Source organism: Rosa rugosa, chromosome 3, assembly GCF_958449725.1.
Source record: "Rosa rugosa chromosome 3, drRosRugo1.1, whole genome shotgun sequence".
Classification (NCBI taxonomy): Eukaryota; Viridiplantae; Streptophyta; class Magnoliopsida; order Rosales; family Rosaceae; genus Rosa; species Rosa rugosa.
The window spans coordinates 48,754,498-48,892,291 of NC_084822.1; the positions used below are offsets into that span (position 1 = coordinate 48,754,498).

At 38.5% G+C, this 137,794-nt stretch overlaps 16 protein-coding genes, 1 long non-coding RNA gene and 1 other non-coding gene across 25 annotated transcripts; 11 read left to right on the forward strand and 7 right to left on the reverse strand.

Annotated features, from left to right (window-relative positions):
- Nucleotides 1-14,281: 14,281 nt before the first annotated feature.
- On the forward strand, nt 14,282-17,177 carry LOC133740033 (amino acid permease 3-like). Its single transcript, XM_062167862.1, has 7 exons — nt 14,282-14,407; nt 15,028-15,142; nt 15,325-15,552; nt 15,666-15,759; nt 15,854-16,068; nt 16,158-16,300; nt 16,391-17,177. Exons 2-7 carry the CDS (start codon nt 15,028-15,030, stop codon nt 17,048-17,050), a joined length of 1,455 nt encoding a protein of 484 aa, XP_062023846.1. The 5' UTR covers nt 14,282-14,407; the 3' UTR covers nt 17,051-17,177.
- A 2,139-nt stretch (nt 17,178-19,316) lies between these two features.
- Nucleotides 19,317-22,576, forward strand: LOC133736948 (amino acid permease 3-like). Of its 2 annotated transcripts, none has more exons than XM_062164562.1 (7): nt 19,317-19,471; nt 20,366-20,483; nt 20,575-20,808; nt 20,923-21,016; nt 21,125-21,339; nt 21,464-21,603; nt 21,686-22,576. In XM_062164562.1, the coding sequence occupies exons 1-7, from the start codon at nt 19,466-19,468 to the stop codon at nt 22,337-22,339; spliced, it is 1,461 nt and encodes a 486-aa protein (XP_062020546.1). In that variant the 5' UTR covers nt 19,317-19,465; the 3' UTR covers nt 22,340-22,576. The 2 variants fall into 2 exon arrangements, with proteins under 2 accessions (XP_062020546.1, XP_062020547.1); XM_062164563.1 differs by lacking the exon at nt 19,317-19,471 and adding an exon at nt 19,909-20,220.
- Nucleotides 22,577-27,145: 4,569 nt separating this feature from the next.
- On the reverse strand, nt 27,146-31,244 carry LOC133738791 (auxilin-related protein 1). Its single transcript, XM_062166412.1, has 9 exons — nt 30,389-31,244; nt 29,680-29,933; nt 29,396-29,604; nt 29,182-29,317; nt 28,989-29,086; nt 28,454-28,519; nt 28,169-28,258; nt 27,828-28,004; nt 27,146-27,508 (listed from the first exon to the last, which is right to left on the reverse strand). The coding sequence occupies exons 1-9, from the start codon at nt 31,027-31,029 to the stop codon at nt 27,470-27,472; spliced, it is 1,710 nt and encodes a 569-aa protein (XP_062022396.1). The 5' UTR covers nt 31,030-31,244; the 3' UTR covers nt 27,146-27,469.
- A 1,793-nt stretch (nt 31,245-33,037) lies between these two features.
- Nucleotides 33,038-35,181, forward strand: LOC133740868 (probable receptor-like protein kinase At1g11050). Its single transcript, XM_062168802.1, has one exon. It carries the CDS (start codon nt 33,039-33,041, stop codon nt 35,040-35,042), a length of 2,004 nt encoding a protein of 667 aa, XP_062024786.1. The 5' UTR covers nt 33,038; the 3' UTR covers nt 35,043-35,181.
- Nucleotides 35,182-37,202: 2,021 nt separating this feature from the next.
- On the reverse strand, nt 37,203-39,621 carry LOC133739668 (uncharacterized). 2 transcript variants are annotated; one of them, XM_062167454.1, is made up of 5 exons: nt 39,540-39,621; nt 39,043-39,207; nt 38,898-38,949; nt 37,865-37,931; nt 37,203-37,464 (listed from the first exon to the last, which is right to left on the reverse strand). In XM_062167454.1, the coding sequence occupies exons 2-5, from the start codon at nt 39,196-39,198 to the stop codon at nt 37,374-37,376; spliced, it is 366 nt and encodes a 121-aa protein (XP_062023438.1). In that variant the 5' UTR covers nt 39,199-39,207; nt 39,540-39,621; the 3' UTR covers nt 37,203-37,373. The 2 variants fall into 2 exon arrangements, with proteins under 2 accessions (XP_062023438.1, XP_062023439.1); XM_062167455.1 differs by having other exon boundaries at nt 39,043-39,210; nt 39,540-39,598.
- A 135-nt stretch (nt 39,622-39,756) lies between these two features.
- Nucleotides 39,757-44,393, forward strand: LOC133737868 (uncharacterized). Its single transcript, XM_062165346.1, has 7 exons — nt 39,757-41,380; nt 41,880-41,935; nt 42,413-42,682; nt 42,781-43,017; nt 43,432-43,551; nt 43,665-43,793; nt 44,112-44,393. Exons 1-7 carry the CDS (start codon nt 39,757-39,759, stop codon nt 44,130-44,132), a joined length of 2,457 nt encoding a protein of 818 aa, XP_062021330.1. The 3' UTR covers nt 44,133-44,393.
- Nucleotides 44,394-47,870: 3,477 nt separating this feature from the next.
- On the forward strand, nt 47,871-47,944 carry TRNAI-AAU (transfer RNA isoleucine (anticodon AAU)). The gene has a single exon. It is a non-coding gene; the product is annotated as a tRNA-Ile (tRNA).
- A 47-nt stretch (nt 47,945-47,991) lies between these two features.
- On the forward strand, nt 47,992-57,091 carry LOC133739666 (protein translocase subunit SECA2, chloroplastic). Of its 2 annotated transcripts, none has more exons than XM_062167451.1 (33): nt 47,992-48,245; nt 48,338-48,472; nt 48,564-48,633; nt 48,720-48,784; nt 48,930-49,050; nt 49,227-49,318; nt 49,591-49,656; nt 49,826-49,890; nt 49,996-50,083; nt 50,202-50,267; nt 50,415-50,530; nt 50,642-50,732; nt 50,966-51,049; nt 51,163-51,255; nt 51,363-51,458; nt 51,550-51,635; nt 51,923-52,001; nt 52,097-52,210; nt 52,443-52,538; nt 52,608-52,671; nt 52,770-53,059; nt 53,392-53,447; nt 53,811-53,928; nt 54,001-54,081; nt 54,414-54,493; nt 54,935-54,989; nt 55,096-55,165; nt 55,245-55,434; nt 55,565-55,688; nt 55,771-55,845; nt 55,921-56,111; nt 56,256-56,449; nt 56,585-57,091. In XM_062167451.1, exons 1-31 carry the CDS (start codon nt 48,063-48,065, stop codon nt 56,083-56,085), a joined length of 3,174 nt encoding a protein of 1,057 aa, XP_062023435.1. In that variant the 5' UTR covers nt 47,992-48,062; the 3' UTR covers nt 56,086-56,111; nt 56,256-56,449; nt 56,585-57,091. The 2 variants fall into 2 exon arrangements, with proteins under 2 accessions (XP_062023435.1, XP_062023434.1); XM_062167450.1 differs by having other exon boundaries at nt 56,256-56,377.
- Nucleotides 56,643-59,600, reverse strand: LOC133739667 (amino-acid permease BAT1 homolog). The gene is made up of 7 exons (XM_062167453.1): nt 59,450-59,600; nt 59,161-59,340; nt 58,722-58,841; nt 58,415-58,606; nt 57,963-58,268; nt 57,705-57,887; nt 56,643-57,620 (listed from the first exon to the last, which is right to left on the reverse strand). The coding sequence occupies exons 1-7, from the start codon at nt 59,531-59,533 to the stop codon at nt 57,108-57,110; spliced, it is 1,578 nt and encodes a 525-aa protein (XP_062023437.1). The 5' UTR covers nt 59,534-59,600; the 3' UTR covers nt 56,643-57,107.
- Nucleotides 59,601-67,515: 7,915 nt separating this feature from the next.
- On the forward strand, nt 67,516-70,774 carry LOC133735581 (amino-acid permease BAT1 homolog). Its single transcript, XM_062162983.1, has 7 exons — nt 67,516-67,851; nt 67,955-68,134; nt 68,673-68,792; nt 68,895-69,086; nt 69,179-69,484; nt 69,568-69,750; nt 69,915-70,774. Exons 1-7 carry the CDS (start codon nt 67,789-67,791, stop codon nt 70,437-70,439), a joined length of 1,569 nt encoding a protein of 522 aa, XP_062018967.1. The 5' UTR covers nt 67,516-67,788; the 3' UTR covers nt 70,440-70,774.
- Nucleotides 70,775-70,979: 205 nt separating this feature from the next.
- Nucleotides 70,980-73,777, reverse strand: LOC133741160 (amino-acid permease BAT1 homolog). Its single transcript, XM_062169108.1, has 7 exons — nt 73,541-73,777; nt 73,093-73,272; nt 72,832-72,951; nt 72,468-72,659; nt 71,905-72,210; nt 71,642-71,824; nt 70,980-71,555 (listed from the first exon to the last, which is right to left on the reverse strand). The coding sequence occupies exons 1-7, from the start codon at nt 73,601-73,603 to the stop codon at nt 71,064-71,066; spliced, it is 1,536 nt and encodes a 511-aa protein (XP_062025092.1). The 5' UTR covers nt 73,604-73,777; the 3' UTR covers nt 70,980-71,063.
- A 12,146-nt stretch (nt 73,778-85,923) lies between these two features.
- LOC133739452 (1-aminocyclopropane-1-carboxylate oxidase) lies at nt 85,924-87,497 on the forward strand. Its single transcript, XM_062167228.1, has 3 exons — nt 85,924-86,134; nt 86,224-86,432; nt 86,622-87,497. Exons 1-3 carry the CDS (start codon nt 86,033-86,035, stop codon nt 87,217-87,219), a joined length of 909 nt encoding a protein of 302 aa, XP_062023212.1. The 5' UTR covers nt 85,924-86,032; the 3' UTR covers nt 87,220-87,497.
- Nucleotides 87,498-95,311: 7,814 nt separating this feature from the next.
- On the reverse strand, nt 95,312-100,098 carry LOC133741384 (NAD kinase 2, chloroplastic). The gene is made up of 8 exons (XM_062169294.1): nt 99,793-100,098; nt 97,735-99,636; nt 96,970-97,091; nt 96,746-96,887; nt 96,437-96,661; nt 96,184-96,258; nt 95,893-95,994; nt 95,312-95,709 (listed from the first exon to the last, which is right to left on the reverse strand). The coding sequence occupies exons 1-8, from the start codon at nt 99,997-99,999 to the stop codon at nt 95,506-95,508; spliced, it is 2,979 nt and encodes a 992-aa protein (XP_062025278.1). The 5' UTR covers nt 100,000-100,098; the 3' UTR covers nt 95,312-95,505.
- Nucleotides 100,099-100,362: 264 nt separating this feature from the next.
- LOC133741385 (uncharacterized) lies at nt 100,363-107,928 on the reverse strand. 3 transcript variants are annotated; one of them, XM_062169295.1, is made up of 17 exons: nt 107,597-107,927; nt 107,465-107,507; nt 106,968-107,089; nt 106,442-106,549; nt 105,912-106,056; nt 105,712-105,803; nt 105,154-105,247; nt 104,525-105,020; nt 104,304-104,446; nt 103,756-104,114; nt 103,494-103,661; nt 102,412-102,702; nt 101,879-102,286; nt 101,774-101,800; nt 101,606-101,691; nt 101,074-101,164; nt 100,363-100,846 (listed from the first exon to the last, which is right to left on the reverse strand). In XM_062169295.1, exons 1-17 carry the CDS (start codon nt 107,774-107,776, stop codon nt 100,754-100,756), a joined length of 2,946 nt encoding a protein of 981 aa, XP_062025279.1. In that variant the 5' UTR covers nt 107,777-107,927; the 3' UTR covers nt 100,363-100,753. The 3 variants fall into 3 exon arrangements, with proteins under 3 accessions (XP_062025279.1, XP_062025280.1, XP_062025281.1); XM_062169296.1 differs by lacking the exon at nt 101,774-101,800 and having other exon boundaries at nt 107,597-107,928; XM_062169297.1 differs by lacking the exons at nt 107,465-107,507; nt 107,597-107,927 and having other exon boundaries at nt 106,954-107,091.
- A 719-nt stretch (nt 107,929-108,647) lies between these two features.
- On the reverse strand, nt 108,648-114,765 carry LOC133736976 (ubinuclein-1-like). Of its 3 annotated transcripts, XM_062164602.1 has the most exons (14): nt 114,178-114,764; nt 113,654-113,752; nt 113,468-113,557; nt 113,298-113,374; nt 113,072-113,184; nt 112,587-112,909; nt 112,292-112,391; nt 112,032-112,141; nt 111,851-111,937; nt 111,185-111,310; nt 110,121-110,255; nt 109,981-110,028; nt 109,686-109,787; nt 108,648-109,363 (listed from the first exon to the last, which is right to left on the reverse strand). In XM_062164602.1, the coding sequence occupies exons 1-14, from the start codon at nt 114,406-114,408 to the stop codon at nt 108,902-108,904; spliced, it is 2,103 nt and encodes a 700-aa protein (XP_062020586.1). In that variant the 5' UTR covers nt 114,409-114,764; the 3' UTR covers nt 108,648-108,901. The 3 variants fall into 3 exon arrangements, with proteins under 3 accessions (XP_062020586.1, XP_062020585.1, XP_062020584.1); XM_062164601.1 differs by having other exon boundaries at nt 111,851-111,934; nt 112,587-113,184; nt 114,178-114,765; XM_062164600.1 differs by having other exon boundaries at nt 112,587-113,184; nt 114,178-114,762.
- Nucleotides 114,766-115,396: 631 nt separating this feature from the next.
- Nucleotides 115,397-118,049, forward strand: LOC133738704 (PLASTID TRANSCRIPTIONALLY ACTIVE protein 6, chloroplastic). The gene is made up of 6 exons (XM_062166287.1): nt 115,397-115,964; nt 116,080-116,148; nt 116,269-116,373; nt 116,637-116,756; nt 117,549-117,638; nt 117,721-118,049. Exons 1-6 carry the CDS (start codon nt 115,464-115,466, stop codon nt 117,835-117,837), a joined length of 1,002 nt encoding a protein of 333 aa, XP_062022271.1. The 5' UTR covers nt 115,397-115,463; the 3' UTR covers nt 117,838-118,049.
- A 9,840-nt stretch (nt 118,050-127,889) lies between these two features.
- Nucleotides 127,890-129,680, forward strand: LOC133737869 (protein FAR1-RELATED SEQUENCE 5-like). The gene is made up of 2 exons (XM_062165347.1): nt 127,890-128,562; nt 129,658-129,680. The coding sequence occupies exons 1-2, from the start codon at nt 127,890-127,892 to the stop codon at nt 129,678-129,680; spliced, it is 696 nt and encodes a 231-aa protein (XP_062021331.1).
- Nucleotides 129,681-131,340: 1,660 nt separating this feature from the next.
- On the forward strand, nt 131,341-131,907 carry LOC133736558 (uncharacterized). The gene is made up of 4 exons (XR_009859612.1): nt 131,341-131,377; nt 131,475-131,513; nt 131,621-131,676; nt 131,815-131,907. It is a non-coding gene; the product is annotated as an uncharacterized LOC133736558 (long non-coding RNA).
- Nucleotides 131,908-137,794: the final 5,887 nt, after the last annotated feature.

Sequence of the window (137,794 nt, forward strand, 5' to 3'; positions counted from 1 at the left end):
GTAAAAAAAAATAGGGGTATAAAGCCTTAGTCGTTTGACCGAGTCGATCGACATCCGATCGATAATGGATTTGTCCGATTTTTGAAACTAAAGCCTAAGATAATATACTTGACCCATCTGACGGAAGGATTCTCATGTGTAGGATCCGATGACAGCCTTGCCCTTTGAAACTTGTAGTGAAAAAAAACTAGGGTCATTAAGTATTAGTCGTTTGACCAAGCCGATCAACATCCGATCGATGACGGATTTGTCCGATTTTTGGAACCAAAGCCTAAAATAATGTACTTGACACATCTGATGGAAGGATTTTCAAGTGCACGATCTGATGACGGCCTTGCCCTTAGAAGGTTGTACAGAAAAAAAAAAAAAAAAAAAGGGTTATTAAGCCTTAATCGTTTGACCGAGCCAATCGACATACTACTGATGACGGATTTTGCCGAATTTTTGACTCGAAGCCTAAAATAATGTACTTGGCACATCTGACGGAAGGATTCTCAAGTGTACGATTCGACGAGGGCCTTGCCATTTGAAGCTTGTAGTGAAAAAAAAAGAGGGTTATTAACCCCTAATCCTTTGACTAGGCTGATCGACATTCTCTCGATGAAGGATTTTTCCGAATTTTGGACCCAAAGCCTAAAATAATGTACTTGGCACATCTGACGGAATGATTCTCAAGTGTACGATCCGATGACAGCCTTGCTATTTGAAGCTTGTAGTAAAAAAAAAAATAGGAGTATAAAGCCTTAGTCGTTTGACCGAGTCGATCGACATCCGATAGATAATGGATTTGTCCGATTTTTGAAACTAAAGCCTAAGATAATATACTTGACCCATCTGACGGAAGGATTCTCATGTGTAGGATCCGATGACAGCCTTGCCCTTTGAAACTTGTAGTGAAAAAAAACTAGGGTTATTAAGTATTAGTCGTTTGACCAAGCCGATCAACATCCGATCGATGACGGATTTGTCCGATTTTTGGAACCAAAGCCTAAAATAATGTACTTGACACATCTGATGGAAGGATTTTCAAGTGCACGATCTAATGATGGCTTTGCCCTTAGAAGGTTGTATATAAAAAAGTTATTATTATTATTTTTTTTTTGAAATAAAGGGCTGGTGCGGCTGCCCTCAAGCCTTGATTAATGAAACTGTCGAATACAAGGGGGGGACATTGAGCCTAAACCCCTGATTACAATAAGCAACGAGAGAACGTCCTGAAATACTATCACGAGTCTCGACCAAATAATTGTATTCAACTAGGCACCAACTAGCAAGGAGCGCTTTACTGGCGACTCTATTTGCTTTGACATAGCGGTGACATAACGGAAAGATAACTCGATATGTAACCCGATTACAACGTAGCATAATTACCATACGCACAGCTTTCCTACTATGTTGCCGCCGGAGGATAAATCCGACGACACTTAGCTTCACCCTACCACTAGTATATAAAAAAGTTATTAAGCCTTAGTCGTTTGACCGAGCCAATCGACATACTATCGATGATAGATTTTTCTAAATTTTTGACCCGAAGCCTAACATAATGTACTTGACACATCTGACTGAAGGATTCTCAAGTGTACGATCCGATGACGGCCTTGCCCTTTGAAGCTTGTAGTGAACAAAAAGAGGGTTATTAACCCCTAATCGTTTGACCGAGCCGATCGATGACGGATTTGTCCGATTTTTGGAACCAAATCCTAAAATAATGTACTTGGCACATTTGATGGAAGGATTCTCAAGTGCATGATCTGATGACGGCCTTGCCCGTAGAAGGTTGTATAGAAAAAAATAGGGTTATTAAGCCTTAGTCGTGTGACTGAGCCGATCGACATACTATCGATGACTGATTTTTCTAAATTTTTGACCCGAAGCCTAAAATAATGTACTTTTTACATCTGACCGAATGATTCTCAAGTGTACGATCCGATGACCGCCTTGCCCTTTGAAGCTTGTAGTGAAAAAAAATAGGGTTATTAAGCCTTAGTTGTTTGACCGAGCTGATCAACATCCGATCGATGACGGATTTGTCTGATTTTTGGAACCAAAGCCTAAAATAATGTACTTGACACATCTGACGGAAGGATTCTCATGTGTACAATCTGATACCGGCATTGCCCTTGGAAGGTTGTATGGAAGAAAAATAGGGTTAGTAAGCTGTAGTTGTTTGACCGAGCCGATTGACATACTATCTATGGGGAATTTTTTCGAATTTTGGAACCGAAGCCTAAAATAATATACTTGCTACATCTGACGGAAGGATTCTCAAGTGCACGATCTGATGACGCCCTTGCTCTTTGAAGCTTGTAGTGAAAAAAGATAGGGTTATTATGCCTTAGTCGTTTGACCGGGCGGATAAACATCCAATTGATGATGAATTTTTCCGAACTTTGTAACGGAAGCGTAAAATAATGTACTTGGGACATCTGACGGAAGGATTCTCAAGTGTACGATCCGATTACCCCATTGCTCTTTGAAGCTTGTAGTGAAGAAAAATAGGGTTAGTAAGCTTAGTCGTTTGACTGTGCCGATCGACATACTATCTATGGCGGATTTTTTTGAATTTTGGAACCGATGCGTAAAATAATGTACTTGAAACATCTGATGGAAGGATTCTCAAGTGTAGGATCCGATGAGGCTCTTGCCCTTGGAAGCTTGTAATAAAAAAAAATAGGGTTAGTAAACCCTAATGCTTTGACCAGGCAGATTGACATCCTCTAGATGACAGATTTTTCTGAATTTTGAATTTGAAGCCTAAAATAATGTACTTATTACATCTGATGGAAAGACTCTCAAGTGTACGATCCGATGACGCCCTTGCCCTTTGAAGCTTTTAGTGAAGAAAAATTGGGTTAGTAACCCCTAATCCTTTGACCAGGCCAATCGACATCCTCTTGATGACCGATTTTTCCAAATTTTTTACTCAAAGCCCAAAATAATGTATGTGCCACATCTGACGGAAGGATTCTCAAGTGTACGTCTGATTACGCCATTGGTCTTTGAAGCTTGTAGTGAAGAAAAATAGGGTTAGTAAGCCTTAGTCGTTTGACCACGCCGATCGACATACTATCTATCGTGGATTTTTTTTCGAATTTTAGCACCGAAGTGTAAAATAATGTACTTGGGACATATGAAGGAATGATTCTCCAAGGGCAAGGAGTTGATAGGATCGTGCACTTGAGAATCCTTCCGTCAGTCGTCCCAAGTACAATATTTTAGGATTACAGTCGAAAATTCGGCAAAATCTGTCATCGGTATAATGTCGATCGGATGGGTCAAACGACTAGGGGTTAATAACCCTATTTTTTCCCTACACCACCTTCCAAGGGCAAGGAGTTGATAGGATCGTGCACTTGAGAATCCTTCCGTCAGTCGTCCCAAGTACAATATTTTAGGATCACAGTCAAAAAATTTTGCAAAATCCGTCATCGGTAGGATGTCAATCGGATGGGTCAAACGACTAGGGGTTAATAACCCTATTTTTTTCCCTACATGACCTTCCAAGGGCAAGGAGTTGATCGGATCGTGCACTTGAGAATCCTTCCGTCAGTCGTCCCAAGTACAATATTTTAGGATCACAATCGAAAATTTGGCAAAATCCTTCATCGGTAGGATGTCGATCGGATGGGTCAAACGACTAGGGTTTAATAACCCTATTTTTTCCCTACACGACCTTCCAAGGGCAAGGAGTTGATCGGATCGTGTACTTGAGAATCCTTCCGTCAGTCGTCCCAAGTACAATATTTTAGGTTCACAGTCGAAAATTCGGCAAAATCCGTCATCGGTAGGATGTCGATCGGCTGGGTCAAACGACTAGGGGTTAATAACCCTATTTCTTCCCTACACCACCTTCCAAGGGCAAGGATATGATAGGATCGTGCACTTGAGAATCCTTCCGTCAGTCGTCCCAAGTACAATATTTTAGAATCATAGTCGAAAATTCGGCAAAATCCGTCATCGGTAGGATGTCGATCGGCTGGGTCAAATGAGTAGGGGTTAATAACCCTATTTTTTCCCTACACAACCTTCCAAGGGCAAGGAGTTGATAGGATCGTGCACTTGAGAATCCTTCCGTCAGACATCCCAAGTACAATATTTTAGGATCGCATGGAAAAATTCGGCAAAATCCGTCATCGGTAGGATGTCGATCGGCTGGGTCAAACGAGTAGGGGTTAATAACCCTATTTTTTCCCTACACAACCTTCCAAGGGCAAGGAGTTGATAGGATCGTGCACTTGAGAATCCTTCCGTCAGACATCCCAAGTACAATATTTTAGGATCGTATGGAAAAATTCGGCAAAATCCGTCATCGGTAGGATGTCGATCGGCTGGGTCAAACGATTAGGGGTTAATAACCGTATTTTTTGCCTACACAACCTTCCAAGGGCAAGGATTTGATAGGATTGTGCACTTGAGAATCCTTTCTTCAGACGTCCCAAGTCCAATATTTTAGGATCGCATGGAAAAATTCGGCAAAATCCGTCAACGGTAGGATGTCGATCGGATGGGTCAAACAACTAGGGGTTAATAACCCTTTTTTTTTCCTACACAACCTTCCACGGGCAAGGAGTTGATAGGATCGTGCACTTGAGAATCCTTCCGTCAGACGTCCCAAGTACAATATTTTAGGATCGCATGGAAAAATTCGGCAAAATCCGTTATCGGTAGGATGTCGATCGGATGGGTCAAACGATTAGGGGTTAATAACCCTATTTTCTGCCTACACAACCTTCCAAGGGCAAGGATTTGATAGGATTGTGCACTTGAGAATCCTTCCGTCAGACATCCCAAGTCCAATATTTTAGGATTGCATGGAAAAATTCGGCAAAATCCGTCCTCGGTAGGATGTCGATCAGCTGGGTCAAACGATTAGGGGTTAATAACCCTTTTTTTTGCCTACACAACCTTCCAAGGGCAAGGATTTGATAGGATTGGCACTTGAGAATCCTTCCGTCAGACGTCCCAAGTCCAATATTTTAGGATCGCATGGAAAAATTCGGCAAAATCCGTCAACGGTAGGATGTCGATCGGATGGGTCAAACGACTAGGGGTTAATAACCCTTTTTTTTCCCTACACAACCTTCCACAAGCAAGGAGTTGATAGGATAGTGCACTTGAGAATCCTTCCATCAGACGTCCCAAGTCCAATATTTTAGGATTGCATGGAAAAATTTGGTAAAATCTGTCATCGGTAGGATGTCGATCGGCTGGGTCAAACGAATAGGGGTTAATAACCCTTTTTTTTGCCTACACAACCTTCCAAGGGCAAGGATTTGATAGGATTGTGCACTTGAGAATCCTTCTGTCAGACGTCCCAAGTCCAATATTTTAGGATTGCATGGAAAAATTCGGCAAAATCCGTCCTCGGTAGGATGTCAATCGGCTGGGTCAAACGATTAGGGGTTAATAACCGTATTTTTTGCCTACACAACCTTCCAAGGGCAAGGATTTGATAGGATTGTGCACTTGAGAATCCTTCCGTCAGACGTCCCAAGTCAAATATTTTAGGATTGCATGGAAAAATTCGGCAAAATCCGTCATCTGTAGGATGTCGATCGGCTGGGTCAAACGATTAGGGGTTAATAACCGTATTTTTTTCCTACACAACCTTCCAAGGGCAAGGATTTGATAGGATTGTGCACTTGAGAATCCTTCCGTCAGACGTCCCAAGTCCAATATTTTAGGATTGCATAGAAAAATTCGGCAAAATCCGTCATCTGTAGGATGTCGATCGGCTGGGTCAAACGATTAGGGGTTAATAACCGTATTTTTTTCCTACACAACCTTCCAAGGGCAAGGATTTGATAGGATTGTGCACTTGAGAATCCTTCCGTTAGACGTCCCAAGTCCAATATTTTAGGAGTTCATGGAAAAATTCGGCAAAATCCGTCAACGGTAGGATGTCCATCGGATGGGTGAAACGACTTGGGGTTAATAACCCTATTTATTGCCTACACAACCTTCCACAAGCGAGGAGTTGATAGGATCGTGCACTTGAGAATCCTTCCGTCAGACGTCCCAAGTACAATATTTTAGGATCGCATGGAAAAATTCGGCAAAATCCGTCATCGGTACGATGTCGATCGGCTGGGTCAAACGACTAGGGGTTAATAACCCTATTTTTTCCAATATATGCTTCAAAGAGCAAGGTTAAAGTTGGATCTTCAGATTAAGATACCATCCGTTAGATGTGCCAAGTACATCATTTTAGGCTTTAGGTAAAAAATTTGGAAAATTCCATAATAGTTATTACGTCGATCCGCTTGGTCAACCGACCAAGTTTTTTTTTCTTATTTCTATCAACTAGCACTTTGAATGGCTAGACCTTTGACGAGTAAAATTTTTGTGACACAATATTAAAGTTTAGGTCACGTCGAGTTTCTCCGAATTTTTATGAATTTTTCCCGACCCCAGAGTTATTTATTACAATTTTTTGAAGTTTTAGAATTAAAAAAATTATTTCTGTATTATATTATTAAAAACATATCAGTTATTTATTAGAATTTTTTTTTTCGGAGGTTCGATCTGGACCGTAGGCTCTGTAGCTTTTGATCTACACCGTTAATAGAAATTTTATATATATATATATATATATATATATATATATATATATATATATATATATATATGTCGACGTCGCCTCCAAATACCCAGAACTTCGCCGTCTACAACAGCACCACCGCCAACGTCGACGTTGCAGCATAGGATTTTGGGGTGCTGCTTGTGGAGCCCGAACGCCGCCGTCGCAGATGACCTTCACGGTGGCAGAGCAGTTCTCGTTGAAGCCCATCGGGGGTTTCGGGGTTGGCTTGTTCAAATCGCCGAGTATGGAATCGATCAACGGTTCGCCCTAATGGGGCTCCGGTTCGGTCGTGGATCGGTTGTCCGGTTGACCTTTGGATGTCATCTCCTGCGCGTCGGTGGTCTCCGATGTGCAGGTGGTTTGGGGTTTAATGGAGGGAGGACGGAAGGAAACCAGTCGACGACGAACTCGGGGAACAGTCAAAAACCCGACAGTTGCAGATCAGTGGGTCCCACGCCGTCAGCTTTCTTCTTCAATCGCCTGAAAACCGCGCGTCCTCTACACGCGCCGGATTTAACCGTGGTCCACCTGGACCCTGGTCCATATTAGAATTTTTGTCTAAACACAAACTTTCCTGTTACACATTAATATGTTGAGTTTGACAATTTGTCCATTAAAGACGAAACAAACGTCACAAAGGCCTTGCCTTGGCGTAATACAATTCTTCATCAATTATTCAACCGTTCATCATTTTCAGGCTAGTTTGGGATTGCTTTGTTTTTATAAAAATAAAAAAATAAAAAATTTCCTCTAAAATTTTAGGTTTAAGATGTTTGGTAAATTAAAATAAAATCAATTTTAATTAAAAATTATAGGTCATTAACCGCAGCTTTTGGAGGTAACTCCAAACTATAGGTCAATCTATAATCTACTGTGGATCAAAGTCACAATTCAGCAGAAACAGTTTATTATTATTATTATTATTATTGTTGTTTTATTTTTAAGTCACAATAATTCCAAACTAGCCTAAAAAAACTAAAATCTTGGCCTCCTTATTTTTTTTGTATTGTTATAAATATTATATAAATGTGGTTGTCCACTGTAAATACTCATTAGTTATGTCCTTATGATGTAAACATTACTCCTATATAAAGGGGTCTAATGAGAATGAAATACACACTTCTACCTTCTCCATATTCTGTTTCTCGCTTCTATCTCTATATTTTTCTCTAGTTTATAACACGTTATCAGCACGATATTTGCTCTTATTTTTCTTCTTCTTCTTCTTTGAACTCCATGATGATCCGCAAGCCTTATGGTGCAACATAGTTGCTTATGACCAAGGCTAATGATCTATGAGTTTTTCTTCTTTCTCTCCTAGATGAATATCAATTTTCTTTATGCGATCATTTACATGTATTTGTATGTATCTTTTATATAATATAATTGTTGAAAATTTATATTTCATATACGACAATGAGAACTACATGTTCCATTGCTCAAGACTCGAGTCCTCTGACCGAGTAGTCTTAGAACCTATGGTTCTATAGACATCACACAAATGTTTTTCTTGTGTGTTCCCTATGGGATCCATTGTTCATATTTATGAACATTTTGAAACTCTGTTTCGTACATGATTTTTATATCATTTTTCATAGAACATATTGTTCTAATAATTATGGATCCTAATATATCTCATCTTTTCTCTTTGTAGAAAGATGATGCATCTAACAAAATTGGACTATGATCCTCTTAAAATTTCTGGCAAGAACTATTTGATGCTGAAATTCACCTTATGGCTAAAAACCTTGGAAATGCCATCAAAGTTGACAATAAGTCATCTGTGCAAGATCCCACCAAGCCTATGATTTTCTTGCGTTATCATCTTGATAAGATCCTAAAAGATGATTACCTTATAGTGAAAGATCCACTTGAGATTTGGCAAGCATTGGCTGATCGATTTGCTCACCAGAAAACCATTGTTCTATCTAGAGCACGATATGAATGGACGCATTTTGCGCCTTCAGAACTTTAAATCTGTCACTGATTTTCAATTCCGCTATACATATGATTATCTCCCAACTAAAATTATGTGGAGAATCTGTCAGTGAAGATAACAAGCTCAAAGTCTCTGATTTTTTTGTGGACAATGGAAAACATATTGATTACATGATCAGCGACGGTTTTCTTGATACCGATAAATTTTAAGCCTATGTTTAGGCGTTTTTTTTGTCTCTATTTATTTTGTTTAGTCATTTTAAGCCTATGTTCTGGCACCGATTAAACATTTTAAGCCTATGTTCTGGCACCGATTAAACATAATTATGTTTCATTATCTTTATCTGTTTAATCATATTTATTATGTTTAAATTACCTTTATTACAATTCTTTCATAACTGAATTTGTCATGAGTGTATGTTGCAAGAGCTACAATTATCATGATAACGTTTTCAATTACCATTATCTGGTAGTTATTGTTATTAATAACTCATTTTATTACTATTCTCCGGTAATTATTGTTGTAAATAGCTCATTTTATTATCATTATTCGATACTTACCATAGTTATTTATATTAATGTCTTATGATTATTTTTGTCATATCTACCTCATATGATTATGTCGTTTGTGAAAAAATAACAAAATTATTTTCCATAGCTGGGACTTGAACCCAGGTCTTTTTGGATGCAAACCAAATATATTAACCAACTAGACAACACCAAATTTATGATTATTTTGTTATAATGTTATATTAATGCATATTTCAATTACTGACTCTAAATGAATCTGCCTCTATTTTGACATATGGTACTCACATATTGGTATCAAAAATATTATTTATATTTCCTACAGAATCGAGGTATATATTTTTCATGAGTTTGACGACTTCAATTTGATCATCTTATCTAATAATTTGATATAAAATTGTCAATTTATAATGAGATCGAAACTACATGTTTCTTGATCCAATTACATGAGGACTTAAAATTCCTCCACTGATTGTTATACAATCAAATAGATCGAAACCTCTTGTTTCTTGATCTCCAATTATGTTAGGACCTTTGTCCCTTCTTTTTATGAGTACATGTGAACCTCTGTTCACTCCACTCTTAGAACATGCTTCTAATTGTGAAGACTCAAACCAAATGTTTTGAGTATGAGGGCTATGATCCCTAAATCTATTATTATTGGAGTATATGCTTATATCCATATGGACCACTGTCCCAAACTTGAAATTCGAGTATATCATTTTGACATTTGTTTTCAGTGTCAAACAATAATATGAACCACGTGTTCATTAATAAATTCAAATTGAACTATGAATGTTCATGATAAATATAATGACAAACATAGTTGTCTTGCATGCATATAATGCAACTATGGACATGATCCATTGCAATTGTTGATAATTTTTCACAATTGATGCTTCAAAAAGCTAAGGTAACAATCATCTCAAGAGCTGCAGATCTTGATTGATGACTCCAACTAAGCTCGTATTATGTTACCTATGTGGAATACCATTGCATATATTTGGTGATGAAATTTTCACCTAAATTAAGTTGTATTGATCAACTATGAGTATACTACTGTATACTATATCATGAATTAAAAATTTCATTGAGCCAAATAAAATTATTTTGGCGTGACCAATGTGTCATTATTTTATCTACTATGTCATGTAGACTTATCTACATACTTTACATTGTTGTATAATACAACAATAATTGCAAACTTTCCTAACGAGGATATTATAATTTATCGCATATCTGCGAGTTGTCACTTTAATAAGACAATTCTCCCGTCATTAGGGGGAGAAATATTATGAAAAACGATATGAATTGGTGTGTGATATTTATCCACCATGTCTTATTATTATCTTAAGAAAAAGTCTCAATCAATTATGAGAAATTGAGAAAGTGACACTTATTAACGATAAGTTTTTGACCTAAAAATTGGTTTGGGCTCGCCACCCACCAATGGATTTACAATCCAAATTTTTTTGCACACATATTTTGCGAATGGTCAAACTAGATGGTCTTCCCGCCGTTAGGGGGAGGAAACACTATTGTAACGGCGTGCATTATGTGGGATATATCCACCAAGTCCAATGTTTTAATCTCCCTATAAGGGAAGATTATACAAGCCCTATAACACTCGTTATGAGGTTATACAAAGATCCACATTCTTTAATTAATTTGTCCTTGAGAGACAACAAATGCCCTAAAAGAGGCATGGGTACCTGATATGAATAAGCTTATTATAGCTAATGCATGCATATATTTTGAATGTGTGATAGATCTCTAATTGATGATCATTGATGATATCTCATCTGTAGTAGCTACTAAATATCATCAAGGGCTGTTTACTACCACGTTTCATTGTGTCGACAAATCATACTATTGGCCAAACTGGAAAGAGGCAATTCCAATGATTTTAAATATTGTAAACGTGATGATATACTTGGACTTTATAATCTACCCTAAAAATAACAAAGGGTGTACTAAAGTGAATTGAAATCACTATGACACAATTCTCTTTATAGAGACATGGGCATTCTTCTCCAAGCGACAACTTTTCTATAAGTACAGTGTTACATATAACTGTTATATTGACGAGAGGCTTATAGCAGGTTGTCATGATTATTATGAAGATCTTAAAGGCAAATTGCTAAAAGCAAATCCCCCAAATCCTATGTGTCATTATAAGCATATTGCTTAACCAAATCCTTAATGGATTCATATTGCCAAAGGCAAGTCCATGAATGAGTGAAAGAGCTTAAAGCTCACTCATGGAATCAAAAGTCTAAAGCTCATACATACTCATTCAATTATGGTCAAAGTGACTTATTGCCTCAATGAGTACTATGACAAGACTAAGAAATCGAATTCGAATCATGCTCATAATGTTGCAACATATTCTAACTTCCACGAAGTTATGAATTTATCTAGAGCTCATATTGAGCCTATATGAAATTATCAATTACACAAATTGATATCTATGGCTAAGTATGTCATACTTAAATTTCAATGCTCGAAATATTGTATAAAGGTAAATGTGTCAATTGTTGTTCCTTTATATTGTTATTCTTTAACTAATATCTTTATCTATAATTTGAGCATATGAAATTGGTTCTACTTGAGGTAAGATTTATAGTTTTATTGGTATTACCCTAACTTTTGCAGGAATTACAATTCATGATGAGTCCCCTTTATGAAAAGCACACATAGTCTCACCTATGTAATCGACACACCATATCTAATATACATGGTGCATGTATTTTATTACATACATGATTGAAGCTTGCAAAAATCAGGGGGAGATTCTCATCAGGGGGAGCATTCAAAATCATGCTACCTAGGACATATGCGCGTTGTACTCTTTTTCTCCTTCGACCAGGGTTGTTTTTGTCCCACTGGGTTTTTGTTGCCTGGCAAGGTTTTTGACGAGGCAACATTAAGCGCGTCCAACACCATATCATTTAGTGGTGGACATCCAAGGGGGAGTGTTATAAATATTATATAAATGTGGTTGTCCACTGTAAATACTCATTAGTTATGTCCTTATGATGTAAACATTACTCCTATATAAAGGGGTCTAATGAGAATGAAATACACACTTCTACCTTCTCCATATTCTGTTTCTCGCTTCTATCTCTATATTTTTCTCTAGTTTATAACATGTATAATAAATATTGGCCTCTTTATAACCAACATGTAAAAGCATTCTTATCATATTAATTTTCCAACATGTAAAAGCATTCTTATCATATTAATTTTGAAGTATTCTTCCAGCATGGAAAACGCATTGTCACTCTATTGGTTCTGGGTGCTAAGTTCTATAGTAAGCTACATACATGTTGAAATGGTGAAGATGTGTGCAAGATGTACGATTTATACTTTACGTTGTAGTAGTTGAATGACTTGAATCTTCTTGATAATCTGGCGTATTTATTTTCAATATATACGACAATAAAGTTTGGATACCCAAAAAAGAATAATATATACTCATACATAATAATCAGATACTTTGGTAAGAGCTAATCCAAAAACCGAAAATTTGGATCACATGCTATAGAATCTAACTAGACACCATGAAAGCCTTCGCAATAAAGAACAAAAAATCTACTATTTTACCCTAAATGGTATGGAAATTAGGTATATGAGTTCTCTGCTAAATATGACGAGATTCATTTCCTTCATGATCCAAACCAATTCATTCGTCCAAAACCAAAAGATGCTCAAACCCAAAGGACAAGACTATATACAAAGCCAAGTTCTTCAAGTAAATTGTAGTTAAAATACTTCAATCTTGCTAAGCTAAGGATCTGACCAATTCGAAGTGTGTACTGTAATTTCCAAGTACCTCAACCAGTTTCATGTTTCAAGGAGGTTTTCAGTTACAGCGCTTTACATGATGAGCAGTGTCGATCAGTTGAGGTATGAGAGACAAAATGGAATTAATTCTACATCATCGCTTAGATTCCTTCATCATCCACCCTCGCATATTTAGGTTTTGATCTCTGGCCCTATGACCTTATGTTTCGTATATAGTTATACCATTATGATTCTAATGCTATTTGAATGATTTATTATGTAGCAATTTTTACAACTCAATCCGTAATAATAGAAAAAAAGTCCAAAAGAGGCCCATTGCATAAGTTCATATATACATACGAGAGAGACTTGCGTGGGGCAGCCGCACCACGTGGATATAGGGCAGACCAATCAACCTCCAGTAGGGGGGTCTTTTGGGTATTGTACTTTTAAAAAGTAGGGGCAGTTTCGGAACAAAGAAAAAAAATTCTGATGTCTGATTGGCTTGCCCTATATCCACGTGGTGGGGAAGCCTCTATCTAAGAATTTTTCTATACATACATAGTAACATGTGAATTCTAGTGCTATTTACACCCGCATATTGATAATTATGAAAAGAGAAAAAAATTAGCATAGATGATTATCCACAATGATAATCTTTTAAATTTAAGACTGGCTCAGACCAAATTTTTTTTGATAAAGCTCAGACCAAAACAGTTTTAGTTAATGCTTGAACATATCACTCTCAAGACTAATTCAATGATATGCCGATGCCCTAAGAATAGGCAGCATATTTACCTTGGACGGTTACTTCATCAATTGGTAGGCGCTCTATTTATAGCTTTGAAAATGCTTAAATAAAACAAGCTATAGCAGTACTACTACTAACTGTGCTTTTGCAGAAAGATCACACAACAATACATTCAAACATTTTTTAAGGTAATTCATCAAGCAACAAGAGGAGCCTCTACTCGAGCATAGCAAACTTGGTGAGTATAGCATTTTTATTAAGTCGATACAATGCAATTTAGATTGAGCTGCATTATTCACTTCCAGAGTTGATAGTTTTGGTTGACTAGGCACGACTTCGGGTCGATGTGTCTACTCAATCCATTTAACTAGACGTGCGCTTTAAGAATGTTGTGAATATGCTGTTCGAGGATGCAAATTAATGTTCTTAGAAATTCCTGCTGTCCTTTACCAATTTTTGCGGTGCAACATTTTACCTGTCAATGATGTAATTTATGTAAATATGGTAATATGACATGAATCATTGAATCTGGTATATATATGCTCATTCTCTCTGTTTATGGGAATGAATTTATATTGAAATCATATGGAAGACATTACAGGTGGTAATTTTGGACACTGAGTTGGTCACATATGAGACACATTGTATATTACTAGCTTTTAAAGTAATTCTAAATTCTACCATGTATGCAGGGTAGGGTTATTGCAAAATAGGGTACTACTTAATCAGAGTCTCCGTTCTGTTTGCATTACCCAAACAGAGAGAATCCCATATAGAGCAAATCAGAAACATAAGAGAAAGAAGTGCAGCAAATAATAAAGGTAAGGATCTTTCACAAGATTTTGTTTTTCAGTGCTACTGTTTATCAATTTCAGCTACTTGGGACAATTTCATTAGTTAATGAGATCTCTACCATGGATTCATAATCCTTGGATGTGTAGTATAAGGCTAGGATTCATTCAAGCAAATCCTAGCACATAAAATCCAAGCAGAAAATCCAAATCCGACTCTCTTGAGTTTGGAACTTTGAGGCACTCAGGCAGAAGCAAAAATTGGGATTTGGGAGAGATTTTGAAAATCTCGACAACTTTGGATTTTATTTTACTGATGGTTGAAGATTTTCATTTTCCTAGAGTCAATGAAATAGTAAAACCATTTGACATATTACTGTTTTTTTTGGGCTCAAATTATATTTAGTCAACCTGATTACACTAGTCATCCTCACTATAATGTGGGTTTCTGTTATTGACTCATTACCAGGCTCAGATCCATTAAATCAAGGGTCCATCTCTTTCTTTTTCACTCGTAGTTTTCATAGATTTTGCCTCCATGATTGCACGAACTTTGAGATTATATACAAATTACTCCAAGAATTGGTTGAGTATGACCAAGCACAAAAGGCTAATTATGTGTTGTTGTGGTTGTTCTCTTTATCACAAAGATGGAGGACAACACTGCTTCAAGGAACCATATTCATTCCAACCCAGCTTTTGATGCCTCAGTTATGGATGGAGGCTCCAAGTTCTTTGATGATGATGGTCGTCCCAAAAGGACTGGTAATTTTCTTTTTGTACTTATATATCTTGCGTAGCCTGTTAAAGTTAGAGCATAATTCAAAATCAATTGACAATAAGTGAAGATGCCTGAAATTGATAGATTGTGATACATGCTCATAATTCTCAATGTGAGATTGTATATTCAAATTTGTACTCATTACTTGTGTTGCTTTATGGACCAGGAAATGTTATGACTGCAAGTGCTCACATAATTACTGCTGTGATTGGTTCTGGGGTTTTGTCATTGGCTTGGGCCATTGCTCAGCTTGGCTGGGTTGTTGGTCCTGTTGTGATGGTCATGTTTTCCTTGGTGACCTACTACACTTCATGCCTTCTCGTTGCCTGCTATCGTGATCCGGTCACTGGAAAAAGAAACTCTACTTACTCGGCTGCTGTTCGAAACCACCTTGGTAAAATTCTGCCAACAGTTTGATCTTTTGGACCATATGAAAATGTTGGGTCTTTTTTAGAACTTCTGTTCTAAATAGTGTCATTCTTCATGGTGCTTGTTTTAATTTCTCAGGTGGACTTAAGTACAAAGTTCTTGGAATAGTTCAGCGCGTGAACCTTTTCGGAATCACCATTGGCTACACCATAACAGCATGTATAAGCATGGTGTAAGTCTCATTGTTTAAACCCAAATAAGAGCTTGGTAATTGATTAAAACATATTCTTTGGCTAATAAAGGATTTTTGGTATGTGATTAAACAGTGCAATACAAAGGAATTCCTGCTTGCACAAGAGTGGTGGAGAAAAACCATGCCCGGTAAACAGCAATCCCTATATGATTGCTTTTGGCATCACAGAAATTATATTATCTCAAATTCCAAATTTCGATAAGCTGTGGTGGCTATCTACTGTTGCTGCAGTCATGTCATTTACATACTCAGGGATTGGACTTGCCCTTGGAATTGCTAAAGTTGCAGGTACAAATATACTAATCACAGACTTTTTAGGACTAGAACGGTATTAGTAAAATTAACCCAGCCTTATTTTTCTGCTCGAAAATTACCAGAAAGTGGAACAATGAAGGGAACTCTTACTGGAGTACGCATTGGAATTCATGTGACTCAAACCGAAAAGATATGGAGGATCTTCCAGGCACTTGGTGACATAGCTTTTGCTTACTCATTTGCTATAGTCCTCATTGAAATTGAGGTCTATATCTCCTTTGAGATTCCCATAGTTACTACTTTTTAACCGTGAATTATACATTTAACTAAAACATATAGTATGTAACTATTGCAGGACACAGTTAAATCTCCACCATCAGAAGCCAAGACAATGAAGACGGCCAGTAAAATTAGTTTAGCAATCACATCCGTCTTCTACATTTTGTGTGGTTGCTTCGGTTATGCTGGTTTCGGAGATTTAGCCCCCGGAAACCTCCTCACCGGTAAAGGCTTCGGAGATTTAGCCCCATATTGGGTCATTGACCTGGCCAATGCTGCCATAGTTGTCCATCTTGTTGGAGCATACCAAGTCTTCAGCCAGCCCATTTACGCATTCGTTGAGAAAAAAGCGGCACAGCTTTTCCCAGATAGCCACTTCATCACAAAAGAAATCCAAATCCCCATCCCTTGTTTCAAGCCTTACAAGCTTAACCTTTTTAGACTAGTCTGGAGGACACTTTATGTGACTGCAACCACTGTGTTATCGATGGTCTTCCCGTTCTTCAACGGCGTGGTCGGATTTCTTGGGGCTTTGGGGTACTGGCCAATGACAATTTACTTCCCTGTGGAGATGTACATTGCTCAAAAGAAGATACCAAAGTGGAGCACAAGATGGCTTTGCCTCCAAACTCTAAGTCTTTCTGTGCTAATTATAGCTTTACTAGCAGCTGTTGGCTCGATTGCCGGTGTGATTGAAAGTCTCAAAGATTACAAGCCATTCAAGACCAGCTCTTGATTTTGCAGAGCTTTACTTTTCAGCTATGCATGCTATTCACCAAAATCAAAACTTAAGTATTTCCCAGTGCAAAAAAGAACTGTGGCAAAAGAAACCCTATTAAGTTTAATGTTTTGAAATAGTTTCTTGGTCCAGCTGAGTTGTTTTTTCATCAAACATATTGATTGGTTATGGTACCTTACTACGAACCATTGATAGTGCAGATTGTTAAACCTCCACTGACAGAGACACAGACTCTACACCATCCGATGATTGCCCTAGACTGCGTCAGATCTAACAGAAAATGATGCTTCATGACCTACTAATCCCAAACGCTCAAATTATTTCTCTCACGAAATTTTTATCATTAAAAATCATGTGAATTAATTCGTTCCACCATTAGAGACATTTGCTTCCTAGCCACAATCCTCCCTTTGACACTATCTAATTCAATCATGTTCTTCATGAAACGAATTTTGTGGCGGGACTCGGGAGATGGTTTAGTTAGTTTGTGACATCAGGATTTCTCAACATTGACAATATCCATGTTGAAGCTAGTACTACTCTTTTGTTCCATATATTGTTCGATGTATGAGGGATTTTGGTTTTTCATGTATATTTATTTTTCGTACAAAAAGATAAGAGATTGAAAAAAAATCTCACATTGAAAAAGTAATTGGTCTAACATTAAAAATTTTATGATCAAGATTTTTCAAACCGCGCAAATGTGATTGTGTAGCACATGTTAATGCAAGTTATACTTTTCATTATGCAGGGAGTACGTTTGGCTAGAAGTAGGCTCTCAGTCCCTTCTTTTTGATCAAAAGAGGTCAGTCCATTATATAGATTCAGCAAGCAGTACAAAAACGAAACATCCTTATGGGGTCGACAGAAGACTTCTATTCTAAACAAGAACAAAAACCCAGTATACACCCAATACACCCACCTTTTAGAAAGTCCACACGCCATTATTTCAAACAAAAACCTAGAAACTCCGAAGCAGGAATAAAAAACCCTCAGAGCTACTGGTTTCTGCGACCAAGAACAAAAATTAAATAAAATTAGGAGTAGAGGATGACGTATCATCATCCACTCCATCTTCATTCATCAGAGTAGCCCAAATTGAGAATCTCCAATCAAACATAGCCCAGCAAGAGACCCATACAGCACAAAGGAAGTCCACCGTCCAAAAGCAAGCCCAAAGACTCCAACCATGAGCAGAAGTACGTCCACTCCAGGCCCAACAGTCCTAGAGCCCAGAGACAAACCCTAGCATTCCTAGTGACCAAACAGCCGCCATGCCTAACAGGACCACCACCACCACTGCCGCCACAACCTTTCCCTTCGCCGCCGTCCAACATAGGAGAAAGATCACCATCATCACCGTCACAGTCTAACTGCAGCCCAGCTGCAATCCTTGCCGCCAAAGGGGAACCCGGTTCACCACCGATCACGTCGTCCTCAGCCACCATATAAATCAACCAATCCCTTCTTGATTTTATTGAAAAAAAAAAAACTTATTATAATCTTTTCTTTTGCTTAATGAAATGCATAAGTTTTTTTATTATGAAAAAAATGTTATTCTTTTTCTTTTTAATCTCATTGAGGTTTTGTTTTGTCTTATTCCCTTTATGAAAGTTAGACAACTACCAATCGAAAGGAATTAAGTTCTTAAAAACGTCCACACACAACTAGGCTCACAAAGCTGAATAGCGCGCTGATAATGATCAAATTGCTATCTGGGTTGCCTCAGACCCTTGAAAATTCATACTGGGTTTGCCTTTATATCCAAAAACCATTGAGACTGACTTCTGATAGTTCCATTCTTTGAGCCAGTCAATTCTGAAACATGCTTTCCCTGAAGACTCAAAGAAGTTCAATATATTTACCAAGATCACTCGTACAAATATTCCAAAATTTAGTCCCTGGTATATTTTCATCTGTCCAATAAGATGTTAAAATTCCACCCCAAAATCGAGCGAGTGTGGCTGATCACCTGGTGGGGTCTTGGTTCCAACACTATGAGTATGCATATATCCCTTATTTTAATATCACAAATTCACAATCACTCGAAAGAAAACCTTGACTGGTAAACAATATGCTCTGAGTGGCTTTCTTCCATCTTTTGGTGTTCTGGGAATTATTATTTATGAATTATGGGAGAGAACCATATTCATTATTCTCTTTTGCAGTAAGGGATGGATGTCAAGCCTCACACGTGGGAGTTCTTTTATTCTGATTTGTAAGGTGGTATTTTAAAGAAGATTGATTAAACTAAACTACTGGTTTTAGTAGCTCTCAGCTCTACTATATAAGGAAGGTTGGTTCATCCAAGAGAAGCACAGCAACAAAGTAATACCCATCTCCCATATTTCCTTTAATACAGTTGCTGCTGTGAGCTTAATTTCATTACAAAGAGGAAATCATATCCAAATAATGACGGTAAGGCTCTTCATTTAGCTTTGGTATTTCAATATGTAGAAGTCTTTTTAATTTCAGCTATTATAGATATGTCATGTTATCAAACCGCCCATCAATAATTCATAAACGAATTCTAACACGAATTCTTTATATCGAACATCATTATTAAGTACTGGTAGTCGGCCAGTCGGGTACGAAGATATTTCGGTAGATATGTCACATTGTGCATGTAGTTTTCATGGACTAACATTTGGTCGATGCCCAACCATCTAAACCAAAGGCATGACGTGTAAACATGACACTTTTGAAGTGTCATAACTTATCACCAAAACAGAGTCTTCCCTAAACAGCTGCTTCTCCTACTAATTGGAGACTGGCCTTTCCGAACAATATAGAAATTACGTGTTGGTGTTGAAAAGGAGAGAGCGTGAGAGTGTTCGGGTGGTGAGTGGTGGGTCAATAAAAATCAAAGGTCGGGAACGATCTTGGAAATCTAAGAACAGAGGAGGAGACTAGTCAAGTTGGTACACCACCAAAAGAATTGGGACATCGGTGCTTATTTGGTGTATTAAGCCACGTGGATGGTACTGGGAACCTTCGTGTCTCAAACGGCTATATACACCCCACCCCCATTCCTATTTTGCACATCTAATTCAATTCACTAAGCAAGCAAGCATTAGACACTCACTCACTCTCCCACTGCCATTTTGCTCGAAGCAGAGACTTCATTTTGGGGTCTTTGTGATTCTGTGATTCTTGTTTTGTGTGTGGTAAGAACTGAGCAAAGCTCATAACTAGCCTCGGTTCCACTGAGGAACAAGACCCATTTCTTTCTTAAACAGTAGGACTTGTTTAGCTCTGCATATTACATAATTTAAAACGCTCCTGTTCTGTGTTGGTTTCTCTTTGTAAAAGATGGGTGATAACAAGAACCAGATGCTTCAACACAACCAAGTATTTGATGTCTCAGTCAATATGCCGCCACAGGGAGGCTCCAAGTGCTTTGATGATGATGGCCGTCTCAAAAGAACCGGTAACTTTTGCTTATCCAGCACTGTAAATATGCTAAAGTATTAGCCTCTATGGCAGATTGGGTGGTAATTCTTTCATAAACCATGAAACAGGAACTGTTTGGACTGCAAGTGCTCACATAATTACTGCTGTAATTGGGTCTGGAGTTCTATCCTTGGCTTGGGCCATAGCTCAGCTTGGATGGGTGGCTGGCCCTGCTGTGATGTTCTTGTTCTCTTTGGTGACTTACTACACTTCAACTCTGCTCTCTGCTTGCTACCGCTCCAATGATCCTGACACTGGAAAAAGGAACTACACTTACATGGATGCTGTTCAATCTAACCTAGGTAAATTTTAAACAGTAGTTTTTATCTTCTGGCATATTAATTATGAAAAAGGTCGAGTCTTTTTCTCAGAAGTTGTAAAGTTCAAATCTTTATCGTGGTAATCTCATTTCTCAGGTGGAGCTAAGGTCAAGATTTGTGGATATGTTCAGTACTTTAACCTTTTTGGAGTTGCCATTGGATACACTATAGCATCATCTATTAGCATGATGTAAGTCCTTGAACCAAATCATGAACTTGGTCATGTAATCTGGGCTAAATTAAGAATTTACCGTTTTACTTGAAATAATTTACTCGGCTAATGGTGACAAATAAACAGGGCAATCAAGAGGTCTAACTGCTTCCACAAAAGTGGTGGAAAAGCTCCATGCCATGTCAACAGCAACCCCTACATGATTGCATTTGGCATAGCAGAAATTATATTCTCTCAGATTCCAGACTTTGATCAGTTGTGGTGGCTTTCCATTGTTGCTGCAGTCATGTCCTTCACTTACTCCACAATTGGACTTGCCCTTGGAATTGCTAAAGTTGCAGGTACAATATTTAGCTCTATGCTATTGCTACCATACTTTCAAATCTGAAATTAGTTGCTTGCATGATTAAATTGATCTTGTAAACTGACTCAAACTTGTTTTTTTTTGTGGTTGTTAATTATTAGAAACTGGAACAATCATGGGAAGTATGACCGGAATAAGCATTGGCACTGTGACTGAAACCCAAAAGATGTGGAGGAGCTTCCAAGCTCTTGGTGACATAGCTTTTGCCTACTCTTACTCTCTTATTTTGATTGAAATTCAGGTATATATCTCCTTTACCCAGAGCATAATTATTATATTTCATAGTGAATTATGCATGTAACTAACCAAATAGTGCATAACAGGACACAGTTAGATCTCCACCATCTGAAGCCAAGACAATGAAGAAGGCCACTATAATTAGTGTTGCAGTGACAACCCTTTTCTACATGCTATGTGGCTGCATGGGCTATGCTGCTTTTGGAGACTTATCCCCTGGAAACTTGCTCACTGGTTTTGGCTTCTATAACCCATATTGGCTCTTAGACATTGCCAACGTTGCTATAGTAGTCCACCTTGTTGGTGCATACCAAGTTTACTGCCAACCCTTATTTGCCTTTGTTGAGAAAGCAGCAGCGAAAAGGTATCCGGAGAGCGAATTTATCTCAAGAGAAATCAAAATCCCAATTCCCGGTCTTGGCCATTGCAATCTTAACCTCTTCAGATTGGTGTGGAGGACTGCCTTTGTGATTGTGACCACTGTAATCTCTATGCTCCTCCCATTCTTTAATGATGTGGTTGGACTTCTTGGAGCTTTGGGATTCTGGCCATTGACTGTTTACTTCCCAGTTGAGATGTACATTGTGCAGAAGAGGATACCAAAGTGGAGCACAAGATGGCTTTGCCTCCAAATCCTAAGTGTTGCTTGCCTTATAATAACCATAGCTGCTGCTGCTGGCTCAATTGCTGGGGTGATTTCTGACCTCAAGATCTACAAGCCATTCAAGACCAGCTATTGATTCGTCAAGAGTTAACCAATTTCATCATTAATTAGCAGTTCCTTAATCAAGGAAAGAGAGTTGGTCATTAGGGACAATTCCTCCTCATGTTCATATAACTAAAGCTTCAATTGGTGATGTGATGTTAGTGTTTGTTGTTCTGTATCTGTGTTGTTTTTTACTGTCTTCAAGTGAAGGCCTTTCCATGTAAGTATTTCTCCGGAATCAATGAAGAGTATTCCCAAGTTATTTTCCCTATTTTCTTGACACAATTAACAATTCTGGATCAAAATGAATTCCATTTCATCAATTAGATTGCCCAACCACTTCAATTTCCATTTAAAAAAATATATATATATATAAATAAAAATTGTATCTTCATAGGAACCACTGAGTGAGAGAGCAAAATTTTAAACCCCCCACTAAAAAGAAAGAATTAACAGGGTGAATGTGAGCCGTCCAATTTTCAATCTCCATGTGCTGCAGATTTGAGAGAATGTGACAGGCCATAAGATGAGATACTTATCAGATGTTACTCTTCTCAGCTTGAGACGCTAGGTTCCTAGGACCTAAATGATACTGTTGTGAAAGACCTCTCTGTGAGGATGGAGTTATAGATGGTTTTGTCACTTTGTGTTACAACTAATAACAGCACCAAAGATCAAAGAATCATTGACTTCCACTTAATATGAAAATGGGTGGTCAAGAAACCCATTTACCTAATAACCAAACCTAACAAAGTCACCTGGCTTTAGCTAGCTAGCTAGGTTGATATGCCCATTAAAAGAGTAATGATTGATTACTTGTGTGTCAAGCTAATTTCCCAACCCCGTCACTATAATTTGTGGGTAGAGAAAAGATTCAACTGACCACAAATGCGGGAATTTGATCCTGATATCTCTAGACTGACATCAAGTGGCATCATCACAATAAAGAATTGAATTCAGAGTCCCACATGAACAGAATCACCGTGCTGCAAGAACTTCTGCCTTGTTTCCTAATGGCTTTTAGAAATGCAATGAATTAGCACAAGTTATGCACATATTGCTATATTAAAGTAAACAAGTGTACGTTTTCCTTTAAACTTTGATATTGCGCGCACGTTTCTATTGAACAGCAAAAGGGGATTAGTTTAACTAAAAGTTCGATCTGGATTCTGGATGGATATAGATAGATTCTCTAGAAAATTCAAAAGGGTATGAGAAGGGTGGAAGTTAGATAATGGCTGTGCTCATGAAAATCCTGACTCTTTGAAGTTAAAAATATCAGAAGGGTAAGGAAACATAGTTCTTGGTGATGATGATGCCTGAACTAGTGCTGTACTGCTGTCCATTCATCTACATTGTCAATGCCTAAATTAACTTTCATTGGGGTGAAGAGTTGGAAATATAAATTTTAATGTATCTTTTCTTATTCACACTTCGACAATATAATATATCATAAGAAGATATCATTATTAACAAATGAACATACTATGTGATCGAAGCTAGTGGGAAGTCCGCTGCTCCGGGCCGCCAGCTGAGGACTGTGGACGGCAAGTGGTAGGTCCTTTGCTTTACCATGGATGCTGCTGTAGATTATAGATTTTCACTTTTCTTTGGTAACACTGTAAACCACTATTGACCTTTGGTGAGTTGCCTTTGCTGGTAGGCGAAGATTAAAGAAACAAATTGAAGTGTCCCTTTGTTTTCTAAAAGAGAGTTGGTACGTACTTTAATGGCAACGGGGAACCAAAATATAATTTCTAAGATTCAGGAGAATGTCTAATCAACTTATTGTAAACCTACTTTCCGATATTTCTCCCACTTTAGCCACCGGGATAGGAAAATGGATCCATACTGATAGACTTCTACAAATTGCTCATGCTTCAAAACTATATGCATTATGCCAAAGTGCTTCTTTACTGCACATATGAAAAAGTGCAAAACACAAGGACAAGGAAGCGAACAAGGGCAGAGGGGATTTTGAAATAAATCCCCTCGAGAGGGGTCAACTATTGTAGTGGACTTAAAAGGAAACGACCAAGGGGAATCATTGAAAATAAAACCTAGGGCTGGGCATTTTAACCCAAAAACCGGTCCGGACAGTCGGGTTCGGGCTGAGCTTTTGAAAAAAAAACACTAAAATTTAAGGCCCGGACCGTTTATGAAATAAATGGGCCGGTCCCGAGCCTGAGATGTCAGCAGTGTAAAAGCCCAAATAAGAGCCCGTATAACCCATAGTGCCATGTGTCCCTCTGTGATAGGTTAGTTATTTGGGTATACTGTGAATTTGACCGTATGTGATCACCGAAATGACTCGTTTCGAGGAAAATTGGAATACCCTCGTTTAGCACGACCTCAGTCCTCATCTCTCTGCCTCTTTGCTGTTCGAACCCTAAAAGTTAAAACCCCCAATTTTAGATTTCCAATCTCAGCGTATTTCCAAAACAAGCTTCGATCAATTCGTCTATAGCTTCTATTGCGTCCAGCCGTCCAATATCCAATTCGAAATGGCCATTTCTGGGACCGAGATGGTGCCGGCGAATCCAGCGACTGAGGGAGGTGCAGCGATTGATAGAGGTGCAACGACTGGTGGCGTTGCGGTTACTGATGGCAGTGAGGCGGCTTCAAGTCAGGTGGACACAGCAAAGAGAAAGAGGGAGGATTCGAAACAGTCTCGAATGTCATTGTGATTGTGATTGTGACTTGTTAAATGTGATTGTGATTCCATGACATTAAGCCATCATGGTTATTTGATTATTAATGGCTTTTTAGGAACTTCTTTCTTCTGGTTTGTTGTTTGATACTTTGATTTAACAGTACAAGTTTTGTTAATTAAGAAACAAGTTCTCCATGATTAGCAGGAAAACTTGAAAAGCCTGAAAGTATGTATTTTCCAGAAATTCATATTTGGGCCCGAAAGCCCGAAAGACCGGCCCGTTTGTAAACGGTCCGGGCCTTCCCAGTCCTTAATATGGGCCCGACTCGAACTGTTCGGGCTCGATTCCAGGCCAAGTGAAATACATAACGGGCTCAGCTCGTGCCGAGGCCTAATAAAACCACCGGTAGAGCTATTATCATTCTCTTGCTCATGGAGCCGCACGCCTGCACCTCAATACCACAAAGGAACCGCAGAACACGGTTATGTTGAGCTGCTCTCGCCGTCTCACCCGAATCTCCTGCCCGCACTAAAAGGAATCGATTTCCATTAATTCAAAATAGCAATAGCAAATTAACATGCATCATGCATGCATGGACGCGATCTCCAGACTCCAGCTACCAACATTAGCAATGCAGAGCAGTACGTACGTAAATGAATTTACCTTATAGACTCTCTCGATCCATTGCTCGCAAATCTGAGGACAAGACTGCAAATCTATTTCGGACCCATCTGCATTTGTTTTTGGACGACGAACAACCTTGTCAGTGCCAATAGGGTACCTGCTCAAAAGCTCGTCTTGCAGCTGATCGACTATGAGTTCATGGAAAACCTAATCAATGAAAAAAAGAGAAAAGAAAAAAAAAAAGATTTTACCGAACGTCGAGATGAAACAGAACCACTGAGCCATTAGATCTCAAATTCAACCTAATACGATCCAAAGAAACTAGAAAAGATAAAGGGAGTTCTAGGAAAAACATGAAATCCATACAGATCGAGCAGAGAAATTGGTCATGAAGACTTCTAAGATCACCAACCAGAAACGGAATGGGAGCTCCGTAGACCCATGTGGATTTAGGAAGACAAGGCCGGAAGTCGGAAGCCGCCGCTGGTAGAACTTATGACAAAGGACATTGTATTCCTATAGCCCCAAACGAACACTCGAGCCTCTCGGTGGTTTGATATGATTTGGGCTCGGGCTCGGGCTCTGGCTCTGAGACTGTCCTTTTGGGCCTCCCTCCCAAATAAGGAACTTGTAGCTTCTCCATCAACTTCTAACTCTTCCAACCCTATAAACTCAAGACGTAGAAACTCAGGCAGTTCTAAAAGGGCGATCTCCCATAGGCCATAGGTTTATTCCAACTTCTAAGACGGAATTGATGTATTGTATTCACCCTTTTTGGTGGGATTTCATTTTGGTCAAGTAGCTTTTCAACCTTTTCTTTTTCTTATAAGCCTCTGTTGCGTACTAACTTAATCGTACCGAAAACTTAAAGAAAGAAAATCAAATATAATTGTCGTTATATTGTTGAATCAGAGGCTCTCTTGTGGTGAGTGTGAGATTATTTCGAGAGGACTACACAGATAGCTATCTATTCAAAACAGTGAAAACGTTGGTTTCGGGAAGTTGAACTTGTCAAGTTAAATATTCGTGTATACTGAGAATGTAATATGGTTGCTAATTCTCTTACTCGCGTGTGAAATACTTTTGATTTAGGTTAAATTATCAATAAGGGTGTCAATTTATGTACTTTTACACTATTGACTTAGACCACCACATGTAAGATAGTGATCCACAATAATAACTCCCAAGCGCGGACCTGTAAGGTACTACTAAGGTCAACAATTTGGGTGGAGCACATCACTAATAACAAACTAGTCTAATTGTTCCCAACTTTGGAGTCTCAAGACTCCTCAATACCATAGTACTTTCGCTCCCGACAATTTTTACTGATGTACTCTGGACATTAAGGTTATCTTGTAATTGCAGACACAAAAAAGATTCAAAGAACATGAACTATATATGCTTTTCTCTTCCAAAAGAATTATCATACAAATGTATATATATATATATATAGGTCCCAAGTTTGATCCAGTTTCATCATAGGTACAGCAGAGAAACAAGACACACATAACATGATGATCACCAAAATGAATGAGTGGGAGAGGGGGCAAATGCCAAAGGTGGGAAGGAAAAACTGAAGCAGGGCTCGATATCATGACTATAAGGGACCTCCGTAAATGTATCCACTCTAATAACAACCTCCGTGTGAAAACTACTATTAATATACAAAGCCAAGAAAAGTAGTATTCCTTACTGATGATTTTACAAAAATAAATAAATGAAGTCCTTGTAAATTTGTAAAAGAAAACAGAAGCAAAATTCATCCCGTGACGCTTTACAGCTTCAGACCAGCATTTCTACTCGCACAACATATGCATCTTCCTTCCCAATGGAGGAGCCTCTCATTAATGTTAAATGGAAGCTCAAAGAATAAATCATCACAAATACTAAGAAAGTTCCTCCTTGTTGAACTTGGTCCAAGCTTCCTGTTTCAGTATGAAACCATTTTCATAAAACATAAAAACAATTACATAACTACTTCAACATAGGCATCACTTTAGAAAGAAGGACAGATTTCAATTTGTTTTCAGTCTTTTCACTATCGAGGAATTATGGCAGAGTAACTATGAAAAAGAGTAACAAAGATATTTATATATTATGGATAGTAATTTTGAATATTAAAGAGAATTCAATCATCAAAATCTTGCAAGTAGACAAGTCCGTGAAGAAGCCACCAATGATGAGGTCCTAAATAAATAAAACACAATAGTGCTATGAAATATTTGGTGGGATCATAAGGATTACCTTAAGAATATCAAAAACCTTCTCTGCAGTATATTTTTGTTGAAGACTAGCTCCTTTCTGTTGAACCTTATCTGGATGGACACACAATGTGGCCTTTCTGTAAACCTTTTTAACTGAACCAGAAGTAATCAAATCTGTGAGTGAAACTGGCTCCCATCCACAGTCAGGCCAAAGAACCTGTACATCATACCAGAAACGAAAAAAAAAAAAAAAGTAGTTGTCAGTTGAAAGGTTCATGTTTAAAGATGCAAGATACGCCCCCCCCCCCCCCCCCCCCCCCCATAATAATAATAATTATAATGCAAAACATTCATAGCATACTATTGAGTAAAATTACATACGGATTGCAATGAAGACAATAGTGCACGCATATTCCCTTCTTTCCCTGCAGCCCATCCCTTTATTTTAGCATCCATAGCCTCAGCAATTCTCTGCAGAATGAAATGATGATATAATTAAGTTAATAAGTATACAAGGTATGATGACATAAAGAAACGCAAATAGATTAGAAAGTCATATACAGGGATTATTTAGAAAAAAAATTTAAGTTTTGAGATAGAAATCAACCAATTTATAAAGAATCATCCTACATATAATCCCTAAAAACACATCAAGAGACTACTCACACGCCTCTCTTCCTGCTCCTGCTGAGTACGCAAATCGCGTTGGTTCATATCTGCCACTGCTTGCAACTGAATAATGACAATTCAAACCATCAAATTGTGCCAGGTGAACATAAATAGAATTTAATCCAGAAGTTACATCAAGATTGATAGAGTCAAACACCTCTCCACAGAAACATTTTCTATGTACTAGAAATCTAGCATCAAAGTAACTGACAGAAGGCTAAAAAGCAGTCAACCGCTGGTCAAGTAACTTATGACTCTGTAATTGATGCAAACATAATGTTAAGTTGCTAACATTCTCAGGTCGCATAGGCAGTGCAGGAACTAATAATGGTGAAGGGGGTCAACCCTGGACTGCTTGATTGAGGGAGAGAAGAACAAAAGAAGTCATGGACGGTAAGATGACTCTTAGATATATGGTCGAACCAGTACATTATGAATCACTGGCACTCATCAAACAGAGAGAGAGAAAAAAATAAATAATAAAAAAGGCAAAATGAAAAACAAAAACGTGATAAGAGGGAAAAACACGAACCGCGCGTTCCTTTGTTCTCTGGTGCCGTCCCAATCTGGCTTTTCGTCTTTCTTCACTTTCACCGTCAACTTCCTCAAATTCTGCAACCATTGGGGAAGCTGATGCAAACAAAAAACATCATAGAAATCAGTATGAAGAAAGAAAATAACATACATAATTGCTGCATGTGAAGTTGAACCAAATAATTAATTACCTCCATCCATTGAAAAGAGGTCATCAAAGATACCACTTGCAGAAGGGGACTTCTTCATGCTACCTGAGGTCCTAGAAGATGTCCTTTGGGGCCTAGGCCCTCCTCTGTTGTCCGTCTGTGCATCAAATATTGGGTCCTGGAAATTGCATCAGTAAGGAACTAACATATCCACTGGTGTTGAAAAATAGCATATTTACAAAACTATGCTCCTCACCGCATTTTTAACCCTTGACTTCGGTACACTGCTAGATCGAAAACCTGTGCTCAACATGAAATCTAGATCATCTCCACTTGATTTACCATGTCTAGTGGCTGAGGATTCTACCCCTTCGTTACGAGAAGGAACTCTGGGAGCACTATTTGGCACCCCAGCACTGGCAAATTTCTCAAGATCATCTATAGAAGACACACCAGAGCTCCTTTCTGCAAGTTCATAAAATTATTATGGGATAAAAGTAATTTCCTTCTAACTCGAGGAAGCATAGGAACCTTTCTCACCCTTTGAAACTTGAGCTGGTTTTGGGGGCGCTTTCAGTTTTGTAGAACTATTTGATGAACCACCCTGGTTCGCGCCTCCAGAATTACTCATCTTACTGAATTGTTCCAGTTCTGAAAGATAATCTAAGGAATCTGCTGGTGTCGAACTTGAAACTGATTCTAAGACCACAAAAGGGTCATCCATTGGTGAACTGAAGTTTGACTTAGTTGAATTAACAGTTGATTGCTGAGTACGACTTTCGTCTGTGTAAGTTCTGAACAAAAAAGAAGCACTCAAATGAGAAACTCTGCATCAATTAGCCACGTGAATAACAAATATAGAAACTTGTAATCACATAATGATATCCCTATACACAAATATTCATATAAAATGCAACCCTGATCTCACATACCCATGTCTTAGATCAAATCAATACCCACACGCATCGTAACAAGCAACATTTCCATTGTTCTTCCAAATGTAGCTCATGAAGAATCAGAGAAAGTAAATGCATTATGCTGAGACAGACTTCAGACTAAAACGGCACATCCATAATAATTAAAACTGGACTAGAAACAAAGCTAAAAACCTAAATCCTAAACATCAATGATTAAACTAGTCACAAGGAGCAGCTTAACTATCACTTATCAAAGCAACTTTCAATCAAAATAGCATAAACATAAAACAGAGCTAATTAACCCATCTGGCATTTGCTCAGAAAATACATACCCACTATTGGAAGCATTGCTAACACCAAAGCCAGGTAACAAATCATCAGAATCAGCTGCATTGTTCGCCGGCGTTCCGGTCGTATTCCCATTTCTATTACTATTGCTCGTACTCTGCAATTTCCTTGCTACTCCACCGAGATCACCCAGCAGGTCATTGCTCGGAGCTGCACTCTGTTTCGAAGCCGAAGAAAACGACCCGAAAAAGTCATCTTCCTCCACATTACTATTAACCGAACCACCGGAGCTCCCAAACACATCAAAGCCGTCGTCAAACGACGACGTATTGGCACCCGAACCCGAAAACATGGAATCCAAATTAAAGTCGGAGCCTTGGGATTGCTGATGTGCGGGTCTAGTGACTCCGCCGCCGAAGATTCCGACGTAATCGTTGAATCCGCCGGAGCCGGCCGTGTTTTGGGTAGAGCTCGATTGGGAGAAGAAGCCGGTTTGATCGTCGAGAAAAGAAGCGTAGGCGGAATTGGAATTGGAATTGGAATTAGCGGAAGATCTTGAGGAGGATGCATACGACGTCGTTTGGGGGTTGTTGGTGGGTGTTGCTCTTCTGGATGCGGCCATCGGCGCCGATTTGCCTTGCCGTTTCAGGCCAAACCTCTCCGTCAAAACACCGAATTCGTCCATGTTCGAAAGGGATTGAAAGTGGGTGCGATTGGGGACGAATTGGCGGGAATTGGGTATTGAGGGAAGAAGAAAAAGATGCGAGCTTGGATCGTTTTCGGGGGATTTGGATGAAGATGGGAATCTGGGTATCTCTGTTTTGGAGCAAATTTGTAAGTGGCGGACCACGACCTATGCCACCAAGAGCAATCAAATTCTTGGTCTTTTTTTTTTTTTTTTTTTTTGGGTTTTTCACAATTATTAGGTGTTCTTTTAAATAGAAAATTACAAAGAAGTGTCACTGTCGGTGAGAAATTCGGTCCAGTGTTTTGTTGCGAAATGTTAGAGAAGTGAATTAGTTGCAATAAAAAAGAAATAAACAGAAAAATAACACCCAATTGCGTTTTTTTTTTTTTTTTTTTTTTTGTATTTTGGTCGAACTGTAGTTTGCTCTACAATTTTTCAATCTTAACGAATATGTTACAGGTCATTTACATATTTTCATTAAAGCATCCAACCTCCAATAATGGAGGTGAAATAAGAAAAGAGGCACAAAGGGAAATTTCATGAGGACAACTTGGAATTCCATTGATACAGCTCTGTACAACTAGCATGATAATTGTTCCAGTCCACTCACAGCTGAGTGCAAACTTAGTCACATTAATCATTTCATTATAACGATCATTGAATAGTGATATAAACTACATAGTGTTCCAATTGCACAAATTCGTGACTTACAGTCCCAGAGTATGAGTGTCCTTTTGAGCAAGCTGGTGATTTGAGCAAGCTGGTGAAGTGCTGATGCCAACTTTCGTCTTCAGGCACCAATGAGGACGAGTCTATCGACGGTCGGTCTGGTCACCTCTAACCGGAATTTGATCCCGTTGTGACCTCTAATTTCATCCTCCGATAATGCTTCTACCTTAATGACACAGGCCTCAGAAGTATAACTACTCACACTATCTCCAACAAATGATTGTTCTAAGAACCACTAGATTCTTAGGCCTCTCCTGATTTTGGGCTTGGTCTTTCACTTGCGAAGTTAATGATGATGTCATGATGATTTTACAAACAAGTACAAAGTACACATAACAACAAGTATAAAGTACACATATCGGTTTAGGTAATTTCACCGATCGGCAAGTGAACGCATTTAGTCAATTTTTATTTTATTTGAATAAAGGATTAGGCGATATTATCTTATCGGAAGCAAACGATGTAGGAAACAAGTCCCACCCTTTATCCCGAAGGAAAGGAGTTTGCCAACTCTGAGAATCCACCGCTCGTCCCCCTATTTTTATTTTATTAATAACATAAAAAGAAAATACAACCTAAAGAGGGGGGGGACATAGTTGCCTGCAATTTCTTGGAACCAAACTTCTTTATGAATTAGGTTGGTTTGATTGGTCTATTGGTTTTAAATTCAAGATATGCGCACAACTTCATAATTGTTATAAAATCGAATGAAACCAAATTGGTGGTGGTTTGACACGAATTGATTTACTTTTGTTGTTAATCAAAAATCATATCAAACCAAAACATTTTGTCAATCTAGATAGAATCAACCCTAATTAGACCAAGAATAAAACAACAAACACAAACCTACAGAAGGCATCAAGCCCAAACAATGAATTCGTATCTTCTTGACAAAGGAAAGCTGTTTACTTTCCTTTGGTCACCAAATCTCAGCCAAAAACAATGTTCGAGTACATATGGTAATAAATAAATCCCAGAAGAGTTGTAGTACTCAAGTTTTCTACCGTCACACTGAATTTTCCCATACATAGTTAACTAATTTTCCTAAGAATAACAAGAACAAGACTTGGTTTAATCCACAACTTGTAAAATACTAATCTCATTGGAAGTGTCAAACTCTAGTTTATTGAGTTTCACATGTGCAGAAACACTAGTTTATTCTTCTTCTTAAGTGGGAACTGGAACTTTTTGTAGTTGCTTAACCACCAAACCTCATTATCATAACCCCCCATAGATGGTTAACAAAATAACAAAATCCAAAACAAAAACGTGCATGTATGGTTCTTTTGACCAATCCGCAGCCAACGTTGACCACTTTCACTGCTCAAACTCAAACTCTATATTCCTCAATCCAAAATGTCCAACACCATTTTCAGACCACAAGCACATCAAGCAAGATGTGCAGCAAAACCTTCACATTCTGCTCCCTTGTCTTCCTCATCTTCATCACTCTCAACACTGTTGCAGCTACTGCTTCATCATGCCCAATAGATCTGAGCTACGTCGAAACCTTCCCATGGGACACCTCCCTCTGCCTCGCCCCGAACGGCACACACTGCTGCCAGACCCTCCTCAGCCTCTTCGGCATAGGCCTGGCCCAACACCTCAAGCAAACCTCCATGTTCCAGCTCCCCAACTCCACCGCCTCCGCTGCTTGCCTCTCTGATTTCCAGTCCAAGCTCTCATCTTTGTCTCTCCAGCCCACCCTAGTCCCCCTCTGCTTCCAAAACTCCAGCCAGTTCGTCGCCAGCCCTGCCAGCTGTGCCGGCATCCTCTCCGTCCAGGACTGGACGGAAAAGGTGGGGGCCATCAGCGCTATAGACACATCGTGCAAGGGAGATCTGGAGGGGCTTACCAAGTGCAGCTCTTGCCTTGATGCAGGGTTGAGTGTGACTAACTTGTTGAGCGGGTTGGGCCCAAACAAAACCAAATGTTTCTACTTTACTGTGTTGTATGCTGCAGGGATTGTGAATCAGTTGGGTCCTGATGATCCAAGAACTGGGGCTTGCATTCTGGGCCTGCCTCTGTCCAAGAAGAGTTCAAGTCAGGTGAGCAGAAAGACTCTGCTGAAATGGGTGTTTGGGGTTTTGGGGGCTATTCTTGGGATTTTGCTTGCTGTTGGGGTTATAGTCATGTACAGGAGGTATGACTTGAAAGGGAGGCAAAATGCTAGGCATGAAGAGTATGTGAGTAGCTTTAGAGCTAGTTTGTTGCCTAATTCTGGTGCAAAGTGGTTTGGGATTTCGGAGCTTGAGAGAGCCACTGATGGGTTCTCTCAGAAGAACATGATAGGCCAAGGTGGGTATGGGGTTGTGTACAAGGGCACACTTGCTGATGGGACTCTTGTTGCAGTGAAGCAAATTCTTGATATGGAGTCTTTGGATTCGAAAGGGGATGAGGAGTTTTCAAATGAGGTAGAGATTATAAGCAAAATCCGGCATAGGAATCTGCTCTCGCTTAGAGGGTGTTGTGTTACTAGCGATGATTTTAAAGGGAAAAGGAGGTTCTTGGTTTATGATCTCATGTCAAATGGGAATCTGAGTGACCACTTGAGCAATAGTAATAGGAGATTGAGTTGGCCTCAGAGAAAGAGTATAATACTTGATGTTGCAAAGGGGCTTGTTTATTTGCACAATGGGATCAAGCCTGCTATTTATCACAGGGACATAAAAGGAACTAACATACTCTTGGACTCGGAAATGAAGGCGAAAGTTGCAGATTTTGGTTTGGCCAAGCAAAGTTCAGAGGGGCATACTCACTTGACAACAAGAGTTGCTGGCACTTACGGTTATTTGGCACCTGAATATGCGCTCTATGGACAGCTTACGGAGAAGAGCGATGTTTACAGCTTCGGCATTGTGATTCTTGAGATCATGAGTGGGAGGAAAGTGCTGGACACATCGAATTCCAGCACGAATTTGAATTCGGTTGTTTTGATCACGGATTGGGCGTGGATGCATACGAAAGCAGGGAGTTTGGAGGAGGTTTTTGATGAAACATTGAGGGAGGAAGGACCAAAGAGTGTTATGCAGAGGTTTGTGAATGTTGGGATTCTTTGTGCTCATGTTATGGTGGCTTTTAGGCCTACCATTTCAGAAGCACTGAGGATGTTGGAGGGTGATATTGATATTCCTGAACTACCAGATAGGCCAATGCCACTTGGGAATGAGTCTTATAGATCTTCTTTTGGGTTTTCTACCATTCTGGAAAGTGAAAGATCAAGACCCAGCTTTAGTTCAAGCACTGTAACTCCGAGTCCCCAACATAGATTGAAGGTGTGAACTAACTAGGACGCTTGGTAGTTTGGTATATGTGTTTGTATCATTTCTATCTTCTGTTTATCTTTGCTACGGCATTCTTTTGTACATTGGTGACTAAAACAAGAAATTGATGAAATTACATATTCTTTTTGCGCAACAACGTTTCAAACTGTCAAAGTCTCAATCTTTCTTTTGATTTCTACCAACCCTCGGTCAAAATGTTCAAAATGTTGGCGGATCATATTTAATACTTGCAGTTGCACGTGTGTTTTTGTTAAACAACACCAAAAATGACGTCGTTTAGAATGGGTACGTATATATATATGTCCCCCAGTCTTTTCACTCTTTTGAGATGCAAAGGAGACGAGAACACAAACGCTTCCTTAATCGAGAGGAGGGACAACTGCACCATGCGTCGAGCTCTCAACCCAAGACGACGCCGTCTACAGTAAGTTTGCTTCGCCACTTTATTTCCCTTGCTATCTACAATTGTATGTATGTTGGAACTCGAAACTCGGAATAGATAGTTAGATGGGTGATTGAGACATGTAATTCAAGTAATTGAATTGCTCACATACACATAGTTCATAAACTAAAGAGGGATCATTAGCTAACTCAAGAATGAAACTTTATACAAGGATCATTAGCTTCATGTTTGTGTATATACATATTTCCTGTCATTAATTTTAGTGTTCAATACTAAAAATTGCGTTAATCATCCCTATTATGACACTGGAAAAATTGCGTTTTGCGGTTGTTACGGCCCTTGACCAAAGTGATTGATGCTGGTTGAAAGTTGCTGACCGGACTGCTGATGAAAGTTGCAGCAGATGTGCCTTTGCAAGGTGACTGGTGAGAACTCATGACTCTTATGGTTCTCACTTCTCAGGAATCCATTCTTATTCTTCATTACCTTATATTGATGGAATTAATTGATTTGAAATTGCATACAAGAACTAGGAGAAGGAGATTATCCAATTTCCAAGTAGTTGAAACTTTTGATCTTTCATTTTTCAAATATTGATAGCATACATCCAACTGTCTTCAGGAACGACCCCGAGAAGAAAATGCAGAGGCAAACAATGACCTGACTGTACTTACCAATGCTGGTGAATCTTTTTTCCAATGTACGATGGACCCTGATCAGAATATCGGAGAAATGCTAAATTTGAAAAGGAGGAAGACCCCATGGATTTTGAAGAAGCTCTCGACTATATTTTGTGGGATAACCGGTACAATGTTCAAGGATATGGTACAAATAAAGAATGTTAACCGGTACAATGTTAGGCCATCTCCAACCCTAGGCTAAGGGGTTGGTATAGCCCAAAAAACACCATTTTCCATCTCCAACCCAAGGCTATGCTATAACAAAAACTGATTTGGGGGGCTAAAAGGGCCAAGGGCTGGGCTAAACATAGCCCTTTGTTTAGCCCTTGGGCTTCTTCTTCGTGGGGACCACGCTGGTGGCATAAAATTCTAATCAACAAAATCAATGGCTGAGATTAAAGGACAAACAATAAAATAACATGATATTTAAACTTATAGCCCTAAGGGTTGGAGATGGTAGAAATTATAGCCCTTACTATTTACATGAATAGTGATTATCGGGGGCTAAAATTTAGCTGGGGGGCTATTTTAGCCCCCCACAGCTGGAGATGGCCTTAGACAATGTTTTGGGCTATGTTTGGTGTACACAAGTACTAACTTAAATGGTACAAGATACCAGAGTGTTATGTTTTCAACCTCCTTGGCCTTCCTTACCTAAAGACTCTGAAAACGTGTACTCAAAATAAGACCAACTAATACCAGCAAAATGCAATTGGTACTTCCCTAAAAATCCGCTGGTCTTCATCATCTAGATTTGTAAACTATCCCTCAAACAAAAAACAAATAAATATTTCTAAGCATTGTCTGCTCTTCTTTCTTTCACTTTCGAACCTTGGATAAATTAGCAGCAAAAAACCAAATCCAATCTATGGAACTTGCATGCAAATTAAGGAGAAACAGACTTTGTGGAGGCGTCTATTTTTGGTCTCTGGTTCATTTCTCAGGGTGGCAAAATTTCACAGAACACAAGGGGAGCCTTTGGATATAAGAAACTATAAAGAGAGAGAGAAGAAATATGAAGTAAACAATCTCATAAATATGCTCTGGTGAGCTAATCTCCAGGTGTACCAGATGTAAACAAGATCCCAGAAATGCTATTGATTGAATCAAATCTTTCAAGCTCCATGTTTGACAAATATCTGATACATTAAAACTGATACTTCTCTTTTCTACTATGGCTAAATTGTACTCGGAAGAAAAGGGAACAAAAACATTTCAAAACATGTGAATTAAAATAAATACCGCTCAGTGCCTTTTTGTTTTAGATTCACTTTTGGAAAGCATTATCCCTGAAAGCTTGTTGACCTCATACAGTAATCCGGCAGAGAACAAGAAACTGCACGGAAAAATTAGATCATTAACAACGTCTCAAGACTATTGACAGCAGTTGCAAGAGTTTCAGATACTCAAAAGGTTTTGAAGTCCTTATGTTATGAAATGGAATTCATATGTATCAATCACTGAATCTAAATCTCTCCTTTTCTGAAGGACACAGTTGAAAAATAAGCATGTAACTTAAAAGGAGATGCAAAAAGCAAAAAATAATGATCCCTCTAATCTATCTATTGTCTATTTTAAAGCAGACTATTTCATACAAAGGTATTTTGGTAACAAAATATTGAGACTCGGTTAGTAGCCTAATCTCAACCTCATGAAAACGTCAGGCTCCTTATCAATACGGGGACTAGAGCCAAAACATGCACATCCATAACTAGTAAATCAAGAGCTAGCATTACCATGTCGTGATACAAACTCGATGGACAGTGCTAGCAGCAATAAGAGCAACTGCTTCTGCTATAATAACTGCAAAAGAAAAATTAAATAAATTTGATCACTACATTTTGTTATAAGTAACACATCAACGAATTAACAGTCTGAACTGAGAAAGTGATTCATGTATAGACGAAAAAGAACCCTCAAGTCGCCACCAAACTAATCTGTAAAAGAAAAGTCCATATTCACTGTCCCCCGCCCCCCTGGGTGTCAATAGTTTAGGGTGATTACTAAGATCTGAACAACTGATTCTTCCTTTCCTTACTATTGAATATCAAAAGCAAGGTCAGACAATTTATGAACACCTGAAAAGTCTTACAAACAAGGTACTTGCTGAATATCAAAACAAGGTTAGATCATTTATGAACAACACTGGAAAAATGTTGTTCATACAAAAATGGTAAGGAAGCATGTTGAATTTTGCTAGAAACTTTTACTTAGCTGAATGTTTCACCCATCTTTCTCTTCCCCACAAAGAAAAGTCAAAACAACAAAATTGGTCTACTAGGTTGCTAGAATTTAAGAGTTGCATTATTTTCTCCTCTCTCTGTTTTATTTTTATTTTTATATTTTTTATCTTCCCAACTTCAAAGAAACATGTAACAGAGACTTAGGATTGGGCTGGTCACAGTCCAAGAAACCTAGACATGACATTCATGAGAGTCCAAATATAACTTGCATGGTCAAGGGAAACCTAGGTCATGCAGAAAATTCACTATGCAGACAGTGGCATGTTACTGAGGCTTGTGCATTATCAATAGTTGCTTTGGATTGAATAATTAAAAGGGCAGAACTAGTTAGAGGATAGTCGTGTTGTCATATCCAACAAATTGGCAAGGATGAATCTTCCTTGGTGAGTGCAATTCTACAAAAGGTGCTCACTTGACCACAATAGATAGGATGGAATTTTTTTTGCCATTTTAAAGACCCTAATTCACACTAACCCTCTTAGAACGCAACAAATACAAATGAACACACACATACACACACACTCACCAGCACCCCAGCCAGTCCTTACGCCACATGTTTCCTGATAATTGCCAATGAACTGCAAGAACAAAAACCAATGCCATAGGATATAAGCTCGCTATATGGAACTATAAACAGTGCAAGTTTCTCCAAAATGAGCTTTAGGGCTTACAGTGAGCAGCACAAGGAACAAGAGGGAACTGATGAATCCCCCGAGAATCGTAAACAACTCAGTTGATGCTAACTTCCCTCTATACATCTCTTGAAGTGAGAGAATCACAGTGAACAGAAGGAAGGAATACAACATCGAACTCCCCGGCCCCGCCATGATCTTCTCCTACTCGCATTTCAAACCATAGCAAACAATGTCAACAACAAAAACTAGAAATAACCCCATATATCCTCCATACTGAAATTACAGGATCGTCAATAAGGGTTTTTCTGGGTTCATCAATTTTTACTGTAAAGATACTATCTTTAACGAAATAGGACTAACAACGCACCAGATCTCTTGTCTTACTCACAAATTAAACAAAAAAGAACAATCTTTCATGCCCAAGACTATAATTTGAGCACACCAAAATTGAAAATCAGCTGATCATGATCAATACCCAAATCAAATTCAGCTCAGCATCACATTTAATCAGAAACCCAAAACAGAGAGCATACCTCAGAATCGAAATAGCTACCGCTGACCGCTCACTTAGATCCCTCTTCAGTCAATACTTGAACCGAGCTCTAAACCCTGTCCCTATATTTAACCCAGTACTAATCAGAAGGGCAATTTCGTTAATTCAGAAAAACTCCGGGGACGTAAACGTCCAAGAGAAAACAAAAGCCCAAAGATATTAAACCAACACGTCGTCGTTTTTGGATAACGCAAAAAATGGAGCTACCGGAGTTGCCGGAGTGCCCAGTGTGTCTCCAAAACTACGACGGCGCGTCGACGATTCCGCGCGTGCTGGGTTGCGGCCACTCGGCGTGCGAGGTCTGCCTGGCGAAGCTGCCCCACCGCTACCCGGAGACGATTCGCTGCCCGGCGTGTACTCAGCTAGTCAAGTACCCTCAGAACGGCGCCGCCGCGCTGCCCAAGAACATCGACCTCCTCTCGCTCTCTCTCTCCCTCTCTCCGCCGCAAAACCCTAACCCTAATTCCGACGATCCCCGGAAGCCACGTCAGCAATCCGCGGATGAAGAAGTGTTTAAATTCCTGCCGCGGCTATGGTCCGACGAGTTTTATAGTGCTTGGAAGGACTGGGTCGTTGGGTATGACGCCGTTTTGGTCGAAAAGGAAGAAAGGGCTCGGCTTTGTGATTCTGGTGCTGCTGTGGGGTTAGTTCAAGTTGGGTTTTTGGAGAGATTGGGTGATTCTAAATTTGAGTTTAGCTACAATGTGAGGGTTATGAAGTGTTTGAGTGAAATGACAGAGGAGGAGAGGAGAGAATTGGGTTTATTGCTGAGAGGTTCTGGGAGGCAGTGTAGGAGGATAGGGAAGGTTTATGGGTTTTGGGGTAATGTGGAAGATGGGGTTTTGTATTTAGTGTGTGAGAGCCAGAATGGGAGGTTTGAGGAGAAGTTGAGGGGTTTGAGAAATGGGGATGGGTTTGGGAGAGATGGGTTGTGTGGTTTTGGTGTGATTGGTATGGAGGTGTGTGAGGCGGTGATGGGGTTGCATTCGGAGGGGTTTGTTGGTGGTGGTTTTGGTGTTTCGTGTTTTGGATTCGATGAGTTTGGCCATGTTTTTGTGGATTTGAATGAGGTGTTGGTGATGGGAAGGAAGGTTTGGAGAAGTGTTGGGGATAGTGTTTCTGGTAGAAAGGGAATTGGTGCTGAAGAAATGGGAGTGATGTTTGGGAGTTTATTGAAAGATGAGGCTTTTGTTAGCATGGAGGTGTTGTTTGAGGTGTTGAAGAAAGAGGGCATTGCAGTGGAATGTGAGAGCTCGAAATATATGGTTGGGTATGGCTCGGATGTTTGGTCATTAGCTTGTGTTTTGCTCAGTCTGCTTCTTGGGAAAGAGTTCAGTGAAGAGATTGGAAATATGAATCATATTTGCGATCATTCAATGTATGCAAGTTGGATTGAAAGAGTTGGTGATTTGCTGGACAGTAGATTGGGTTCTGAATATGCGTCACTGAGGGTGACTCTCTGTAAATGTTTGAATTATGATCCAGCAAGTCGTCCACTAGTGATTGATGTTATGATTTGCATTAGGGAACTGATTATTAAACCTCAATATGATATCATGGCCGGTTTGGAGAGACCGGTTAAGGAGAACAGCACAAGTTGTTGCTTGATTCTGGGGGAGCTCTGTCAGATGCCCAAGAAAATGTCAGAAACACAGAAAGAACATGAGTTGCAGGGAAAAGAAGTTGGTGGAGGAGCAGACTTTGATCAGGTTGATGAGGGGAGGTCTGAGAATGGTTTTGTTGATGGACTCGCAGAGGGAAAGGTCAAATCTAAAGTTCTGCAGGGCCATCGTGACTCTATTACAGCATTAGCTGTTGGAGGTATAATTATATCATACTTTAAGGTTGCATATCTGATAGCATCAGTTAAACCATGTGTATGATGCTGTGGAGGGAGGGAGGAAAATGAGAGAGGAACTATGGATATGGGTACATTAAAGAACTATGGAAGGGGTGTTTTGACACTAAAATGTTTAACAGACCTACCACATAATTGTTTCAGAGAAAAGCCGAAAGATAGTGTTCTTTTTTTCTCTTTTCCTTTTGTTATAATTTTAAAGAAAAACATCTTAAGATGATCAAGTTGAATTAAACAAGCCTACAACATCTTATAACTTATATTAAGATATGTCAAGTATTTTGTCCTGAAAAGAAAAAATCCGATCCCCCAAAATTGGCTTTCCTTTCATGTTTGACACAACTTCTTTGGCTGCCAAGAGAATGATATCTGAACGTAGAAGTCAGTCATCATGCTTGCATACTTTTGGCTAATATTTAAGTATCTGACAATTTTTTATGCACTTTCTACTTCTTGCTGCAGGAGAATTTCTATTTAGCTCCTCATTTGACAAAACCATCCATGTGTGGTCTTTGCAGGTATAAATTGGATGTAAGTCTTGAAGTTTTGTCTTTTTCTCTTTTTTTTTTTTTTTTTTTTGTTTGGTGATAACATGGAGTTGTCTTTATATAATTGCTATTGATCTCCTCAGAGTTACTAATCATGAGTAGTCAGCCTGTTAGTGTCGCAACATCTATCAAATAATTTCTTGTGATGTCTTAAACACATATGATGCAGTATGTCTTTGTTAATCTCCTTGGTGAATGCTTGATAAGTTGATATTTTAAATGATTTGATGAGGGGGGCACTGTTGATTATGGTGTTCGTATGCTGGTAAATTTGAGGATAGTCACACAACACTTGGAGGCTGGCCTCCCCAGAGTATATTATGAACTCGTTATAGTTCATTTTGGTGACTTATGACGTTTAAACTGTCTATTTTATTTGTTTATTTAATTGTAGACTCTCTTATGTTTTCCCTTTCATTTAGTTCTGTCCATGCAAATTCCATGCAGGACTTCTGTCATGTACATACATTTAAAGGCCATGAGCATACCATTAAGGCTCTAATTTATGTAGATGAAGAGAAACCCTTGTGCATAAGTGGTGACAGTGGAGGTGGCATATTTATCTGGAGCACATGTTCCCCTCTTGGGCAAGAACCATTAAAGATACTGTATGAGCAGAAAGATTGGCGCTTTAGTGGTATTCATGCCTTGGCCTTTAGAACTGGATATATTTATACCGGCAGTGGAGACAGAACAGTAAAAGCATGGTCTATGCAGGTGAGGGTTTTACATCTATCGTATTGTCTGTTATTGTCTACTTATGTGCATCATATCTGATCTCAGCAGAAAACTTCTTTGCTTTTATAAAATTTCAGGATGGCACCATATCATGCACTATGTCTGGTCATAAATCAGTAGTTTCAACACTTGCAGTTTGTGATAGTGTTCTGTATAGTGGCAGTTGGGATGGAACCATCCGATTATGGAGTCTCAGCGATCACAGTCCTTTGGCAGTACTAGGGGAAGACACATCTGGAACTGTGGTTTCTGTCTTATCTCTTGCTGCTGACAGACATGTGCTCATTGCAACCCATGAAAATGGATGTCTAAAGGTATTCTTTTCCTCATCCTTACTTGATGTAGATCAGAATTTCTTATGTTCATCTGCGCATTAGGAGATTGACTCTCAAGTTAGTCTTTTGATAGCCGACCAAAAATACCTAAGACTTAATTGGACATATTGGAGATCCTGAGATTATTTATTTTCCCTTGTTTTGATTGCCATAGCATTTACATTATCAAGTTGGCCTTGTAGAATAGGGTACTGAAGAAAAAATAAAAATCGAATAACAGATAAACTCTAGATCCAAGATTGAGTTGCATAACTTGTAAGAAAATGAGATTTACATCAAGTGGAAAGCTAATATGAATTTGGTGCTACTGCTTCTTCTTTTTCATCTCATAATCACCATCATTATTTTATGATTAACTTTTCTCGTAAATAAACTCTTTTGGTCTTTCTTCAGGTCTGGAGAAATGATGTGTTTATGAAATCCATTAAAATGCACAATGGTGCAGTATTTGCTACTGGCCTGGATGGAAAATGGCTTTTCACAGGAGGGTTGGATAAAACTGTCAATGTCCAGGTAAAATATGGTTTTGTTTCTGTTCCTGGTCTCTTGATGAGATGAAGCTAACAGTTTGCTATCATCACACATTCCCACTTACGATCTCATACAAACTCGTGTTCATGTCACAGGAATGGTCTGGTGATGAGTTTCAAACCGATTTCAGACCTATTGGATCCATCCCCTGTGATTCTGTCATTACTACTTTGTTGTGCTGGCAAGGAAAGCTTTTCGTTGGATATGCTAATAGGAATATCATGGTATGTCTTTTTTTCCCCATTTGTGATGATGTACGCAATATATTCCCTTCAACTATTTTTTTTTTTTTTTGAGGAGTATGATACTATTGCATTTATATGAAAGGAAGCTAATGATTTTTCTCACACACATCCACAATCTTCATTATTGGCAATCTTCTATCACTCTTTTCTCATACTTATCACATTTATAGAGACCATGTAGATCTTCCTTCTATATAGACTCTTGACTTTACTGTTGGCAAGCTTTAGATGCTTTGCATAAAATAACCAGTTTGTCACAGGATTAAGATTCTGATTACCTAAATTTGATTACAACAGGTGTTTTACTATGGTAAATGACCACCGATTGGGTATGCTACTATGCTGGATATGTTGCTCTGGATTAATCTCAGGCTGCTCAGCCAATCCACGAAATGATAGTTATGGTGGGAGATCTGATATGGCTAAGTTTGAAGTTCGAATCCCACTGGTAGAGTGCTATAGTCTGCACTATGCTACAGTTTGTTGCAGCAGCTTTAGCAGTTTGGCAAATACACAATATACAACAGCAGTAGTGTTCCCCTGGTCAGCAGCTGACCATGGGGAATATGGTCACTCACCGTCCGATTTCAATCGGACGGTTGACAGCTCTCATCTCAGATTTCATCACTTAGCAATCAACCGACCGATTTCAATCGGACGGTGAGTGACCATATTCCCCATGGTCAGCTGCTGACCAGGGGAACATGGCTGTATACAACAGATGTTCTTCTATCAAAATGTTTATGCAAATACAAAATCCCCCGCCAGGGTAAGAAAACGTGATGCAATAGTATGCAAACTATGTGGTACATTTCTCTCAAAAGAACAAATCATGATGTACATTTAACCAAAATACAAGTCACAAGTCACAACAGAGTGCATTTAGCCCAAAAGATTGTACCTTCTATATTTTTCTCATTTAACATTATGATAATTATACAGCTTTTAAGTCCATGTGTAATAGGGTAAGCATCCCACAAGATTTAAGCTTTATCTTTAGACAAACCAGACTCCTTTCGAGAAGCTATGAATTTTCCCAAACCCAGATTTCAAATGTCGTGAAAACCCACGCGCAATTTCTGGTGGCCGATGTTGGGATCACCTCAATCAACATTACCTCATTTTGAACCACCACAAGTGGTCGAGTTGGTAAGAGCCTCCAAGTGTGGAATCCCCACACCCGGGTTCGAATCCCGCCGACGCTTATTGAAGTTAAATCCCAATATATTCTTGGTGGCAGGGGGAAACGTTCTAACAAGATCACCCGAGCACGGATTAGTCTCTGGGTCTAAGAAGCATTTGAGGACACCGTGTGATTGCCAAATCAAAAAAAAAACATTACCTCATTTTGGAACCATTAGGCCCTTTTATTCTGCATCTTTAGCCCAAGTAGCAGTGGTATGCAATTGGATCGCACCCTAGCCCATAATCTAGTGGTCCTTGCCACGTGTTGTCTTGCTGATTTGTAAGAGTACTACACCTCTGAGCTCTCTCAGTTTATATTCTGTAACCAAGGCCAGTTCTTGAAATGAAAATGTTTTGATTTTGTTTTGCTTTCAATTTCCTCTCTTTGTGCTCCCAACAACTGCTCTCAGAGATGCGCGTTCTGCAGCAATCTCAGCCCTCCGGGCAACTCTATCCACCACCACCTAAGGCCTCTGCTCAACCACCCACAACCTCATCACTCCAAAATCAAATCTCCAGTCTTGATTTGCTCCAAGCCCAAAATGAAGTGCTTCACCGCTCCATTCAAACACTAATCCAAAACCAAATCTCCTTCCAAAACCACATCACAGCTCAACTGCAAGCCCTCCACAGCACCGTCCTAGCCTGGACAGGTCTGGGAATGTCAAACCCCCCATCTCCACACCCACCCATTTCATCACCACACCCAAATTACTACCCTTCTCCTCCACCACTGCACTTCCAATCAGCACCCTTCTCATTGAACCATTTCCATTCTCCCAATCAACACCAAACTGACCTGGGCTCATTTCAGCCTCCCAACCTTGACCTCCCGCGGTTCAACGGCGAAGACGCCGTCGGTTGGCTTGCCATGGCGGAGAGGTATCTTCGAGTCCACAAGGTACCTCTCCACGAGCGCGTACTCACAGTTGGTGCTCACCTCGGGCCCGACGCCTCCTTGTGGATGAACGCCTTCGAGTCACGCCACCCAGCACCAACCTGGGATTGTTTTGTATCTGCCTTCCTAGACCGCTTTGGGGGTTCTTGCAACACCACATTGGACTTGATGGCTCAGCTTTCTCATCTGCAACACCACAACACTGTCGATGAGTACATCACAGAGTTCACAAAGCTTTCTTGCCGCGCTCCGGGATGGACGGACACCCAGCTCATACCCATTTTCTGCGGTGGCCTGAAGCCGGAGCTCCGCCACGACGTCTTGGCCATGGACCCCCACTCCCTCGCGCAGGCAAAACGCCTAGCCAGAATCTACGAAGCCAAGCTTCAGGGCCTCAAAGGCCTGTGCTTTTAACTTTGATGAAGCTTATTCGAGCACTCACGGTTACATGAAGCTTGGAAGTCTGGATTAGAGAGTGGTTTCTCAGTCGGCTCAGCCTTGCATTTTCTTTTTTTGAGTACTAGAAAAAGTTGATAACTTCTAATTGTAGTCTTAGTCTGGGCCTTGAAAAGAGGCCATGGTTTCTGATCTGTAATGCTTGGTTACATTAGAATTATCATGAACAAGGAGATATCTGATGTTGAATGTGTTTTGTGTTACCGCACAATTACTGGTTCTGTGGTCTGTCGAAAACGTGAAATGCTGGATCAAAATTCATTATTACTCATTCTCTCTTTATCAATTTATTTATCTACTTTTCAGTTTGAATGCATAAGCATGAACAATGATGTTCCAAGTTGATCTTGTAGTTCTTAATTTTGATAGAAAAGCTAGAATTCATATTGAAATAGAGAAAGAATAAGACTATGATGGAAAACTTTGTATATTCTTTCTCAACCGAAGTGTTCATCTTTACAATGGTATCTATACACTGGTTTGAAGCTAGCCTATACAGGTGTATGGTGATTGAAACTCTAGAACAAATCCTGAGAGATCGTGAGGCATTATGTAGTGAAGGTTTATTCTTGTATGGCTTGTTGCACAATCACGCTTGTGAGCTGGGTGCAGCAAAGCTGCAGTCTTGACATGTGACTTGGTTAAGAGGGATTCCTTTGTCTAGTTATCCTCTGCAATGCTTGTCTGTTTGGCCGCATGTCTGATAGGATTGCAGGAGTGTTTCGATCCTGAGTTACTTCCAGTCTTGTGTTAGGCTTGCGATCAGATATCACATTCCAATCCTACAGTATTAATAAAATGATACTGGGAACTTTGTTCGTTCTGTTTCTCCCTTGATGTTTCCATTTAGGTTGAAGACATACTTAGACGATGCAACTGTTTTAAAGAACCAGTATAGAAGGGAGGAGTTCCTCATTCCGAATCAGGGCAAATGATCTGGTAGAAAAGAGCAGAAAAAAGCCAGAGAAGAGAAGAGGAAAGCTCAGAAAATAGTGCACATGGAGTAGATTTAATGTTGACTGTGTGACCTTTCTAGAATGAGTAATCATCACAATGAATACAAGGGAAACAATGCACCTGTTGAGCTCTTCTGAAATGGCATCAGAGTTTGTATCTCTTTGGAGAAAAGGAAATGGCATGCCTGTAGAGAAATACCTTCATACAGTTTTGGCTAACATGAGAGTCATCTTCACAAAAGGTTCTCAAAGGCCAGACTTTTGTTGCTTTTGATAAACTACTGTGAGGACAGGGGGAGACATTGATGAAGAAAAGCCGAGTCAGTGGGAGGGGAGGAGTTCCTAAAGCTTATGATTGTACTGAACTTTTTCCACAGTAAACATATATAGGGCTTATCGTGTTTCCCATGCCATCACCTATTTTTCTTGCTTCTTCAGCTTTAGGATTGCTCTATATAGGATCCCACTACCATGAAAATCAATAGCTATATATGTTAGAACTTAGAAGATCTGAAGGTTAACTATACTATTTATAAGGAAACTGAGGAGAAGAGAACAAATGGCCTATTAGCTCAGCTGGTTAGAGCGTCGTGCTAATAACGCGAAGGTCACAGGTTCGAGACCTGTATGGGCCATTCAAAATTATTATTTTTCATTCTCCTCTTTCAACTTTTTGAATTTAAAGGAAATAGGAAAAGAGTTTTTGGTTCTTTCCGTACTGATCGAGTTCTCGTTCTTCTCTTCTCCGACTCTATGTTCCATACAAATCGTACTCTCCACCCAGTTACAGTTCCCGCCATGGCCTCTACTACTACTACTAGTCTCCAAATCCCCACTTTCCTCTCCCTCAAACCACTCCCTCAGCGCCCTACCTTCGCCTTCTCCTCCCGCCCTCCACGCCGTCGTCTCACTCTCTCTCCCGCCGCCTCTCTCAAGGTAAATTACTCCCCTTTTTACCCGAGTTCCCCACTCTCTAACTTCACTGCCTGTTCGACGACATGCCTCACTCGCCTCTCTGTTTGTTTCAGGAGAATCTGGGCCGGATTGGAAAGACTTGGAACGACGTGACTAGCTTGAACAGCTGGGTTGTTCGAGACTACTACCGCCTTGTCAATTCTGTCAACTCTTTTGAGCCACAGCTACAGAGGCTCACTCATGACCAGGTTTGCTGGCTTTAATCGACTCTACTTGTTGTAAGAGATTGTTTTGGGCATTTCGAATGATGGGTTGTGTTTGTTTGTTTGTTTCTTGTAGCTTACTGCTAAAACTGCCGAGTTTCGGCGAAGATTGGGACAAGGAGAGACACTTGCGGATATTCAAGCTGGTTGCTTTCTGTCTTGAGTTTACTTGTTAGTTAGAAAGATTGTGCATTTATTGTGGTTGGATTCTCTAAGTGGTGAGTTTTTGTAGAGGCTTTTGCTGTTGTTCGTGAAGCTGCGAAACGGAAGCTTGGTATGCGTCATTTCGATGTTCAGGTATCCTATCTCTCTCTCGCACTCATTGTGCTGGCAGTCACATTTGTGGTTAAACATGGGTTTATCTACATATGAAACTTTATGTATTTTTATTAACTTGATTTTGTGACCTTCTTGTTTGTATATGGTGGTAATTTTATGCCAGATTATTGGTGGGGCGGTGCTTCATGATGGGTCCATTGCAGAAATGAAGACCGGAGAGGGAAAAACGTTGGTTTCCACATTAGCAGCATATCTTAATGCCCTGACTGGCGAAGGTGTTCATGGTATGTCTTTCGTTTTGCTCTTTTGCGCTCCGGCTTGTAAGAAGTTGCTGTGATGAACAAATTGTCATGGTATCTTAATGCTATATGCATCATGTTACAAGCTTAAGCAGATCCTTAGGTCTTCTTTTCATCTTGGAAATTGTCAAAATTACACTCCTGCCTCTCTCTTCATACAGTGGTAACCGTAAATGATTACCTTGCTCAAAGGGATGCTGAGTGGATGGGTCGTGTTCATCGCTTCCTAGGTCTTTCAGTGGGTCTTATTCAGGTAATCTCCTGTTTGTATATATGTTTTTGAGGGGTGTACTCCAATGGGCATGATTCCTAATGTCATTGCCGTAGGCACATGACATCCTTACTTTAAGACTGACTTTTACCTTCTACAAGCTAGTTATTATGACTCTCATTATAGTTGAGAGTCTAAGTGTATATAACTCCACTACCCAGAGAACAGAGTCTCAAAGTGTATATATTCTGCAAATTGCTGATATATGTTTTATTGACATGTTTCTTTTCCATCCATTCCTATTTGCAACTTAGAGAGGGATGACAGCTGACAAGAGGAGGTCGAACTATAGATGTGACATAACATACACCAATAATTCAGTAAGTCCTTTATACTGCTTGTTGATTGTCTTGCTTAAGGTTTTTCAGTGGTTGCATGCAAAGCTCTTTTCTCTTGGGGAAGCTGATTAGTAGTTATTGCACCCCCTCCAAAGAAAAAGAAGAAAATAATCGCCTTGTTTCTGATATTCCTTCATAATGAAATTATCAGGAACTTGGGTTTGACTATCTACGAGACAATCTTGCCGGAAACAGTGGAGAACTTGTTATGAGATCGTAAGTATCAAATAATTCTGGTTCATATAGTGTGTCATGGTGTTTATATTTGTATTAGTTTATTTATTTATTTTTGGAATAATTAGCTGTTTCTGTGTCAATCAGGCCAAAGCCATTTCATTTTGCAATAGTTGATGAAGTTGACTCAGTTCTTATTGATGAAGGAAGAAATCCATTGCTAATTAGTGGCGAGGTAATTCTTTCAAATTAATTTGCATTTCATTTTACTATTTGAGTACATATTTTTTAGTAGCTTAATTTTATGTTCAGAAAGTGCTCATTGTTTGGTTGGATACTTTTCTCTATCTCAGGCTAGTAAAGATGCTGCTCGCTATCCTGTTGCTGCTAAAGTGGCTGAGTTGCTTGTGCGAGGAATTGTGAGTCCATTCTCCTTCATTTTATTTTCAGATGAACTATGACTTTAGGTTGCTATTTGTTGACCCTTCACCATCAATGTTCTTTCTTTTTTCTAAATAATTATGTTGGGAAGAGTGATTTTTAATGTTTCACAATGGACTTCACAGCATTACAATGTAGAACTTAAAGATTACTCAGTTGAGTTGACTGAAGAAGGAATAGCTCTTGCTGAGATGGCTCTTGAAACAAATGACTTATGGGATGAAAATGATCCCTGGGCCAGGTAAAGAGGAATATTGAGGACTGAATAAACTCTAATTTCTGGCCATTCTATATATGGTCATGAGTTTTCATTTTGACCTTTTTATTTAGCTTTGACACCGGAAATCTGTAGATTTGTGATGAATGCGTTGAAAGCTAAAGAGTTCTATCGGAAGGATGTGCAATATATTGTCAGAAATGGGAAGGCTCTCATAATCAATGAGGTATAATTAAGATTTTTAGAAAGTATTATAGCATAAAAAAAAAAGTATATAATGCATCATAATTATAGGTACCTTTAATTGTAGACCTGTAAATTATACATATTGCCATTCTTATGAATCATGAGTATTTCTGAGATCAAAATATTGTTATTTCATTAATGATGCATTTTATAGACAAGTACAGATTTAAGTATCATTGAATTAGAAAACTAAAAGTCTTATAATATTTGCAGCTCACTGGCAGAGTCGAAGATAAGAGAAGGTGGTCTGAGGGTATTCATCAAGCTGTGGAGGGAAAAGAAGGTTTGAAGATTCAGGTATGTCTTAAAGTGTGACAGTTGATGCCTCTGTGTGTGTGTTTTTTTTTTTTTTTTTTTTTTTTTGTAATATACCATCCTGGTTCAAGTTGTAATTTCAGTTTACTTCTTAGGCTGATTCGGTTGTTATCGCACAAATCACATATCAATCTCTGTTCAAGCTCTACCCAAAGCTATCAGGGATGACTGGCACTGCAAAAACTGAAGTATGTATATTTATATGCATTCTGACATTTTATATTTGTGCGGAATTTTCTGCTAACTTATACGTATAATGCATATGTTATTTAAAGTTTCCATTTAATCATTTCAGGAGAAAGAGTTCTTGAAAATGTTCCAAACACCAGTTATTGAAGTACCAACAAATTTGCCAAACATTCGTAATGATTTACCTATTCAAGCTTTTGCGGTAATATTCCTCAAGTTTGTCTGATTTCCATACCTGCACTGAAAGTATTTTCATTAACTTAACATAAAGTTCGGGATCTGTATTATTTTAGACTGCTCAGGGGAAATGGGAATATGTTCGTCAAGAAGTGGAATACATGTTCAGGCAGGGGCGTCCTGTTTTGGTTGGCACCACCAGGTAAGTATAATGTAATATGTTTAAATTGTTGCATATGGTTTCATGTGATTTTAAGATAATCTGCTGTTGTGTTATATCATTTTTATGTTTCAGAAATCATAAACTCTAATGGAATATGGAAGCATATAGGTTGTGTATTTGATGTGCAACAAAGCATTATGATACCTGTTATAACATGCAGAGGCACAGCTGTATCTCTTTCATAAGTATATTGGTCATCTTCATGTTTTGAGTTTGTAAGAGTTCAGCAGATTTCATTACTATGATCTCTCATCTTCTTAATGCAGTGTTGAGTATTCTGAACACCTGTCTGATCTGTTGAGGGAACATAACATCCCACACAATGTTCTAAATGCACGGCCCAAGGTTTATTAATATTTAACTGAACCTGCCCTAGTTTTTTCAGGTTGTTATTATAATTGTATCTCATTAAAGTTGTGTTTGTTTACTGTTCTCATCAGTATGCTGCAAGGGAGGCTGAAATTGTTGCCCAAGCTGGACGAAAACATGCCATTACTCTTTCTACTAATATGGCTGGCAGAGGCACTGACATAATCCTAGGGGGGAATCCTAAAGTAGGTGGCTATATTAATTGTTAATTTATTCAAAGTGCGTTTTAGTAAAAGCATCATTACATTATTTCCAGGTTCTATTAAATATGGAACACATACTGGTTTCATGCATGCACATCCTTGATCCTTGTATCTAAAGTATCCTTGTGTAGAGCCTGTGTGGATAAGTAGAAACTAAAAACTTAAAAAAGAATTTTATGAATTTAATGCCTTGCATTCTTGGTAATGATTGAAGATGCTTGCAAAAGAAATCATAGAAGACAGTTTGATTTCATTCCTGACACGAGAAGCTCCTAACATTGACATAGATGGAGAGGCAATTTCACAAAAGGTGATCAATTCTACTTGCTGTAAGTTGCAGACGAAAATGATCCTGTTTCTAATCAATCATTTATTGTAGGTATTGTCAAAGATTAAGGTCGGTCCATCATCATTAGCTTTGCTGGCTAAGACAGCGTTAATGGGTTTGTGGCTATTCTCTTACTAGTAAATATTTTGTGCTTGTATTAGATATATTGTGATTGCATATTAGGAATTTATGTATTATTTATTAATTGTGCAGCTAAATATGTTGGCAAAAATGAAGGGAAGAGTTGGACATATAAGGAGGCAAAATCCATGATATCAGAGTCTGTGGAAATGAGTCAATCAAGAAATTTGAAAGAGCTAGAGAGGCTTGTTGATGAACAGTCTGAGATATACCCTCTTGGCCCTACAATAGCACTTGCTTATCTGTCAGTTTTGAAGGATTGCGAGGTACACTGTTTCAAAGAAGGGTCTGAAGTGAAAAGACTTGGGGGACTTCATGTGATTGGAACATCTTTGCACGAGTCTCGTAGAATAGATAACCAGGTGGGCTATTGGCATTCATCTTTCTATTTTATTTTATACATGTATCAAGCATTTACTTACGAAATATCAGTTTTGGGGTGACTTTGGATTTGATATGCAACCATCCAATTTCAGCTTGGGAGTTGCCAGGAGTTCTCCTCTCTTTCCTTTGAAAATTTTCATATTAATTTTCATGATTGCTTGTTCTCTCATTAGCTAAAGATATCTGCTTCCATGCATACAATTGATATCTTTAACCTGGACAATTACATTATATATATATTATTATTGTTTTTCTGTCTTGCTTCCATATTTAATGTGACTTTTATTATTATGGTCATGCCCTGTTATAGCTTCGTGGCAGAGCAGGAAGGCAAGGTGATCCAGGATCAACTCGATTTATGGTGAGGTAAGTCAACCTCCTGATTGAGACCCATTCAGACGTGCATATATATGCTTGCACGAAGGTTTGATCAGTGGGTGGAAAGCATCTATAGTCTATTAATGCTTACTGAAAATAAATAAAAAGATAAATGTGGTTAAGTTAAGCCATCTCTGTTCTTCTGACTTAACCTTCCTTTATCTTTATCGTTAGCAAAACCAAACTGTCAGAGTGACTGGTGGAGTTTTGACTAAGAAAAATAGTGCTTCTCAAATGAGAGGGATATCGACACTTATTGTTCTATTTTCAGGACTGTAGCTTAACACTTATGCCCATGATGAAGTTTTTGAAAGGTGCCACACCTTATTATTTGTGCTTTTTATGTAACAGCTTGCAGGATGAGATGTTTCAAAAGTTTAATTTTGATACTGAGTGGGCTGTGAGACTTATTTCAAAAATTACTGATGATGAGGATGTACCAATTGAAGGTGATGCCATTGTGAGACAGGTAATTTCCTATGGCATGTCGATGATGAATTACTACACACTCTCTGTTTCTAACCAACTTGTACTATTGCAGCTCCTGTCCCTGCAAATTAATGCTGAAAAGTACTTTTTTGGCATAAGAAAGAGCCTGGTTGAGTTTGATGAAGTATTAGAGGTATGATTAGAAATAATGTCTTTATTTGAAGTACCAAGTGCTTACTATAATCACTGTTATTTAGGTTTGAAATTTCTTCATTGGCCAGCAGTATAGACTTTGTGATTCTTTTACTTCCCTGAGGATAAACCATCAGTTGTGTTGACTAAGTGAATAAACTACTAAATCAGGGAGATCTGTATTATTAGTTAGCAATCTATAAATAAGGCATCTTGTATGCTAATGCGTGCATAAATTGAAAACGAAAAAAAGATGGAAAATCTATAAATTGGATCAACAGGTTTATGAGTCTTGCTTTCCTGCTCATGAAGTTGTTCTGTTCCTTTTTTCAGGTGCAGAGAAAGCATGTTTATGAACTTCGGCAGTCAATTTTAACTGGTGATAATGAAAGTTGTTCCCAGCATGTATTCCAGTAAGTATCTAGATCTCAGTGAATTTATTCTTGCTGCATACCCTGATATATCAACCAATTCTTATAGCACTTTGTATGATAGATTGCCTGTTCTTGAAAGTGAGTTAATCTAAACAGTGGAGAGCAATTAAAATATATAGCTCTACTTTCATCTATAACTTTCAAGGCAATCTCTATAAAATAGCTTTTGAAGCTGCATGTTTTAGTGGTTATACATACTTTAGTATCATCAGTAGACCTGTGTTATATTGACAAAGTGCAAAGATATAATGCAAAGTTATAGACATAGACTAATCATGGAGAAAAATGAATGATTAATAACTGTAGCTTAGCTACATTTTCTTCCTTTAACTAAACTCGCCTACTTAATATGCATTTTGCATCTATTAAATTTATTGCAGCACCTTTATTATAATTTGACTTGATGAAACTTGGTAATAGGTACATGCAAGCAGTGGTAGATGAAATCGTATTTAAAAATGTTGACGCCTTCAAGGTAGTTTGAGATTTTATATATATGATGTATATACTTTTTTTTTTTGTGGGAACTGTTGTATGATCAAGTCCACTAATTTATATTACTAATCCCAACTGCTTAATAGCATCCAAGAAAATGGAGTTTAAATAAGCTTTTGAAGGAGTTTATGGCAATTGCTGGGAAACTATTGGATGGTGAGCTGATAGATTATTAATGTTTGTTTTGCATTTCTTGGTTTGTTTAACATAAATTCTCATGGAAGAACTTTTCCAGATTCATTTGCAGGAATTACTGAGGAAGCTTTGTTAGAATCTCTTGCGCAGTCACTTGAACTGAACTTTAAAGATATTGATGACATTCACCTTCCAAACTTGCCAAAACCTCCAAATGCCTTCAGAGGTATCCGCAAGAAGAACTCTTCATTGAAACGTTGGCTTGCTATATGCTCGGATGATTTGACCAAGTGAGTGAACTCTAATTCTCGTGTGTATGGTTCCCCCCTTTTTTTTGTTTAATTACGTGTTGTTTCTGTTTTGTTTCTTTCTTTCTTTTCATTCATGCAAGCTTATGAGTTTTGTGATCTTCCAATGAAGGAATGGAAGGTACCATGCTACTACTAACCTCCTCCGCAAGTACCTTGGAGACTATTTGATTGCTTCATATTTGGATGTTGTTCAAGACTCTGGTTATGATGATACATATGTGAAGGAAGTTGAAGTAAGAATGTTTCATGTCAGCTAAGACTGTATCCTTGTTTTCATAGAAATTTTCTTAGACACTTTTTTTCTTTTGAAAACAGAGAGCAGTTATTGTGAAAACCCTTGATTGTTTCTGGAGGGATCACCTTGTAAACATGAACAGGCTAAGTTCAGCGGTATTCTATAATCTTTGGTTCATTAGGTTTCAATTTCATCATCCATAGTTAAAGACTTACATGATTGTTTGGCAGGTGAATGTAAGGAGTTTTGGGCACAGGAATCCTCTTGAAGAATACAAGATTGATGGTTGTCGATTTTTCATATCTATGCTTAGTGCAACACGAAGGTTGACTGTAGAGTCACTTTTGCAATATTGGTCCTCCCCAATGGAGTCTCAAGAAATTTTTGTATCATGAAGTATTAGTTAATCACACATTTAAATGTAAGTACTCTGATTTGCATTTCTCTTGCCTGCACTTTACTATCTATTCACACGACTCCAGCCATAGTCTATACCATGGCCGCCAATTTAATTTTGTCTTGCCCTCACCAAAATTAAATAACTTTTTCTTTAATTTTTCAACAGCTATGGCTATAAAGAATTCATACTGTGGTTGTATAGTCATGGTGATTGTTTGGATGGTTGCTTGAAGGAACCATGGTTTGTATCTTGGTGGGCTAGTATGTCAACCAAACTGATCTTGCCTGGTATGAAGTGTGTTGCTCTTATCCCTCAGCTTCATTATATGAAGAGTATTGAACTTGTAACCTTTTCCATAGGTAGATTGATATTTATGTTTTCCCTTGCTAACAAATATATTTATAATAGTTTCACATACATTGTTTTGTAAAGAAGTAGTTTTGGGTGGATATCAAGAATTCAAGACCAATTGCTGATGATGTTGTATTTTCCAGGATTGGACCGACAAGTGCACTGTTTCATTGAAGAAGGCAGCAGGTTTTTGCTGAGGAACAGAGGAATTGGAACTGCAATGAACACCTTGATTGGAGTGGAGCAAACTAATTGACTTTGCATTTTATGGAATACACTTCAACTCTTTTTGCAATTGGGTGTCATCTGTAGCCATCCATTCCCAACCTTCTCATGCCTTTTCCCTTGCTGTACATATATTATTGACAGACCATGTTTCCTCTGTAGAGCACTCGATTGTGTGCCAGATTGTTAATCTTTCCCCGCCTCTATGCAATTGTGTATTCAATTATTTTTGGAAGTGAAAAGAGCATTACTATGAAGTATGAACAGGCATTAAAGCCATTTTGAAATAGCAATCATCTTCAGACTTTTGGTATAAACTATCTCATGTACTAAGCTTAACCTGATGTCAAACGAAAAGAGATCATGTATTCTTTTGGATTTGATCAGTGTCATAATAAATTTGGAATTTGGAACATGATAGAGTATAGCTTTCTTTCCTACTTAGTGGTGTGACTGCGGATGCTGATTGTTTCCATTTTGTACATCAATGTTTCTTACAGGTCCTTTGTACCATTTCCTAGCATCCAACGCCCACCAGACCATCACTAGTGTCAAAACAACACCCAGGGCCACTGGTGCATAATTGAAAGTTTTCCATCGAATAGGGTAAGAAGTCGGCAATAGGAAGACTGAACAGGTATAACATATCCAGAGGAAAGCCACCAAGCAAACTGGCCGCCTTGCTCTACCCAAATAATAGGGTCCTGGTTTGAAGTTCTCTTCAGCCATCACCAGCCTAGCAAAGATTGGTACAGCATAACCTCCCACCCAGCCAATGGTGCTAATTGAAAGGATGGCTATGAATACTATGTCCATTTTCAAGATGGGTAATCCGAGAAGCATAGTGATGGCAGCGCAGAGCCACACAGCATTTGTTGGAACCTTGTTCCTCGGGTTTACTTTTCTCCACACTGGTGAAAAAGGCATACATCCATCCCTTGATACAGCATAAACCTAGGAGTAGAACACATTAATGTTAACTTTTAGATTCACAAAAGAGAAAAATGCTTTAGGGTTTAGAGTTTCGGTTTTTCTTACTACTCGGGCAGCAGTAGTGGTGACAGACAGCCCACAAAAGAAGAAGGAACCCCAGATAATAAACATGAAAATCACAGCTCCAGTGGAATTATGATACCTTCCATAAAATGCATCATATATTATCTGTGCTGGTACAAGTACACCAGCAGTCTCATTGTCTGCACTGTATAAATAGTCCAGATCCTGCATCAAGAATAATGGTAGGATAAGGATCTAATTCGTCGTCGCCTTTAGCTTTGCCTTTCTCTAGATCATTACCTGGATGCTGAAAGTGAGAGCTAAGTAATAAGCCCAACCAAACACTGATATTATCCCAATACTGGAGAGAATAGCTATAGGTCCAGTTTTATCTGCACCTTTTGTCTCTTCCGTAAGATGAGCTGCAGCATCATATCCATACAGACAGTAATTGCTCAGAAGCACTGACAAAACCACTGCATAAGGTACGCTAGATATCCCAGTCGACTCGGGAGATGTTTCAAAATGAGTGAAGACAGAAGAAGCTGTTTGTGTTGACGATGCCACCAGAGGCAGCATTATAATCACAAGCAAACCACCAATCACCTGTATGTTAGAAGGAGCTAGGGATCAGTATTAACCTACTTAAAAGATTCAAATTTTCTGTTGAGACTAAGGAAAGGTTCCATATATGTGCCGAAACAATGTGTGACTTGCGAAATTAGCAAGAAATTGAAAGTTGAAGAACAGACCTGCCACCATATGGAGATTATGTTAAGCAATGCTATGAATTGCAGAGCGAAAGTGTTTAGTACTGCCCAAATGAGGGTTATGCCCATATACATGCACACAAAGACACTCCTTGAAGCAAAATAGCCTCCACCCTTGTTTGTCCCAGTGGCTATAAGAATGAACATCTGAAATGCTTGTGTTGCTGAATATGCCTAAAGGGGAAAAACAAAATCTCATAACTGATTAATCAATTGCCTGAATATTTATTTCTGATATCATATTCATTAGTTCATTATCAAGTGCCTGAAAATTTATTTCTGATAATACCTGAGCGCCTATTGCAGTTGTCAGACCAATTATCTCAAGCCAAGCACAGCACCATGAAGCAAATGGGCCCCACCTGGGTCCAGCCAAATGGGCAGCCCAGAAATAAAGAGAACCTGTGGTCTGGCCAATGTTTAGAGCAACCAAGTCATCTCAGAAACTACTAATAGTCTAATACGTACTACTGTTAAATTTCTATGAGGGATGTTGAATCTTATGCAGAGTAGAAGGAAAGATATGGATGTGTTTTTGACCAAGGAGCTCCTTTTTTCAACATGAAGGAATTTTTGTTTCTTATTCCATACAATCTACGAACAAATAAAATACTGTCACATCAGTTGAGATTTTAAAAGTTCACGTAATATGTAAGACATTTTTCTTTCAACTGTCAAAGCTAAATGATTCTTGTTCCGAGTAAGAATAGCATAGGGGCAATGCATACCGGGAAAGAAGAACAAATTTCAGCCATGGCTATTCCGACAAACCATGTGAAGAAGGTGACAACTAACCATCCCCATATTAAAGTTGCAGGACCTGCATAACGCAAGCTTTGGCCATAGAGAGGTGTACCAGTGAACACTGACATGCATGAAAATGTTATTGCAAGTGTCTTGAACAACGTCTGCAGAAAACCCCATGTGAAAAAAGTTCGAAAACATAAGATTATTTGACAGTTATAAATCCAAATCCAAATCCAAATCCAAATTGAGGTAAACTAAAAGAGAGATTACCATTTCCCTTCTGAGTTCTTGCTTGTAACCAAGCTCATTGAGACGCTTTTCTCCGGAATCCATTTCCAAAACATATTGAGTCATTCTGATATCCTCCTCTCAAAGACTTCTATCAGTATCTTGCTATGTTATATAATCATGCATGGAAAGAAAGAAAGAAAAAAAAAAATATATATATATATATATATATATCTTGAAACCCAAATCAATGACTTCTTTGAATCTGGAGTAAGAATGTGAAAGACGAAAGCTCTTAGTGGTGAGCTGTAATAGTGCTACTACCTATCATGTTTGCAATTGAATAATATTTTTGGTTTCTATTTGATATGACCAAATCAAGCAGAAAATATGGTCAACATTTAACACTAAAGTTACAATAGATTAACACTGAATCCGAGACTTATTTGCTGCTCACATCACTCATGACAAGGCCTAGCATCACTTAGTTCTTGTTTTTACTTGCTTCAGTCCAAGTAATGAATGCATATAAGCAAAAGCAGCTAGAGAGTTTGAATTACTTCTTCAGTTGGTCCAAATTCTAATAGAAAAACTAAGTTTGACTTTTCTGTGTGTATATTTGCAGATTCAAGGCTGAAATAGACAGACATGTTGAAGGAAGTCGACATCATATGTGCCTCTTCAAACTAGGGTTTAGTTCTAGAGTTGTAATAGGAGAGAAGGTTCTAGATTTCCTAATTATATTCGGATTCTATTTCCTTGTATGACAAGATTATGTACTTTGTAAATCCCTATATAAAGGGCTCCTATTATCAATAATAGAATACACACACAATTCTCCCATCAATTCTCTCTGCAATTTCGATTTACTTAAACACATTATCAGCACGAGCCCTAACCCTAGCCCTAAAAACCAAAAAGCTGCCGCAAACCCTAGCAAACCCTAACACCTGAAATTTCTTTCACCAAAAACTGCCGCAAGCTCCTAGCCCTTGCTGGCCATACCGTGCGCTGCTCCCGCAGCCCTTGAGCACCCGTGTGCCACCTACTGCCCCTGCAACATCGTCGCACGCCTGCTGCCCCTGCAGCACAGCAGCACGCTCGTTCCTGTGCAGATCAGCCTGTTTGCACGCCCCGAAACATTTCGGGACCTCAGATAAAATCCTTCCTTCATCAAAGTTGTTCGTCTCTGGCTCTTTTATCTGACTTCCAAATTTCAGTCCTATTGGAGTCGTTTTGAGACATGTACACCATTCGAAGTGGGAGCTGTTCAGAAGCGAATCTGCTCCGAATTTCAACAAGTAAGTTTTAAAGATTAAAGTTCCTGCTTTCTTGTCTTTTAAATTCCTTTATTTTCTGCAGGATTTGCAATATACGAACATGGGTTCGATTATTCAATAAGCGGAATTGTGGGGATTCACGCTAAACGGACTAAGAGCGTTCGTAATCAATGAACTAAGAGTGTTCATAATCTTCGGACTAAGAGCGTCCGCAAGCATCAATTTTTTACCATATTAAACATCATTGTTTCGGTCTAATCCAAATATTCTTGAAAATTGATTTCTTGGTAGCATAGCTCGGAAATCTTATTATTTTAGGGCCCGTTCGGTATCATTTTGCGATACTGTTTTTTATTTTACGAATTCAAAAACTTATGTAATTTGCGTTCCGTGCATTAAATTTGAAAAACAGGGAAAACAAATTTTAGGAAACAATTCAGGAATGATGAATAAATATGGAAAATGACTTTTTGACGTTTTCCTTGTTTCCTGAAAACAACCCACCCTACAATTAGAGAAAGTGATTTATTTTTATTTTTTTACTTTTAAGCACATAGATCCACAAACTCTTCTCCTCTCTTTCGATCTTTCTCTCTTTCTCTTCCACAATTTCCATTGAGATTTATCCTCTCTTCTCATGATCTCATCTACTTTATCTGCTGTTTTAACTTTCTTCTTCCCCGTCTTTTTCAATCAATTGAAACTTGTAGAATCATGCAGTGGAGAAGAATGAAGGATTTAGAAAATTCCTCTTTCATGTGTTAGATCTAATTTATATGGATGATTTAGGGTGAAAGCTTCGGCATTTTATGCTTCAATATAATTAGATTATCTCATGGGCTAGAGAAATTAACAATTAAGGTTGAGACATTTGATTGAATTATCGTTTTGAACTAAAGATTCAGGAGCTTGCAATTTCATATGATATATTTTATAAACAAAATTGAGGGATTTGGTTCTTCTTGTTCAATCTCATTCACAATACTCTGTTTAAAAGCTCATAACAACCAATAAAGGATTCATGATCAATACAAACAAAATAGTCAATCTTTCATGATTACTGAAGAAAAAAAAATAGAGCTTCAGATTATATAAACTGAGAGCTACAATTTTTTTTTTTTTTTGAAATGATAGATATGTTTTTAATATTTCAAATTTTGAAATACTTGTGCCAAACATGTATTTACATCTTAAAAACTTGTAGTTTAATTCCCTGTTTTCATTCTACAATCCAGTATTACAAAAATAATTTCATAAAACGTTACAGGTTAGTTTTTGTGGAAGTTTTTACTCCGAAACTAATCTATTCTCCTTCGTTTTTGAATGTCGAATGCAAACGTGCAAAAACTCAACTTCACTAAACCAGATTCAAATAACATTGGTTATCACCGATGGGTGAATAACGTCAAGAATCACCTCACTACTAGTGGGATTCTGTGGAGAAGAGCACACAGAATAAAGATTAATTGAGAAAATCCTCTCAACCTTCCCCGTCTCAGCGCTAATGATTGCCAAGAAATATAGGCTTGTGTGCAATGCTAGACGGATCACAAGGTTTCATCAACTTATGTCAGTTACTGAGTAAGCTGATAACATACTCGTGAAAAACTATAATTCAAAGGCCCGTTGGAACTAAGAGCGTTCATGAGGCGAATTATAAATTGCGCACCTAAAGGAGGGCGCAAGGAGCGGAACCCTAAAAGTTAGGGGACAACAAAATGGACGTGTGGGTCCATACAACCGCCCTACAAAGGAAGGAAAACCGCGAGATACGCGGACACGTGGCAACATTGGCCAGCGTGGGAGAGACAAAACAGGGGCCGTCGGTAGTGGTGGTGTCGCCACCAACGTCCATGGAAGATGTCCAAATGCACAAGGTGCATCTCAATTAATAGGTGAGGTAATGCTATAGATGGGAATCTTTAAAGCATTGATTTAAGCACTAGAATGCGAGTGGAAAAACAAAGTTGCACAATACAAGTGTATAAAGATATGAGAGAGCATGAGGCTCATCTCGCAGCTAAAGGAGATGATGGAAATGACAATGACGTCAATCTCATATTACAGACTTCAAATTTGGCGAGGAAAACAACCATGTTGATGCCGCAGATTTTGATTAAATAGTCCATTTATTTTCCAAGAATTATGTAATGGCAATTATGCCTTAATCAATAAATGACAATTTTATATTAACTCTTTCTCAAGTGGCGCATCCAATGAAGTATGATGTCTAGGAAAGTGATTGAGATTAATGGTACTTAAGAGAGCCTCGCTCCACCGACATCTCTCTCTACTTCCCTGGTCATATTTGATTGGAGTTACCAAACGGATTGAGTGACTACGATTTGTCTAAGTTTGATTTTTATTTTGGATTAGACTTTGGTTAAGAAACTTTGATGTAATCATTGGCTATTAATAAAGTGTCGATTATTTTACTTAATGTCTTGGACATACCTTAATTCGAACTTTATTTGAAAGATATAAAAGCCAATGGTTTTCATGTGGAAACACATTGTGAGAATGGACAAGAGCTCCTTTGCATCACCTCTAATGACTATTAGAGAAACTTATGTGTCGCTCTAGTGGGTTGTATGCAACCACTATTCGAGTCATTGAATCCAACCATGTCATGAGAGATGACTTATGGGATTCTGATCACATATAGGCTTTGGCACGACCGTTTGGGACACCCAGGTCATGATATGATGATCCGTGATACTAAAGACTTCAAACAGACATCTCTTCTTCAGAACGAAGAGAAGTGAGAATCAAAAGTTGATTCAAAGAGAGCATTGCACCGCCACCGAGCCTTGGGGCGCCGCCACCATGCACCACCGGCCGGCCAACGCCGGCGCCGTGATCCCCCTGCGGCAAAATCATGGCTTTGACGCCATGTATGGAGACTTGGCTCCTCTCTCTACTTCTCAAAGTAAATTGTGACATTGTGGCTCAACCAAAACCTTCATTGGTTGATTATAAGGCCAATCTTTCGTTCTGTAAAGCCTGTTTTTTTTAGGATCAAGACCATCCTATGCAAAGGACACTAAAGAAATAATTACATTCTTACATAGAATCCAAGGGGATTTTGTGGATCGATTCAACCAACTTGCAGACTGCTTAGATGTTTTATGGTGTTGGTTAATGTGCGGACACGCTGGTCACGTGTCGCGCTATCATCCACTTGTAATGCTGCTTATGATGAACTCCTAGCCCAGAACATATGGCTACGGGCTCACTACCCAGATCATCTCATTCAATCAATTTGACTTGATAATGCTAGAGAGTTTACATCGAAAATTTTCGATGACTATTGCATATCATTGGGTATTGATATCAAGTATCATATTCCCATGTACACACCCAATTGGTCTCGCGGAAAAGCCACCATTAAAAAACTACGATGGTAGCCGGATTTTGGTAATGCGCACCAATATTTCCGCTTGGGTTATGCAATATCGCATGCAGCTATGCTAATTCGTCTACGACTCATAGCAGCCACTCAACTTTTATTTGCGTTACAGCTAGTGACTGGGTTCGAGCCTAATATCTCGTACTTATGCATATTTGAGTGTGCGGTTTATGTGCTAATTGCGCCGCCACAGCGCATCAACATGAGTCATTGCAACGAATGCATATATATATTTGTGTTGGACATAAGTCTCCAACTATAAGTCCGCTATGTAAAACCCTTGACAGGCGATCTCTTTTTCGCTGGATTTGCGAATTGTCACTTTGATGAGACAGTCTTCCCTTCGTTAGGGGGAGATTAGAACAATAATGTTCAACATGAATTGTCGTGGTCTGTCCCCACTATGTCTCATCTTGATCCCCTAAAAGTGACGAGATCACATATACCTGCTGCAAACATGTCTGCAAGGATTGATGTCCCCACAAGAGGACATGGTGCCACCCAGAGGAGATGGGTATGGCACCACTACCATGGATGGTGGTATGGTGATGCCACAAAGATGGCATAATGGCGTCATAGGCCATGGGTTCCGCTAGAGAGCGTAGGAGACCCATAGGTTCGATGGATTCTCGCCCTAGAAATAGAGCGAGTTTGGCACAACTTGATCCATTGATCATTGATACTCAAAATCCGTCTCATGAGAATATTCTGGATTGTGGTTATGTCCAAGAGACATCGTTGGGGGACGCCTCAATGTTAGAACCAATTCCTAAGAATATAGAGATCTCTATGAATTACACTAGTGTACATGAAGACGTGGAATTATTGATACCAATGACATCGAACCTTACTCCGTTGAAGAATGCCAACGTAGTGAAAATTGGCCTAAATGGAAAGATGCGATCCAGGTTGAATTAGATTCACTAATGAAGAGGAAGGATTTCGGGCCTGAGATGTCAACACCTCCTAACATAAAACCTGTTGACATTAATAGGTCTTTGTTAGATAGCGTGATGAGAAAAAGAGATGATAATCTCGCCTTATGGCGCAAGGCTTCTCACAAAACTCTCTGGAATCGACTACGAGAAGACATATTCTCTCGTAATGGATGTCATTGCACTCCACTACCTTGTCAGTTTGGTAGTTTCCGAATAACTGAACATGCAGCTTACGAATGTGGTCACTACGTATCTCTATGGGGATCTAGATACGGAATATAATGAAGGGTCTTGTGTACTTCATTTACCCAAATCAAGTGGCTTTTGACCACGGAGCGCGTTTGCAATGAGGGTGAAACGCTCACTAAAGTGACTACTTGATTGGGAAGGGATATGATGAACTATGCCCCTGCGTTTTCATGACAAGTTCTGGATTTGCAATTGTCACGGTTTATGTTGATAAACATAATTGGAACCCTTGAGAGTTAAGGGAAACCGCTGAACACCTGAAATCCGAGTTTGAGATGAAGGACTTTGGGAGAACACGGTTTTGTCTAGATTTAGAACTTGTATACCGTGTTAATAAATGCTTTGCATTTTGATAAAGTCAAAGATGCACTCCCATGGTCGTCCGTAGTCTTGACCCTAAGAGGGATACGTTTCATCCCAGGGATGATGACGAAGACCTGTTAATTGGCAGAAGTGTCTTACCTAAGTGCAATAGGCGCATTATTGTACTTAACACAATACAAGACTGGACACCTCATTTGTTATGAACTTGTTGGCTAGATGTAGCCCTGCGCCAACGCAACGCCATTGGACTGGTATAAAGACAATCTTTCGTTACTTAAAATGTACGATAGATATGGGCTTGTTCTATCCCTGCAGAGAGAAAAGAATGACAGAAGAATGAGAACGGATCTCATTAGCCCAAGTAGCGCCGTCCAAGACGCCGTGACCGGCAAAGCCGCCGCCACCAACGGTGGCCCGCGTCATCCTCCTCCCTTAATCAAAACCATGATGATGTTTTGATAGATTTTGCTGATGTAGGGTATCTCTCTGACCCTCACAAATGTCGTTCCCAGACCGGTTATGTCTTTACCATGGGAAGCACCGCGATATCTTGGAGGTCTACAAAGTAGACCCTTGTTGCTATTTCCTCAAATCATGCAGAGATTATTGCTCTACATGAAGCCGTGCATGAATGCATATGGCTAAGGTATGTAATTAGACACATTCGAGGAGCTTGTGGTTTGAAGTCTACCACAGATGAACCTATATGCATTTATGAAGTGAGCAAATGAAATTAGGTTTCATCAAGGGCAACAGCACCAAGCATATATCGCCTAAGTTCTTTTACAATCAGCAACAACATTAATCACTTCTAAAGATTGAAGTGAATCAAATCCGATCAGAGAATAATGTAGCGGACTTATTCACTAAGTCGTTACCTAAATCCACCTTCGAGAAACATGTGAAGAGCATCGGATTGAGAAAGATTATCCGAACTCCCATGATTGTAGCAATCAGGGGGAGATATTGACATCAGGGGGAGGTATGATGTCTACATGTTCGATCTCGAACAGTGAAGGACGTGTTGTGCTCTTTTTGTCCTTCGACCAATGTTATTTTTGTCCCACAGAGTTTTTGTTACCTGGCAAGGTTTTTAGTGAGGCAACGATCAAAGCGTCATCGACTCATCACCAAGTTTGAACGGCACAAGGGGGAGTGTTGAAGGAAGTCGACATCATGTGTGCCTCTTCAAACTAGGGTTTAGTTCTAGAGTTGTAATAGGAGAGAAGGTTCTAGATTTCCTAATTATATTCGGATTCTATTTCCTTGTATGACAAGATTATGTACTTTGTAAATCTCTATATAAAGGACTCCTATTATCAATAATAGAATACACACACAATTCTCCCATCAATTCTCTCTGCAATTTCCATTTACTTAAACAAAACAAAATTAATAATACGTACACTCCAGTGATACCGGTCATTTTGTTTTATGCAGCATGTTCTTATTATCAAGGAAATGTAAACTCAGTTTCTGCTCCAAAACTAAAGTGTGTGCAGTTGAAAAGCTTGAATTCTAGTTTCATACAACATAGGCCTTTTTTGCTGATATATATTTATATATACAGAGAAAATTCAAACTTTGGTTATTATTTATTAGTATTTGGACCAACTGAAATGCAAACTCGTTTCTCTTCTAGTCTATTCCTAGGACACAAACAAGAGCAAGAGGTGCCATGCCAGAAGATGTCATCAGAGACAGAGAAAAGTCACAGATTCTGTTGGAATCTGTTGTAAACTTTAGTGATAAATCTTGACCAAGTAACACTAGAGATTTTCTGCACTTGCTTCTTTCAATTAGGAATCGTGGGGATCAAAACCGTAAAACAACCATCTCGCATTGAGCAAGTGGTTGTATATAGACAGATCATCATATAGTCAACATTCAATTCATTCAATTCTACAAGGCACAACTACCAATTTTAGGATGATGAAAATGTTATTATATGCGTGACTAACTAGTAGAGCATGTGCACGTACCACTAGAGAGAGTCCTTGTCTTCCACTTGTTAATTATGATTAGATTCCAATTTTCCAGTAAACAATGCAGTCCTAGCCTCTAACTAAGCCGGAGATTCAACACACTATCAAAAATTCAAAACCACAAGCCTTAACTATACTCAACTATCCAACTCAAGAATTTGATACACATACATTCGACCGAAATCTGTACTGCAAAATGGATTCTGGAGAAAAGCGTCTGAATGAGCTTGGTTATAAGCAAGAACTGAGGAGGGAGATGGTATACTTTTCTCATTGTTTATCCTTCTTTCCAATTTGGGTTTGAAGTACTAGCTAGAGTCTGATCCTTTTTCACTTTGGTTTATTTCTTCTTTTATATGTAGACGCTGTTGAAAACACTGGCAATAACCTTTTCATGCATATCAGTATTTTCTGGTACACCTCTCTATGGCCAAAGCTTGCGCTATGCAGGTCCTGCGACCTTAATATGGGGTTGGATAGCTGTCACATTCTTCACATGGTTTGTTGCAATCGCCATGGCTGAGATTTGCTCCTCTTTCCCAGTATGGATTACATTGTTTTGCTCGTCTTTATATAGTTTTCTTACAAATTAAGTAGTTAATTCTCATCTGAACAATATTGAAAAATTTGCGGTACATTAATGTATTGTTATATCAATGGTAGATGGTAGACCAATTCTTTGCAAAAGTAGAGCAGCTCCCTACTATTGTAAACTATGTTGAGATCAAGCCAAGCTAGTCTACCGATGCATGAAGTCTTCTACATCTATATCAAACTAGTCTACTTAATGTATCAGTACATTAATGTGTCCTAGACAAACTCCTAATTGTTTTAGAATACTGAAAGTAAAGAGACTCGATCGAGAATAGTTGTTTCTTTCATTGATAATAGGAGATAGAGGATACAAGCAGTACAATTTCTTTGAGTACAAGAAATCTTGAATTAAGACTAGGAATCTAAAGTAATCTTCTCCTATTACAACAATGGAAAAGTAATCATAGTTTGGTAAGGCACACATAAATCGAATATTATGATTTGGTATTGAAGTTTTTGCTTAATTTCTGAACATCTTTACCTCAGACCACTGGTTCTCTTTACTTCTGGGCTTCCCATTTGGCTGGACCCAGGTGGGGCCCGTTTGCTTCGTGGTGCTGTGCTTGGCTTGAGACCATTGGCGTGATATCTGCAATAGGTGCTCAGGTACTGAAACCATTTTTGTCTTGATCGAATGGATGCAGCACTTGAAAGCAGTGTACTAATTTGAATAATTTCTTGTATAATTTTTTTTTTCTGCCCTTTTAGGCGTATTCTGCATCACAAGCATTGCAGATGATCATCCTTATAGCCACAGGAACAAACAAGGGTGGAGGCTATTTTGCAACAAAGGAAGTTTTTTTGTGCATGTATGTGGGTCTAATCATCATATGGGCAATACTAAACACATTTGCCCTACAAGTGATAGCATTTCTCAACATAATTTCCATATGGTGGCAGGTATATATGCTAGCTCTCTTCAACTATTCTGTTTTCTTGCTACATTAATAATTGCTATAAAAGTTTACTGACCTCAGTCAATTACTATGCAGGTACTTGGTGGTTTGCTTGTGATTATAATGCTTCCTCTGGTGGCACAGACGACACAGTCAGCTTCTTATGTCTTCACACATTTTGAAACTTCTCCTGAGTTGACTGGGATATCTAGCATACCTTATGCAGTGATTTTATCAGTTCTTCTGAGCATCTACTCTCTATACGGTTTTGATGCTGCAGCTCATCTTACTGAGGAGACGAAAGGTGCAGATAGAACTGGTCCTATAGCCATTCTATCTAGTTTTGGGATTATATCAGTGCTTGGTTGGGCTTATTACATAGCTCTCACATTCAGCATCCGGGTATGCTCTTGAAATATTTGTTTCCTGATCACTAAAGGAACTGGTTTGTTAAATTCTTAAAAAAAAGTTGATTATTAATGCAGGATGTGGACTATTTGTACAATGTAGACAATGAGACTGCTGGTGCACTTGTACCAGCACAGATAATATACGAAGCATTCTATGGGAGGTTTCATAATTCAAACGGAGCTGTGGCTTTCCTCTGTATCATCTGGGGTTCCTACTTCTTTTGTGGGTTGTCAGTTATCACCACAGCTGCCCGAGTAGTAAGAAACACCAAAACTCGATCTTAGCTCTAAGTTGTCATGAAAATTCCAATTACTGTTCGAGTTCAATTTCTAAGATTTTCCTAGCTAGGAACAAATGAAGCATTGTCACATCACTTGGGATGGTAGCATTACTCTAAATTTTATATTTATTTTGCTCCTAGGTTTATGCTCTATCAAGGGATAATGGCATCCCCTTTTCACCAATTTGGAGGAAAGTGCACCCAAGAAGCAAGGTCCCAACAAATGCAGTGTGGCTCTGCGCAGCCATCGGTATCCTGCTAGGATTACCCATCTTGAAACTTGACTTGGTATTCACAGCCATCATTTCAGTTAGTACAATTGGTTGGGTGGGTGGTTATGCAGTACCTATTTTTGCTAGGCTGGTGATGGTTGAAGAGAAATTCAAAGCAGGACCCTTCTATTTGGGCAGAGCAAGCAGGCCAGTTTGCTTTGTGGCCTTTGTGTGGATATGTTATGCATGTTCTACCTTCTTATTGCCAACTTTCTATCCTCTTAGATGGAAAACTTTCAATTATGCACCAATTGCTCTCAGTGTTGTTTTGACACTGATAATGATTTGGTGGGTTTTGGATGCAAGGAAATGGTTCGAAGGACCTGTGAGAAACATTGATTTACCAGAGAGAAACTATGAGAATCCTCTCATTCAGACAAATGACCAGAAGTAGCGAAGAAAGAGGTTCTACTCTAGCTCATCATGTTGTTTAATTTTCTTTAGGCTTGAACTGGATAAGTGCATTGTACATTCAATTGAAGAAGGCTGCATGTTGTTGGGGATGAAAAGAGGAACAACTGCAATAGTGTAAATGTGTAAGCCATAACTAGTATTGCAGCCAACCAATTTGTCATCTCTAAATTACATGGATCAAACTTGATCAGTATAAGGATTAGCAGAAAAGGTTGTCTTGTTAAAGCGCTCCAAATCTGTTAGAATAAAGCTCCCACCAAACCAACATTTTTATGCCTTTTCCATATGGCCGGATTAATTCATCTTCTTTCACCACATATGAGTGTGCTCTTTCGTGTATATTTTCATAATCAAAAGACCATCGTGCATTAACCGAGACATTCTGAAGTAGCAATCAGCTTTAGACTACCTTGTGAAATTTCCCATGTACTAAAAGTCTAAAACCTGGTGTCAATCGGAGATATCATGTTTTCTTTTGTGATGAGTACTGTTACAAACTATGAAGTTTGGTTGAGAATATTACTCCAATGCATGGCTAAATATTACTTATTATTTCCAATGAAGAAGGTGTTTCATTAATGAAAGTTGAACTAATTTCCTGTTTCTACTTGTTTCCATTTTGTTCATCAATGTTTCTTACAGGTCCCTTGAACCATTTCCTTGCATCCACAGCCCACCAAAACATTACTAGTGCCAAAGCAACACCGACAGCAACTGGTGCATAGTTGAAATTTTTCCACCTAAGAGGGTAGGTAACCGGCAATAGGAACACTGAACAGGTATAGCATATCCACAAGAAGGCCACCAAGCAAACTGGCCTGCTTGCTCTACCCAAGTAGAAGGGTCCTGGTTTGAAGTTCTCTTCGGCCATCACCAGCCTAGCAAATATCGGTACAGCATAGCCCCCCACCCAGCCGATTGTACTAATGGAAACAATGGCTGTGAATACTGCTTCAATTTTCAAGATAGGTAATCCAAGCAGCATACCAATGGTAGCACAAAGCCACACAGCATTTGTTGGAACCTTGTTCCTCGGGTTTACTTTCCTCCAGATTGGTGAAAATGGGATACATTTATCCCTTGATATGGCATAAACCTAGGTGTCAACAAATAGTGTTAATGTTTAGTTTCAGAAAAGAATAGAGGAATGGTAAAAGGGTCAAAAGTTTCAGATTTTCTTACTACTCGAGCAGCACTAGTGACAACAGACAGCCCACAAAAGAAAAAGGAACCCCATATAATGCATAGAAATACCACAGCTCCAGTTGAATTCTGATACCTTCCATGGAATGCATCGTATATAATCTGTGCTGGCACAGATACACCAGCAGTCTCATTGTTTGTACTATATAAATAGTCCAAATCCTGCATTAAGAATTATGCTCTAATGAGATAAACTAGTTATGTCCATTTAACTTGATGAAAAAGCAAAGAAGGTGCATTACCCTTATGCTGAAAGTGAGAGCTAAGTAATAAGCCCAACTAACCACTGATACAATCCCAATACTAGATAAAATAGCTATCGGACCAGTTCTATCTGCGCCTTTGGTCTCCTCTGTAAGATGAGCTGCAGCATCATAGCCGTATAGACAGTAGTTGCTCAGAAGCACTGATAAAATAACTGCATACGGTATACTAGATATTCCAGTTGACTCAGGAGATGTTTCGAAGTGAGTGAAGACATAAGAAGCTGTTTGTGTTGAAGTAGCCACCAAAGGAAGCATTATAATCACAACCACACCACCGAGTACCTGTATTTGAGGGAGAGAGGTCAGTTTTAAGCCTACTTGATACACTTGAATCAATAGTCTTGAGAAATGCTCTCTTAGCAGATAATTTGACATGTTACGTTGCTAGACTGTTAATGTAGATCAATTGATCATGTTAAATCAGTCTGGCGACATCACATACCGGATATATGTGAAGAGAACACTAATCCTTTCGTTTACATGATGCAAATGTTAAAATGCATGCAGAATAGAGATTATGTTGAGAATTCCTAGCAGACCTGCCACCATATGGAGATTATGTTGAGAATTGCTATCACTTGTAATGCAAAGGAGTTTAGTACTGCCCAAATGATGATTAGACCCAAATACATGCACAAAAACACACCCTTTGATGCAAAATAGCCTCCACCCTTGTTGTTCCCGGTGGCTATAAGAATGATCATCTGTAATGTTTGTGATCCGGAAAATGCCTGAATCGAAGAAAAGAAAATGAAAATCGTAACACATATTAAATTACCATCATATATATGTTGATCATCAATTACCTAAAACTCATTGCTGTAATATTCATGCCAAACAGGAAGGAACTATAACTATATATACTTTATACTTATATAGAGTTATAGACTATAGTGCTAGTACCTGCGCACCTATTGCAGATATCAAACCGATGGCTTCGAGCCAAGCACAGCACCATGAAGCAAATGGACCCCACCTGGGTCCAGCCAAATGAGCAGCCCAGAAATAAAGAGAACCTGTAGTCTGGTCAATGTTCAAAGCAACGACCAAGGTCAGCTTATAGACCCAAACTTTCAGAATTGAAAAATGAAGTTGAATTCACATTCCAAATTTTCAGATGGTAACTGTACAAGGGAAAAGCAAAGATGGTGGTGCAATGCATACCGGGAAAGAAGAGCAAATTTCAGCCATGGCGATTCCGACAAACCATGTGAAAAATGTAACAACTACCCAACCCCATATCAATGTTGCAGGACCTGCATAACCCAAGCTTTGGCCATAGAGAGGTGTACCAGTGAACACTGACATGCATGAAAATGTTATTGCAAGTGTCTTGAACAGTGTCTGTAGAAAACCAAGTGGAAAGATTAGTTATTTGATACTAAAATGGAAATCATGGAGTTCTCATTATGGCAATATCGGTGAGGCCTGAACACCGAACCGTTGGGTCTATTGCGTTACTGTGTCAATGTTGAGACACTTACTTACGAAAAAGAAAGTTAAGACGATTTTCCAACGATGGAAAACTCCTAGTATGATGCATATGATGCATATACTAAAACTTCCAATGTGGAATTAATTCTATACTCTCTCAACCAAAATCTTAGATTACCATTTCCCTTCTCAATTCTTGCTTGTATCCGAGCTCATTGAGACGCTTTTCTCCTGAATCCATTTCTTAAACCTGTTGATCCATTCTGAAGAACTCCTCTAAATTGGACCTGTATCAATATCTTGCAATGCTACTTATCAATGGAAAGAAAAGAAACTATTTTCCAGTGAATTTGTCCTGAAAATCACAATAATGAAGCAATTAATTATGCTGCAATGGGAGTGAAATCTGCATATAACGTAGATATTGATTTATACTGGTGTATTAGATAATCAAAAGAGTTTACAGTAAAGTTAACAGATTACACTGAAGAATCTGAATCTCGGACTTATTTGATTCTCTCATGTATTTAGCTTGCTCATAGTCATGACTTTTGCTCTTGTATTTAACTCTTGGCATATGTTCCAGTTTTTGTCACTTATTCCTTGCCGGTTTTGTTTTTTCTTTCAAACCCTTCTTCTTGTATTTGATCGTCTTATATGGAGCATGCTCTTCTTATTGTCAAGGGAACAGGCATCAAATTCTTCAAGGAAGCTCAAGCACTTTTGCTCACTAAAGCTTTTGTCGGAAGAGCTTTTGTTCATTTACAATATTTTTAAATGTTTTCTATTATCTGAAAGTTATTTTGAAAGTACTACCAAAGAAAATCTGATTCTGCTGTGCTCATTCACCTTATTGGCTTAGTCATATATAGTAGTGATGTATATCATCCTTTAGGTACTCTATTGGCGAATTGTGTGCTTTGATTACTGTGTGATTCGTCACATACATCGGGAGAAGAACATAGTGGCTGATGGGCTTGCAAAGAGAAGCACTGACCAAGAATTAGGCATGTGCAGACTTAGCTCAATGTCAGAATGCCTCACTTCACTGCACAAGCTGAGCTTGATGATGCTATGGGCTTTATGAGGCCAAGAGCTGTTGCTACAGTAGTTTTTTCTTTTTTCTTTCTTTTTGGGCCTTGTGTCCCCTGTACCAAAACAAAAAATAGCACTTTTTTTTTCTTCCTCTTTCTTTGCTGAAAGCCTGAAATGGGGGATTGATTTTTTTTTTTTTTTCTCTTACACAAAGGGATAAATGGCCGGTCGACCCAAGAATGAAACGGAATGGGCCTGCTTAAGCTTCAAGCACTAAAGCCCTGTTGGGTTTTGGGTTTATTAGTACGTAGTATGCTGATCTAGTACAACAATGGGCGACTTCTAGTGTAGAAATAGTCTTGCATGCAATTTGAATTAATTAAAACTTAATTAATTGCCTAACCGAAAAGAGCTTCTTTTTTTTAACAATGAACAATGATTTTATTCATCAAATATGATTTAGATCATACAATAGGGCATCCGAGATAATAGTCGGAGCAAAAGTGAACCACTCGGTCTGAATAGAGGATTCAAAACCAAGGCTAGCCAATCTATGAGCAACAAAATTTGCTTGCCTAATCACATGAAGAAATTCAATGGACTGAAAGGACTTACATAAATCCTTGATGTCATCTACTATGTTACTTAGTAGAGAAAGGTCACCAGCCTGATCAGTAATAGATTGTATAGCGACAAGGCAATCACTTTCAATTTCTACCTCTGTCGCTCCCAACTGTTGAAGCATCTGCATGCCATGATTGATACCTAGTAACTCAATGTAAAGGGGTGACGTAATGAACTGCACTTTACCTGAAAAAGCAGCCAAAAAACTGTCGTGCTCATCACGCAATACCCCACCAACACCCCCATGGCAAATACCATTGAGGAAGGCTCCATCCGTGTTCATTTTGATGACACCAGAAGGCGGTGGACTCCAAAACCGGTTCCTTGAAACCTTCTGGCTCAATGAGGTAGGCTTCCCAGTAGCACAAACTTGAATAAACTCCTCCAACCAACTCATGCCAGAAGCCACTAGCGCGGAGCCTGTTCTATGATGTCCATTCCACAATTGATCATTGCGGTTTCGCCATAAGCTCCACATGAGAACTAGCAGCTTATCAAACTCAGCAGAAGACAAAGTGCTAGCCTTGTCCAATAACCAGTCCTTAACATGCAAAGGATTAAAAGTATCAATATTAAAAAAGAAGGGAGAAGCAGTCCAAATAGATTGGGCGAGAGGGCATTGACATACTAACCGAAAAGAGCTTAATCAACTAAGACCTATGATAAAAAGAAAAAAGAAAAGAAAAATTTGTCTAAGAATATTTTATGTCACTATCTTCTCTTAATTTCTACTTTCTAGGAATTAGAAAGCAAATTAATTAAACTGAAAATAGGTAATGCTTCTTTGACTCTGTCTGTGGGTGTGTGTTAGCGTGTGTCTGTGTGTGTGTATCAAGCTCAATCTCATCAGCGACTTATGATATATAGTTTCTTACTGGTTAGCTTGTTTGAAGAAGGAAAAGAAATGTCAGAAATTGGTTTTGCTGAACTTCAGCTAAGAGATGGCCTCATTGGTTCATATAGATTATAGATGGATTATATTGTAATTAAGGATCAACTGCACATTTAAACGTAACGAGTTGACTATAATATTGCAGGCTTATACAGGCTTTGCTCTGCTAAGGAGGTCCGTTCCTTAGCTAAGGAACGGATTTCCATATTTTGACCATTTTTCGATCACATATTCATATCTTAACCGTTCAGTTTTTAGGTCCTAATGTACAGATTATCTCTGCAAATTTTCAGCCAAATTGATGATCGTTAAGGCATCCAAAACTGTAATTTACAATTATGAACATGAACGGTTCAAGTTTGACAAATTCGGTTCGTTCATTGATTTAATCGAGTTCGATACCTTAACGATCATCAATTTGGCTGAAAATTTTCAAAAGTGATCTATACATTAAGACCTAAAAACTAAACAATTAAGATGTGAATATGTTATCGAAAAGTTGTTAAAATATGGAAATCCGTTCCTTAACTAAGGAATGGATCTCCTTAACAGAGCAAGCCTGCAAGCTTATATATACATATATTCATATAAAACATTTTAGTTGCAAATAATTTTTTTTTAACGTCTTCAATTTTTTGTACAAATTAAGAGATTTGCATCAAGAGGTCCATTACCAATTTATGTTATATATGTATGTGTTTCTACATATTATCAATCAAAGATCCTTACCACAAATGGAAGAACAATTAAAACTTAATAAGCAAAAAGCTTTAATTAGCTCACAATCTTACGGTCTCGAGATTAACAATTAATTACAATAAGGAATTAAACACTAGCTAAGACAGTTGCAGAACTGCTACGCAACCCTAATACGGTTAAGTAGGTAGTTATATATATAACCATTTCTGAATGCTTTGGATTTTTTAATCCAACGTTGAAATAATCAAAGAATTTGAAACTGCAAAAAAAACTGGGTCAGTGATGACGCAAACTACGCTCTTGAACTCCCAAACTCTTCCATTTAGGTTTTGTAAATTGGCACTAAAAATTAACAATATTTTAGAAAGTACCTAAAATAATATACCGTATTTAAAATCAAACCCGGACTTAGTCCCAATGATCATTGAGCCTATAATTTCTGGAAATGGCTAACTGCCGACCACGCCATGACTTTGTTAATTAATTGCCTTATTAAAGTAATTGTATTAGATAATTTACTAATTAATATATAATTATCTAACTATAGTAAAGTGTTTTATAATTTTTGTGATGACTGATTCGGTCAGAGACTCGGAGGTTGATTAAAGAACAAGGGAAGACAAAGACAATTATAATAATTAAGCCAAATCTAAGTAGAGGCCGGTACAGGCAACCTAGACTGAGTTTTCATCCTTGTGTGAGACACCATTACTCATCACCATGTGAGAGTCGACACCAGCTGATGATCAGAGAAGACTACTGATCGATCCAGCAGACTTCTTCAACTGGAAGGGAAGGGAATCGCACCATTAAAACACAGAAGCCGTGAATATTATTTACTCGAGTTTTACTTCTCCCGAGGTGTCTCTAAGTAAGCTAGCTCTTTTCCAGTAGACAATGTCCTGGGGGAATGTATGGAGTCACTGCAATTCTGGAGCACCTGACACCTCTCTTGTGTTAATGCAAAGTATGAGTGTCAATTATATTGAAGGTTTAAATTTGACGGATTGTCAGTTAATAACTTAATATATGGAGAACTTTACTTTCGATTATATGTGAGTTACGTAGTGAAAATATGTACACTCATTCTCGCACGTTAACAGCTATATGTATTATCAATTAGTAATTTGTATTAATTTGCTGCTTATTTTATCGATCAACTATTAAGTGAGACCATTTCATATGTAATTCGAGATTTGTGACAAAATTAATAAGTTACAATAAGTCAGATTGTTTGACGAGTGAATTAGTATTGTAATTAGGGATAGATTGAAGGATGTAATATATTAGGAATCATAAGATCAGCAAGAGTATTTAGGCCCACCTGAACGGCTAGCCAGGCTAACTTACGATAATCTAGGGTTTCACCCGGTGGGAGAAGTTTAAGGAACGTAGCTAGGTTAGTTCTTCAATTACAATGCACAAATTTCAATCTATTAACCTTTGGGCATTGATAATGTTAGCTAACTAAATATACAGATGGGAGGAAAGAATAGGAAATCTTTTCAGATCAGAAAGAAAAAACTAGCTAGTTGCATTTGGCATGTGTATGTTGGTAAAGCCGCCTGGAAGTTTGAGAAGTTAACAAGACCCTAACATAAATTGAGTAAAGTTTAGATCTTTATTAGCACAAATTTAGTACATTCTTGATAGTTGTGTATATAGTGGTTTGAGGCAGAACACACACATGCTTCTATATATTAAATCAAACTATAAAGTCAGTCACTGTCAAATAAATATAAATGAATCGAACACAAACTTTTGCGGGGATCAGATTCACCTCCTTCCAAACTTCTTGATCCCTTTATAATAACTATTATTAACAAACGCTAAAGAATTTCAGAATATATAGCTTCCATTCTTATCATAGGGTTATATAAATATGCTATAAGTAGATAGTGCCAACAAAAGATGTTCAATTGTTGGATGTAGTTTCATAAAATTTTCCACTTCGTTTGTCTTGGTTCAGATATGCCAACTCTACTAAATCAGCATGTTTTAGCAATAGCCGATGGGGATATATTTTTTTTAGTCTATTATTTTTTGTAACAACCTTCACATATATTTCTTTGCATACAACCCTTCTACATTTAATTATAACTCAATTTCAAGTTGAGTTGACGTTTGACCTTCGTACCCGGCCATGTTCTGTTCAACAAAGATCGCAATATTTTACTTGAGAATTAAATATATAAATGATTTTAATCACTTGCCTGATATCGCCTAGCCTCTTCAATACCACAATTGTGGAAACACAGATCGAAATTCTTAATCCGGGTCATGAACCCTAGTTAGTACTTAGTAGTTACATCAATCCGATTTTTGAAGCAAAACTGAAGAAGGAAAAATAAAGAAATATAGTAATAACACATTTTATATATATATATATATATATATATATATATATATATATATATATATATATATATATATATACAGATTCTATCCAGAGCGGAGCGGAGCTTTGAAAATTAACGTGTGAAGTTCGAGTTTTTGGTCACTTTTCGATCGCATATCCACATCTCGACCGTTCAGTTTTTAGGTACTAGTGTATAGATCATCTCTGCAAATTTTCAGCCAAAATGATGATCGTTAGGGTATTGTTAACTGCCTTAAAGCTAGTACGGTTCAGGTTGACAGATTTAGTCCGTCCATTGGTTTAAGCGAGTTAGATACCTTAACAATCATCAACTTGGCTGAAAATTTGCAGAGATGATCTATACACTAGTACCTAAAAACTGAACGGTCGAGATGTGGATATGCGACCGAAAAGTGATCAAAAACTCGAACTTCACAAGTTAATTTCAAAGCGGAGCTCCGCTCTGGATAGGATCTGTATATATATATAGTCCGGCTACGGTGCGGACGTCCGTACCGTGCGGAAGGTATGGATTTCCCGTTTTCCCCCACTTTTCGATCACATTTTCACATCTTAACCGTTCAGTTTTTAGGTCCTAATGTATAGATAACCTCTGCAAAATTTCAGCCAATTTGGTGATCGTTAAGGCATCCAAAACTGCAAATTACAACAATGTACACGAACGGTTCCGGTTCGACAGATTTGGTTCGTTCGTGTAAATTACAGTTTTTGATGCCTTAACAATCACCAAATTGGCTGAAATTTTGCAGAGATGATCTATACATTAGAACCTAAAAACTGAACGGTTAAGATCAAAATATGTGATCGGAAAGTGAGTGAAAACCAGAAATCTGTACCAAAATTTCGGTACGGACGTCCGCACCTGAGAAAAATCCTATATATATATATATGAAACATCTCTTTCTAGCATGACGGGAAAGAAAAAAAAAATTCCATTGCTGCAAAATGATGGCCGGTTAAAAAAAATATGAGGAAAACCAACTGAATTCAGGTTCACCCACAGATTTTTTTACTTTTATTCTAATTTTATGATTGATAGATATAATATATTAATTGAGAAGCAGATCAGAGGAGATGATACCACAATAAGAATGATCATGATAACCAAAATGGTGCCTCTTCCTCAACCCAAATATGTTGGCTAATATCATATTTAGTTTGCCCACAATTTGGTCCTGAAAGAACAAATAGTATTGTGTAACCACTGCAAGTGGCCTAGTGGTTATTGCCTAGTTGGGTGTACTCTCCAATCTAGGTTCGAACCCCGAAACTGTCAAAGTGGCCAGACACTATGCTGCAATGCATAGTTGGAGCATTTCACATGTGCTGAAGGGGTTTATCTTGGGCCTAGGAAGTCTTTGGGTTCCCCTTGACAAAGTCAAAAAAAAAAAAACAAATAGTATTGTGTATACTACATGGAAATTAACATTTTGGTAGGACAATGTGGGCTTGGTCCCGGTCTATGCACCTTGTATGCCTTGTCTGCTCTAGGTAGGCGGCGAGTTCCTTGCATAGGCAAATGGTCGCAACCTCCTAGTGGCAGTAACGTGTCTGCTCTAAGTAGGCGGCAAGTTCCTTGCTTGGTCAAATGGTCGCAGCCTCCTAGTGGCAGGGTGAAACTAAGTGTCACTGGATGTATTTTCCAGTGGCAACATGATGGGAAAGTTATGTGTATGGAAATTATGCTATGCTGTAATCAAGTTGCAGATCGAGTTATCTTTTCGTTTTGTCACCGCTGTAAAGCAAATAGAGTCGCCAGTAGAGCGCTCTTTCCTAGTTGGTGCGAAATTGAATACAGTTGTTTAGTAGAGCCTCATGATATTATTTCAGGTTGTTCTCTAGGTGCCTATTGTAATAAGGGGTTTGGGCTCAATGTCCCCCCCCCCCCTTACATGCGGGTAAATTACACAATTGACACTTTTTTTTTTTTTTTTGAAAATGATATTGGTTTCATCATATTCAATAGCCATAATTATGGGCTAGAGTCTAACATGCACTTGAATAGGAAACGGACAAATCCTGAACTCTACCAAGCAAATGCAAACTCTGTGTCTCATAGCTAGGGCAAACTCATATTCTAGCCTCCCATTAGCCAATCACGCAATTGTGGTACCAATGGAACTCTATTTCCTAGCAAACAAATAGGAGCCAACTCCTTGTCCATAAGCCGCATGACAACCAATCTTATCCTAGATAATTATCAACTCCCGAAGCAGTCATGATCCGAAACGATTGGTCATAGACCATATATCGACCTGAAAGCCCAAGAAGGTCCACCTCTTAGACCAAACCCACCTTCATCACTAAGTGACCAAAGAAGGTGGCAAGACACCCTCCCTACTCACCCACAACATGGAGCCCATCAGCCCAAGGTTAGACCCAGGCTTAAAAGCCTAGGCCCAAACCTGAGCAAAGAGGACAATAGTCCTAACACGTACTGGCCAGACTGTTGCTGTCGCTTTCCGTCCCTCCGGTGGCAGCCTGGTCCACCACACCATCAGATCCGGTAGAAACAATCCGAGTAGAGACCACATACGATCCAAGCTGCGAACTTCTTGCTTTAGATCCCAGCGCAGCTGGCCAAAAATCTTCCCACAATCAAGACCGGCGAAGCGAGCCTCGTCCAAGCCGACAGAGCACCACCTCCAATCCGCTTCTTTGCAGCCCCCAATGCGCACCGCACTCTGCCCAACGTGCAACACGTCCTCTACGATTGGAGCCCCCCTTGAAACATTCTCCACGCAGGACTGTAGCCCCACCGTGAAACGACAAGAAGCCTCGCCTCTACCAGATTCGACGGAAACCACCGCCACCTATCTCTACTCAGACCCTAGGGTTTCCAAAGCTGTTCTCTCTTCACTCAGTTCGTTTTTCTTCTTGATTAATATTGTTTATAGCTTGATCAACTCATCATAAGGGTTGTTACACAATTGGCACATTGTTGTAGGTCTTCTCTCAAATAGGCAGATGATATCATGATATATATTTAATCTATTGTCACAATCAGTACATAATTTCTCAAAAGAAAATTGAATGGCAATACTAATTGATTTCTTTTTGGGCATATATTAATTAATTTGTATGATACAAATTGCAATAGTTCAAGTAGTTAATTTAAAAATTATACTCTCTAATTTATAGTATAATTATACTCTCTAATTTATAGTATACTCTAGTTTTTAGTAATATTAAAGGTGATCTGATGGTGTATTGTTTGTTTATATTTCAAACAAATACATTGTTCTATGTTAAAAAAAAAAAAAATTGTTCTTTTAGGTACTAAGTACTAACATATATAAGTTGGGGGTGTCCAAAACTTAACAGATGTAGTATGGCCGGCCGTATGCATGGGCATGTAGCATCCTCACTACGTTGGTACCTAAAACAGTTTAAGTATAAAACAAAAAATAAGAGCCTCAAATAAATAAATCTGTAATGTGTATCTAGTTCTTTTCTTTTTACCTAATGTATTTAGTTCTTCTTTTTTTTTGAACAATTAATGTATTTAGTTCTATAAATAGAAAGGCCCAAGGCTTATATCTAGCAATATTTAACTTGTAATGCATGAATTTGAGGAGAGTTTCTATTGGGACCTCTAAATTTGCTCACTTTTTTTTTTTTTTGAATTAATGATAACTCATTTATAATCGCATGCCAAGAAGGCCATTACATACCCACCCGCTGTCACATAACAATGGACAAGACAAGGATTCGTGGGAGAGCCACAGTGGTACATAGGATAGACCAACTATATTCGAACTTATCGCACAACTTATTCAAAGCAAGCCTATAACCATGGAGAAATTCTAGACCATAGTAAATAGGCATAGTTCCTTGAAAAAAACTAAATCTTCTCCTTGCCTTCCAAGAGGGGACTAGGAGGTTTGGTTGTGTCCATCCTCCTGGATCCCAAATCCGAAACCCTAGGGAGCCAGAGTCCATTAGCTTGGTCCGCACTTGGGCACAACTCCAATTCCAGCCAGCTGTGGACCCCCAGAACAATTGACCTCACTCTATTATGAATTATTAAATGACATATATAACCTACTATAAAATGACTATTAATTAAGGACAATAATTATACCAAAAAAATATTACATTTATTTTATGTAGACTTTCCAATTCAATAATATTAGATTGTATTCCTTATTATTTTCCTTATCTATTTTCATTTTCCAATTTCACTACATACTCATTAAAGCATTCATATATATTTAATAAGAATTAAAAATATGATTAAGATTATGTGACTTAAAAATGTATGATATATATGCTGAACGCATATTGGTGAGAGAAAACAAAATAAATCCTCTTATGATTTTTGACCTAAATCTAAGTCAATCCATTATATTTGCAAAAAAAAAAAACTAAAAATATTTAAATAATTAATCATGTGGTACAAAAAATACAGAAAAAAAAACATTAAATTTTTTTTTTTTGAGAATAAAAACAAATGAATTTTTTTTTGCACAGCTAAAATAGAAAAAAAATTTAAAAAAAACATAATAGTTCATGACATTTTCTTATTGATTGGACATTAATTTTTGAAACTCAAGTTTGATTAAGAAATGTATATCTAGTTAAGATTTATAGAGTGATTAAGGGCTAGTTTGGGATTGCTGCGACTTTTTTAAAAAACTGCTGCTGCTGTGTTGTGAGAATAATCAGCTGTGAATTAAAACAGTTTCGTGTTTGGTAAATAATATTTTAAAAAGTGCTGTCAGTACATAAAACAACTGCAGAGTGTGTTTTAATCCACAGCAGCTTCTAAAAGCAACCTCTAGGCTGCTTCTAAAATCTGCTGCCAGTGACCTATAACTTTTAATTAAAGCTGCTTTTTATTTATTTACCAAACACAATAAAATCTAAAATTTTGAACAAAAGCTGATTTTTTTAAAAGCGAAGCAATCCCAAACGGGGCTTAAATCATTGAAATGACTAAATTTTTTATTTTAAAGTTAATAATTTGTTTGCAAATTATATGAGTGAGGTTATTTGAGGAAGTTTAGTGAGGTTTAGTGAGTAAATTTAGTATTTGAAAATTTGATAAAAGGTGTAAAAAGCATAGAGGTCAAGTGAGTAAATTTGGAGGTTCCAATAGAAAAACTCGAATTTGAGTGTATGAAAATGAAGATAAGATGTTTAATCAAGTTGTCAACTAAAATCAATGAAATGTCACAATGTTTTCTTAATTAAATCTCGATCTGCAACATTCAAACATTTTAATTCAGGAGATCGATCTGTTGGATTTGTTGGTTCACTTACATCGTCGGTACATAAAAAATGTTTCCTCAATTCAATATTATATAAACATTGTATTTTATAAGTTGGTACCCGAACTAAACCATGCAACGTGGCTCAAGAATAAAGGGTTTAGGAGGTAGCTCTGGTCCTCTGGCCTCTGGACATGCCTGGCTAGCTAGCTAGGGCTCATATAAGATATTATGCATGCCCATAATGCAAAATTTGACAATGGTTTTTGGAAGTACTACAAGTACAGCAATGCCTTTATTCATTTTCAAAGCATCTGATCATGATCGACGGTCAAGATCCATCTGTTGCCTCTAAACTGTACCCTAACATTCGGACAATTAGAATCAAATCAGAAGTTTTTTGATACAACAAGTGTAATATACAGCACATATGGTTGAAATCCAGATCATTAACCTGACTAAATAAACAGAGTGTACATGCTAATCCAACTTCGTGTATCTATATTTGTCATGATAAAATATTTTGTTTATTTCTTTAATATTTTTTCATAGTAAGAAGCATTATAAACTAGTCAATCCCATATATGTAGGTACATCAATAATGGAGTTGACATTGTATTAAATTTAATGGCGATGATTGCTTTGTTTATAAAAGTCATCGCCTTGCCTTTCATAGCCCTCAAACTATGCCTACGAAACAGTGTATTTGTTTAATCATTGTAACCGCTCGTTATCAAAAGCACGTCCATGCGTGAAAGCCAAAGGGACCTTAAGGTCAAAATGATATACCCTAGTCGGCAGAGATTTATGTTGTAAGTAAAACAGACCTAAAATATAAGATGATTGGTAATATATATGGGGAAGGAATTAATTAAAGAAATAGAAGAGGTAATATTAACATGTAGGATATGCTATGTTGTCACCATAGGATCATGTGATTGGAATCTATTATCTGGCAGATGAATGAACTAGACCTATTTGATTTGAAAAGTTTCAAGAGCCATGTTATATGTACTATATGCCCATGAAGGTAACATTCGACTTCGATATAAGTATTAGGCGTACTTTGCAAATGCATCATTTAATCTTAATTTTATTTCTGTAAGAAAAACTTTTAATGTTTTCACTAATATAAGTACATGGCCTAGCTACCTATTAAATATTTGTATATATATATAAATGTGTGTGTGTGTGTCTAGATGCATATATACATTTATACAGGATATACAAAAACTTAGATCATGAAGAATTATTATGTGTAGCATTTCCTGATCATTTGTATAAATGCTTACAAAGACCTGGCCAGTGAGAGATGTTATAATTACTATATTGATAATAAATTTGGTACCAAACTACCAATAATTGTATTATAGATGTAAATTAACACATCAAGATCCAAATGGCAGCTAATATGGTATGGTTGATGTAATAATTCAACTAATATTGATAAACAGTGGAACGGATGAGGTGAATCACCTGAAAGAGTATGCTTATGTTGTGCGTAAGTGAGTTACCATGTAGTACCTCACAGAGCATTGACCTTGCATCTAATTTTTAATGTAAAGCGTCACCGTCCCATATCTCACCCTAACGGCTAAGCTTTGGAAGAAACAAATGGAAAATTAAGAAAATAAAAGTTGTCATCCAACAGATGGCGGGAAACTCTCCTATAAATAGGGCAACCACCCCTCTCTTCCAAACCACCTCAGTGTGCAACATTAGCTAATCAAGCATTGTTTACACACTGGCTACCAACCCATCATTACTCTCTCTCATTCTCAAATACTACCTGTAAAACCCACTTTTCTTGTCTATTCAATCAAATCCATGGCAATTCCAGTGATTGATTTCTCAAAACTCGATGGTGAGGAAAGGGCCACCACATTGGCCCAGATTGCTAATGGATGTGAGGAATGGGGCTTCTTCCAGGTACCATCTTTTTCTTTTAAGCTTATTATTCTGTGTACTTTATGGCCACCAAGAATCTTACTTGATAGTGCCTTTTGTGTTTGTCACAGCTGGTGAACCATGGAATATCAGAAGACCTCCTGGAGAGGGTGAAGAAGGTGAGCGACGACTGCTTTAAGAACGAAAGAGAAGAGAACTTCAAGAAGTCGACACTGGTGCAGTCGCTGAATGAGGACCAAAAGCTGGAGAATGTGGACTGGGAAGATGTCTTTACCCTTCTTGATGACAATGAATGGCCCTCGAAAACCCCTGGATTCAAGTAAGTAATGATTCACATATATAATTAGTGAGTGATGATACTTATCTCTTTCTAGATAGCATGTTACGTGGTTGGTTCAACCAAATGGAGATTATATAGTTAACAGCCTGAGGGATAGCTTGATACTATCAGAATGATCGATCTATGCGCCATAATATAGAATCTAATGTTCACTCTTCTTATTGACAGGGAAACTATGGCAGAGTACAGAGCAGAACTGAAGAAACTAGCCGAGAGGGTCATGGAAGTGATGGATGAGAACTTGGGATTACCAAAGGGATACATGAAGAAAGCCTTCAATGGTGGAGAAGGTGACAATGCCTTTTTCGGTACCAAGGTGAGCCACTACCCGCCCTGTCCTCAACCCGACTTGGTGACAGGTCTCCGAGCTCACACAGATGCCGGGGGTGTCATCTTGCTCTTCCAAGATGACCAGGTGGGAGGCCTACAAATCCTCAAAGATGGGGAATGGATAGATGTGCAGCCACTTCCCAATTCGATTGTCATCAACACTGGAGACCAGATTGAAGTCTTGAGCAATGGCCTCTACAAGAGTGTTTGGCACCGGGTTTTGGCCACCCGGACTGGGAACAGAAGATCAATTGCTTCTTTTTACAACCCATCACTGAAGGCCACCATTGCTCCTGCACCAGAACTGGTGGAGAAAGCAAACCAAGAAGTGGATCAGACTTATCCCAAGTTTGTGTTTGGTGACTACCTGTCTGTTTATGCTGAGCAGAAGTTCCTCCCCAAGGAACCAAGGTTCCAAGCTGTGAGAGCCATCTGATCCATCACAATAATTAAGATTGTTATTATGAAAATATTAAGGAACAATTACTTTCAGTCTTTTTCTTTTCTTTTTTCTTTGTGTGTGGCTCATTACAATTAAGTACTCGCTCGTCTCTCTCTCAGTTACTATAAACTTATATGGGAGGAGAAAGCTGAAGTGGGTGTAACTGTGTAAGTCTGTGTGCTTTGTATTTTGCTTGCTCTATTGCATGTTATGTTATGCTAAGGATGCTTAATTAATATGCTCCAGCTTTGGATTTGCTTTGTACAATGGTATTATATGAATTGCATTTTTAATTAATATTATTAGTTATATATATATAAGTACACAACATATTCTTCCTTACGTAACTGTATGCAATAATCAATTTTCCCTCAAGTAAAACCCTCAATGTTTATTAATGCAAATGAAAGGTGCTAATGAAAGGCAGCTGGTACAAGTATCAAACTAAAGATAACATCAAATCCTTGTAACCAAATTGGTGATAAATGAATCCAATGTAGGCATGTCTTCAGATTAAAAGGAAAAAAGAAAACTAAATACGACCATCCTAGAAAGCATTGTCATCATATCTTTATTTTCAATGAGGTACCTATTCATTCAAAGATACTGCCCTGATGAAAAATTAGTTTTTCTTAGTTCCAGTTGCTTCTCAAACAGCAAGTAGATCGATTCATATCGATCAATTACCCCCTACAATATTAAGAGTTCAAAAATTAACGAAATAAAAGCTCATTATTAGAGCCACTGGCGCCTGGTTAACAAAGCTCCAAGTACTTATGTTGCAAAAAGTATTAAAGGAAGTAAATACAATGATAGGGGGACTCAATGAGGCCGGCCTAAGATTTTTTGCATCAATTTTAAGTGTCATGTCATGTAAGCAAATTTGTAATTTCAATTCCACATAATATATTTTGCCAAATCATAATTTTGCAACACCAATTTTACCATTTTATATTTTCTTTTAGATTTTAGGGAATGAATTAATGAAATTAGTTATGTGACTAATAATAATTATTATTATATCCACTCTTAACTCTTTCTTACCATGTTTTTACATCATTTATTAAGAGAGTTTAATATTACTTCAATTACCATATTTTATGGGTTAAAATTACGATTTCAATATATTCTCTTTTCATATTTTTGTGGATCTAATTTAAATTCTGGCTGATCTAATTAACTTGATAGTGTGTCCGTCTTAGAGAGGACACTAGTACTTGCTGCTTCCCTAATATCCAACTGCTTAAGAACGGTAATCGTGATTTTGTTTGGCAGCTCAGGGTTATTCAATTCGACTGCATTTTAAGTCGGTTTTTAATCCCTCAAGCTTTGTTTTTACCATTCAACAACCTAATTCCAACTTGACGGGAAATTTAAAAAAATTAAAAAAAAACCTAACCGAGTAATTTATTTATTTTCTGCTGAAATATAAGATATCCTGCAGAGAGTGAGTTCAAACTAAAACAACCAACAATGTATAAGCTAAGAGATATTAGATGCAACGCAAAATAAAATTAGGGTTCATGACTATAGGTCTAAGCTAGACTTTTGGTACATGCAAAGTTCATCGCGGATCTTTGACAAATTAAAAACCCCAACTGTGAATTTAGGTTTGGTGCGTGTATCGGTGTAAGCATTGATGGACTGTTAGGGTTTAACAGTTTACTGTTTCTTGTTTGTTAAGTTTCTTATTAATTAGTCAGATAATAAGCCCTGTTTATTAGGGACTAGTTGTTAGGGTTTTGACGTATTCCACTTAGTCTGTTACCACGTTTTAGGGTTTTTCAAACGTGGGTTGTTACTTTGATTCTATCCTCTTGTAAAGGCGTTTATAAGCCAGTAGATTGTTATCAATAATGAGTACTTTACATTCAGACTCTTTAGCTATAGTTTCATCTGAGTGTTCTCTACATTTGGTATCAGAGCCCCACCACAGGGGCCTGGTTTGTGTGAGTAAAAGAAACCGCAGTTTCTTCAGAGTGTGAAGCTGAGAGAGATGGCAGCAGAAGGGAGTTTTGTGCAGGCTGCGATCCCAAAATTTGATGGTCATTATGACCATTGGTCGATGTTGATGGAGAATTTCCTTCGTTCGAAGGAATATTGGGGTCTTGTGGAGAATGGAATACCTGCAGCAGAGGATGGCGCTCAAGGGACAGAAGCACAGCGCAAAGGGATAGAGGATGCCAAGTTGAAGGACTTAAAGGTAAAGAATTACCTTTTCCAAGCTATAGATCGGAGTATTATGGAAACTATACTCAACAGGGACACATCAAAGAGCATTTGGGACTCCATGAAGCAGAAGTACCAAGGCTCTACCAGGGTGAAGAGGGCACAGTTACAAGCACTTCGAAGGGATTTTGAAACTCTCCACATGAAGGAAGGAGAGACTGTTGATGACTTCTTTGCTCGTACTCTCGCTATAGCCAACAAAATGAAGGCTCATGGTGAGAGGATGAGTCAAACTGTCATCAATGAGAAAATCTTGAGGTCCATGACTCCAAGATTTGACTATGTGGTTTGCTCCATAGAAGAATCCAATGACTTGGATACATTGACCATCGACGAGCTGCAGAGCAGTTTGCTTGTCCATGAACAAAGAATGAATGGTCATCGAGGAGAGAAGCAGGTTCTCAAGGTTGCCTTTGAAGACAGAATAGGTAGAGGAAGAGGTCGAGGAACGTTCAGAGGTAGAGGAAGAGGTCGTGGAAGACAGTCTTTTAACAAAGCCATTATTGAGTTCTTCAAGTGTCATAAACTAGGGCACTTTCAATACGAGTGCCCTAGCTGGGAGAAAGGAGCCAATTATGCTGAGTTAGATGAAGAAGAAGAGCTGCTGTTAATGTCATATGTGGAACTCAATCATGCTAGAAGGGAAGAGGTGTGGTTCCTTGATTCAGGATGCAGCAATCATATGAGTGGGAATCGAGAATGGTTCTCGGACTTGGATGATCAATTCAAGCAAACGGTGAAACTAGGCAACAACTCGAGGATGGCAGTTGTGGGGAGAGGAAATGTTAGATTGCAAGTTAATGGGACCACTCAGGTAATTTCTGAAGTTTACTATATTCCTGAGTTGAAAAATAACTTGTTGAGTGTGGGGTAACTTCAAGAAAAAGGTTTGGCAATCTTGATCCAACATGGGAAGTGCAGGGTCTTTCATCCTCATAAGGGTTTGATTATTCAGTCCGAGATGAGTGCAAACAGGATGTTTGTTGTACTCGCAGCCATGGTGCCTAAAGTTTCTACTTGTTTTCAAGCTGTGACAGAGAATGAGACTCACCTATGGCATTGTAGACTCGGACACTTGAGCTTCAAAGGGTTGAGAACCCTTCAGTGCAAAAAGATGGTCAGTGGCTTGCCTTGTCTTAAAACTCCTGCAAGGTTATGCACAGCTTGTTTGGTTGGGAAGCAGCATAGGGAGTCCATTCCAAAAAGAAGTCTTTGGAGGGCATCGCAGAGGCTGGAGCTGGTGCATGCCGATATATGTGGCCCTATAAAGCCTGCATCAAACAGTAACAAGAGGTATTTCTTGAGTTTTATCGATGACTTTAGTCGTAAGACCTGGATTTATTTCCTGCATGAAAAATCAGAGGCTTTTATTATGTTGAGGAGATATAAGGCGTGTGTTGAAAAGGAAATAGGTGCCTGCATTAAATGTTTGAGAACTGACAGGGGTGGTGAGTTCACCTCGAATGAATTTGAGGAGTTTTGTAGGGCGAATGGCATAAGCAGGCAATTAACCACAGCCTATACCCCTCAGCAAAACGGAGTTGCTGAGAGGAAGAATAGGAATGTGATGAATTTGGTGCGTAGTATGCTCTCTGAAAAGCAGGTTCCGAAGGCATTCTGGCCAGAAGCTGTGAGATGGTGTGTGCATGTTCTTAACAGATGTCCTACCCTAGCTGTGCAAGATAGAACTCCAGAAGAAGCATGGAGTGGTATGAAGCCTACGGTAGAATATTTCAGAGTTTTTGGATGCATAGCTCATGTACATGTACCGGATCAGAAGAGGAGTAAGTTGGATGACAAAAGTCTTCAGTGTGTTTTGTTGGGAGTAAGCGATGAGTCTAAAGCTTACAGATTGTTTGATCCTATTTCCAAGAAGATAATTTTTAGTAGGGATGTGGTTTTTGAAGAGAACAAGGTCTGGAACTGGGGCAGAAGCAAGGAAGAGATAGATCAGGATGTTTTGGAGTGGGATGATAGTGAAGATGTAGGTGATGAAGATGAAAACGAAGAGGAACTTGGAGCAGAAGCTAACGAGAATGACGAAGCCGATTCAAGTGGTACTAATGGAGCAGGTTCAAGTGGCACTAGCTCACCTTCCAGTGAGCCACATGACGGAAACTCTTCGGGTCCAGATGAAGGGAGGGCAAGACGAGCTCCGTTATGGATGCAAGATTACGAAACTGGAGAGGGATTGTCAGAAGAAGAGGAATTGAATGCCATGATGATGCGTACAGAAACTGATCCCATTACGTTTGAGGAAGCTGTGAAGAGCAAGAAATGGAGAGATGCCATGAATGCAAAGATTGAGGCTATTGAAAGAAACAGAACATGGGAGTTGACTATCCTACCAAAAGGAGTGAAAACCATTGGAGTCAAATGGGTTTTTAAAACAAAGCTCAACGAAAGTGGTGAGATAGACAAGTGTAAGGCGAGACTTGTGGCCAAAGGGTATGCACAATAGTATGGGGTTGATTACACTGAGGTTTATGCTCCGGTTGCAAGACTAGATACCATTCGGTTGATAATTGCCCTAGCTGCTCTAGAAGGTTGGAGCATCTTTCAGCTTGACGTGAAAAGCGCATTTCTGCATGGTGAGCTTAATGAGGAAGTTTTTGTCCAACAACCTCAAGGATATGAGAAGAAGGGTGAAGAACACAAGGTGTATAAGTTGAATAAAGCATTGTACGGCCTCAAACAAGCTCCACGAGCTTGGTACAGCAAGATTGAGAAATATTTTCTTAAAGAAGGCTTCGAAATGTGCTACTGTGAACACACCTTGTTCACAAAATCAAAGGAGGGAGGTAAGCTCTTAATTGTCAGTCTATACGTTGATGACTTGATTTTTACTGGTAATGACAAGGGCATGTGTGATGAGTTTAAGAGGTCAATGATGTTAGAATTTGACATGTCTGACTTGGGAAAAATGAGGTACTTTCTAGGGGTTGAAGTGCTACAAAAATCGGATGGGATTTATGTGTGTCAAAGAAAGTACGCTCGTGAAGTTTTGGAAAGATTTGGCATGGATAGAAGTAACTCAGTCAAAAATCCTATGGTTCCTGGTTTCAAGTTGACGAAGGATGAGAAGGGAGCTAAGGTTGATGCAACAATGTTTAAGCAGGTGGTTGGTAGTCTAATGTATTTAACTGCAACCAGACCTGACTTGATGTATGGAGTGAGTTTGATCAGTAGGTTCATGGCAAATCCTACAGAGCTGCATTGGTTGGCAGCAAAGAGATTGCTTAGATATCTGAAGGGAACGACTGATTTGGGAATTCTCTACAAAAGGAAAGGTGGTAAGCAACTCATGGCCTATACAGATAATGATTTTGCTGGAGACTTAGATGATCGCAAGAGCACGTCCGGGTATGTATTCTTGTTTGGGTCTGGAGCGGTGTCATGGTCATCAAAAAAACAGCCTGTGGTTACTCTTTCCACTACCGAAGCGGAGTATATCGCTGCTGCTTCATGTGCCTGCCAGTGTGTTTGGTTAAGAAGAATTTTAGAGAAGCTTGGTTATGTACAGGAGAAATGCACTACGGTTCTATGTGATAATAGTTCGACTATAAAACTGTCCAAGAATCCTGTCCTACACGGTCGAAGCAAGCATATTGACATCAGGTTTCATTTCCTTCGTGATTTAGTGAGAGATGGTGTGGTGAATTTGAATCATTGCAATACTCAAGATCAAGTAGCTGACATAATGACGAAACAGCTCAGGTTGGAGGTGTTCTTAAAGCTTCGTAGCTTGCTGGGAGTATGTGAAGTCCCAAACATAAACAGATTGCATTCTGCATACAGTTTAAGGGAGGGTATGATGGACTGTTAGGGTTTAACAGTTTACTGTTTCTTGTTTGTTAAGTTTCTTATTAATTAGTCAGATAATAAGCCCTGTTTATTAGGGACAAGTTGTTAGGGTTTTGACGTATTCCACTTAGTCTGTTACCACGTTTTAGGGTTTTTCAAACGTGGGTTGTTACTTTGATTCTATCCTCTTGTAAAGGCGTTTATAAGCCAGTAGATTGTTATCAATAATGAGTACTTTACATTCAGACTCTTCAGCTATAGTTTCATCTGAGTGTTCTCTACATGCATATAGGTAGGGCTGGATTCGGTAGTAAACCGATCCATTTTTCCCCAAACCGCTGCTGAACCGACCTCCGTCGGTATCGAGATTTTCAAACCGCCGCCGATCCGAATAATCGGTATACCGACACGCCGGTAACCGAAAATCTCGGTTTGGTATCGGTCGGTAACAGGTAATTGCAAGCAAGCTCCATGAAAGTTGGCTTGCAGATCTGGTGGAGAAGAAGATGAAAAAACAGGGAAGAGAAAGAAGAAAGAGAAGAATTGAGAGGGCACGTTCTTCTTCCTCCATCGAATTAGCAGAGGAAGTTGAGGCTCACGGTGCTTGTGTGATTTGGGTTTTTGAGTTTTTGAGGTTTTGTGGAAATGGTGCTTGTGTGAAGAATCAATGGATGGTTGCTGGTTTCCTTCTGTCTGAACGAGAGAGAAGAGAAGAAATAGATCTGGTGAACGATGGGTTTTCAATTTTCCTTTTGCCTTTCTATTGCTTAAGAAGCCAATAAATATAAAATATGTAGATGGTATAATGGGGACTACTTGTGGTGCAGTGGTTGGGATTAGAACCTCTACTTATGAGAATAATGAGATGCGGGGTTCGAGTCCCACTTTCATTCAATTTTCATTTTATTTGAATAAGACACCTTTAAATATAAAATATGTACATATTATAATGAGTTCAACTCGTGGTCCAGTGGATGGGATCAGAATCCTCATACAAGAGAAGCGGGGTTCGAGTCGCGGCAGTAGACCTGTAAATGGACCGGATTTTGATCCGAACCCGCTCCAGATCCGTAGCTATTAAACGGGTTTGGATCGAACATTTTGATCCGTTGATCCGTTAATGATCCGAATCCGTTAACCCGTTTAATAAACGGATCGGATTTGGATTTAGGTCGATCCGATCCGTTAATGATCCGACCCGTTTTAGTAATAAAAAAAATATTATTTTTTATTAATATATTATTATTTTTTATTAATATATTATTACTTTTTAAAAATATAAAATATTAAAGATTTCTAATAATACTTTTTTGCAGAAATCTAAGAGGCAGTCTTCGTAATTTTATTTTTGGTGATACTCTTCATGTAGATCATGTTATTTTAATATTTTATTAATATCTTATGAGATATTATGATATAAATTTAATATTATTATTTAAAATTTAAAAATATTTGAAATTATAAACGGATCGGATTAGCGGATCGGGTATCCGTTAATCCGACGGATACGGATTTGGATCGAGGTATCAATGATCCGCCGGGTTAACGGAGCGGGTTTGGATCGAATTTTTTTTTTTAGTAAACGGATTTGGATTTAGGTCGATCCGATCCAAACCCGGTCCATTTACAGGCCTACGCGGCAGTGGAGATCATTTTACATATATATTGTATATGTACAATATGTATCCGGTATGTGGTATACTCGGTCGGTACGGTATACCGACGGTATGCCATACATCATACCGTAGCCGAGCCGAATGAAGCCAAGCGGTACGGCTCAGCCGAGCCGAAATTCGGCAAGCCGAGTTTTCGGCCCAAATCGGTTCGGGCCGGTTCGAAAATCAGCTGGTTCGGTTGCTTCGGCCCAAAATGCCAGCCCTACATATAGGGGTGACCCAAAAAGGAAAAAAGAAAGAATAAAAATTGAAAAGAGACTACCAAGAACATCCTTCTGGGCCTGATCCATTCCCGAGAAAAGTATTGGCCGGGAAGCCCATAATCGATTCGAACCAAATAGAGTACCTGAAGTCCTAAACAGTTCATATCCAAAGAGTTTGCAAAGTATAATTTTATTTCTCTATAATTATGGTGTACAAATACATCGTTAACAAGAGAGAAGAACACAGTATATACTGTATACGTAAAATTCTACCCTCTTGTGGGGAGCATTTGTGAAAGAATATATTTACTCTAAGTTTGATTTGTTCTAATTTACAATATGTACGACAGGATACAGAGTCCTTGGTTTCAAAGGGCCTTTTGATCTAGCCTCTCATTCCAATTTAGGCAACGAATCAAGCTTCGAAACCAGTCCCCTGTTTGGTCACGCTTGTTGACTGTTGGAAGTGGGTGTTGGCTCATAGCTATTCGAACAGAGTCTCCCCTTGAGAGCTGCTGCCTTCTCTTCCCATCAAAAGAAACCCAGGCATTGCTTCGAGCATCCTCTGGAATCTGTCCGAAATGATGAATATGTTACCCTTGTAAATGAATAAAAACTGCTTGCTACAACATGACTAATTACCAACATTATCAAAAAATTGGGAGATAGGTCAAACTAGAAACATCAGTTCCACATTAGAAAATGATTTAACTGATAATCAATGCTAGACAGAAAAATGGGGTAAGGAATTTTACCTTTAATTCAAGGCTTGCAGAATCTGGAAGTATAACTGGTCTAAATGAGAGGGAGTGTGGGCAGATTGGCGTAAATAACATGCAAGGAACATTTGGATGCACCTGCATTTCATGTTGTCTAGGTGAGATACAGAATGATCTGGTCAAAATAAACAACCAGCAAGATATGAATATGCATGATTGAAACCTAACATCTATTGGAAACAAGAATCCAGTTTCATTCAATCTGTATGTTTCTAAGTATCAATTATCATAAAATGCTGACTATAAAACTAAAAAGCATTTTCTTACCATGGAACCTCCTGCAGCTGTAGAATAAGCAGTACTTCCTGTAGGTGTGGCTACAATGACACCATCACCTTGGACCTGAAATATATGGTATTTGTCAATAAATAGCATGGCAACGCCATATATGTCATGCCAGAAGTAGTCCGTATAATAGTTGCTATCACAACATAAATACATATGTATGTGTGTGTACTGTTTACACACAACTATGTGTAGAGAGTAGAGTATGTTCAATTGCTTGGTGCAGTAACCTTACCTTGGTTATAAGCTGGTCACGTTCATAACATTCAATCTTAGAAAGGTACGGATTCGAACCTCGATCAACAACTATTTCATTCAAAACATCAAATACCTTTCCAGGCATCGCTTTACCATTTCGAAAAATTTCACACCTGAGACGCATTCTGAGAGTTATATAAACACCATCACTTGTGTTATTTCCATGGATAACCTGTCTTAAGTCCTGCCTGTAGTCATCAAACTACATCAGAAGTATAAGATGGGTTAGACGCAGAGCCCTCTGTGAGAGATAATATAATTAAAAGATAGAGGCCAAGAAGCTTACAGTATGGGAAGTCAAAAATCCAAGAGATCCAAGATTAAATGATACGATGGGGGGAACAGCACCTTTGAATAGATTTGAAGCATGGAGTATTACCCCATCCCCTCCCAGACATGCCACAAAATCAACCCTCTCATGCAGATCACTAAAGACAACAATTTTTAATAAGGTTGAGGTGTGTAAACAACTAATTAGACGTTGTTAGAATTTAGTTACAAGTTTGTTACCCGGTATCTTGGGTGTAGAAGGTCTGAACAAATCCAAAACCTGGGATTCTAGCAAATACATCATGCACGTCAGGTTCCACCAGAACATTCATTTTCTCTTGGTAATACAAGAAGGAGACAACCTACACGTAGGAACAGTAAAATTGAGAATTTCGAGCAAAAGGACTCAGAAACCAAATAACCATAGATATTCAAATAAACTGACACAAATTCTAGTAATATATTCACCAATATATGTACAAATGAATATATACACACACACACACACACACACACACACACATTTGTCTGCATAGATGCTATTGAATGTTAAATTGCTTGACAAAAGATTCCATCTTGCAAAGAAGGTTCACAAAGAACATGTTTACCCATAATTTTCTTTTTAAGTTCCAAGTATAACCTAGCGAAGCAACCTCTATTACCGAGTGAACAACTTCATTGCATAAGTTGTTAGAGACATTCTTATGGTGGACTGGCTGTGTAAAATATGCTATGTGATGATCTATCCTTCAAGCGAGATATACACTCCAGATTTCGGGTTTTGTTGCCTTCTTCTTCTTCTCTTTCTCCTCAAGGGTGGGGAAGAGGGTGGGAAGGAAACAATTTCTATGTGTAAATCAATTCATACTGAAATGGAAGTGCTTACTCTAAACATGGCACAGGCAGACTCAGGAATTAATACATATTCTACTATCAGATCATATCATTGGTTAGAAAATGTTAACAATATAGTTTTCAAATAAATACTTGTTTGTGATATGGTACCTCTTTAGCTTGTTCCATAAGCTCATGCCCAAGCTTCTTTAACACTAATACTGTCTTTGGTGTAGATTTCCACATAAGCATTTGTTGCTGAGTACTTGGATGAGTGAAGGCCAGGGAGGATTCTGTCACTTTTTCTCGGGTACAAGAGAATCCATCTGTTCGTACTAAAAACATCTCTGCTTTCTTTCTTGACTGCACCCTTACAACCCCAGTTGCAGAAGCACACATATCTCCTTCAATTGATCCCAATTCATCATCACTTGAAACTAAAGGGGCTCTACCATTACTCTTCCTTTCCTCCTTCACTGCTTTAGAATGATTGTTGCTCGCGTTAGTAGATAAATTAGCGGCTAACAAGGAACCTTTCTCCCCTTCACCAAATCCATTTACAACTGCAGTTACAGAACCATTACCAACACCGGTCAAATACTTCCCATTGCCAGAAGCAGAGATCTGGAACTCTGGAAGCAGATGTTTTGCATCAGGTATCTCATTGGAATTTTCTGCCTCCACAACCTCCCGCACTGGATCAGTATCAACAATCTCACCTCTCCACATTATCTTAGTATTCATATACCTGGAAATTGGTAATACCTTCAACCTATTTAACTGATAATTAAAGTAAGTGAGTGGTGCAATATTTTCTCTCTCAAGAAACCTGGACATTTCTTTTCTTGAGAAAATATTGCAAGGAGGAACCTGAGCATTCAGGGGGTCAACTTCCCTGCAGAAGTTCACCAAAGGTTCACTTTCATCTGATTCAACTGATCTCAAACCTTGGATAGATATAAGGCTGTTGCAGGTCCCATTTAGATTTGCTTCATCCCTGTCTACAGAATCATTTTTTTGTAGCACCCCATTTGAACCATGAATTGTGTCCAGTGACTCGTTCTTCTTTTCAAGGAGGGAACTTTTCTGCATAGTTGAGGGTTTTTCAACTTCTCCATTAAGAGAAACCGACTGCTTGGAGACAAACTGAACAGCACGGCGAGTCAAGTGCTGCCTCCATCTGGAAACCATGGCAGATGTTCTCCAGAGACCTTCCTTGCTATGAAGATAGATTGGCTTTTTGCTGCAATCTGAAACCAAACTTGCTAATTTCTCAACCTGCTCCATTGAAGGTGCAGTCCCAACTTCAAGTGGAATTCTGATCAATTCCACCTTCCCTGATGCAATAGCATCATCCACGGCTGCCTGATAAATATTGTCTTTTACAATCTCTGCCCTAAGATCAACAATAGTTTTAAATCCTCTCTCCAGTAACCACTCCAGACCTTCTTCTGTTACCTGGCCACCCCTCCAAAACGCTACCTCCGAATCTTCGGACCTAACATCCTCTTTAGAAGAGGATAAGTAAACAGGAGTCCAATTAGCAAAAAGCGTATTGCACGGATAATCCTCCTCGCGTGGAAAACCGGAATCATAACACACATTCTTCAGCCTCTGAAGCTTCCTCCACACATCCAAGCTCTGCTCATCCCCAGGCATCAACCAGTCCTCAAGCGCAACGTGCAAGCTCTCGCAGCACCTCTTCAGCTCACTCCTGAAAACAGCAAGCGGAGGAAGCATGTCTTCCTCCACCACACCGACATCCACAACTCCCCGAAAGGAGCTCATAATGGCTGATCTTCCCGAAAGCACATCCTCCCTTGCTTTGTTCAACAGTGACATCATGCAACCAATCACAGACACAATCTTATCCTCCAAGAGCGGCTTTTCCTCCGATGGGAAGTCATAATAAACACTGCATACTCCGGTCACCGGATTGCACAAGGTCTCCATCAATGCAGTATGTAGTCGTTCAGCACTTCGAAAAATTCTACAATAGGCTTCAATTTCTGCAATATCCCCAGGAACAGGGCCAATCCTCCGCGACTGCGACGGATCATGAAGCTGATAGCCCTTCAAATTCAGTACCAGTGTCAAAGTCAGATTCATCAACTTTCTATTCGAATCATATACTCTCTTGAAACGAACAAAACTCGATTCAAGAGTAAATAGCAACAAAATTCAGAAACTTAATTGAGTAATCAAAGTAAATAGTGAGTGGGTTGAGACCTGAGAGTCCAAGCCGAAACTGAGAGAGAATGGCTTGGACAGCTCCGCACTGACGACGAACTTGAGCCGCCTCTTCTTCTGAATGTCGAACCCGAATCCGAATAGCTTGGCGGGGCTACCTGAGAACTGGAGGGGGCACAGATTGGGAGGTGAAGCGGCACAGCGGCTCATATCGACGGCGATGGCCACCTGGCAACATGCCACCATATAGGAATGTTGGTTTTCACAGCTCTCTGGGAGTTTTTATTTTTTGTTTTATTATTTTCCTTTTTATTATTGTGAAAGGAAAATGAAAGCATATGTATGTATGGCAGCAAAATGGCGGGCATCTGTTCTTGTTATTATCACTCATATCAGGAATTTTATTTTTTTGGTGCACTTAAATTTCTTCTTAATGACATTATCGACAAATTTAATTTCTTTTTAATTTTTTGTGGATAATTTGGACTTTTTTTTTTTTTTTTGGATCCTTCTGGGGACTAAAGTTACTATCTCAATCATCAAGGAAACGCAATCATGCCCACATAATAAACACTGGCTGTTTATCTGCACAATTTAAAGAGGAAAAAATAAAAAAAGAGCTGAAAATTCACTATAGGAATTAACGTTTTTAAGAAATTACAAAAATTATGAACAACTAATCTCCTTGTATGCTGGGAAATATCTCCGAGTCTTTCGAAAATTTTCCCGGTGACTGACTCCTAGTATTGAGCAGGCAGAATGGGAAGACCATATTTACATGAGGTGCTGCTTCAGTCAGTCTTTATACACAGGATCTACAACAGGCCTGGAATGCATCTACCAAAAATGCAGTTCCTATCAAAAGCCTCATCTTTCACAATTGGTAGCTCTCGCGTGTTTGCGGAAAGCACATAGATCAGACAAACAACTGCTGTGCTACCAGTGTGAGGTTCTCAGCGAACTGGATTTGATACCTTGAACCCTGCAGAGTGGAACTGCACTAGGAACTTGAAGCAGTCCTGCTACTACTTCGCGTTCGAACTCTGTCTATAAGCATTTGCCGGCCTGACAAATCTTCCTCATATCCAACAACCTGCAGGTGTGATTTAAGCAGTATCATGAGGATGCAAAACGTAAAGAAATAGGCTTGAGTTGAACGGAATGTGTCGGAAGTGCCACAGGTTACGCAAAGTTTATAGAACTCCCTTTCCTCATGGTACAAAAATAGAATTATAATGACTTGAAATGCATGGCATAAGCAACCAATCTTTAGCCAGATAAAAAACCACAAATGCAGTTGAGTTGAGTAAGAACTGAAACCTGCGAATCGGTCTGTGTTTCACTAAACTGATCATACAAGCCAGCAGTTTGTTTTCCAGAAGAATTGTTGATGTCATCTTTTTTCCCAGCACTGAAAATAAGTTCAATATCTGAGTCAAAATAGCAAAAACAAAATGCATATGCATGGCACTCAATTTTTCATGTAAAATCTAAGTTTGTAATCCATTTTATGCACCCTGCAGCATGATATTTGGGGGATTTGTCATGTTCTGAAGGAAGACATTGTCACTAAAAAAATTAAACTGTCCCTGGGATCAGAACCCCTTCACAGATTTGATAAGACACAAATACAGATCAGCTTCTCTATACAGAAGCCTAATTGCAAATTATTAGAAGATTAATGAGTATTTAATATTTATATATGAACAATTGCCAGAATAATTTCAACTGGCTAAAAGAAAACCAAGATTTTGTTAGTGAAAAACTGAAAATCCATGTTTCCTTATGCAAGACATGCTAATGAAAGGAAACAAATAAGTAATACATGTATATGGATTATGGATAATTTCACCTCTTTAACCAGTGTCTCGATAGTCCACCCACGGAGTGAGAACCCGGCAGGTCTTGACCAAGCAATTCACAATCCGATGCAAAAATCTGTTTAACAATCAAGGATTGCAACTAATGCAAAAGTTAAAAGTGCAAAAGTGGAACTTAGTGCCTATGGGTAAAAGGATACACTCTCTGGTGAATTCTGATCATGAATCTACATAGAAAAATAGACATAAATGAGAAGAGCTACTAAATTAAAAGGCCGCATAAGATTGATCAGGAACATTTTTACCTTAGTTGTCTGCTCCAACAAGTCCTCAATAGCAGAAGCTACATCAGGAACAACTTGGGATACTTCACCAAAAGTGTTCACTTTCTTGTCTCCAGTTATATAGGAAGGAATACTTGAACTTATCCCTGAAGAAAGAAGACCGCTTTGGTCAACATTTTCCAAAACCCTTGCCTTTTTATTGCAACTTGATGCTTTGGCTTCTTCCCTGATATTGTCATTTCTACGACCAATGGCTTGAGGTGGTGAGAAGCTCCGATCTTGTGATTGACTTGGACATTGAGATGGATTGCCTACAGATATCATTCGAACATCTTGTGTAGGATACTGACTTGTAGTGCATAACCCTGCCTCTCGATCTTCAGCAGTAGCTTCTTTAGGATAAAATTGGTCAAGAGCAATGACTTTATTCTGCCAAGAAGTCAAAGATTAAGAAGAGTTTAAGCAGAAAATTTGATACCTTAGCGAGAAATGATTTAATTAATTCCCACATGCATACTTGCACACTGGTACAGACAAGGATAATGCAAGCATACCTGCTTCACGCACTCATATAACCAGTCAGAGGTAATTCGGTGTATTCCCCATTTACAAGCAGCCTCATACTTACTTCCACTGGTAAACTTGCATAACAAATGGGTAACCTTCTTATTCAGTTTCTCCACAAATTTAGCTCCCAGTGTAAAACACAGATTTCTTAGTAACAGTCTATCTTTCTCTTCGTATTGTGAAACAGAAAACCGAAAGCTTTCAAATCCAGGCAACGGAGTCCGGCAGGGAAGAGGAGTATAGAGAACGTGATTACTAACATCCAGCAAGCATCCATCCTTAAATAGTAGTATTTAATCCGATTAGCATTTTCTATGAGTAGAATAAAAAAATCTGATTCACTAAATTAACAGCTAATCAAAGTGATTAAATACAGATGTAAAATGGCAATAGTATACAACAGCAGTAACAGATATATGGAACAGTTAAAAGTAATTCAAGACCTCTAGAGTCTACATCTTGGATTGTGTGGTAAAAATGCAGATGTGAATGACATAGGTCTTAGTTATATGGATCCAATGATTAAAATCAGCTTAACAACTAAAATATAAAATCAGCTTCATAGTGACCGATAATATAGGGGTTGAGGAAATCAAGATATACAGAAAGGGAAAGAATTGTCCCAATCTTCCTTGTTCCTTTAGTTATTTTGTACAGAAAGTGAACAGCAAGGATACGCAAAACAAAACCAACCCTTTAGTGATATACTTGTAATTCCTATCGATGACCCATACAAAATTCCAATTTAAGCTCCCTCTCCTGAAGCCACCTTGTTTGTGAGAGGAAACATTTTCAGCCTCAAAGCAAACTAGATTTGTTGTCCTACCACCCAAAATTCAAACTACGCATTCTAATCTAAAAGATGGAAGAAAAAGAAAAAGTATTTAGAAACAGTTTCTCTTGTCTTTTGTCTTCCTGATCAAGTGGCAGACACGATCAGATCTATGATGTGTGTCAAACATGCATTTAGTGATGTACTGTGTAATAGTTCTTCCAAGAACTTCTCAAGATATGATCATACAAAGCTAAGAACAAAACAAGTAGTATTGCAAGGAAAATGGCTATATACCTCCAAACATGACCGGATCCAGTGACTTGATACATATGTAGTTCGAGTAGTGTCCACAGATCTGGGTATCACACCATGACACTCAATAGTGAAGTGAGCCTTCTGTTTAAAATGAGCATCAATTACCAATCCTCCCCCTTGATTTACCCATTCAATAATTTCACCTCTCTGGAAATTCAATGAGAACAAAAACAAAATTATACACATATATATTATGAAATTGCAAGGATCATTCTAGTTCAGTATGTATTTAAGAATTTACCCTGTCTTCAGGAAAGGAATTTGAAAAGCGGAAAAATTTCCCCTTAAATACAGAAGATGGTTTGCCATTTTGAACACCTGATTCATGTTGTATCTTCTGTTGACCCCTTGTTTTGTCATGTAACTGGACCTTACTTTTATCCTTTATGACAGGAAGTTTATTCTTATCGAATGATCCAACTGCTTCTTTCACAGACCTGTCATCATTCCTATTTATTTCTGATACCTCCTCTCTATTTTTCTCCAATGAATCTATTCCAGTTGCCGTAGTCCTATTACCACATAACTGATCAGAAGGCACCCTCTGAGGAATAGTAGAAATTTTCCCTTGAATCATACCACTTGTACCTGTCAGTGCTCCTGGAGGAGAATGGAGAAACAAATTTAATAGGAATGTCTGCTTGAAAAAAATATATATATATTTGAAAGCATAAAGCTACAGCTACTATTGAAATTTAATCACATAAATTGTAACATATGCTGCCTTGAACAAATACATGACAGATAAAAAAAATTAAGTGCGCACTTTAAAGATAATAATTAGCAAACCTTTAGGGAGAAGTATATCACAGGCACTGTGCCTCTGGAGAACTGGTATCTCTTTCTTCTCACGATCACAATCTTCAAGCCAGGTGGCTCTAACCACATGAATGACACCTAAAGCTGCAAATCCCCTTACCTCCTTCTTTTCACTGTGGAATAATATAAGCATGTAAGAGATTGAAACCACTAGGTGTTTAGTGTTCTACCACAAAGAGAAACAGACTTACATTTCAGAAGGAGTTCCAACTACTATGTGTGTCAACCTGTCATTGAATGACATATAACGGGAGCCCCCACCTCTGCGAATAATATTAACCAATCTACGCATTTCAGAAGCTTCGAAGCCAACAAGTGATATTTTACATTCTGACAAGTACAGGTCATCGTCTTCAGACTGAGAATCATCAGCAACACAATCTTCAAGGGTCACCTCACATTTTGATTCCAAGGGAGGGACTTTGATATCCCCCTCTTTACAAGATAAAGGGGCACAAGAAAATGTTGGAAGCATGGTTTGTGAGACAGTAGCTTCTAGATCAGAATCCACAATCCCACCACAAGTAGCAGCTGTAAAATTTGAATCTGCAACCACCGATGGTGGTACAGCTTGCAACTTCCCACTACAGTTGCTTTGGCTATTTTGTGAAGCAAAGCAACCCTTTACAATCTTCTTTGAAGATAGAGAACCACCTTGAACTGGAAAGGACTCTTCACTGAGACAAGCTATTAATCCCCAAAAACAAAAGGAGAGTTGTACAGAGATTTCGAGGTCAGAATGTTTACACAACAAAAATGAAAGAAATCGAAAGCAAAACTCCATAAATTCAAAGGCTATAAAGCCATGGTAAAGCATTACCTCTTCTAGCAATCGATTGATCAAACCATTTCCGAGTTACAATATAAATATGACCCCACATTCGTGCAACCTTGTATTTATCACCTTCTGGAGCGTGCAAGCAGTCAAGAAAAACAATGCAGGAAGACTCAAATAACACATTAAGTTTGAAAGTCAATGCTGATGCAGACCAAGATCAAAACATGTTCCTAAATGGAATTGCAATAACAATAACATGCACGAAGAACTGACAAAAACTGAAACATCAGAAACAGAACAACTAAAACAGATGTAAATGATATTCCTCACTACAGAAATTGCAGGCCTAGATAAAAAATAAAAAAAATTAAAAAATTAAAAAAATTAAAAAAAAATGAAGACGTGATCTTAGACGAGCACATTAGCAACGAAAGTGTGGTGTTGGTTTATATTAAAGTGAAGACATGATCTTAGACAGCCCACTATTATAGATAATTAAAGGCTTTGCTTCATGAAGATGCTTAAAATGCAGGTCTATCCTAGAAAACTAGGAATATGATTCAGATTTGTGCCTTTATATTAAGCACCATAAAAGGATATATCACAAATCAAATGTGTGCACTTCCTTGTAAGTTCAGCAGAATAATGTCCACCATTTTCTGTGATAAGATTTTCAATCTTCTTCCGTTCATCTGAAAGAGACAAGAACATTAGCAACGAAAATTTACAAAAAAAAATATACACATATATATGTAATATAATATAACAACACACTTCTTACAGAAGAACAGTAGATAAACCTGATGGAATTCTGGTAACACAGATCGTCAAACCAGAAACAGGAAGAACCCTAAAGGATTCTTGAGGAACAATGCGATGTTCATTGCAGCATTGATATAACCAATTAATAGTAAGAACTGGCTTCTTCAATGTATTTACAGCCCACTGCATAAGAAGGGGGGAAAATACTAGTCATATATCTCCTTGAGATAAGAAACCTGCCATAACTCACACCTTTTTCAAAATTTACCTTTTCCTTAAACTCTAAGTGATCCATCAGAACCCAAATATATAAATTTTTACCAATGATATATAACTCAAACACCACCTCTAAAGTGACTGAGAGAATTCTGCATCTTTGGATTCTAGTTAGAAGTGACTCAAGTACAAGCATATCCAAATTTTACGAGATTAGGTATTGTGTGGCTTGGTACATCAGTTCTAACATTTTGTTATTGGCTGAAATGTACCTAAAATTCAAATTTTAACAAGATTGATGCAGAAAGAAATCAAAAGTTAGATTGTGAAAAAGAACAGTATAGTTACTTGCCTTGTATTTTGCAGCCAAGACATTCTTCGCAATGACAAAGCTAACATCCAAAGATGTTTTAGTATGTAAAACTCCCCCCATTGATGTTACTAAGTTCTTTATCTTAACCTGCAACGCAATTATAAACAAAATCAGTAACCAAAGAGAGAGAAAGTTATCAACTAGTAACCAGAACGCTCCTAAAAATTGCTCATGCTATAAACCTGATTAAACAGGGATGAAGCTACCAAAAGAAAAAGAAAAACTATATACAGAGAGAGAGAGAGAGAGAGAGCACGTTCCAAAATGGTAAAAGTAGAAGAAAATTGAAAATGAAAGTAGACTGAAAAACTTTATGAAGGAGAAATAGCAGATATAGAATGATTTGAAATTGGATTTAACAACTACAACTTTATTTCAGTCAATCAAGATAAATTTAAAATGAGTGATCATCAAAGATAAGTAACAGGTGTTACTCCTAATACCACTATATTCTTCAGCAAGTCCAAAAACGAAAAAATACATGCACATACCGCAGGCGCAATACCTTTTCATCTGCCTCAAAACCAGAGGCAAGTACATTGACACCATCCAATGCTAGGCAACAAGTAAAATTTTGTTTAGGCAGAGACCTATGCTCGTTCGCACAAGAAAACACGCATTGAGGACCTGTCCAACCATCAGAAACACATGCTCAGGTATCAGCACTATTTCCCAAAGACCAAACTGAACTCACGAGTCATTCATACCACTAACATCGAAACTTATAAAGTAAGTTCCCAAGTTCCATGGTTTAATTACTAGCCAACTGAGCTTCCACTTAATTGTTCACTTCAAGTTCGGCCATCTATATGCTGCTTAAGTGTGACTAAATCGACTCTTTGATTATTCAGAACCCAGACAACAGTAACATTTCTTATATAGCTTTCTTTCCCAATCACGCAATGGTCTAATAATCACAAACCCTAATTCCTAATTTGAACAGTGGATTTCCGAATTGGCGCAACAAACTCATAAAAAGCAGCCAAATTGGGAAAACCATACCTAGCAGTTGGCAACCCTTGGCTCTGAGATCCTCAAACTTTTCCTGCAAGGCCAAGAAAAGAAATACAAATCAGAAACCAAGTGAAGGTGGAAGCGAAAATACGAGAAATTGAGAGGGGTGGAATTGATTACGTGATCGGAGGAAGCGATGACGTGGTAGTCGTCGGGGCCGGTGCGCGAGGGATCGGAGCAGAGGACGACATTGGCGCCGTTGAGCTTGAGAGCGTCGTGAAGCGCGTCGAAAATCTCCGGCGGGACCAGCTTCCGCGACATGAAGACATTGGCGCCCTTAAACGGCGGCGTTTGGAGCATCGTGGGCGGCACCCGCCGGGGAGGTTTTGAAAATTGAATTGGGGAAATTGAGTAATGGAAGTTGAAGTGAATTAGGGTAATTCGAGTGAGAGCGGTCTGTGAGGCTTTGAATTGGGGAAGGAAAAAGGAAAGGGGAGAGAAGAGGAAAATAAAAAGGCGGGAATGCTTGATGGAGCTGCCGCCGTTAGATAACCTTTTATTTTATTTTATTTTTCGTTCGGCTAGTAATTTTATTACACTACGTAATTATTTTTTTGTTACAACTTGTCTGATTAACATTTTTTTTTTTTTTTTTTGATTGGGGGTGAGGTAGTAGGACATCTCGGTTACGTTAGCAAGTTAGTAACACACTAGCTAATTCGGACCTAGGTTCACGAGGGTATGCCAACAAAGACGAACTAATCCCACACTGCAGGCGCACAAATCCAAAAGCCCCTCAAACCAACTGGTGAGAGTTGAGAGTCGAATGCTTGAGATCTAGTTTGCAAATAATCAATTGAATTTTCAAGCTTTTCGGTTAGAGATCGAAACTAAGTTCTTGGCATTATGAATTGATTTTTAGGTGTTGAGACTTCAAGCGTCTACTTTCTAGTACTATATACCACGAACCATATCCGATTGGCAAAGAGATGATAACTTGAATGTAACTTCCTCTTCCTTAATGATTTTGTCTCCGACTTCTCTCTCCGATTCCAAACCATATGGGTTAAAATGCCCGCTTCCAAAAACTTGTATGAAACTAGTCTGCATTGGTTAATTTTATTGTATTGGCGAGTCATTGTCATGCAGTAAGAAAAATGGTGCAGTGAATATCGTTGTTCATTAGGAACATGGATCATCAAATTGAATAGGATATATTAAGAACACAATATGACACGCTGAGAAAGACGATGAACTACATTGCACAAGAAAATTACAGCTTTTTGCTATCTCTATTTAAATCTGAATCCCTAATCCATAAGCACCATGTAGTAACATTAATAATTACAAAAATGGCAACAATCAGTAAGTCACAATGAATGAAGCCAAACCAAAGAAGAAAAAAGAAACAAAGAGAAAAAAATATGAAGGCTCTGTTACACAAACATTCTTATGTTGTAAACTTCCTAATTAGGCTATATTATGTCAGCTAGACTGCTCAGCGCTAGGAAGGCCGGTGGATTGATGGTTTGACTTATGGGGTACACCAACCGCCTGCTTGAATGACTTTTGTCTTTCCTCACCTTGTTGGGAAGGTAATTTTTCTGGCCGTATCCGAGTTTCATCCAACTCTTGATCTGGCTTCCTCTTCACCTTTTTCTTTACCAATGCACCATCTGCGACCCTCGTGTCATCAGGGGAATTACTTGCACTTCCCTTGAGCTTCTCTTGTTTAAGCCTATCAAAGCTAGGACCGTTTATTGGACTGGGTATCCTCACAGCTGCTGTTGTACCTGATACAGGCTTGTTTCCTGAACCATGACTGCCAGGTTCAGTTGCCAATCTCTCTCGTATATACTGTTGCTGGGGAATTGAACTTGCGTCAACTCGAACAGACTCCTCTAATTTTGGAGTCAACATCTTTTTCCTCCTCATTTTCTCCTGATCCTGAAGAAAAGTTTGAGAAAGAAATTGTCCACATATCAATCAACATAACTACTTTCAGAGCATTAGATACCCACAATGAGAGAGGAGTAGGAACAAGAAAAATAGAAACAGTAGAGGTAAATGTCCACACAAAAGTTACATTACTTCCTGTACCCATATATCCAGCAATAAATGTGCTGATCTAATATTTGTTCATCTCATATCTAGACCAAATGATTATATGAACAACTTCATCCAAGCAAAAATTGGAGACGTCAAAAATTACAATTAAATGCATGAAAATAACTGGGGGTTTTGGATTCAGGATCTAAGCTTTACATACTTTATTTTGGCTGTATCGCTCCCTCCGTCTATCTTTTGCCCGACAAATTGCACTTTTGATGCCATGATTGTCCATGAAACCACTAGGCCACAATCCCGCTAGCTGTTTCACATAAGATTAACATCAGGAAAGCTTCAAGAACATTACCAAACAGTGAGTAGCAAATATTACATTACAAAATGACAGGCCTGACAAAGACCAACCAGATAGGTCATAGAATTTTATATTTAAGGGAGTGAAAAAGCAAAATCTGAACTGCAAACCCTAAAACAAGGAAAAACACCCTGAAAGATACCTCAGCATAGAGCTTTCTTATTTGTGGACCTATATCTTCATCCAGCCCCTAGAACAAGAAATAAGGAGCAGATAATTAAAACAAGCCGAAAAGAAGAAACAAAACTTTCATGAACGGAAATTGCGAGTTTGAATCAGTACATCAACATAAAGGTCATAGAGGTCACAAATCTTGTCCTCTAATACAGGATCCATGCTCAACTTTCTTTTAGAGACTTCTTTCGCTCCAGAGGCTATTTCTTGAAAATCATCGGAGGCTCCAGCTTCTTCCAATGCCTGAGAAGATAATCATTCTTTTTACATTTGTCTCACATGCAGAAGTTATTCTAATATTGGATTTCAGACATAATACAAGCAGCAGAAGGGAACGAATAAAAGTAAAGAAACATATTATAGCAGAGGACCAAATATTACTCCAAAGGCAGTAGGATGTACTGATCAACAAACAAAGGACAGGATTTCCTGAGAGTTTCACAATTCTAATTGCAGCAAAGACATGGTAAAAATGAAGAAGTGTGAGTAAATAGAGTAGAAGGAAGCAACAAAGACAAGTGGCAACTAGCAAGAGAAAAAAAGCTGGGTGATACAGACTGACCAAGAACTGTACACAATTGATGCCAGAGCCCCAGAAAACAGAATGACCTTTGAATGACAAAGTCAATGCTCGATGTAGATGGAAGACGGCAGTAGAGAGCTGTGAATGTAGTTTCATCTTTGGTTTCAGTTATTTAAAGCTTTTATTGTGTTTCTTAGTTAAGGGTTAGTGTAGTCTTTTCCTAAGGTGTAAGGTTTCTTATGCTGGAGGGTTTCCTCTCTGTATATATATTATCTCTTTGGCCTCTGCTATGATTAAGCAAGCCACCACTTTCTTCTCTCTTAACTTTTGGCTTGCCAAAATCTAACATGGTATCAGAGCTCTCAAAGGAAAGCAAACTGAATTTTCCATGAAGGCAAAGGGAATTCACTAGATCGGACAAATGTCCAGAGCCAAAAACACATTGGCCTTAGAGCTCGAGGAGAAATGTGATATGCAATAGAATAAAAAGGATACCATATCATGACTTCATATAATCCAGATAACATTATATAACTTGAATAATAGTCTACATATGATTATTCCAGTTCCATCAATCATTGATCACCATTCACCCCACCAAAAAGGCATCACAAACTAAACACAACCAGCAAGGCTGTGCTACACATACCTTAGACTCCAAAGAGGATACATTTATCTTAACCATATCTATAACTTCCTTCTTGATATGTTGAAACCTGTCATCTTTCTCCTTTTTGGCTGATAGACCCATACTAATCATAACCTTTAAGTTTCTCTGCAGCAAAAGAAAAAAGCACATATAATGGCATCTTAGACAGAAACAAGAAGTCTAGATACATAACAACCACACATAAAAACTCTTGTATAACCATATCATGAATGGCTTTACTATGTGTGTCATATCTCTGTCATTGTAACACGAAGATTTGTTTCTCCCTACAGAACATACCTAAGAATATCCTTTAAATAAGAAGAGATACATCCACCACCTAAAGGGTCGATCTAATATTATTCATGTCTAAGTAAACAATACTTGGAATTGAACTTAGAATCCCAAGTCTTCTTGCAAATTTATGGTTACAAATATGACCCCATAGCAGTATCTAAATGACCCAGGAGCTCTTAGGCTGGCTTCCTAAATATAACCAAAGTGAAGGCCAATATGGATGCTCCATATTTGTCAAAATGCAGTACCAGTTCCAGACCAATAAGCATATTTAAGTCATATAATTAACACTGTAAAAATTTAATCAATTCAGAGAGTCCAAGCTTTTTCATTAAGAAGCAAACACAAAAAAATTAAGTAGTGTGATACCTTTAACGTCCTGAGCTGTATTAAGTGGCCAAGAATACTCATAAGCCGGTTAAGTAACTCTTTTGATATTTTTCCATGGCTAGCCTGCTGCAAAAAATAGAGTATGTGTTGAAACTTGTGAGTACAAAGCTGTAATAAATCACAGCAGCAAGAGTCTAATCAAAATAGCTACTGAACGTACCGCTAGTCTAGCAACTTTAGCAAGCTTCATCTTTATTTCTCTAGGCAATCTCCTTTTAATTGCTTGGGATGAATTATCTCCGTCTGCATTCTCCATAGCAGGTGGCCTTGCTGAGATTGTCATTGTAAAACAGAATACAAAATTATTAGCAAGTAGTTTCCTTAAATCAGTATCTATAGTCTGAAGAAGCAACTGAAACAAATGCAAAATTATCACTTAAGACAAAAAATAGGATGGAAAATCAAAGGAATATTTCTTACATTCTGCAACCATCCGCTCCAACTCCCTAATAGCCTTTTCAAGCATCGAACCCTTGGGCCTTACACTAGAACCCTCCTTTCGATGCAAATGTGAAGTTTTCTGTGCAATGCCAATTTTCACAATTGAAATTACCCTAGCTGAGAAAAGTACAAGAAGGAAATATGCACATGCATCAAAGGAACAAAGTTGGGCTGCTTCAATCTTATCACACCTCCTGTTTACTTGGCCCACACAGCACATTACTTAAAGAGAAACAATCAAATTGAGAAATAGATATATATCAAAAGTACTCACTGTAGTTGGAACGGAGTACTTCCCGTCGGAGAGGTTAAGGTCAGGCAGTTGACGGATCCCATTTTTCACTTTCGCCCGAACTGATGATTCCAGCTCATCAGTGTTGCTAGATAGTCTACCCGGCTGGGTTTTGGTTTGCGAATAAGCATTTTTATCATGATACTTATGATACGATGCATCAGAGGACCCACCGGCATCTTTAAATCTATTACTCGAGTCCTTAGGAAGCAGGATTCCTGACTTAGACTTATCAATATCCTTCACCTCTGCTTGCAGTGCAGAAGCATCTCCATCCAATGCTTTCAAAGGAGAAGGATTCATAACTGTTTTAGAATCAGCGGACTTTTTAGTGGATGAATAACCGGAAGAATTCAATGGATTCTGAAATTTCACATCTTCACGGTGTTCCGTGGTTACAGCAATAGTAGTGAGAGCAGTTGAGTTCTTTGCAAGTCCCGATGTAATCTTTGCTGCGGCTGTCTTACCTAACTTTGCTTGTTTATTTGGCACGTGACTGTCATCAGTTTCACCGGGGCTCTTTGCCTCTTTTCTTCTCCTTTTCTTTGGTTGCTGGTTAGGTAATGCAGCAGTTGTGTTTCTAGGGACAGGGAAGAAAACATCAGAACTTAATCAGATAAAATTCTACAATATCAAAAATAATATATCAGAAAATTATATACAGAATGAGAAAAAAAGACTGAGGAAACCTACATCCGTTCTAGTTGGCCCCTGTTAACAAAGAATCCGTCATGTTTTATAGCTGAATTATCAACTTCAAAATATTCATCCTGCATAACACATAGTGAAGGAACAATAGAAACATATTAGCACAGTTGCCAGGCCACTATATACATGAAAAATCAATAGATAGAGATACCCACCAACTCAGCATCATCAATAAAAGAGTCCTCAGTATCATACTGATCGTCATCAGGAATATTTTGATCTTCATCGTCGCTACTATCTTTACCCTGTATTCATAAATGATTATATAACACCAAGTTACACAAAAGCCGATGAAACTAAGAGCCAAATAAGCAGCATTACTAACGCTAGAATTAAAATACCATATATAGGCGCTCAATCTTCTCAATCACAGCACTAAAACGATTCGGCGCAGCTTCATCTTTCCCTTCCTCTCCCTCTCCCTCTCCAGAAGGTTGTACCTAGAAAATGTGATGCTCAATTAATAAAAAAGATAAAACTATCATCACGGTGCATCGTATAAACAGTTGACCTTATCGAAGAATTGCCATCTTAAGACTAAAAATGCAGATCATGCACCAAATCTGATATATAGCCATGACATGAACTTGATTCCCTCCATATACGAACACATTTTAGATGAAAATCCTAATTTAACAAACGCATTCCCAACTTAGAATAACTCATAGTCTGAAGACAAGCCATAAGCTACACCAGCAAAGTCCATAACTAGAAAGAGCAAGCCATTAACAAGTTCACCATAAGACCCCCAAAAAAAAAAATCAAAATTCACTGTAAAAAAAAAAAAAAACTACACAAACTCAGCAATTTAATTACAATGAATAATGTACGGAATCACCAAACTTTTCGAATTCAAGGGTCTCACCGGAGCTATACGAGACTCGAGGCCAGGGTGAGCGTTGGGGGGAGGGTCAGGGGCAGTGGCAGTGGGCGGAGGCAGGCCATTGACCTTGTTAGTGTCCCTGACGAGTTTCTTCCAGGAGACTATGGTGGTCTCGCCGGGTCGGAGCTCCACCGTGAACATTTGCCGGTCGCCGGCTTTGAGAAACGAGGTGGAGGCCCTCGAGGATTCGGGGCCGGCCTTCTGGTCGTCCATTGGAGAAGAGTCGGAGAATTCTAGGGTATAATCGGGATCGGAGATTGGAGAATTAAGATTGGGGGAGAGGGCATTTGGGGGACCAGGTAAGCCCTAATTAGATGAACTTCTCTCTCTCTAGATTAGAGAAAGTGAGAGAGAGAGAGAGAGAGAGAGAGAGGGGATTTAAGATAGGGGAATTCGATTGGGCGGGATAGCAGGGGGAATCTTTTTGTGGAACTCTTTTAACTGAAAATTTTTTGAGACGCTCTGTGTGCTTTGAAACTTTTCGTCTTCTTTCTTTGTTTTCCCGATTAAAAAAAAAAACGAACTCTGAGGGAAGAGGATCGGCCGGGTTTGTTCTGGCCCGAGTCCGGGCCCGACTTGGTTCTAGGTTAAATCTTCCTTCGGAATTTAACACAAACCTTTTGCTTCAAAGTGGATCATAGGTGTAGACTAGATAATGTTGCAACAAGAGCGTGGAATTGAGACTCCTAAAGATAATGTCACGTTTTAAGTATACAGAATGACTAAGTACATTTGCATTTTGTCTATTTTTTAAGTGTCTTGATATTGGAACATTTGGCATCTAATGAATTATATTTTAAGTTGTGTGCCATTTAGCCACTGATGTTGAAATTCTCATCAACAATCCCTTCTTCTTCCCCTACTATCTCTTCAACACCTCTCAACTCTTTATGATCTCACATGCGATGATTGATCTACGGTTTGTTGACATTATAGTGACCCGCTATAACCTAAACTGTAATTTACGGGAATAAATTTCACTTCTAATTCAATTTACACATTTAGTTAGTGGATTTTTTTCATCCATAATCAACGTGGTTTTCAAATTCAAATCTCCAAGATCACTGAGGTAAAAAAATAAGTTTTAAATTCGGTCAACTCATAAAAATTAATAATCTCAAGTCTCAACGCTTTGAATTTTATTCCAAAAATAATTCAGTAATTTAATATTTTTACGTTTATAATGGATATGGCGCGCTGACAAGTGTTGAGCTCACTCCTTCAGTCCTCACTTGCTCTCATCCAAAAAACAAAAACCCGGAAGCGCCATGAGAGCCACCGCTCTCTTCCTCTCTCCGCCGCCGCCGCCGCCGCTCTTCACCCACAAACCTCTCTTCACACCCACCACACCTCTCCTCCTCCACTCTTCCCACCCCCTCCCTTTCCGCTCCCTCAAACCCAAACCCGCCCTCAACCGCCCCTCCTTCCTCGTCCGCGCCGACGACGGCGACGCCGACGGAGGCGGCCCCGACGACTACGACATGGACGTTGAGGAGCTCGAGGAGGTCGACAACAAGAAGGACTTCGACATCGAGTACGACCCCCTCGCCGGCGCCTCCGCCGCAGTCGACGACGCCGCCGCCAACGGTGATGTCGACATCGCCATGGTGCCGAGCAAGAGCTTCGTGTTCACGCAGGGCTGGGACTCCGAGATGGTGGTGGATTATCGGATCAACGAGGACGAGTTTCACAAGATTAGTTTGCTCGATTGCGATTTCTTTATACGGAAACCGCCGGACCCCGATAACGACGTCTTCGATTTCAGAGAGGTCTGCATTTTAATTTTCATATTCAAATTTTGATTACTGGAAAAAAAAAAAAATTCTTAAATTTTCAAGCTTTATGATGGATTTTTTGTATATGATTTTTTTTTTTTGAATGTAGATGTATGTTACTCCTCCGGATACAGATGTTTATGCCATTCCTAGGGTTTTAGCTCCAATGCCTGACAAGGTACTACTCTAAAATTTATAATTTAAATCAAATTATTAAGATTTAGGGTCAATTTAGTATGGTTCATTACTTCATTAGTGATGCTTAATTTGTTTATTCTTTGGTTGCTGCACATGTCAGTACATTCGATGCGCCCAGAGTGAATTTAGCTGCTACAATGTGACGGAACCGCCCATTGATGCTCCTAGAGACCCATTGTACAAGACCGAGAGGGACGTTTTTAAGGTACGAGTGAACTGTGTATGTTTGGTACTGTTTTGTACAGCTATCAATGGGAAGGATTGATGCAACTGCATTTTTATTCCCTGAGAATGGTTCTGGATGTAGAATTAAAAAGTCTATAAGTATAGTAGACACAGTTGGTCTTTTTCAAGATTGATAATTTTGAGTGTCCAAGTGGATTGGTGTTCTTATTTTTCTGTGTTCTTTGTAAATGGGCGTCTTTTTCCAGCAATTGCATCACTCACTAGGCTGCTTTTCTGTTTCAGGTTTATTTGACAAAGCACTACAGGAACCGGCGCTTGGGAGACCCTGATTTTGTACTGGATTTTGAAGAGATTTATGTGATTGATTCCAAGACAAAGTCTATTAGCAGAGCAAAAGTCCTGGTGAGAGTTCTATGTTTTATGTTTTGCTTTCAAAATTGAAATTTGACAGGTTATATCCTAAATCATGCCCTTCTAAATTTAATACTTTTAGGGAGCCTTATCAGCTTAGATGAAAGTCATGAAACATAGTTTTTGGGACGGTGAGTTTGTGAAAAAACATAACAGCATTGCCTATAATGCTTGTGTGAGTTAAGAGTTGACCTTCTTGTTGGGGATTTTCGTTGAGATCAGTACAAGTTGGTATATTGTGAAAACGTGGATATTTTAGGTCCATGCTTAATCACCCTGTGTCTTCAGATTGACTACACCGAGTGGGTTTCTAGTCAAGGTCAAAAAAAATAATTATGTAAATTGCTATTACTGTGTAATAGTTGCCACTACACTCTGTGTTGTATGATTATTCAGTAAGAATATCATCTTAGAATCTGATTTCGTGAATGGTGATGCGTACACTTCATGTAGGGTTCATTACTTTGTTCTATTTGCCTTATGGAATTACTTCATGTAACTATGTTCAATTAAAACTTCATAGTTGCCAACTTGCCATGCGACTATTCTTCCCTATATTTTGACCTATGGAACCAGTAAGGAAAACTTCCATAGGTCGTTATAAGTTAGGCAATGGAGAATTGTGGCAGGATATTTTTTTTTACTTGGTTAACGCTTGGATGTCGTTATAAGTTAGAATTGCACTGAATACCATTAGAAGTATTACACCGATGGTTAAAGATATATGTCTACTCAGAAGTTAGCTTTCTTATGCTGGATGAATGGTTGTTATGGCTTCTATAGGTCAGTGTTCCGGGGGGAAGAACCAGAGATAGAAGACATGATCTGCTTGTAATACGTGACAATGGCAACTCCTTCAGAATAGTTCATGCGGTAACCCACTCTGATCCAACTCTATTTCTTTAAATAAACTTCATTTATGGATTATCTGATTCGCCGTTTTGTATCCTTTCAGAGTGAAAAAGATGATCCCACCACAGTGATAGAGAGGGAAGAGTGGAATAAGACCAGAAAGGACATGGAGAGACATCTTAGCAAGCTACGAGATTTCCCCGTTTCAAATTGGTTCTAGTTAATCGGCCGAGTTTAAAGATTAGAACGTGAAGATTACAGAATCTGCAAATCTAGTGATGTTGAGATTGGTTAAGCTCAATATCAAATTGTCCTTGTGGCTGATATGTTGGGAAGCACTTGATGTGCTTACATTTTTGTAAAGTATGTAGAATTAATCAGCTGGTTCTGAAATCCAAGTTCCTTGGTGCTGAGTTTTGGTAAGCAATTTTATTCAATTTGCCAGATGTGTGTTAAATCAGACAAAAACCTAAAGACATAGTTAAATGAACTCTCCTGATTAGTGACTAGCTTAATGGAGAAGAGAACCATTGCAGCAAGGATGGGTAATAGTATAAAGGGCTGAAGTCATAACTTGGTAACCTTTAATCGTATGCTTAAACTTGGTAACAGGAAAACAACAGGGTAGGATTATCTGGAAAGACTAAACGGACAAATACCGCTTGGCCTAATCTTAAGGGGCTGGATTATAAGATTTTTGTAAGAGTTTGGAGCTGTATTAAAAAATTTAAGTATGGGGAGGAGTATTGACCCCGTCTTCTTTTTTATGAGAAAATACTACAAAGTAAAGTTCGAATACAAAATCCTCTTAGGCAACCAAAGCCAAAGAGATCAAAATTGAAAGCTTGAAGAGCATACAAAGGGAAGGAATTAAGTTTTAGATCTTGTGACCATGATTAGCTTTCGTATCTTCTATGAAATTGGTCGCTCCAAAAGTTGTCAAAATTATGATGAGTTGAAAGATTCTGACGGTAAAGATGTGTGTGTGTGTGTGAGAGAGAGAGAGAGAGAGAGAGAGAGAGAGAGAGAGAGAGAGAGAGAGAGAGAGAGAGAGAGAGAGAGAGAGAGAGAGAGAGAGAGAGAGAGAGAGAGAGAGAGAGAGGGGGGGGGAAAGTAAGCATCAGGAAATGAAACTTATTCCTTTCATGTGTTTGAGATACAAAAGGAAATGAAATACTTTCCTGAATGAAGGGAAAATAAAGGGAAAAGTAGTTCTTTCCAAACTCCAAAATAAATCACTTTCCCCAATTCTTTATAAGCTCACAACATATTATTTTATGGGTAAGGTTATGGTATGTTAGAGCAACTCCAACATATTCCCTATATCTTGATTTTTTTCCATTTTAGGGAAAAATTTGGATGTTTTGCTCCAACAGATTCCTTATAATTATCCCTAAAATAAAGATAGTGATGAGAGAGAAAACAAAATTCCCTATGTTTACAGCAATCTATAAGGAAAGGATTTAGAGCAACTCCAACAGCTTCCCTATCATTTCTGTAGAATAAGGAAGCAAAAGTTAAAGCTTTAGCATCTTTTTCTTCTCCAACTCCAACAGATTCCCTATTTTACAACAATCTCTAAAATCTCCATATTCTTCCTTAAAATTTTAGAGATTGCTTTAAATATAGGGAATTTGGTTTTCTATTTCCTCACTTTCCCTAAAATAGAGAAAGTTATAGGGAATCTGTTGGAGCAAAAGAGGCTATTTTTCCCCTAAAGTGGAGAAAAATCAAAATATGGGGAAATTGTTGGAGTTGCTCTAGGGAATAATATGGAATCTGTAAAATAGAGAATTTGTTGGAGTTTGAGCAGAAATTTTTTTGGAGATTTTAATTTTTGCTTCCCTATAATAGAGAAATTATAGGGAAGCTGTTGGAGATACTCTTAATATTTATCATACATCAACTATTTTTACCACTTTAAGGACTCATTTTACTACTCGAGGACTCATGTGGTAACTAAGAAAATTTACTACTTTAAGGACTCATGTTACCACTTGAAGGACTAATATTACTATTTTGAGGACCCATTTTACCACTTTAAGGCAATTGTATGCATGTCATACGTAAGTTAACACATTGTAGAGTTTCCCTTATTTTATTGCATTATTTACAAAAAATTTAACAACTTTCCTAATAACTTTCCTTATGTTACATCAGAGTTAAAAGTTTTGATAGAAAAGACAAAGGAATTACATTCACTTCCATAAACAAAACGAGGCCTAAGAGAATTATGTTTTTGATCATTTTAATAAATCTTTTGTGTGACTTACTTTTCGATCACATATCAACATCTCGATCACTCAATTTGTATGACTCCGTGAATATATCACTTAATTTTTTAATCAAATTGATGACCGTTAAGATATGGAACTAGATTAAATTAATAGACGAATCAAATTTGTTCAACCTGAACCGTTCATATCTATAATTGTAAATCACAATTATGAATGTCTTAACGATTATCAATTTAGCTAAAACTTTGCAAAAGTAATCTACTACTAAAAACTAAATAGTGAGCTAAGCTACTAAAAACTCTTGGAGCTATCCAAACAATGGACCCTACTAAGATTACTAGCTTAGCTGGTGAGTGGCAAAATCATGGTGTGCATATAAGGGATTCAAATAAAGCTGGAAATGTTACAGGTCTCCAAAATCGAGTGGTTTGGATAGCTCCAAGAGTAGGGTCTCTAAAGATGAATTTTGACGGGGCTTGTGATGTGAAAAATGGAGTATGTGGACTGGGTGTGGTGTTCAGGGATCATCAAGGGTTGTTAAAAGGGGCTTTAGCTGTTCCACAGGTGGGCAATATTCCTCCCAGGTCAGTAGAAGCCTTAGCACCATTACATGGACTCCGCTTTGCGATCCACGTTGGATTCTCAAACCTGGAGGTTGAAGGTGATGCTCTTTCAGTCATCAATACTCTACATGATAGTTCTGATGATCTAAGTTTTGAAGGTCATATTATTGATGAAGTTAAGTCTTTAGTTAAGCCTTTTCCCATTCGCAGTTGCCACTTTGTGAAGCGGGAAGGCAACAAGGTTGCCCACCGACTTGCAAAAAAGGCATTAAAAGTTAGTCAACCTTTGCTTTGTTTGGAGTCGGGGCCTTCTTGGCTCCATCAGTCTGTCAGTATGGATTTCCATTGCGAAGTCTAGTTGGATCACTATTCGGGTAATAGTCACCGTGTCGGTGTACTTTGGCCGAGTATTGTTCCACAAATCGTTGTAATATTTCATTATTAATGAAGTTCTTTTTGATCAAAAAAAAAAAGAGTTTAAGGACGTCCTCTCTTGATCCTTTATATATATATATATATATATATATATATATATATATATATATATATATATATATCTGAAGGAATTGTGTCCTAAAACAATCATTTTGATGTAATTATTATTGTAAGAGTTAATTACTGCTTACTCCCTATACTTATATGGTTTCGTCGTTTCAGTCCCTGACCTTCGAATTTCACCTAAAAACTCCTCGAACTCTCAATTTCCTCCCAATTGATCCCTGCCGTCAAGCCCCGTCTAAATTGTTTGTTAAATTGCTGACGTGGCATCCATTTCATGCTGAAATGTCTGTTTTACCCTCAATCCATTTCATCCATTTCGTTTTTTTTTTTTCCCCTTTTTCCTTTTGACCTTTTCTCCTTCCACGCTCTCTCTCCTCCTTTGTTTCTCCCCGTCTTCTTCTTCCTTATCACCGACAATTCTGAATCAGCGAAAATCCAAACCAAATCCCTGACCAAACCATCCTCAGATTCTTTCCTTCCCCAAAACCAAACCAAATCCCTATCAATACCAACCGCAACCTAAACCAAACTGATCAAATCCAACAAAATCCAAATCTTTACCACTGCTCTTCTCTTACCTTCACGAATCGGTCCAGCCCGATCCCGATTTCCCATATGTCTTTGCAGGGGAGGTGGCCGGAGCGGTCCGAGTCGCGGCGGAGGACGAGGAGGTGGTGGTGGAAAGACGGTGGCTTTTGCAGATTGTGATCGGTTCAGAGCCCTGAGCGACAAAACCGACACATCCAGACTTGAATCGAACCTCACATGATCTGCCTTCATGCATGTTGAGAGCCCCGTGCCCTAACGCCGCCGCTACCACCACCATCTCCGCCAATCCTCAGCCTCCAAAGCCCTAAACGACGACACCCGGCTCGATCGGTTGAAGCTCGCGTTGAAGACCGGTATGTTCGAGGTCAACTCCGACTGGACTTGGGTGCTATTTTCATCAACCACAATCGGTTCAGGTTCGATCTGCAGGAAAATTTTGGGAACTCGCCGGTATCCGTCTCTGTCGAATTTGAGGCAGCGAGCAACTTGGATTGCGTGAATAGGGATACAAATCTGAGAGAGAAAGGTAGAGACTTTTCCAGAGAAGAAGAAGAAGATATAAAGATCGGGGGGGGGGGGGGGGGGGAGAGAGAGAGAGAGAGACAGCTAATGGCGGTAATCTTCTTCTCCGATCTCGTCCCAAAGATGTTCTTGTTCGACCTTCGAACCCATCTCCACTTGTGGCACTGCATGGCGGTCAATGGGAATTGGGCGGCGAGGGTGGTGGCGACGTCATCCCAGTTGGTGGCTTTGAGATTGGTGTGGTCGAGAGAGGACCACTTGTCCTTGAAGATTGAGATGAGGGCTTCGGCCTCGTTGTCGGTCCAGCATGGCGGCGGGGGGTTGAGGAGGACATTGGGGTGTGGGATAAGGAGAGAAGGGAGGGCATGAGGGTTGTGATGGTGGCGGTGGGTGGCGTTCGCGTCGTCGAAGATTTGGAGATGGAGAGAGAACCGCGTTTGTTTTTGGACGAGGAAGACAGAGATAACCAGAGGAGGAGAGAGAGCTGGAAGAAGACAAGGTCAAAAAAAAAAAAATAAATAAAATAAAAAAAAGAGGTAGTGAGGGTATAATAGATATTTCGGTGTGTACAGAATGCCACGTCAGCAATTTAACGAAGAATTTGACAGAAAACTGACGGCAGGGACGAATTAGGAAATTGAGAGTTCAGGGACTTTTTAGGTGAAATTCGAAGGTCAGGGACTAAAACGATGAAACCCTATAAGTATAGGGAGTAAGCAGTAATTAACTCTTATTGTAATTATTATTATTCAAAAGGGCAAGTTTATTGTTCATTGCTTATATTTAATATTTGATTGAACAAGGTCCAAGGAATATGAGTTAAAGAGAAAGTAATCTAAAGAGTTAGATGTGTGAGACCTTTACTCTTTCACACTCTTATCCTAAAAGGTTCCTAGTCATAGGATTATCACTTGGACATTGATAATCCGGAAAGACTAGCACATACTATGTATGCTCAATATGGAGGATGATATGTCTCTTGTCATTTGTGTAGAGACACTAATACAAGTATGTGGGTGCTCTTAACTTAAAGAGTACACTGAACGCGATCATTAGAGTTCTTGTATGGAGTCTTACTTACATGTCAAACTTGAACTCTAAATTGCAATAATACAAATTAGTCCTTTGACCTGAGACACCATAGTTGTCTTATGAGTGAATGGATTATCTCTTGATGATGCAATAATATTGTGTCCCTTAATGGATATAATAGATGCATTCATTGGTATAATCAATTCGGTCATGGAGACATGTGAGTGTACAATAAGGAATCTCTATCCTTAAGTAAATAAGGTGTATGTTCAAAGATGTGATTCAATGAGTCTTTGGCCAAAGCATTGAATGAGATTAAAAAGGAGTTTTTAATCACATTCTAAGAATCACATAAGAATGAAAATCACATTAGGGGATTGACATATCAATTCCATACCCCGATGATGTGATTTAGAACATAGTGTTAGAGAAGGACCGTATTGTATTGTAATTCCAATTGAATAGGTTCTTTGTCATTCTACATTAACTAGGGTAGTCATGATATGTTGCAAGACGTCACTCATGACTTGTGAAGTCCCCGAGGATTAATAAACATTTATAATCCTAATAACAAGGGAGAATCAAAAATGGAGTTTTTGATTCGTAAACAAAATAGAATGGTTTCTATAAACTTCACTGCCTTGTTAATTAGAACCTAAGAGATCGCACACCATATAAGTGGATCCTTGAGATTGTATATGAAGAAGATTAAACAAGAGTTGGTTATGACCAAATAATTAATTAGATTTATTATTTGGACATAATTAGGTTTTTCGGGTAAAACCGAACCTATTGGGCCTAAACGATTGTCGGGCTTTTCGTGTGGACTTGGGCTTCACTAAATGAGATTTAAATGAAAGCCCAAGACACATTTTTAGTGCCCAATAACAAGTATGGACCAGCCAAAATATTGGCTTTATGAAAGTCAATATTTTCTTTTAGTAATTGGAGTTATTTCCTATTATATAAAAGTGAAAGCATGGACAAAGAGAATAAGTGTGTCTCCACACTATTATTTTCAGATTTGAGAGAGAGAGAGAGAAATAGTTCTTTCTTGGTCCATTACAAAATTAAAGTAAAGAAGAACACTTGCATAATTTCTTCTTTTCTTTCATCTTTCTTCATCTCTTGATTCACTTGGTGAAGATCCTTAGAGGCCATATCCTTTTGTGGCTTTACTTGTTACATCAAAAGAGAAGATTACAAGCACAAGAAGGAGTACAAGAAGGAGTTCTTAATCCAAGGTGCTTCAAGGTGGAGGAAACACACACAAGGAGAGATCAAGGAGAGGAACTTTGGTGGTTCACTTGGATCGGATTAAAATCACGCTCCAAGGGTGAGTAGAACATAAACTCCCTCTTTGTTCTTCCTTACTATGCATGCTATGTTTATATACATATCACAATAAGCCAAGATCATGGGTTAAAGGAATGGATTTTATGTTTAGTTAGTAGTTTAATGGTTAAACTAATTCCGCACTAATTAAAAAGTTTTGAAATCCATCCATTCCTTCAATATCAGCCCCCTTCCAATGAGGGATACCTATTTTTGGCGAGGCCTTGGATCAGGTTTAATGAGCTTGGACGGCTGAGATCGTAAACAGTGATTTAACCCTTATCTAACCTCAATTCGTGAACTCCAATTCGTGAACTCAGGCGCGAAACTGAACCTCAATTCTTTCGATTTGGCGCTCAGAAAAGATCGGGAAGCGGAGTGAGAGAACGATCAAACAGTCCGCTCAAGAGAGAGATAGAGAGCGTCGAAGAAACAAAGGCTTGTGGTATCCTGATGTTTACTTTCTAAGACAAATCCGGTATGGCTCTTCTTCTGCTATGGTATTTCTTTTCAATTATGTACAAGGACCTCTGTTCTGATGCTTGTTTGATGCTCAATTTTATGGGTTTATCCACATTTGTTATTTTGTTGTTCTAATTTTTGTCATCAATTCACTCTTTATCTTTGATTGTCTATTTGAAAAGAATTAAACTTTTGGAGTTTTTATGGGAATTTGATTTGATTAATATGGAGGACCTGAAACTCTTTGGCTTTTGTATGTTTTGAGGCAAGTTCTGTGCTATGAGCTTATGCTCGAAACAAGTTCTGTGCTAGAAATTTTTAGTCCTTCTGCATGTGTTTAGTTTCATGACTTTGCATTCATCAATTTGAAAACGGCTTTGCATTCATTTGAAAATGGCTTTGCATTCATTCATTTAAAATTGGCTTTGCATTCATTAGTTTAACGAAAACTTTTAGTTTTGCTATATGTGTTGTGGCATTCTGTAATTGATAGAAGAGCTGAAGATATGACAGATAATAAGATGGTTGTACCTGCAGAAATGGAGACTAATGGGATTATTGTACCTGCGGAAATGGAAACTGAACCTATTCAAGCTATCCCTCCGTCAGAAGAAAATGTCTCTACTTCAGCTTTCTATCCTCAAGTAAGGAATGAGCTTAAACCCTTCAAGGGTCAGCAATTTAAAACATGGGAAGAGGCACATGTTTTTTTATACCAAATATGCATCTGCAGCTGGGTTTGTTGTACGAATTGGTTCCAGTAAAAGGAGCAGAGCAACTAATGAGTTTATAAGGAAAGAGTTTTTTTGCAATAGACAAGGAAATAGTCCGATTGAATTGACTGGTGATGAGAAAAGGATTCGTGGTGTAGTAAGGGAGGACTGTAAGGCGAGAATGATAGTTGTGAGAGACAAGTCTGGTGGATTTGTAGTCAATATATTTGAAGAAGCTCACACTCATCCTATGACAAGTCCAAAAAGACTCCACTTGCTGAAGTCCAATCGTCGACTTACTAAAGCTTAGAGATCATTATGGGAACAACTATCCATGGTAAACATACCCACACACCAGCAATTTGACATTCTTGGAGTGCAAGCAGGAGGATTTCAGTACATTGGTTGTACACAACAAGATTTGTACAATCTTGAAAGGGATAAGCGTAAAGAGACAAAAGGGCATGATGGAGAAATGTTGCATGACTACTTTCTGCTAGAGCAAGAAAAAAATTCCGGGTTCTTTTTCACAATAAAGGCAGATTTTGAAAATAGGATTACTCATTGTTTTTGGGCTGATGCAATTTCGAGATAGTCGTATAAGTTTTATGGTGATGTGATTATCTTTGACACAACATACCAAACCAATCGGTATAGTTTGATTTTTGCACCATTGATGGGAATAAATAACCATGGTCAGACAATTGTGTTTGGAGCTGCATTCTTAAGTGACGAGACTACAGCTTCGTTTGTGTGGTTGTTGAAAGAACTTTTGAATGCTATGCCAGGGGGTCCTCCTAAAATGATCATTACTGATCAACATCCAGCCATGGAAAAAGCTATTTTTGAAGTCCTCCCAGACACATTTCACAGATATTGTAGCTGGCATATCTTGATAAAGTTTTCTGAGAAGCTTGATGCAATCAAATTCAGAGATCACTATGATGAATTCAGAAATTGCATTTATTCATCTGAGAATGCAGAGGAGTTTGACTTCAAATGGAAATCAATTCTTGCAAAAAGTGGATTAAGTGGACATAAGTGGCTGCAATCAATTTATGAAATTCGGTTTAGATTAGGGCTGGGACTTTAGACCCGAAAAACCGAGGAACCGGTCCGAACCGGCCGATTCGGTTCGGTTCGGGTCGGTTTTCTCTCTTAGTTTAATTGTTTTGCTCCGGTTCGGTTCAGGTGTCATAGCAGCCGGTTCGGTTCCGGTTCTCATCTTGTGTTTCTCGTTTTATCCGAACCGAGATAGTGCAATGTATAATCACACTTCCCCCATACTTTATATAATTAGGTGGCAGTATTTTAATGGGCAACCTCATGTGCTTATGATAGACTTGCCTTTACACTATCTTTTTCTCTAATAAAATACAAACTCTATCCTCACATACTCCCATTTCTCTCTGTCTCTAGGCCGCCCACCACCTCCCTTTCTCTATTCTCTGTTTCTTTCTAATCATAATTCCACAGTAGTTCCACGGTTCCTGATCTCTTCAATCCTCTGCACATAAGCATGAACTGAGTTGCTTCCTTTGGTGCTCCTCTCCAAATCAGACCTGTATTTCGTGATGTGGAAGTTCAACAGAGACGAGCAATTCTCCTCCAGCTTCAGCCAGAGCTCTCTGGCCGTGTCGCAGCCGATGATGTGGGAGAGAGCCGAGTTGGAGAGAGTGGCCACAACCATTCTTCTTCTCTCCTCCTCCTCCTTCTATTTCACTTCTTCTTCGTAGCTACTTGTATCGAGATTTCTCCAGATCTATTGCATGAATTTGTGTTCTAGGCATGTGTTTAATTTGAAGCCAAAATATCAGATTACTCTATTGAACGACCACCATCAACAAAATACAACCAGATTTTCAGATAGATTTAGATCGGCATTCAAGCATAAATGGAATCAAGGAATCGTGAAACCGAACTGATTCTTGTCGGTTCGGGTTTTGCTCGGTTTCAGAGTTTAGAAATCATTAAACCGACCCGAATGTTGTCCTGTCGGTTCGGTCTCGGTTCTTATTTTTTTTCCGGCAAACCCGAACTGTCCCAGCCCTAGTTTAGATGGGTGCCGGCTTATATGAACCACATTTTCTCAGCTAGCATGTCAAGTAGTCAACGAGCAGAAAGTGCGCATTCCTTTTTTAAGGATTATGTTTCTCATAAAAATTCTCTAGTGGACTTCATGGTTCAGTTTAGTCGGGGTCTTTTACACAAACGGCATGAGGAGTTGATTTCAGATCACATTGACATCAACGAGCAGAAAGTGCGCATTGATGTCAACGAGCAGCTAGCATGTCAAGTAGTCAACGAGCAGAAAGTGCGCATTCCTTTTTTAAGTAGTCAACATTGATCTCAGCTAGCATGTCAAGTAGTCAACGAGCAGAAAGTGCGCATTCCTTTTTTAAGGATTATGTTTCTCATAAAAATTCTCTAGTGGACTTCATGGTTCAGTTTAGTCGGGGTCTTTTACACAAACGGCATGAGGAGTTGATTTCAGATCACATTGACATCAATGAGAAGCCAAGATTTAAGTGCCGCATTAAGATGGAAAAGCAAATGGCTGCTATTTATACACGGAAGTACTATTACATATTTCAAGATCAGTTGTGGGAGAGCTACAGTTACAATCTTGAGGTTACAAAGGAGGATGAAACTAATTGTATACTTAAGGTTATGCGTCAGGATCATGAGGGTGGAAGAGCCCGAGTCATTATGTATGACAAATCAATACCTTTTGCCTCATGTAGCTGCAAATTGTTTGAGAGTGCAGGAGTCCCATGTAGACATGTTCTAGCATACTTACACAAGTTACATCAAGTTCATAAATTGTCAGATCAATACATTTTGAAGAGATGGACAAAATCTGCAAGGTCTGAGGTTGTGATGGACAAGATTGACATGGAGATAACTGTTAGGAAGTCCTTACTTGAAAAACGTGGTCTACTGTTCCAGCAATATTCACATGTAATTGATAGCGTTGTCTTACACTATGCCAAAAAATGCTTCAAACCATACCCTTCAGACAACAGAAGAGGTTTTTTCTGTTGTCTGATTTTTTTGAACGTCTTCAGACGACAGTTTTAACTATTTCTGTTGTCTAAATAGTATCAAAATCAATACAAGATCAATTTTTTCAAGTTTGTTGTAATTTAGAAAACTCAGACAACAGAATTCTGTTGTCTGAGTAAATGAAGAAATTATTTCTTCTTGTGTGGACAAAAACCTATTTTTGGCTGAACTAAAACTTATCTATCTTTTAATAGACCTAGACCCGGCCACGTGCTTTCCTACACTTGGTGAAAAAAAATCAGAAAACTCATTTTCCATCTCCCAAACCTAGCAGCACCTCTTCTTCGATGCTCTTCTTCGACGCCCACTACTCGCAGCTCGCCGCCTCTCTCGCGAAATCTCCCTCTTCATCCTTACCCACATGGCCAAAAACACCAGTTGCTATCGAAGCAAAAGTCTATCCTCCAGCAATTGCAGTGGGTAAATTTCTCTGTCATCTCTCCCTCATCTGCATACCAAATTTGGGGTATCGGATTTCACCCGATTTGACTCCCACCGTAGCTTCCTCCGCCACCGCTGAGTATTGTGTATGGAGAACCTGGTCTCGCTGGTCAACGAAATCCAAAGAGCTTGCACAGCTCTCGATGACCACGGCGAAGCTGACTCTTTGGGACTCGCTTCCCTCTATCGCTGTCGTCGGTGGCCAGGTCAACTCCCGATTCATTCCTCAACCTTCACCACGGTTTTCTGTCTTCATCTTCGCCTTCTATCCCATTCTCTCACTCCCCTTTCTGTGACCATAAACCCTTAACTATAACCATATACCCAAATACCACTCTGCCATCTTATTCTTGCTACTCTGAAAAGGTAATTTTCTAATATTCATTTGTCTAGTGTTTGATTTCTGACTAATTTTAGGTTAGGTTTTGCCTGCAATTTAGGTGTATATTTGCAGTGGGTGATGGAATTGCTTGAGCTTTTACTTTTGATATTGAATCTCTGTTTATATTGTGTCCTTCTAATCAGATTCTAGTGATAAATTGCGTGTTTGGAATCTTATTTGGGTTGCAGGAGTTTGGCTTTTGGTACACTGGTTTACTGTGTGTGTATTTATTTGCAGGTTGTAATTTGCTGCATGAGTAGAAACTTACATATTGGCCTAAAGAAAACACACTGAAAATGATCGAATTAAGGGAAAAGGAAACAGCTACAACAAGAGACAGAGACATTGGAAAGGGAGAGAAAGAGGTAGACATTTTTTTTCTTCCTTTTGAAATTAAATAAATAAATACCAATCGTTGAATATCACAGCCAATTTCTCAAGTCATCAATTGTGTATAGTCATTCTTTAATCAAACAAAAGATTAGAGCCTTAGAGGTTTGCATATTAAATAGGAAATACTTTGACCATTTGCATCTTAGAACTAATCTGAAACACAAAATTCTGTCATCATCTTTACATAGAAACAAAGGGAAGACTAACTTCAAAATATGTATGCTTTATTTGGGGGAGTAAAATTCATTGTCAAATTTTTCAATGTGTTATCAAAATGACCATTCTGGTAAATCTGCAATTATCGGATTTAACACTTCTCGGTTTCTATGGGACAGATGAAGGATTGTCTTTGTTCTTTCAGGTATACATGATAGTTAGTATTGATGCTTATCTAATAATTATCAGGTATGGATTCCTTTGATGATTATCATCTTGCATTTTGTTCTTGCTTGTACATGATAGTTAGTATTGATGCAGACTATTATAGTAGTCTCTAGATTGGTACGTATGTTGAACTTCTTCATTCTTAACAGTTATTATTGTCAACTTTTGATATCTGCATTGTCATTTGGTAAAATTAATTTCTTTATTCTGTCATTTTAATATCTTTTTTATCTGTTAATGAATATAATTATCTAAGAGGTATATCTTCAATGATAGTTTTATGTCAACTTTTATGTGAACTTAACTTAGTTGCAAACTTATTATACTGTTTCAAACTTGTACGTTATAGCGTTTTATGAATTGATTAAGACTGAACCACATATATGCACATATATATGAGATTAAGACATCAGTGAATAGCTATTTGCCTATCAAAGATGCTTATGTTTGACCTGGGAATGATCCGCTGGAGTAGGAAGCACACTTTCTGTTGGAGAAATTTCCTAAGACATAAAATTAAGAATGTAATATCAAACATCTTTGAATTTTGACAATCTACTTCAATTTGTTGCTTCAAATATGTGGCTTAAGATCTGATTATCTTTTTCTTGGTCTCAACTTTTAAGGACACGGTTTGTGTGTCCTTGTAGAGGAAAGATGACTACCTTTTTTTCAGTTCTAGGACACAAAAATTGTGTCCTTATAGGAAAAAAAGGACACATTTTTCTTGATACGAGAACACATTTTTTGTGTCCTCTAATAGATGTGGTAATTTAGTTTTGGCACCTCAATACAATTATCTTCAGGATTTGCTTGATTAGTCAATTGCGGACTGTGTTTTGTTTCCATTCATCAATTACTTGAGTATATATGGTGATTCACAAATGTATAGGATATATTTGCTGCATTGCTGGTTGGTTAATGTACAGGAAGCTAATGAACATACTATACTTATTTGAAGATGCAAGTGCAATTGGCACAACACGATTCAGCAGAACATACAGGTGCATGAAGCTATCTAAATTGAGTTTTGCTGTTCTTCCCCTTTAAAAGCTTTAATAGTCCCACAGTTTCATTATTTCTTTGAACATTATAAGTTGGATACAAGAACTTGCACCTTGTCCCAATGTAATATCTTTGTCCCAAGCTCACTTCCTACTGAATGTGATAGAGGGAGTGTGTGAGTATGATGATATATGCTATACATGTCTTTCTCTTAAATCTTAGCCAATTACTTTGTAGAGTGCGATAAAGACTGCCTTGGTTCTTTATTGCAGAAATTTAGTAGAGAGCTATTCCTCATCAGCTGATAATATGTAAGATTCTGAACTATAGGAGAAACTTAATGCTTTCTCTGGTTTGTGATCAAACATGCCAACCTTTGTCATTCTCTTCTTGATTCTCATATTGTTCTTTGTTACAGAAGTAGAGTCGCAACATGCTTAAAAAGAAATTATCCATGTTCTGCTTCGGGAGCAAGTAAGAATTTCTTTTGGTCCCAAAATTGACCTCTACATGTGTGATCTACTTCAATCTATTTTTACGTCAATTTATTCAGATAGTATATTGAGAGAGATTTCTTATGAACATGTTTTGATTTGTCATGATGGAAAACAGAACATCATTCCTTACATATTAATTGTGGTGGAAGGGAGATAAATATTGGTGGGGTTAAGTATCAAGTTGATACAGAACAAAAAGGTGCTTCATGAAATCGTACAAAAAGGTTACACTCCCACTTTGTACTTATCCTACTTGAAATCGTTCATGCATGAATTAGAACTGCACTCATTGTTGATGCTTTTGATAATGCAGTATAAGTTTTTATTAGAAAACACGAGTTAAGTTGAGCTTATTTTTTGTTTGATTAATTTGATTGGAATTAATGTACATCTTTGCAGACTTTGAAGTTCCTTCAGATGATGGCAAAAAGAAGAAAGCCATAACATCAATCGGAATATTAACAGCAGCACTTCTGCTTCTGCTTTTGGTTGCAGGTATTATGTGGAGTAAGGGCTACATAGGAGGAAAGATCGCTGCAGATAAAGGTTTGAAGCATGTTAAAGTCTAGTGTGGTCAAAGTCGTAACTAGTATCTTTTATCTCCTAAGATTCAAGTTTTGCCTTGTACACAATGTCTGAATAGTTCAACTGTTGTCTTTATGAACAAGAGATAAGCTTAATACTTTATCTTAATTGACATGGAAGCAGAGCTCAGAGAAATGGATTTGCAGACAGGATTTTTTACTTTAAAACAGATATTAGGTAAATGATCGAGATAAGATGATTTTTTGGTTCTCGATCTCGATCATTATGTAACTGTTGGCTAGGTTTAGAGTTGGAACTATGAATTGTATTTTGGATGATGTTGATGCAATGAAACGTAGGCATCATTTTGAATGTTGATTTTAGTCCAATTTTATGGTTTTGATGATTGTAAATGAATGATGTTGAAATGGTTGAAAGGCAACAGATGTATATATACGCAGGTTTCACAATTTATGTTGTATCAAGAAAATAGAAACAACATAAACAAATGATCATCTGTTGTTTCTACCACGTTCAAACAACAGAAAAGTAGAGTACAAAGAGCTCTCAGACAACAGAACTAGGTGGTTGATATGTTGTTTTTACCTACTTCAAACAACAGAAAAGTGGAGTTCAAAGAGCTCTCAGACAACAGAAGTAGGTGGTTCAAACAACAGAAAAGTAGAGTGCAAAGAGCTCTCAGACAACAGAACTAGGTGGTTGATATGTTGTTTTTACCTACTTCAAACAATAGAAAAGTGGAGTTCAAAGAGCTCTCAGACAACAGAAATAGGTGGTTCATATGTTGTTTCTACCTACTTCAAACAACATAAAAGTATATTTCTAATCATTCTCAAACAACTAACATAACTAAAACAAAGGTTTAAAGTCCAAACAAACAACAGAAAAATGAGATTGAATACTAATTCAGACAACAGAAATTTGGGTAAGACTATACTCCAAGTGACATTCAAACAACATAAAAAAAACTAAAACTGTAGTTGGAAATCAAATCTAACCACAAGAATCACAATTATCTGTAGTCCAAAGAAATCTCAAACAACATAACTCACGATATAAATGTTGTTACATACGAAATCAGTCGACATATAACTGTCATTGTTCTTCAAATCAGACGACAGAAACAACATAAATATGTAGTGGTATGGTGTTTCAGACGACAGAAAGACCCCGATTCTTCAATATTAGGTACTTCAGACGACAGTACCTTAAACTAAATTTGTCGTCTGAGTGCATTATCAACGACGGAGAATATCTGTCGTCTGAGTGGCTAAGAGACGGCAGCCACCTAGACGACAGATTTTTACTTCATCAGACGACAGATGATCTGTCGTCTGAAGGCTTTTTTGGCATAGTGTTAAGTGAAGAAGCAAGTCAATTGTTTCGTGAAACAATGGATTCTTTGATTGAGAAGATTAGGCCACTACTTGCCAATAATAGCAGTGAAGGTGTGGAGCCTTGTGCAAAAACAAGTTCAACTCATCAGTTTGATTTTCGAGAACCAGATGAAGTTAAGACAAAAGGAAGGGCTAAAAGAATTAAGAGAGGAAAAGAGAAGGCAAATGGAAAACGCAACAGTACCGGTAGACATTGTCATGGATGTGGTAAAGATGGGCAGACCCATGACAAACGCAATTGTCCAATGCTGATCAATCAGTAAGAATACATATTTAACATATTTCATACTTTGTTGTTAATTTGGTGAGTATTGTCACTAAATATATACCTTCCTTTGCCCTTTTAGATCTGCTGATGTTGATACAAATGAAAATTTGAGTGAAGATGACATAGATACTAATAGTTATTCGTCACAGGTAATTGCATTACCTCTCTATACCATACATAGTCTTTAATTTTTTTCTAAAAGAATTAATACCTTCCTTTTTCCCATGTACATGGTGTGGTCAGGATGATTAGCTGCTGCTGTGTTTGATGAAGAAGTGTACATGGTATGGTTAGGATGATTAGTTGCTGCTGTGCTTGATGAAGAAGTGTTTTCGTTGTCAGTAGTAATTTTGAAGTTGTTTTTGGTTCTCAACATCAATGTTGAAGCTAGGTCTGGAATAGTAGAGTAACACCTGTTTTTGGTTCTATCATGTTTGTCTATTGTGTAATTGCATTTCTCACTGATGCAAGGTCACAAGTCTAGCATTGATGTTGATTGTATAGATAATCTAGTAGATGCCGATTGACTAGTTGTAGATTACAGTATGTTGTAGTCAGTACTATTACTTTTGATGCATTTTTTTCCAATGCCAAAATGAGACAATTGTAACACCTGTTATATATCCCTTCATATGCTATATATGCTTGCCTGCTTGCAAATGTTTGTAAATACATTCTCATAAGTTTCAGAAATGCAATACAATTGACAGATAGAAACAATCACATATACATTTCTCATAAGTTTTTTAAAATACATACACTAGTTCAGAACATTACTTTCCAATCTCAACTACAGAGTATCATTTGAATTGTATTGATACAACAAATAGGAAAACTGATTGTGACAACATCAATAGTAAGGGGTGTTTGGCTGGCTTCTTCATCCTCTTGAGCACACATCCAACAAGGCTTCTTCATCCCCTCTTGAGCACGCATCCAACGGATCTTAAGGCAAGAATGAAAAGGATTTGCTAAAGTTTCACCTGCTTTAAGAATTCAATACACTAAGAAAGCACAAACTTTACAATACCTTTCTCAAATTTAGTCACTTTTATTTGAAGATTTATGCTGCCCCACATGATCTGCAGTTTAAAAAGAACCACCAAATCCCCAACCACGAAACAATATTACAATTCTTGCAACTTAATAATGTGTAGTAAAGAACACTAATTTCCAGTTCAGCAACCAATAGCTAAAATGAGTAAAATCCATGAAACAAAATACCAAGTACAAATTCAATAAACAAAATACCATTGGAGCTGGAAACTTTAGCAGCTGCACCAGTACAAAAACCAACAAACATACAGAAATGGATCAGAAACTAAAAAGATTGCAATTTTACAGAATAATCTAGCTTTCATGCAAAAAATTCATATTACAGTCTCCGCATTTTAATTTTTGTTAATATTTTTCGACATTGCTGAATAGCCAATAATCCAACAAACTGTCAGGACCACTTTTCTCATCTTTTCCCTCAAGAGAAAGAACTGTACGTAAGAAATGAGTGTCTACCTCTATAAGCCAAATTCAAACTCAACACCCCCCAAACAGAAATCTTTATCCTAACATAAACCAATTCGAACTTCAATTACAACTCCTCAACATTCACTATCAAACTATATATCATATCATTCAACTACTTAATAACAAAAATCAAATTCCCAATTTGTAATTTCCAAACAAATTACAGTGAGGTAAACTAACCGTCTTCTTCGAGATCGCTACCGTCGTCGTTGGGGTCGAGCTCGGCTGCCTCAACCTGATCGGGAGGGGCCTGGAGAGAGTCACTTTCGACAACATCTCGTCCAATCAATGGCGGTGGGATTGCTCTGGATTGATGGACTATTTACTTGTAAATTGCTGCAATTGAATTGAAATCTAAGGCAAGAGTGGACTATTTCCCTCAACAAATCAAATACTCACTACAAATAGAAAACCCACCTGATTTCTAGAGAAGTTGATGCAAGAGATGTGCTTGACATGCAAATCGAGCAAATTCTCTGAGCGAGAGAGAGAGATGAAGAGAAAAAATTGGGAGGCTTGAGAACGGACCCGAGTTCACGAATTGGGGTTAGATAAGGGTTAAATCACTGTTTACGATCTCAGCCGTCCAAGCTCATTAAACCTGATCCAAGGGCTGGGAGCCTATCCCTCAAGTTGGCCAAAAATAGGTATCCCTCATTGGAAGGGGGCTGTATATATATATATATATATCCCTCTTTTTAGCTAATTTGAGGGATTGATTATTACACCTACTTTTTGATTACCTATCAACATCTTGTTGACACTCAAAATTCCACAAGTCAATTTTATGAGCGACACATGAAGAGACGAGTCATTAAACCCGCAGTCTCGTTAGGCCTTCAAACAAGCCTATTGCAGTCTAAAAGAAACGCTCTAGTTAACTATAAATAATGCAAGCCCAAATGCTCAAGCAATTAACATGCATCTTCAAGAATTCGTCAAGCCAAATTACCATGCAATACACGTAGACCCAAGCTACGTTTTTACACTTGGGGCTTATACAAAGGGATGGGGTGTGGAAGGTAACGGATCCTGTGAGGCCTATCATTAAGATAAAGTTTGTCAATAATTTTGGACTTGGGAACCAAAATTCATGCTTGATGGACCAAAATCTTAATATGGGCTAGTGAGAGGGATGCAAAGCAGGCCCAACAAAACGTAAAGCCCACTAGAGTCATTTCCTGACCCAAAGTCTGTTAGATTAGCCTCTAGCCCAAAGCCCATTGGAGTAATCTTTTTCCTCGAACTAGAAACATCATTCTATCAAAACTGCTGCTGGGATTGGTGTTTCACCATTTCTGGTAAGAGCCCAGAATCTATGGAGAAGCCTCCCAATTCATATCCTCAGTAATCCTGCTTCAATTTTCAATAACCCTTAGACTTTGTGATCACGATTCATAACATCAGAAATTAGGGGATTAGAATCCCCTAAAGATCACAGCAGCGTAGAATCTGGGATTACCACCGTCCTATACCTATACCACCGTCCTTCACTCTCATAGCCTGAACAAACTTTCACCCATTTAGTTCCATGGAGAAAACAAAACTTGAAAGCTTGGGAATTATCTTCCCAAAACTGAGAATACTCCCTCAGAACCCTTGGTTCTTATCACCAATCTTCTTCGTCTACCTTCGCTATAAAAGGCGGGTTCATTGCCGTTGGAAGGACAGGCCAGAACGACCCAAAAACTTCAAGCAAGAGATCAGGCTTCATCTTTAAAAACCTTGCCATCAATACCCAAATAGTCTTATCCTGCAACCTAAGATCATGCCACTGCTGGAACTTCCTCCTCACTAAACTCACAGGTATCTAGCTCCCACACCATATCCATTTATAAGCTCCATTTTCTGAAATCAGTCTTATTTGCTGCTATTACCATCCAGCTAGTCACAACAAAATCGTTCTTGGGTCACACCTTCGATCGGTTTTGGGTATGGTCTTCGCTCGGGCTATTGTTGCTGGAAATCTCAAAATACAAACTTGCCCTCACACATCTCTACCGTTCAGTTTTTAGGTCCTAATATATAGATCACTTCTGCGAATTTTCAGCCAAATTGATGATCATTAAGGTCTTGAACTAGATTAAATCAATAGACGAACCGAATCTGTCCAACCTGAACCGTTCATGTTTATAATTGTAAATCGCAGTTATGAATGCATTAATGATGATCAATTTGGCTGAAAATTTGCAGAGGTGATCTACTTATATAGACCTAAAAACTGAACAGATGAGATGTGGATATGTGATCGAAAAATAAGTCTAATGATCGATCTCTTAAAATGGCAAAAAAAGAAAGAAAGAAAAATCTCTTAATAGAAGGGCCCTGTGTGTGTGTGTGTGTATCTTTGTTCATTTATT

Excerpts from the sequence above, each read along its gene's own strand:
- LOC133736976 (XM_062164600.1), bottom strand. The coding sequence starts at position 114,408 with ATGGACGACCAGAAGGCCGGCCCCGAATCCTCGAGGGCCTCCACCTCG. Across the intron at positions 111,311-111,850 it reads TACAGCTCAGGACGTTAAAG|AGAAACTTAAAGGTTATGAT; the intron begins GTATCACACTAC and ends CTTTTGCTGCAG. Across the intron at positions 110,256-111,184 it reads TATCCTCTTTGGAGTCTAAG|GCATTGGAAGAAGCTGGAGC; the intron begins GTATGTGTAGCA and ends TTATCTTCTCAG.
- LOC133739668 (XM_062167454.1), bottom strand. The coding sequence starts at position 39,198 with ATGGCGGGGCCGGGGAGTTCGATGTTGTATTCCTTCCTTCTGTTCACT. Across the intron at positions 38,950-39,042 it reads TGTTCCTTGTGCTGCTCACT|TTCATTGGCAATTATCAGGA; the intron begins GTAAGCCCTAAA and ends TTGTTCTTGCAG. Across the intron at positions 37,932-38,897 it reads AAGGACTGGCTGGGGTGCTG|TTATTATAGCAGAAGCAGTT; the intron begins GTGAGTGTGTGT and ends TTTCTTTTGCAG.
- LOC133735581 (XM_062162983.1), top strand. The coding sequence starts at position 67,789 with ATGGATTCTGGAGAAAAGCGTCTGAATGAGCTTGGTTATAAGCAAGAA. Across the intron at positions 68,135-68,672 it reads AGATTTGCTCCTCTTTCCCA|ACCACTGGTTCTCTTTACTT; the intron begins GTATGGATTACA and ends TCTTTACCTCAG. Across the intron at positions 69,087-69,178 it reads TAATTTCCATATGGTGGCAG|GTACTTGGTGGTTTGCTTGT; the intron begins GTATATATGCTA and ends ATTACTATGCAG.
- LOC133740868 (XM_062168802.1), top strand. The coding sequence starts at position 33,039 with ATGGTTCTTTTGACCAATCCGCAGCCAACGTTGACCACTTTCACTGCT.
- LOC133741384 (XM_062169294.1), bottom strand. The coding sequence starts at position 99,999 with ATGGTGGCATGTTGCCAGGTGGCCATCGCCGTCGATATGAGCCGCTGT. Across the intron at positions 95,995-96,183 it reads CAGCTGCAGGAGGTTCCATG|GTGCATCCAAATGTTCCTTG; the intron begins GTAAGAAAATGC and ends CATGAAATGCAG. Across the intron at positions 95,710-95,892 it reads CTGCAAGCCTTGAATTAAAG|ATTCCAGAGGATGCTCGAAG; the intron begins GTAAAATTCCTT and ends CATTTCGGACAG.
- LOC133740033 (XM_062167862.1), top strand. The coding sequence starts at position 15,028 with ATGGAGGACAACACTGCTTCAAGGAACCATATTCATTCCAACCCAGCT. Across the intron at positions 15,553-15,665 it reads TGCTGTTCGAAACCACCTTG|GTGGACTTAAGTACAAAGTT; the intron begins GTAAAATTCTGC and ends TTAATTTCTCAG. Across the intron at positions 16,069-16,157 it reads TGGAATTGCTAAAGTTGCAG|AAAGTGGAACAATGAAGGGA; the intron begins GTACAAATATAC and ends GAAAATTACCAG.
- LOC133739452 (XM_062167228.1), top strand. The coding sequence starts at position 86,033 with ATGGCAATTCCAGTGATTGATTTCTCAAAACTCGATGGTGAGGAAAGG. Across the intron at positions 86,135-86,223 it reads AGGAATGGGGCTTCTTCCAG|CTGGTGAACCATGGAATATC; the intron begins GTACCATCTTTT and ends TGTTTGTCACAG. Across the intron at positions 86,433-86,621 it reads TCGAAAACCCCTGGATTCAA|GGAAACTATGGCAGAGTACA; the intron begins GTAAGTAATGAT and ends TCTTATTGACAG.
- LOC133738791 (XM_062166412.1), bottom strand. The coding sequence starts at position 31,029 with ATGGACGAATTCGGTGTTTTGACGGAGAGGTTTGGCCTGAAACGGCAA. Across the intron at positions 29,934-30,388 it reads AGCAATGCTTCCAATAGTGG|AACTTACACAGACGAAAGTC; the intron begins GTATGTATTTTC and ends TTTTTTGTTCAG. Across the intron at positions 29,318-29,395 it reads AGTCAAGGGTTAAAAATGCG|GACCCAATATTTGATGCACA; the intron begins GTGAGGAGCATA and ends TGCAATTTCCAG.
- LOC133736948 (XM_062164562.1), top strand. Across the intron at positions 20,809-20,922 it reads TGCTGTTCAATCTAACCTAG|GTGGAGCTAAGGTCAAGATT; the intron begins GTAAATTTTAAA and ends CTCATTTCTCAG. Across the intron at positions 21,340-21,463 it reads TGGAATTGCTAAAGTTGCAG|AAACTGGAACAATCATGGGA; the intron begins GTACAATATTTA and ends GTTAATTATTAG.
- LOC133739667 (XM_062167453.1), bottom strand. The coding sequence starts at position 59,533 with ATGACTCAATATGTTTTGGAAATGGATTCCGGAGAAAAGCGTCTCAAT. Across the intron at positions 59,341-59,449 it reads AAGAACTCAGAAGGGAAATG|ACGTTGTTCAAGACACTTGC; the intron begins GTAATCTCTCTT and ends GGTTTTCTGCAG. Across the intron at positions 57,621-57,704 it reads CCACTACTGCTGCCCGAGTA|GTTTATGCTGTATCAAGGGA; the intron begins GTAAGAAAAACC and ends TTCTACTCCTAG.
- LOC133737868 (XM_062165346.1), top strand. The coding sequence starts at position 39,757 with ATGGAGCTACCGGAGTTGCCGGAGTGCCCAGTGTGTCTCCAAAACTAC. Across the intron at positions 41,936-42,412 it reads TCCATGTGTGGTCTTTGCAG|GACTTCTGTCATGTACATAC; the intron begins GTATAAATTGGA and ends AATTCCATGCAG. Across the intron at positions 43,018-43,431 it reads ATGAAAATGGATGTCTAAAG|GTCTGGAGAAATGATGTGTT; the intron begins GTATTCTTTTCC and ends GTCTTTCTTCAG.
- LOC133738704 (XM_062166287.1), top strand. The coding sequence starts at position 115,464 with ATGAGAGCCACCGCTCTCTTCCTCTCTCCGCCGCCGCCGCCGCCGCTC. Across the intron at positions 115,965-116,079 it reads ACGTCTTCGATTTCAGAGAG|ATGTATGTTACTCCTCCGGA; the intron begins GTCTGCATTTTA and ends TTTTGAATGTAG. Across the intron at positions 116,374-116,636 it reads CCGAGAGGGACGTTTTTAAG|GTTTATTTGACAAAGCACTA; the intron begins GTACGAGTGAAC and ends TTTCTGTTTCAG.
- LOC133741385 (XM_062169295.1), bottom strand. The coding sequence starts at position 107,776 with ATGCTCCAAACGCCGCCGTTTAAGGGCGCCAATGTCTTCATGTCGCGG. Across the intron at positions 102,703-103,493 it reads GGATCCGGTCATGTTTGGAG|GATGGATGCTTGCTGGATGT; the intron begins GTATATAGCCAT and ends CTACTATTTAAG. Across the intron at positions 101,165-101,605 it reads TCGAGACACTGGTTAAAGAG|TGCTGGGAAAAAAGATGACA; the intron begins GTGAAATTATCC and ends ACTTATTTTCAG.
- LOC133739666 (XM_062167451.1), top strand. The coding sequence starts at position 48,063 with ATGTTCCATACAAATCGTACTCTCCACCCAGTTACAGTTCCCGCCATG. Across the intron at positions 51,256-51,362 it reads CTGGCACTGCAAAAACTGAA|GAGAAAGAGTTCTTGAAAAT; the intron begins GTATGTATATTT and ends TAATCATTTCAG. Across the intron at positions 55,166-55,244 it reads TGCTGGGAAACTATTGGATG|ATTCATTTGCAGGAATTACT; the intron begins GTGAGCTGATAG and ends GAACTTTTCCAG.
- LOC133741160 (XM_062169108.1), bottom strand. The coding sequence starts at position 73,603 with ATGGATTCAGGAGAAAAGCGTCTCAATGAGCTCGGATACAAGCAAGAA. Across the intron at positions 73,273-73,540 it reads AAGAATTGAGAAGGGAAATG|ACACTGTTCAAGACACTTGC; the intron begins GTAATCTAAGAT and ends GGTTTTCTACAG. Across the intron at positions 71,556-71,641 it reads TCACTAGTGCTGCTCGAGTA|GTTTATGCCATATCAAGGGA; the intron begins GTAAGAAAATCT and ends GTTGACACCTAG.
- LOC133737869 (XM_062165347.1), top strand. The coding sequence starts at position 127,890 with ATGTCAAGTAGTCAACGAGCAGAAAGTGCGCATTCCTTTTTTAAGGAT. Across the intron at positions 128,563-129,657 it reads CCCTTCAGACAACAGAAGAG|GTTGTAATTTGCTGCATGAG; the intron begins GTTTTTTCTGTT and ends ATTTATTTGCAG.